Raw genomic sequence first — 127,984 nt, 5'->3', positions numbered from 1 at the left:
TTTCATCTGGAAGCTTGCAGTTGTTGTGGGCCACGTCTAAGTGTTTGGGGTGGTCAAGTGTCCAGGTGCAGAGACTCGGAGCCCTCCAGGGTGAAATAAGGAGGAGCAGGAGGTGTAAACATCAGTCATTTCGACGAAGAATGGGACACGCCAAAGAGCCACAGAGGCATACACTTCATTCTGTGGGGAAAAGGAGGGTTATTCTTAGGACACTGGTGTTTACGTTTGTCTTCACCAGAGTTAATGGTGAGAGTGACGACCTGCACGTCTGCTGGACCAGCCTCATCTCCCCTCTGTTTGTTAAGACTGAGAAGGAGATTATGTCTAAACTCACATTTGGCCATTCAAACAGATGTCACCTGAAGTCTGCGTTCACATCATGAGCTTGTGGAACAGGACTGGTTTATTGTGAGTCATGCGACAGATAACTGCTGAGTTATTGCATTTAAAAGAAAATTTTTAAAAAGAAAATTTTTAAAAAAGACGGTGAAAGTTTCCATCACTGAAACTGAACACTGCTTTCTGAATCCTTACTGTACTTTCACTTTTTGCAAGTGCGTTATTGACATGTACAGGCTCAAATATCTGCGTTGTTCCTCCACATTTTTATGCTGTGAATACACAACAAGAAGAAAGCACATCTTTAAGTTAAGACAAATGACAAACTGACGTAGCTTGTTGATGTCTGTGGAAACCCGACATCTGTGGTTCTCCCTCACCTGTCCACAGCTGTAGAAGCTAGAGACCACTCTGGATACACTGTGAGAGCTTTCACATCAGACTTGGACCAGATAAAGGAACCAGACTGTTCTCATACTTGCAATGAAGGCCACTGTCTTCAAGCACTGAAAAGAGGTTACGCCTTAAAAAGGACACAGCAGTGTTATACAGGGGTCTGTTTTCAGTTTGAGTTTCTTTTTGAAAGAAAACCCTCTGTATTTTGTAGAATTGACTTCAGAAAAGGTACATAAGCCTCACCCATCAGAAATATGCTTTGCTGCGCAGGATCTGATATCGCCTTCACACCTAATGACAGAACAACACGCAGCCCTAATTCAACTTTAATTAATAAAGAAGACATGTCCTAGCGCTCAACAGTCTATGTTGTTTCTTGAAATAATAAATAAGAGCACTGGAAAGGGAGCAGATAGCTTGGGGCTATAATCCACATTTTCACATTTGTGCTGTAACTTTTTAATAGTCACCAGGTCGTGAGCTGTTTACCTGCTCGCGGCAGCGTGAGGCAGCTCCTTAAACACGGCTGTCAGTCTGCTGGTAAACTCTACTCTTGGTGTGATCACATCTCGCGTGTCTACAATGTCCAGTCCCAGCACGAGCGTGTGTGGAGCTCAGTGGGAACAGGCGTGCTGGCGTTTCTCAGCCAGTCTCAGTGCCAGCTCCAGTTCCGCTCCAGGACTCAGGAAAGCTCTGAGTGAACAGAGCTGGCAGACTGGAAACGACAGCCTGTGAGCAGGAGGGACGTGGAAGCACAGATAGAGGTGATATTTGGAATTAAAACACCACAGAAGAGATATTATTGTTGAAGGCAATTCCACAAGGTGACCACTGCTGATCTCACACAGCTGCAGTGGCAGTGTCCAGACAGCAGGAGCTCACAGTGGGGTGGGCGACGGGGTCTAGATTTACATGACCACAATGAACACTGTAGACTTGGTGATCCAATCTGCGAAGCTCCTGGTCCCATCCAAAGACCCCGGGTCAACATAACCTCACTCTCATCATGACCACTTGAGTCTGGCACAAAGAGAACTCACAAATATTAGCGAGAGTTTGAGTTGATACTTGTGCTGTTTGTTGACAACACTTGTTGGAATCCAGTCAACTTGTCATTCACTGCTTCCCCCTCCAGCAAATGCTTCAAGTTTCAGCACCTACTGACTGGTACTTGGAGTGAGCAGCAGAAAATAAAATGAAGCTACATGAACCAACAGGACGATTGCGTGGAGCTTTTATTTTTATTGCATTCGAATTTTGTTTCAACTCTTCATGGTGGTCAGGGTTAGGGTTAGGGCTAGGGTCAGAATCATCTCTGAAGCTCTCACATGATCCACTGGCTTGTGTCTCAGCTCCTGAACAGAGTTGGTCTCAGTTGAGGCGTAGCAGGTCTAAATCACAGGAGTCTTCAACTGGAATGTGATGGGAGAGCAGACAGGGAGGTGAGATCCTTGGATTTGCAGGTGCAGCGTGAACAACCGATGACCCTCACGCTGCATTAAATCCAGCTGTTGCTGATCTTTTCTTCTCCCAACACCTTTGAGTCGAGCGGCAGCTGAAATCCAGGCACCGTGAACAAGCAGGAGTCCAGAGGAGCAGACAGACCGAGTCACCTGATCCTCCGAAGTGGAGCGGGCGGAAACTTCATCTGAGGAACCTGAACGAGTCGTGTTGACTTTGCTGTGAGCTGCGTCAATATTAGCTGAGTGAAAGGTAGCGATAAGAATGTGTGCGTTCCACACAGTGGCTGTGATTGAGTCTGATAATGCCTGTGTAATGTTTCATGTTTGGAGAAATGAGAGAGAGAGAGAGAGAGAGAGAGCCAGACCCAAGCTGAAGATAACAATAGAGCTTTGACTCAAAAACAGGAACAGTCTGTTTCCTGACTCGCAGACTGAATCAGTGTGTCTCAGAAGAAAAGTCTATGCTCATGGCTGAAGAATCTTGTTAAACTAACATGATATTCAGGCCATTCAGGAGACTTGTGTGTGAATTTTCGAGGCTTTAGAACAGCAGTGGTGTTTCCACACAGCAGCTTCTCCCATCCAAACATGAACCTTGCATCAGCCCCCTGATGTGACCAGATCAGACCCGTTCGTGTGGTCAGACAGTAAACCAAATATTTCCTGCTGAGTTTTGCTCTAAAATGGATTTGGCCGTCAGGCTGGCCCAGAAATAAAGGGCAATGGTTTAAGGGATGAGTCGACCTCTACCAACTCAACTGACCAGTTTTTCTACTGCCGACTTGCTCTCATCCATGATGAATGCCACTGACTTGTTCATCATTAATTGAACAGATTAGTATTGCTTTATTGTTCAATCTATTATTAACTTTATTATTTCAAATGTTATAACAAACTCTCTTTGCGAAGTGACTTTTTTTGTGACTTATATAGTGTTCTCTTCTCTTGTGCTGAAAGTCTCCGTTTGTCTTCATGATGGTGAAGTCACTTTACCGCACAAACGTTCCAGTCCATCACTCTGTATTTGTATAGCACTTTTCATACAAGTAAAATGTACTGCTAAAACAAACAGATGAAAGGTTAGGGTCCAATAAAACAGGACCCATGGAGGGATCCAACACACACCTTTAACAAGGACATGTCTTAGATGAAAATCCAAGTCTGTGATGCGGGTCACAAGTGAAGAGCTGATTTAAAGGTTTAACCTTTTAATGGGGAGTGACGAGTCACTTGTTCCGCCCGCACGTGAGCAACAGTAGCCTGTAGTCGTGACCGAGTTCATGGAGGGGTCGCAGAGGGGTCAGCCATCTGATAGGAATCTTTAATTTATGAAGGAGTGATTCCAGGAGGATTTGGCGACAAGGTGGGTATCAGTGTTTGGGATCACAAAGGTGCGGGTGTAGCTCACTTCCAGTCCAACCCTGCCTTGATCTTCTGACCTGAAGCAGGGCACCGCTTGAGCCTTCAGGATTCCAGCGACAGTTACAGTGTTGTGCGTCTCCTCCGCACATGAATGTTGCATGACGGTCAAGATAAGGCAGCATGTGTTCAGAGCTTGACCCTCATGACTTATTCGTGTAAGAATCTGTGACGTACAGCTGCAGACTGACATGAAACAGAACCGCCCACAACTGCATCAAAAAGAGAAATCCCTGGAAATGTATTTAATGATGTGTTTGCTTACGGATGATGGCTGCTCTGTGTCCGTCCACCCAATCGTGCCGGGTGAGAGCCAGCATGTGGAACTGTGATCACTGGCAGTCGACCTCAGCAACACAACATAAACATGTTTGTCATCGTATCCTTGTTAACTTTGAATGAACTGTTTCCTTTCTACCTTCAATCCTACCTTCAAAACGGAATTATTATTTGATATTGGAGTAATGAAAATATTCCTGAGGCAGTAATTTATTTTTTTAAGCTTATATTACAAAACATATTTTTTCAGTCGTTTGAAGCTGAGCTGGAATTTGGATTTCAAAGGAGAGGGCGGTGAAGGAGCCTGGCAACGAGGCAGGAACAAATTCTCCAGAGGTTTTGTTTTTCAGAAACAAGATCCAGCAAAACATGAGTACAATATTTGTGTCAGACGCAAAAGAAAATCACAAACAGCAGCAGAAGTGAAGCAAGAGTAGGCGCCATGTTGACCTGTCAAAAAAAAAAGATGGAACAAAAGAGATTTCGGTATCAAGATAAATCGGGTGCAAAAGTAGCTGCAACACCAGATTTGTATCCAAACCAAAAGACGTGTAATTGATGAAATATTTTTCATGTGGCTGGAACAAAAACAATTTTGCAGAGTCTACATCTGCTGAAGATCTTCATGTCACACATATACAGATCACGTTCAACAAAAGTTTCTTTCCTGAAGTTGATACACCATAAAGTCAAGTTTGTTCCGTGACTTTGCGAGTGTGACAAGGCTGAGCCGACAGGTGAGGTGACTGAAGCCCAGAGGTGAGTCTCCGGGGTGGACACGGTTCCTCAGGCTCCTGATATCTGAACGTAGCTTCTGGAGGTTTCGAAGTTGATGGGCAGTTCTCCTTGACCTGGGACCATCGTCAGGGTTGTCCACATGATAGTTTTGGAGGCACCCGAGTTTCTTTACTCAGGCATATGTGGGCGCAGGTTCATCGTGTGGTCAAGTGTGACCAGTCTGAACCATGTGAGGAGAGCACTTGTCCCGCCCTTTACTCCCCGAGTTTAACAACACACCTGTTTCAGCTGTTTTGTGACAGTCAAGCAGTAGAGGAATGTAACCCCCCCCACACACACACACACACAAACACTGCTCCATACACATCCCAGACCCTCTCTCCCTCCTTCTCCCTCAGACCGCTGTCTTAATGGATCTCATCACACGGCCTGCGTTTGTGCTTTGCTTGTTGACCTTTGTAAAATGTCGTCACTGATTATCTTCACTGTATTGTAACACGGCCCCCCTCCCCACCCCCACGCTACATGTGGTCTGATCAGATGCTTCTTGTCAGTGAAACAACATGAACATGGATGGTGGGCATACGCTCGCTGGCGACCCCTCCCCTCATCCATCCATCTGTCCTCACCCCTGCACACCATGTCCTTCAGAATCAACATTATTGATGCTAAAACTAATTGGGTTATGAAAATGACCCCCCGGGACAGTTCGAATTGGACTGTTTCCAACATGTGGCAGCACGTCCTCAGCAGGTATTGATTATAGGGATATTCATGTTGATCAATACGTTCAGGAAACTGTGACGTCTCGACCACATGACCTCAGACAGCAGTGGGGGGAGGCCAACTATGAGTGCACTCGATGACCGAACTCCTCATCTCAGTCCAGACACCCTGCGGACAAAACTGACTTTGTCTGTTTTGCATCATATTCTGGCGTCTCTCACGCTCATGAGCGTAGCTGAGTAATGGAAGGGATTTGGACTGGTAGTGGAGAGCTTCAACTCTCCAGCTCACTCCGGCTTCTGGACCACACCACTAAGACCATCATCTGCCAAAACCAGAGGTGATATTTCAGGTCCGCCCATCCAACAGTCCCTCCACCCTGGCTGCAGTCACACTTTCTGTCCACAAAAAGTCTGAACGCAGCTGGTGATAGAGTTCAGTTCTCTCTGGAACCTGTACCTCAAGTCGTGGGGAACAAGGGGAGCTCAGCAGCATGACCCCAAAGCAACAAAATTAGACACCAAAAATGAAATTTTAAAGTCTTTTCAGGCACTCCTGATCCATGACAGACAGGAGGAGAGACTCATGAATAACAGTGAGATTTGAAAATGTGTGTACACCCATGACACGCAAAAAAATAAATCAAAGTGTTTAAAGTATAATCCAGCATTGATCTCGTAGTAATTGTAGTGATGCTTATTGTTTCAGTCCATCCATTAGTCAGGCAGGATTTTCATACTCCATTCAGCACCACTCACGTTGCAGACACCTGTATTGAACATAAACAACACCCTGCTGGTCTCATTCAATATGGTGAGAATTATTTCCGGAAATGTCTGTCAACCATGCCCAAGCAATTAAAGGGAAATTGATCAAAACAACTGAGACAAATGGATTGATGTTACACAAAGCAGCTGCGTGTCTTCCTTCCTTATCACATTTACCTTTTGTAAAGAGTCCTATTTCAGGCGGAGGATCGCTGCTTTCATGACACCCCCCGCAGACTCACCCACACGGACCCAACACCAATGACAAGCTTCCCAACTGAGCACCAGGGCCTGTCTCTCAATGTATTACGCCACCACACATTACAAAATGTGAACCGCGTGTGCGTCGACATACTCCCTGCAGAACCTTTGTAGAAATGTCAGGACCTGCTTTTACCCCGACCACTTGCTAACTGGCTGTTAGAGCTGCATGTCGGCTATAAAACCACCCCGTGATCGGCGCTGCCCTCATCTGCTAGTGCGCCTGTGATATTGATTCCTGATAGAGATGTTCTCCCTCAGGGAGCTGCGCTGATAAACAAAACACGCCTGACTGAACATGAAGTCACACGTAAAACCTAATTAGGATCCATCAATGAGCGCAAGCGTCACTGCCCACCCCGCAGATATCGCTGCTGCCTCTCATTAAGTCCATGGTCTTCCTCGCCCGGTTGGCTTCAGCCGTGCTTAATGCTCAACTTCCTCTGCTGAATAACTAACTTCCCGCACGCCGATAGTTTTAAAAGTCATTAGTGCAGATGAGTTTCCGACAGCCTCATGTAAGGACTCTTTTCTTGAAGACTAGGGCGAACGTCTTAGTGACACACACGCGCGTGCGAATGAGCCTCACTGACTCATGGCTTGGTTGAAGAATATTTTGAGATGCTGCGTCATGTCCGCTTCAGCCTCCAGGACGCTGATCGCTGTCATGAATATTTATCGACCTTGTTAAAGACCTGAAAGAACAGACGTCCCTCCAGTGTGTCTCGGAGATACTCGTCCAGTAAAAGGTTGGGGATCGACAGATTACAGCTGGTCAGTGTGTAATTCCCTGAAAGCAGATTGTGGCTGTTTCTGATGAGCACGGCGGTTTCACACCAACGATTAGACGAGGCTTGGCTCTAACCTTTGAGGTGACCCCCTAGAAACCCGACCCTGGGGCTCCTAGCTGTTCCCCCAGACACCTACCAACCTCTGACCCCATCACAGGTCGAGCATCTGTGCGGTGAGGACGGACCGGCAGCAGCGCCGGAGAGGCTATAACAAGAAGCTGTCAGTCAGACCATGGACGGTCTCTGACCTCAGATTCTCCTCACTATGTTCTGTTTTCAATTGTTTTGTAACGGTCCTGTGACGCCACCTCCCTTATAAAACACAGCACGCTAAACCTTTTGAAGCCTGTGCCTAAAGCTTGATATGAAGAGGTGTCTATTTGAAGCAGCGTTAATTGTCTCTGTAACCGCAGCTCGCTGTCCACGTCCCCTTAATGCTGCGCAGATGATGCATGTATGCACAGCTGGTCTAGACGGAGCTGCTGAGGAAACATACTTTACAGATCCCCTGTTGACATTCCCATAGACTTTCCTTTCGCTTTCCGAGCACCTGGAATTTTAACGGCACGGGGGGCCGCTGATGTCCGACTCAGCAAGTTTGAGAAACTGCCGGAGCATCCTGGCCAACTGAACGCTCTCACAGAACATAAAGAACGCGACGGCGCGAGGGTTTCTTCACAATGATCCACACCTGCTCACCCCATTTGCTGCAAAGAGTTCTGTGCCATTAGCCTCCGTGCACACAGCCTGGCTTTATGGAAACGATATCGTCACGGTTGTTAAGTCTCAGACGGAGCGCGGACGTACATCTGATGTGAGGCCAACTGAGAAGTTACGTGTCGAATGCTTTGGTTCGCTTGACTCCGTTGATCCAGAAGACAGACGTTCACTGCAGCTCTGGTGAGGAGGGAGGTCTTTTTGTGTCCAACGTTTCAGTATATCATGGAGTGTTCAAAGACTTTGTCGTGCCTGCAGGCAGTATGTTTAGCATCAAGATGCTTAGCGTCAAACTGTTCAAGTGATGATGATGAATGGTGACGACAGTGATAGTCAATATTCAATTCATTAGCACACATTTTAGCCTTTTCCAGAGGAGAGAATGACTCCATTATCAATTTCTGATTCTCACTTCTCTTAACTGTTGAGTCCATTTAGGCTGCTAGGACGGTGTTTGGGATGTTTCCTGATGCTAGCTCCTTCCGTTTGGATCGTATCAAATACCTAGGAATGTAATAGTCTTGAAACTAGTTTGGGATTGTTGACACAATCGAAGTAACTCACCTGCAGTCTGTGGTTCAGCCAAAAACCTCTTAACAGCACATGCACACACACTAAGGGCTTAAAAGTGCGACGTACCTGAGTGGGAAAACCGTAGTGCATTGTGGGCTTTAGGTCACCAGCAAACTGCCACCAGCTCTCTGTGCTGTTCGTCTGTTGAAGGTCATCAAAAATCTAAATTTCACCTTGCCGTAAATGTGATCTGTTGTTAACTGCCACACCCGTTCTCATGTGCACTTTGGAAACAAAGAAAAACCCTTTGCAATTTTTCTCATTTCCAGATATGAATAGCCTGGAAGGCAACCTTAGGACGTCCAAGCATCACTTTCCATGTTAACCCTCCACATATGTTGGTGTTTTCACTGCATTTCACACTGGAAAGTTTGAATTTACAAGATCTGAATTTAAAGCATCTGTTGTGGCTGTGGTTTGCTGGGCTGAGACTCTATTCATCATTTACCCATCAAACCACCACCCGCTCCTCAGACAAGCTGCCCTTCATCATCTTCATCATCATCATCATCATCATCAGCTGGACAGTGAGCCACAACACATCACACCTGACCAGAACCTTATTGGGTTTATATTAGAACACTAGGAAATGACTTTTACTGTGGCGCATCTACTGCACGGCGGTCAGATGTTTGTGACCTTTGAAGCATATTTTGCTGACGCTTACACACCGTCTTTCAAAAACAGTCTTGAGAAACAAATTGAGCTGATAATCATCTGCCTCCATATGTCACAGCTTATTTAAAAGCTGATTAACTCACATTTCTTCCCCTCACTCCCACACTCTCGTGACATCATCATTTCTCTGTCAATACACACGCACACACATAACTGGAAAGACACAGCTACCTGCTCATGTAACTTCAACTATTGAGAGAGACCAGAAAAATCAATCAGCTAAATGTTCAGTAAGAGGATTGAAGGGCCAGGCCTCGGAGCACCCTCCGCCCCACCCCTCACTCACATTAGAAGAGATGAACGGTGACACTAATGCTGTCGAGAGCCCATATGGCCTGGCACAGTGACCTTGTGATCTACAATGGTGGGCGAAGACACAGGCTAATTCACTGGAAAACCAAAATCTCCCAGCACTTCTGTGGTGGATTGAACATTGTGTGACAGGCAAAGTTTGAATGAGAACAACTCATGTTTCTGAAAAAGATACAGCAGTTATGCGTATTTACAAAAACAATTTACAGGTAACCTGTAATGATCGGATGATCCATGATGGCCTAGTCTCCCACAGACGCCCAAGCTCCTCACACTTTAAAGCCTTCTTTTTCCTCGCAGTTTTCCTGAACAATATGGTGAAGCAAGCTTAACTAGGCTCACACTGTGTCTACACCCCAAGTCTCCGAACAGGTCCTAGCTTGGAGTGTCTTTCCCTGGTGTTTGTGGCTGAATCATTTCCTGGTTCTGATCCTTTGGTGGCCCACAAGCTAAGAGTCTTGAGACAGATTCTGGCTCAGGTAGGGAAGGGAGTGTAGAAGTAGTGCGGCGTGGGAGACTTTGTTTAGAAGACCAGACAAGCTGCTGCATTCTGGATGAGCTGCTCATGGGGCAGGCAGCAGACCAGCCAGGAAGGAGGCTGAGCAGACATGACATGAGCCAGGACCTGAACTTCTGCGTTACTGGTTGTAGCAGCAGTATTAGCGTTATTGTGACCAGGTGGCCACTGAGATGTCAAGGGTGATGGTGAGGTCCAACAAGCCCTCCAAATGCAAATGAAAACCATAAGAGTTTTTGACTGATCCAAGTGAGAATAGTAAAAAGAAGCTGTGGAACACTTGGATGTAATCTGCCTCCGAAAACTTTTTGTTAAGTTTGACCCATTAGAAGCCTGTTTCCTTCGCTCAAAAGGTTTGATCTGATTCATGAATGCTCTAAAAGAGTATGTTAAGATGCTGCGGGTCAAGTGACTGACTCAAAAAAAAAAACAGCGAATGGAGCAAAACGAAACGTGGTGGTTCAAATGACAAATGAATGAACTGACACACGAGTGCAAACAAAGTGAAAGTTGCTCTAACCAGCTGGTATGTGTACGCAGCCCTCCTTCACATGTGCAGTTGGTTTTAGGAGCTCTGTGATGTCACTGCCACCTTATGTCCAGTTAAGCACATGGCAAACTTATATTGAAGTAATGCATGTAGCACAATATTTTACTGGTTAAAAAAAATCAGTGTTGCTGGAAATGAGCGACTTTGTGGTGGTATCCGTTTTGTGGCTATTATTGAGAAGGCAGCAAATATGAGAACATACCCATGACCCATGGGGAAATGAAAAAGTCACTTCCCAAGTCCGACTTGGGAAGACTTTGTCAAAGCGCCGCTTAAATCAGATCAGAGACAGCCGAGCTCTGCAGAATTCCATGTTCACAGTGCTTGATCAACAAAACTCTGCAGGTACAAACAAGCAATCCAGGACTTCTGAACAAAGAGGTTCATCATTTAGCTTCACGAATCCCGTCACTCTTCTCTCTGACAGATTGTATACGGCGCTCAGCTCCTCCATACGCTGAGATCTCTCCCGCCCCCCACACGTCTTCTTCAGCTCTGCAGAATGATGATGATGATGGAGATTATGTCCGGGTAATTCCTGACAGGTCTTTAAAGAATGCCCATGCTGTGTGCTTAATGCTCAGCTGTGGGATTATGCAGACCCCTACATGTGGTGTTGTGGCTGCATACCTCCAGTCAGACTAAACCCAATCTGTTACAGCTTCCAGACCAAAGAGAAGAGGGTGTTCTGCAGGGCTGCATTCACGCTTCACATCCGTGTCTGGGTGGTGTGGGATCATTGCTCAGCCTCCCCACTGCAGCAGTATTTCTATCTGCCGGGGAGCCTTGACTGAATCCAAGGCCGGCCTTTTTATTTTACCTCCGTGGTCAAGGCGCGGGGATTTAATTAAGCGCAGATGCAGCCTTTCATATTGAAGCTCATAAAAAGTAAACTGGTGACTTACATGAACATGGAGTGTCTGCACGTGTGGGGCGTTAATGGAGGCATGAAAAACAGATGCTGTCATTGTGCTCATGAGTCAGGTGGGATCTGCGGCGGTCAGCCACAGGGTGGCGTCTTTGCGCAGCCAAGACAGACGACAAGTGGATGATCGGTTACAGTAGACGATAAACTCGCACTGTGGACAGACGGTACGACGGTTCTGTCTAGAAACTGAGAGGGGAATTTCACACGAAAGGATACATTCAGTTTTATTATACCAGTGCCTCTCCCAAACCTCGTGGAGATAAATGTGTACACTTCCTTAAAAGGAAGCGTCAAAGTTATTCATTCTTAAAGCTCAAACTACAATGCAACTTGGACTCATGATCTTGGCAGGCGGTGACGTGTTGCTGCCCTCTTGTGGCCGCCCGACGACGCTCCTCCGATGTAAGTACCACGCTTGATCGTCTCGTCATGGGCTCCACGGAAGAACGAAGCCCAATGAAACAGAAACACCGCTGACACAAACCAGAAGGCGTCTCGACGTTCAAACATTGTTTATTTATTCTGTGTTTATTTCCATAATCCGCTTTTCTCTTGCAAACATTCTGCCAGCAGGTGACGCTAATGAAATCAATCTTTTCATGGTTTGATCAGTAGTGCAGCGTGTTTACTGACCATCAAGCCGGATTGACTCAACAGCTGAAATAATGTGCGTACAATCGGGGAGCGAATCAATTTTCACCCCAGTCAACACACACAGGCATGTTTGTGTCGCTATTTTTGTGAGGACCTGTCATTGCCATAACCCTTTCCCCGGCCTCTCATCCTAAACTCAACCATCCAAAACAAATGACTAACCTCAACCAGGACTCTGAACCAGACTGAAACCCAATTCTAATGAACATCAGAATGAAACCCAATTCTAATGAACAGACACTTTTAGTGAGGTTTTAACCCTCTAAACCTTGTGAGGACAGGCCAAAATGTCCTCACAAGAATGCTGGCTTGTCAAGACTTGGCACTGACAAGTATGGCAAAACATACACACGCACACATGTTTGTCTCCCCATCGTAGTGAGGACTGTCATTGACATACATTGACACTTTCCCCAGCCTCTCACACTAAACCTAACCATCTAAAACAAATGGCAATTTTTTAAAACATTTATTCTTGACCAAACTAAAATCCCATTATAATAACCCAGTTATATTGTAGTTTTAACCCTCAAACTGAGGCTTAACAAAGTGAGGACCGGCCAAAATGTCCTCACTTTGCAAAAACTCTGTGATTAAAAACTCATACAGGTTCTCACAAAGACAGAAGAACACACACACACACACACGTGGAAGTAACAAAAGCAGCAGTGCAACAATAGAGCGCCTAATTTTAGTATTGCCTCGTCGAGTCTCTCCAGCTCTGTTGACACATTTACATCCCAAGAGACGACCTGGTGTCCTCCTGACCACATTCAGCATTCATAATAAAAACTCTGGGTGATGCAATAGAACTTCATAGTCATCTTCAATTCAGTGTTCAAGTCGTCTACGCATGAATCTATAAGCAGTGACTGTCAACAATGTTTCGGAGCGTTAGCAACACTGCGCAAGCATCAAATCTACGGTAGTGACACAGTGGGTGTTTGAATCACAGACGCCCCCCGCCCATCCCACCAGGTAACAGTCAATACGCACGAGACGTTAACCAGCATAAAGAGTAACAGATGTCACTGGTCTTTTTCTCCCCAACATGGATCATCTGGCAAGTTTCAGTCGTCTGATATAAATATTCAGACACAGAAAGTTAACTGACTTCCTCGCAGTACTGATACTGGTAAGGTACTCAGTGTTTCCCAGACGATCCTGACGTACTTTGGTTTAAAGAAACAGTTCTGTTATAATGTCTGTTTCTCATCATTCATTGCCTCTGTCGTCCCAGCTACAGAGTGTAACAGGCAGGGACGCAACACCAGAGTAATCCATTCATAGAACCACAGGGGGAGCATCATCAGGAACTCAGCAGGCAGGAATCAAACCAGCAACCTTCCTGTTGTGAGCCAGCCACATTGACGACTATCCACGGTGTTGGCCTGAGAGTCCTGACTGGAGGTGTCTAAGTCATGTGACATGGCGAAGTTTAAACACGGACAAACAGTCTTGAGATAGCTATCACGGTATATCAGGTCCATAACCACACTAGGAAAGCATGGAGCGTCCAGGGAGGACAGCGAGGGACGCGGACGTGAGGTTAACAGCGAGTCCCGTCAGGGCGCCTACGAGCCAAACACCAGCACCTCTAGCAAAACTGTATGAAAACATAGCAAACTTGATTACATTGCATATCTTGCCATTAAAAACAGTTAGAAAACAAAATCGCTGAGAATTCTAGCTTGAAAACAACATTCTGTGTCAGAGCCACCTCAGTTGTTGTTGTTGTTCAGGTTGGACACACGTGTCTGGATGGTCACCCTCCTGACCGGTGTCTGATCAGCGCTGCGATTGGCTACCAGCTCCTGAAGCTGCAGAGCTCCGCCCCCGATGAAACAAAATGCTGGGCAAACCGGGCCGGAGCAATCCACGTGGCCTTCCCACAGGGGGCGCAGAGAGTGGGCGTCGTAGAAGGTGACACGACTCTTCTCAAAGTCCAGGCAGATGCCCAACCGTGGCGGGAGAGGGTAGGTGAGGCCGGCAGGGGGTGAGGGGCCATTGGAGATGTGGTCGCGCTGGCCACTGTTGCTGTGCTGGGACAGGAAGATCTTCCCCATCCCCATGGTCAGGAAACAGAAGGGAGGTGCCGAGTCCAGACCGTCCTCTGCTCCACTGTCATGGCCGCTGTCCGGGTCATAGCTGTCAAAACAACACACGAAGATCACCTGGCTGAGCTTGTCACAGGTTAGCACGCCATCCTGACTCACCGAGGACTGGCCATGTCCTGAGGCAGGTGAAACCACTCCTGCAGTTTGGACTCCAGACCGACTCCAACCTGCTCAGACAACACTTGACTTTAGTCTTATCATTGGTGCAAAGACTCACCCAAACACGTTTTGAAAACCCAAAGAAAGGTGAGTCATCTGTGAACAGTGTGCAATGTGACTATACTTTGGACAACATCAGACAACAGTTCAGCTACAAAAGCTTGGTTCACCGACAACTGTATGAGCAGGAACAGAAAAAAAGTGGTCGTAATGTTTTTACTTGCCTTCACTATGTAGGAGCTCGGCTCCACTGAACATGCCCAGTAGTGTCGCCCCTGCGTGATGGCCACATCTCCCACCAGGAGGTCGGAGGTCAGGTGACAGGAAGTAAGGGCGTGGTCAGCAGCTTGCAGCAGAGAGAGGCCAGGAACGCTCCGGGCACACCGCTGCTCCTTACTGACCACCAGCCGGTCAGCATGGAGACCCCAGCGGGAGTCCAGGTAGAAGTTGAGCACTGTGGAGTTGAGGATGAGTGAGCATGAAGTCTTCAGAAACTGACATCTTGTTTAGCAGCAGAAAGATTAGGGGGCATTAATAGGGAGGTGCACCCGCTGAGGAGAGACAGAAGGAGCCTGTCCGTCTGTGAACTCTGCAGCCATCAGTTGTTTCTCGAAAAAAGTCCTCTGCTTTTTAAGCCCTTGCAGTCAACCTGTCACACTCAGGATGAAGGCGAGACACACCCTGAACTGGTCACACACACAGACAGGTTGTCTGTCACCCTCAGTCAAGGTCATCCTTCAGCTGAACTTTTCACTCACTCATCCAGAAATAACTTCCTGGACGATCCTGGAGAATTCGCAAAGACTATGTTACATTTCAAAATCTCTTCATGACTGCAGACTCCACAGCGCCTCCTGCTGCCAGCACAGGAGAAGGCTGTAAGCAGGGGGCGGGGGCAAAGGTTTCAAAAGCAACGACTGTAAAACAGGAAAATTCAGCATCACTGAACAGCTCAGGATCTGTAGACGATCCATCGTGTTAAGCCTCAGGCCTTAACAGAGTGCAAACCTCCTCACCTCCGGGTAGGAAAGAGAGAGTGATGGAGGTGGTGGAGAGGGACAAAGCTGACCTCACTAGTCTTTATTTCTGACAGACACAAAAACATTTTTTCTATTCGATCTTTTACCTGGCCGGTTCCAAAAAGTGCTCAGCAAATATGTGTCCACAAGAATATACTGAAAACTCCCATTGTAGTACTTAAACCAGTCTGTAGTGGGCGCTGTAATGCTCTGACATCAAACAACACCAAGCATTGGGAGCACATGTCTGAATGTGAAAATAGACTTAGACAGATGATGAGGTTGAGATGTTATCACCAGTCACTACTGAACTTGACCAAAGACGCCTCGTACTTCAGTTCCACCCGCTCCTTCAGCTCTGAACTCCACTTGAATATTCTACCACTAAACCTGTAGCAGCAGCTCAACAAATGATCTCAGGGTCACATGATAGCATGTACCAGCAAAGTTCAACATGCATGACAATATAGCTTGGAGTGAAGGAAGAGATGGAGGATGGAGCAGCAGGATCATGAACGCACAGAGGGAGGGATGGATGCACTTCTTACGTGGTGTAGGAGACAAGCCGCTCGGCAGCGAGGCTCACAAGAGGATGACAAAGCTGTGGAACGAAAATAAAACATGACAGAAAGGTGAGAAAGTAAAGAGGATGTGTGATGCGCGTGTGGAGAGAGAGTGAATTCTACACCGCCTACAGTGAGAAGATGTCAGTGGCTCTACTAGACACGTGAGACAAAAACAAACCTGCAAGTGAGGGTTATTTTATAATGCGGAAACATGCGCCACATGTCACAAATGCAACTCAGTATATACCGCAGATGCATTCTTCCTACATTTTATAGTTTAGTTTGCATTTTTCAACCACAGTTCTGCTTCTTTTAACGCAAATTACTTCTGAATAAAACAGAGTTCTCATAACTGTCTTTCAAATTTGAAGAAGGTCAGGTGGAGCTTTGATTAGCAACATTTACACTGTCAATAACTAGTCTGTCCTCTTAATTCCCACAGTCGTTATTTATTCAAAAATATTCTGTATTTAAATGAAGACTTCCTGTCCATCAGGCAAATAACTTTATAAAGAAGAAGGCTGTATTTGACTTCACTTTAATAAATAAGGAGGCCTGTTATCGAGGAGAAGCTCATGGAGTCAGTGCCATAAAACAGTCAACAGTCCGACCTGTTTTTTGCTCCTGGCAACGTCGTGATCAGCACAAGACTTTTAGTGGTGCCGTGGTGCTGTCTGCACCGTAGAATGGTCAGTGGTGCACCAAACTTAAAAATGCATGACGATCACTTCTAAACTAGTTTTAAAAATGGGGTCCAGCATCGAGACAGGCACCACATGAAATGTTCTGAACTTGAATCCTGAACTCGCCACATCTTTATTTACAATAAAGCGCTGTTTTCCCCCACGTGTCCTCTGCTCCGACACCACATCCGGTCTCAGGTGCTGCCCGTAATTTCATTGGTTTGATGTGACGGGGCTCTACATTTTGGCAGCATGATGCTCTTTAGCTTGTGAAAATGGCAATTAAATATATCGATGAAAAAATGAAGTATGAATCTCACATTTAAAACTAAGTTTCATCAAATAAAAGTAGACTCCCAGGAAAGGGCCTGTGACCCACTTTCGGTTCCTGGCCTGGCAGGTGAGGATCACTGATCAATACTTTCTCTGTCATACTAGTACATGCAGCTGGTCACATGTTTCAACCTTCAGTGAAAACAAGATGATGTCATCAACCCAGAGCTACAGTTGCTTTGCTGTGATCCCTCAGGCATGCTTGGTACACTGTGTCCTCTCACCTGGAGCCGGCGGGGTGTGCAGGTACACCTCCTCACTGTACTCGCCGTAGCCTGCCTTGTTGCAGCCTCGCACCCGCAGGACGTAGACGCTGTCCATCTCCAGCCTGTCAATGACAGTGCTGCAGCCACTCACTTCGTCCAAGCGCTGCCAACCCCAGCGCGCGGCTGCCAGGCCTCCTCTGACTCCGCCTCTGGACCCTCCACCCGGCACCACGCCCCGTCGCCGATACTCCACAGAGTAGTGCCACGCTGGCGTAGACTCAGGAGGTTGTCGCCAACAAAGGTAGAGCTGGTCGTAGGCCAGAGTACGCTGCGTGTCGATGACTGGCGCTGACGGAGCTGTGGGAAACATTCAGAGTGGAGTTCTCACACGAGAGCGGTGCCAAACAAAACTTCACTGATGCCTCAGGGTGGAGTGTGGATTTGAGGATGAGCAAATGCTTCATACCAAACTGACTCTGCTGACTAGTTCTTATCTTTTTAAGTGTTCCACTTCCATCCAAGTGATTACATAAAATCATTTCCAGAAGAAAAACAAATCTATTTGCTACCTTTAATAAAGTCTAATCTGTCAAGCCCAGATCTCTGCCTTTGGCGTGGCCTCGGTCTGCCTCCAAGTGGGTATGTCTCATTCTATTAACGTCAGAGATGCATGTGCAACGACCAAGCATAAACAAGTTGGTCTTGAAAGCAGTGATCTGGTTACACTGGAACTCCCTCTGAAGCTCTGGGGGTGACCAAGGTGCGTTTGAAAAGATCACAGAAAAACTTGACTTTTGATGTCAAGTAGGAGGCCCAAAATACTGGCCATGGTTTACACCCGTTTTCAAGAACACACCTGTATTTATGTGTCCCACCACCAGACTTCCTTTAATGATTTGTCATTTTGAAAACGGATTTTTTGTCTTCTTTGGAAAACAGTTGAACTTGAATCAGAGTCACTGACTCGACCGCTCCCCCCACTCTCACCCTGGATGAAGTTCAGGTCTGTGATGAGTTTGAGCTCTTTGGAAACGTCCAGCTGGAAGTGTCTGAAGGACGGATCGGCCGCCAGAGAGAAGTGCTGGAGATTCTCGATCGCCTTGCTGAACCTGCAGCACAATTTGAAACGTTCAAATAACAAAAGATGTAAGGATGATTTAAAAAGGCTGATAAGTAATACAAATAACATCCGACTTACGACTTACGTCCACCTGTACTAACAACCACGGCCAGCAGATGCTTTTTTATTTATTATTCAATGTCTGGCACCGCAGCACGTACTGACATCACGTACAACAGGTACGGCAGCACAGTATCCCAGCATCTCACTCTCACACAGTTATCTACCACTACAGTTGTACCTATAACCCTCGCGTCGGCTATTTTGAATGGCATGCGACTTAGGTCCAATCCGACTTACAACCGGTTGGTCGGAACCGATCCCAATCGTAAGTCGGATGCTACTTGTGCAGCATGTGAAATGTAGTGCTGTAGTCAAGGTCCTCTCACTTGAGACTGATTTGAGACCATATTATACAGAGGCCAAGTCTAAGACCAAGACCAAAAAGGGTGAAGACAAGCATGAATTTTCCAGGAGCATGTGTCCCGAAAGGTTCAACAGCGGTGTTCTAAGAGGTGAGTGGAGGGAATCAAACCTGTTGTGTGTCTGGCGAGCGGCTTGAACGAAGCAGGGCTGATCCGTCTCCTTCAGCAGCTCCTGGGTGAAGGCCATCAGTCCCGCATGCTCCATCAAAGCTCGTCTCTCTGCCACCTGAGCCGCCAGAGCCTCGCCTCGTTTCTGCCGAGCCCCCTCCAGGGCCTGAGTGAGGGACGCGTGCCGCTCAGCTAGCGCCGCCGTCAGGTCCCTGATGCTCTGAGCCAGCTGCTCTCGAGCCGAAACACTGTTTACCTGTTAATGGAGCGCAAACATGTGGAAGTAAACACCTGGTGACTTGGCATTAAAACAGATGCTGTTGGTTTTCATTTTTCTTCTTCCACTTAGAGGTGAGCTTTAAGTCACAGAGTCTGACTCAGAGACGGCTTTGGTGTGAAATATGCTGGGATTTCAAAGCACTGTGTAAACACAGTTAGGGGGTGTTTTGAGCCCTCTTGGGGTTAATCACCTCCGTCTGAGTGATGGCGCTCTCCAGCTGTGTAATCTGAGACAGAACTGTGTCCTGATTGGTCAGAATGTAGCTCATCTCCTTGGTAATCTTCTCCTGTTGGAGCATCAGAGCACAGACGTGTGAACCTTCCGTCAGAACACAAAGAGTACAATCCTCATCTGACTTTCAAGGCCTGGTACGCCTGAGCCACAGGCAGGATCTTGTGTCCGGTGTGACTCCGGCGCAGCTTGCAGAGAGGACACAGCAGCCGCTGACAGGTGCGACAGTAGAACTGCAGTTTCTCCTGGTCATGCTCCGTGCAAGTCAAAACCTGACAACACAAAAGGAGAGAACACAATGTAGGGTACAGTGTGGAGAATGAAATCTCTTGTTTATTCTCTCCCTTCATATACGACCCAACTCAGCTGCAGTATCAGCCAAGCATGCAGACACTTGTGAATATTGTCACTGCTGTAAATGTTGTCACTCTATTCATCAGGAAACCAAAAAATGCTTTTACAGCAAAAACAAACTGCTCGTGAGACCTTTGGTCTGAAGTTGAGGGTGGGCAGGATGTGCTCATGCTGAGCCCGCGGCGTGCCCCAGGGGTGGTAGAGCTTGAAGCACTCGTTGCAGAAGTTGGACTTGCAGTCGGCGCAGCCCTTGGTCGCCTCCAGAGCTTGTGGCGGTTTACAGAACTGACACATCACAGACACGCTGCCCAAGCTGACGGTGTGTCTGTACCTGTCACAGGAGAGAGAACACACGTGAAGATCTCAGACCAGCTGCAGTCCACAATGTGTCCACAGTCACTGTCGCTTTGCAGTTTTATGAGGAGGCAGACATACAGGTAATTTTCTTTCATACTACGTTACTGGGTTTTCGAGCGTAGTCAATTCAAACTGAATTTCTGTTTATTCAAACATGTGAAAGCCAACTGCCGCTGCGTGGTCGCTGCTGACCTGCCTGACTGACTGCCAAAGATTGACAATGGGTCAAGAACCTACCGTTCCACGATTCGCTCCAGAGTCAGATTCCGCATACAGTCTGTGAGACCTCTCTCTCCCAGCTGCACGTCGCGCCCGCAGGGGATGCAGGGGAACATCATGATCAGAGGCGGACCTTCTTTCCGCCGCCGGCCTGCGTAGCCAGGAGACCTCTGGAGAGATGGTGAGGGTGGATGTGGACCTAACAGAGAACAAGGGTCAATCACAGCTCATGTTTCTTCAATAAACGTATCAATGCCGGAGCGAACGTCTATTCACCTGCCCGCAACACACGGTCCAGGGGGCGCTGCTCTGATTTTGGTGCAGGCCTCCTGGCTTGTCGAGGGGACCGGTGGTTGGGAGTTGATGCTGGAGATTTGGGTTCTGCTGGAAGTTCAGGGGCAGGATAGCCGTTAGCTACCAAGACCTCGGAGGCACACATGAGGCAGACGCTGTGGAGACATGGCAGGACCACCGGCTGCTTGACCACATCCTTACACACGGAGCAGTGCAGCTCGTTCTCCAGGCTCTTCATGTTGGACTGAGGGAAGAGCACAAGCAGAGTTTGATCAAACTGTTCATTTCACTCGTGCTCATATAGAGGAAACTGCTGCATCATTTTTTTCTCCTGTTGCTTGGTAGTAGTCAAGGATGCAAGATGGTGTCAGTGAGAGGTCTCCTATTTCTCCATATGGACGTTCATGACCAGAGCTTTGTGTAAAGATCTGCTAACTATGAGCTTAACAGCAAAACTCACCCATGTACACCACACACAAATCACCTCCCTATCAGACGTGCTTACTGGTGGGTGACTTCAACCTGCTCTAGTGAAACATGGCCGCAACATCCAGTAGAGTAATAAGCATAAAACACAACTGAAATCGATTGACGATTGAAGTAAATCCAGCTCAATGTTTGGAGCTTGTGTACTGTAAGTGTGAAGAAGTCCGTCGTGCCAGACAGGACCACCCCAAGCTGTTTTGTTTTGGCAGCACTTTCATCTTGTCTGCATTTGATTTCTGTGCCTGTTAAATGTATTTTTAACAACATAATATTGATTGAGAGAGACAAGTGTGAACTGAGCCTTGCAATACGGATGCATGAAAGTCCACACAAAGCTGTGTGAAGCTAGGCTGCCCAATTGGCTTCCACATTACAATACATAGTTCTGTTACATGAAACTTGAAATTTACATTTTATATCAATTTGTACCATTCATGAAACACTTGTGTGAGTGAATCAGTCTGGCCTGGCACACAATGCCTAGTTCATGGTCATCGATACACTGCAGTCAAGTCTCTCTTTCGACTTGTGCACATGAAGAGCACAGTTGATTTGCACTTTCTGGACTGAGCAGGCCAGGTTTTCCCTAAATATAGATTAGACAGTCACTCAGGAGAAAGAAGAACGAGAGGTGAGTTCCACCAGTGCTTGGTTTGTGCGGCAGGGCCTGTACCAACTGGCTGTAAAAATACCTGCAGAACGAAGTGAAGAAGGCTAGAATTCTGCACCATTTTAAGATATTAGGTGAGGTGAAGGTGAATGAATGAAAGAGATACATGGCTGGGGGCTGGACTATAAAGTCGGAAGGCTCACTCAAGCTCCACATGGTCACAGTCTCATGATGCACTGCAACAGTCACAGTTGAATGCCACAGTAACATTAGTTTCTAGATTTCTGTCCCAGGACAGGTCTCATTCACTTTCCTTCTCAGTTATTACGTTATTATGTAATATGGCGGTCATTGTGTTATTGCAGACCTAGATGTTCCAGGATGGAGATTTGGGTCAGTCAGAACCCAGACATGAAGTGTGTCTGTGCAAACTCCGAAGCAGCAGGACTGAAAATTTCTGATCAATGTTATCAACATTAGAACTAGCACCAGAAAAGCTGAGCCACCGCAGAGATTGATGCAGACAGTATTTACAGCTCTGTCTTATTAAATATGTATAGAGATCAGACCATAAATTATTCACTCGCTGTTTAAGTGCAGCTTCGTCCAGTTCTTCACTGCAGACCAATCGCTGGCTTCCTCTTTTAACCGGATACATCAGTGAGAGACACATTAAACTAACAACAAGGCGTTGCTTAAGCAGGCTTCTCTGTGGTGTCAGAAGAGGTGGGGCCTTAAAGGTCGAGCTGGCGGTAGACGAGCTGTTGTGGAAGAGAACAGAGACAAAGCTAGCAGCATCAGGTGAAGCTTCAGGGTCACGAATGTTAGCAGGCGAGACTCTAAAACAGCAATCTACTGATGATTCAGAGTATTCAGAGGAAGTCCAGGCAGGTGGCGCTAGTCTGCACTACTAGGAAGACATTGCAACCCAGGAAACAGGTACAACTTGAACGCAGTGAGTAACATTTTAAAAAAGAATCTCAAGCTCTTGGTTTAATGTTTTCCCAAGCAGAGAAATTGATTTAGGCTCCTTTCAAAACAGATTTAAATGGCGATGAAAAGACAGGCCTCACTTGAAACTGACAGTGCGAGTCGACAGAACGCTGGCAGCAGCATCTTTTCTGACAATAGTCCTGGGAGTTGCCAGCTCACAGTGGAAGTGGAGCTGCCACAGAATAACACTAGCAACCAAAGTTGTCAGACATGTCAACTCCAGATGTGAGTCGTGCGGATCAGCACCTATCAAAGTGAGGAGGTCAGCGTTCCACTGGTTTAAATCAGTCAGATATGCTGATGACCGCTCTGACAGTGGCTGTTTCAAAGACAGGTCATATTCAATGATGTGAACACAGCCTCGTCTACGGACAAGATTTTACAAAAAAAAAAAAATTGCAGTGAGACTGCTGATTGTTACCATTGTAACAAAGCAACTCATGAAGTAAGCGCTGGGCGGGCATGGATGACCGCAGCATCTAGTGTAAAACTAAATGACGGACGTTTCTACTGACACCGCACACAGTGACGCATTAAGTGTCGCAGACGCGCTTCATGCTTGACCACGTGGTTTCCAGCAGAACCAGTCGCACATGAACGAATCAAACTCAAGACACTGACCTTCATTTGTCACACGACTGACCGGCTGCTGCTGCAGCGTCAACCGACAGCAAACACTCGCTCAGTCGTCGGTGCTGCAGTCCAGACCACAGCAGGTGAAGCGACGGTGGATCTGGTCATCGCACGGCATCATTGCGACACAGCATCCTCACCTTCACCTGCAGACCCGGCGCCATGACGGTGGACTACGTGCAACCGTCCCAGCAGTGTCGCCTCGCGTCCTCGGGGAGGCGCTGTGCGAGTAATGAAACGTGGTTTCCGGTGTTGACATAAAAATCTCAATCCACCCGTGAAGCATTTGTGGCGTGGCCTGTAATTTAACCACCGATAGCGTTTTCAGATAACGTCAGTGCGCGTTTTCCTCCCGCATCCTGTTTCCATGGTGACCAGCATCTCTGCGGCTCAAACACTGCTGTGGCTGCTGTGTCTTATGTGGCGCAACATCTACACTAATTACACACACACACACACACATATCTTTACTCACACTGATACGAACCAAAGCTTCCATCGTGGTCGTGGCTGACTTTATATCCACGCCGTCCATCTTAAGAAACCCTGTTGACATCATTGTCTGCTCTGAATTCTGTCAAGCGATCGTCGCTCATGGCGTCCTGTTCGGAGAGAAAGGCGGTCAACACCTGCTCCGCTTCGATCACGTGGACCCCTTCACGTTCCGTCGCTGAATTAAAACAGGTGGATGTCGGTTTGTGGCTTCGTCCCGCACCAGACGTCCGGCATCATCACCGCTGCTCCTGGAGACTGGAGATGATGCGGTGGCGCACAGCAGGACGCCGCGTGACGTCACCGGCGGCCTTCCCACCTCTGGCTGGGCAAGAACTATACAAGCGAGTAAATACCCAGGAAGGAGCACACGGTGCTGTTGTCTTGGTTGCCTGAACACATCTTCATGTATGCATTTTAGCCAGATAGGCTTTAGCTTAAAGACCAAATGAAAAACAACTTAACTAAACAAAAGCATCTTTCTACAGGGTTGTGTGAGCAGGTTCAGGAATGATACTGCCACCTGCTGCCCCATCACGCTTCTTGAAATGTGACTGTTCTGACACTTTACACTCTAAAGTGCAGAGTCATCAGTTGATCATGACGTAATATATCTATATCATCAATAAGTGAAGGACACATGTATTGACCGAAAATCACAGTATGGTTGGACAGAGATCTGCACTGTCTCATTGCCTTTCCATTGTAGATTTTGTTCGTTTTTGTCGAGCCTTTTAGAAGATTTTTTTTATTTCTGTTGCATTGTAAATGTGTTCTTTTGTTTAAGTCCTCCGCTCACGTTATGTCCCACGCGCCCTTGTTAAACTCATGTCAAGTCTCTCTCTCTACTTCTGCACCTGAAGAGCACAGTTGATTTGCACTTTCAGGACTGAGCAGGCCAGGTTTGCCCTAAATATAGAATAGGCGGTCACTCAGGAGAACGAGTTTCACCAGCGCTAGGTTTGGGCGGCAGGGCCTGTACCAACTGGCTGTAAAAATACCTGCAGAACGAAGTGATAAATGCACCATTTTAAGATATTAGGTAAGGTGAAGGTGAATGAATGAAAGAGGTGCCTGGCATCTGATGCTGTTGGGTGGTAGGTGCAGGGGGGCTATTATTATATTATTATATTGCCACCTGCTGTCCCATCAAGCTTCTTGAAATGTGACTGTTCTGACACTTCAGACTCTAAAGTGCAGAGATGTGCACATTTTAGATGTTGTTTGTTTTTGTCGAGCCTTATCGAGCATTTTTTTTATTTCAGTTGCATTGTAAATGTGTTATTTTGTTTAAGTCCTCCGCTCACGTTATGTCCCACGCGCCCTTGTTAAACTAGCAGACGCACAACATCAGACATTTAAAAAAAAGTCACAATTGACACGTCAGACCCACTACTTTGTAATGACTCGGTCTTGGCCACCAGAGGGAGCCAATCAGTAGTTGAAACTTAGTTTTTAAATGGTTTGGTTCCAAGCTGCGCTGGACTTCACCTGACGTTTACTGAACTCATCTGCCTGCTGGGTGTCCTTGTTTGGACTGGTCTTGTCAGGAGAGAAACGAGTCTTTCAAGAAGCATATCGGTTTTATTTTGGAGAGAAATTAATGGAATCACTTGTGTGTGCGTGACTTCCGTCTGTAATCTGAGGTCAACGTGTCAAAGTTGCTGATCACTTCATGGACGATAATGATTATTTTTAATGATTCAAACCCTGCGACTGTGTTGTGATTACAGTGAGCTCGCGTCGATAAGTGCGTAATGATGGCTGAGACTCGGGTTGCACTACGCCCACCAGAGTGAGTCCGGTGTCAGGGTCCAGGCTGCGTGAATCATCCGGGCGGCGCCTTCCTATAAAACCGCTACACCACTTTTCCTCAACTTCTCAGCTCCTCCTGCTTCCCCTCCGGGCTCTTCTCCTCCACGGTAGGACTCCATTTTTCTGTCCGACCACCGCAGACAGCCAGTTCAGCCGGTTACCTGACATTTCTAGACCACTTTATTGACTTGTCATTTTATCCTGACTCTGTGTTCGGGCATTCAAACTGCCACCCTTTGTTCACGCTTTCAGACTGCGGTGGCGTTTACTGTGACCGGGTCAACAACAAATGAGCACATCATAATTCACCGTATCCGCATTTTTCTACCCAGAAAAAGACCGTGCGAGCGTGTGTATGGGCGGGCGCGCGCGCGCGTGTGACTTCAGGGTGTGGTTAGCATGATTTTCTTTCGCTAGTGTTCCGTCTAAAAACCAATCCAGACCGAGCAAACTCTGTTTTCATAAGCGTCTACATTTTCTTATGAAAACGCCTTCTTACGTGTCTTTTACAGGCAGGGTTGTCGTGGTTTGAAAAGTTGTGCCATGTTGAAAACGCGATGAAAAGCTCATCAATGTTGACCTTTGTCCCCTCTCGTTGACAAACCCTCGTGATAAGCAGTCATTTTGAAGAGATGGGGGTGTGACACTGGGGCCCCATGATAATGGAAAAGTGATAAACGTGGAACTGACCGTAGTAATAATGTAGGCGGGCACATTACAAAGATGAAAATCACTACTTAAATAAACAAAATATTTATTTATATACGGTGGTGGCAACGGCGGTGAATCGTGACTCAAACGAAAGTAAACAAAAAATACAGCCTGAGATAAGGACATGTGAAATAATTATATTATTTAGTAATATTTGAATAGGTTGTGAAGCATAATGTGTGTGGTATGAGGGAATTGTAGATAAACATGAACAATAAATACAACTATTAGGACATAAATGTGAGTATATGTAACAAGCTCTGTCCTGTTTACCGTGTGTATCAACCACTCAGGTGTGCCATGCTCCATATATGGTCCTGGGCCCTCCTCAGGTCAGTGCATTTGACCCACTGATCCCCAGATCAGATTCATGAGGAGGAACCAGTGTCACTCACTCAATAGACGTCAGCAAAATAAGGATGTTAACGTGTTGAGACAGAAGAAGAAGAGCTGGAAGTCATTTTTGTGCAAGGAGCCTTCGCACATATCCAGAAGTTCTACAGCAGCAGCCAACAGTTCAAACATGAGATTCTTTAAGCCTGAATGTTGATGTAGAGGATGAGCTGAGTTGATTCTCCGACTGAGTTTGTGAAGCTTTGTCTTCTTTCTCAGATTTACTGAAAGATTTTTCTCCACAGACAAAACGCCCTTCTGCAAACATGCCTTCTGAGCTGGAAACAGCCATGGAGTCCCTCATCACAGTCTTCCATCGGTATGCCTCGCGTGATGGAAAGACTGGAACGCTCAACCGACGAGAGCTTCGAGAGCTGATGGAGAACGAGCTGTCAAACTTTCTGAGGGTGAGAGGAAACGTTGCATTCAATCGCCTCTGAAAAGCCTCTTCCAAACTGCAACACTTCTATAATGGAACCAGAATCAGCCTGGAGCAGAAGCTCAGGCGACCTGTGAATCTCTGATTCAGCAGTAGATACGCCTCGACGGCTTTATCTATCTGATCAAATCACAGCAGGCAGATTCATATCAGTGCCAGTCCTGTGAGTCCACAGGTTTGGTGAGACATGAATAACAACATTCTGCACACTCCCTGGCATTGTGTGTCCTCCTCTGAAGTGGTGTTTGTCTCTAGCTATTCAGGGTATGTGTGAGAACATCTCTTGTGTTGGGATATTCATTCTGCACATTTTTTCTTGAAACAGCTCCGAGACTATTTTTGTTGAGATAGGCTCAGCTGCGGAAATATCCTGTCATGCCTCCCATCTGCTGTTTCTGTGCTATTGGGCAAGAAAATCTCTGGGAATTTACCGTTGTGTTGAAATCGAGATAACCAGTTTTTTACATTGACAACCAAACCACGATCGACATGAATCTGTCGCCTCTGCTGGCGGTTCTGTTTGTCTGAAGCTTTCACTTTTGTCCTTCCATGCTTCGTCTCGGACCCCAGTCACAGAAGGACCCGGCTGCCGTGGACAAGATAATGAAGGACCTGGACGCTAACGGCGACGGCCAGGTCGACTTTGAGGAGTTTGTGTCTCTGGTGGTTGGACTGTCGATCGCCTGTGAGCAGTGTTATCAGATGCACATGAAGAAGACGGGACGGAAGTAAAACTACAACAATGTGATGCTTCAAAACATTTCATTTCAATTAAACATCCTCAGATTTCAAACATCTGTGTGTGTTTTCTATTCAGTGGGACCTCCTGAGCGACACATTAGCATTAGCTACAGGACAATAGGGTGACGTTCCGCCTCTTTGGGGCTAAAAACCATTCAGGAGGATTTTGGCCTTCTTAGTCTTAAACGTGTTCTCTGTGTCTCCGTCTCGCTTGCATTATATGCGGAAGACAGAAACCTGTGCTGCCTGCTGCTGCATCACTCAGGTGCTGACCGATCGCATCACCAGAAGAGAGAAGGTGATGACAGATGAAAATACTGGAATGCTCAAGTGATATAACCCCACTTTCTGCCGAAACTACACTGGAAGTCTTGCGAGACGGTAATGAGCCAGTGTTATTGTGTTGTGTCGATTGAAGATTGTTGTGTACAGTTGTCATGTCATACCTCTTGAACCAAATATATATCAATAAAATATATAGGATGTGGTCAGTTTTTAGTAGTGTTTATTTCTTTGGTACAAGGTTAGAATCCTGGCTTCAAAAGAAAGATGTTTTCTTGTTTAGTCTTTCTAAACTGTTCCGTTTCTTTCATGACATTTCACTTTGCCTAGTGCATTCGAAGGAAACGTTTTCAGTAGTGTGGCGCTCATGAAACTTGACTGCTGTATCAACAGTGATGATGGTGGATAACTCACTTCTGTGCAGCGGATATTAGCCTCATTTCTCTAAATGAGAGGTTCATCCAGTTTAGCGCTGGTATGACACCACCAGCTCTCTGACCTTATCTCGGGGCGGGACTGGGGGCTGCCTCTGGGCCACCGTCAGCCCTGCAGGCCAACACCAGACTCCTAATGCTCACACCGTCATAGTATCATAAACGTTCATGGAACTAGTCCATATTCTCGACATCGGGGAATATCACCTTGTTGCTATATGTTAGTGTGCGCTGGCCTTTTTCTCTCTGTATGTTCACACAACCCAGCTCTCACTTTGTTAGGACCCACAATGTCATGCATGAGTGTGCCCCTGGGTTCTCCATGGCTGTCTGGCATCAGCATTGACAAGCTAGGCTGTTTCTTATCGCCTATGGCCGCTCGTCCAGGGCACTGAGCGGCACAATCATGGTGAGTCTTCCAGCCAGACCCTCCTATAACCCAGACTGCTGCGTTGACAGGAATGCTAACCGTAGCATCACTGGAGTTCTGTGACGACATATCAACAGAAGATGAAGTGAAACTCTTTAACTTTGGTTTGCCCTTGCTAGTTATCACCTGCAGCACTACAGTGAAGTGGAAAGAAAACCACACGTCACACGTGTTTTACAGTGGCCCTGCGCCGGAACAGCCTTCACCCAACATTTAGAAACACCACAAAGTTGGTGGCCTCCAACTGCCTGACTTATTTTCTGGTTTGACCGATCATAGAACAGCTGTACAAACCGTGCCTGAGTGTCCAACAGTCTGCGCCGGCCAGAGGCGAAGAGTGAACCTCAGCCACTCTGATAAGACACACCTTCTCATTGTTCTCAGGAATGTGTCAACCTTCCGAGGCCTTACGTGCCCACACATGCCTAACCCGTACCGATACAATGCCGATTGGCTCATGAAGTTGTTTTGCAAGGAGTCATATTGTCAAGATGACAGGGATCATGCTTGATGTCTGGTTAGTTAAGCTAGATAACATCATCGCAACTCTGCTCTGCTGAGCTCTTGTGTGGGAGGAACTGCTTATGTGTCCGGCAATAAATCTGGTGTGTACACTCCAAGATTAAGGCGTGTGTTTGCTGCGCCTTAGTGAGTGTGTGTTCTGTTGTCGCTGCACAGAAAGGTGCAGCTCTGACCTGTGAACACTGACCTCATGTCCCTCCACCTTTCTTTGCTGGGCTCGCCCTCAGCATATCTCGGTTTCTGCTCCACCATGTGTGTTTTAAAGGGCAAATCGTATGTCTGCATGTCCCCACAAGAAAGAGAGCATGTTAATGTGTACACAAATAGGATGAGACACGCCATGCTTTCCTGTTTCACGGCATGTGACGGCTGTAGAGTCCTGAGGACTAGTAGTTTTGAACATATTCTTACTACCAGAAACTCTCAATAGTGACAGTTGTTAGCAGATACTAAGACTCTGTGTCAGTGTTGGTTTTGTTAGACTGAATGGCTCAAAGGAGATTTCTGAGGCGGTTGTCATATCAGGGACCAGCTCAGGCAGGGTTTCCTGCTGGCGCCCAGGCAAAAACTGCTACCCGTCTTTATTACATCCTGAAAAACATTGATCTTACTGGAAATATAGACACGTGCTAGCTGCCACAAAGCTACACACAACTGAGAGCACTCACCATCACACACAGTAAAACAATACTGGCAGAACACAGTCTGTGAGGTTACGAACACAACAGGGCTCCAGGAGAGACATGAATTCACTTTAATAACTTTAATTATTATATTTTGACATGAACACATTCCTTGTTGATGATGGAGACAGACTCCAGTAGTGCAGAGAAAAGAACGCAATGGTAACTGGTTTCATGAAACAGCTGGGCTTTATATATTTAATATATTTTTAGCAGATATTGTCCAGTCCAGTCACACTAATAAAGCCATGAAGATGATTTTATTGCAGTTATTTTCTGTACAAATGTAATTCAAATATATCAATTTCCTTTGTAATATATTTTTAGTCGGTAAAGAATATTTCAGAGACACCATGGTGTGAAAATGTCAAATTTATATTTAAGTGAAACATAACAAGCAAATCCAAATTGTGTTTTTTTTTTGTTTTTTTTTTTGTTTTTTTGAAGGTTTTCATGATTAAGGAAAACAAAATCCAAACCCTCATGGACCTGTGTGAGGACATGTCGGCCCCCAGGCCTAATAACAGGTTGGTCCACCCTTTGAGCAACACCTGCCAACAAGTATCGGTGATAACTTGCAATGAGTCTCATTTGCAAAATTCATCTTTTTAAGGTGCAGCCAACCCCATAGCAAAAACTAGTATACTAGAAGTTTATTTTTTTTCATTAAGTATACTTGAGTATACAAGTTTAGTCCAGACTATATACTAGTAGTTTACTAGAACGTATACTGATTTTATACTTCTCCAGACTAAATTGGAACATTTTTAGTCTACTAAAGGATATTTTCAAGTATTCAGTAAATATAATATAAAAGTATAATACTAGGGTGCTAGTATAGTATATTTCTCATCCACACTTAAATTCTTCAGTGTAGTACAAGTACATTTCTCATCCACATTTGAATTTTTCAGTGTATATTTAAAGATCACAATATTTATAGGCATAAAGTCTGTACAATTGTTTACCACATGCATCTCCCATACAGTTGGTGATGTGCTTAGCATCATCTGACACATATAATTATACATGTCACCTATGGGTGACAGCAGAGGGTTGCACTAACAGAGTTACACAATAATTTAGTAATTCAATGAAAAGATGAAAGCATTAACCAACAACTGTCAAATGAGACCAAAACAATATCAGAGCAAAAGTATCTACAATATGATCCTTGTTTGCCTCTGGATCGAATCAATAATATACTTGAAATACCTCAGACGAAAGTAGTCAACTTGAAATTAATCTTAAGTACAATTTAGTATAAGTTTAAATATGCTCTAGTGCGCTATGTTTAAGTATTTCAAATTAAGTAAGGAAGTACACCTCCTCAGTTTTAGTAAAAAAATAAGTATGCTCATAGTACTCTTGTAGAAACTTCATTTTGCTAAGGGACAGGACAGGACATTGACTGACACACTCAGATTTCACATTACATGGTTCTGGCTATAATGGTTATAACATGATCATAGATAAAGATGTCATCGATTTTACTGTCTCTGTCAGTTGCCATGACTCTGACCCACTCATGAGTGTGGGGAGTTTGTTTTCACATTGACACAACTTATATTTTAACTCACTCTCAAATGGATGTGTCCAAACACTTGGGTGAAGCTGCTCTGTCCTCCTGTCCTCCAAACGTCCATCCTGTTCAACAGACCTCAAGACTCAGATCAGTTTGGTCTGCCAGTACCAGAAGAGTCTGCTGTGGTGAGTATTGTAGAAAACCTCCCTGTCATTTTCAGACTCCAACATCACCATTTAGTTTCAATTTGTCTTGACAGCCTTCTATTGTTATTGTGTATTACGATGGTATGTGTCACCACAACGTCTCGCTGATCTCACGCAGACTGCCGGTGAGTGTGGCCGACCAATGAGAAAACATGAAAGAGAAAAGTGTTCACTGGTCACTCCCCTTCTCTTTCCAAGCATCCGATACTTTAAAAGTGAAAGTTTGAACTCTGACATTTAAGATTGTTGAGGTTTAACTGCAAGTACATCACATGTTAATAGAGTTCACATCAATTTCATCCCAGCTCACCACAATTGATCAAATTCACTTGTACTCCTATGTATTCTTTGGTTTCATATTCCATCTACCAGCTTCATTTTGTCCCTGGTGAGGTCGGTCAAACACCCTTTTTCCTCCGCTTGTTACTCATTGACTTCTTCAGTGCTTTTACTGTAGGACAGTACTAGAATACATAAAGCAGGCAGTGGCAGCGTTTAACATTTCACTGCCCACAACACCACCCACGTTCCTCTTTTCCAGTTTGGAGGTATGACGTTTTGGTATTAGTCACCTATCAGTCACCCTCCATGGCCCAGAATTATGGGATGCTGATACAAATACTGTGTTTTACTAGGGTTTTGGAAAAAAACCTTCACCTTCACTATCACAATATATTGTCATGATGATATTAAATATTGATATTCCCCTCACAATCTATATTATTCATCATCTATCACATTCTGATAGGCAGTAATGATATTGTTATAAAACAGCAGTGAGCTCATAACTTTTTTCTTTTCAAGAACTGCTCCATAGTTGTTAACTATCACAGATTTGCAGCTGTCAAGTCAATTCAGTGACACACTACTGCCGCCATACGTGGCTCATGTCTCGCGGCCCTCACGGGTGTAAAACAAAAAAACTTTGAGTGGCCCTCTAGGAGGCGCTTGCGGCCCAACCATGGGCTGAGGTCCTATGGTTATAATGGTTAAGAATCATTGCTTTATGGAACATATTTCCCGACATGAGTCGTCCTCACATTTTTTCTATATCACAAAATCGAATACATAATTAAAAAAAAAAGTATTTTACAGATAGAATACAAAAAATTCTAAAAAAAAAAAAAAAAATCCAAAATGTAGCTGAATCATTACAAAATCTGAATGTCACAGCAAATTGTAGTTTGTCACTGCCGATACTACTGGCAAAGTCTCTATGAAGAACTCATGCAACTGATCAGACATTTTGGGGGTGAAGTTACCATCACCTGATATTTTAGTGATCGTAAATTGTAAAACTTTCGAAGAGATTATTTATATGATATATCAGCAGACAAAGTAGTTGATAGCTCAACGATGACACAGTGTGCTGTGTTTTAATAAAGTTTCTTGATCAATTAATCTCTCTCTCTATTGTGATTCGTATTGTTAATGTTCTACAGAAGAACACTAATACCGAGGTTTTCAGGTTGATCCTGACAGAGCTCGAGTGGTGCAGGTTTTTGCCGCACAGATCAAACACACACACAGTCAAGGCAGTCAGGTGTCTGACAGTTCTTGCAGCCGACACACCCGAGATGCTCCCGTACAAACCGCTGTTGATAGTGACATTCCAGTGTATTTTCTTCAAGCTGGTCCTCCCATGTTGTGTCAGTCTTGTGCTCCATTGGTTAGAATGGAAGTCAGTGGAAGTAGTCATTCCAGAAATAAGATAAATCCAAGGACATTTGTAAAGCAGTATCTGATGGATTACATAGTTGACCATGGTTGACCATTTGGTAGATTTGGAAAGGTTAACTCTTTTTATAGCATGGACAAATGGATTTCTGACACAGTCAATCTTCACCTGAGATCCTCAGTGAAGACAACCTGCAGAGAGAGGAGCTCAGTGGTCAGCCCCTGCTCCTGCTCTTCATCCTCATGTGACAAAACTGCATTCTGTCTGTTAAGCCAGCCACTCAACAGGAGGTGTGGCACTGACGGAAGCAGGCTTATTTTCATGTTGAGATGAAGAAGGTCAAACCCCTGACTCCGGAATGCACCCTCACTGGAAGACAGAACAATAAGCTCCGTGCCACTTTCACGACTCAAAACTTGCCCATCAGCCTCACATACCTGTCACTGTAATGTAATGTAATGAAATGAATTCCTCTCATTTTCTTCTAATAGTTTTAATAGAGGTAGTAGTAGTCATCCTCTAAAATCTGAATAAACCTGCATCAGTGAAACGGAATTCAAAGTATAATACTATTAGGAGCGAGAGTGACGTGAATAACATTAGACTTAAATCTCATCTTGACCGTCGAGAAGATTTCCATTAGACTTTAAGGCGGACTGATTTCCCTTGACACGCATGCTTGATGAGTTTCTGCTGAAAGATAAGAATGTGTGTCCGGGCTTCTTGTCAAAACAGGTTCAGTGAAACGTCACAGGTACATATAAAAGGCAGCTGGCAGTCCTACCCTGCGTGATTCCTCCAGACCGCACACACCCACAGACGTCAGCTACGGTGAGTACAAACCGTTGATATTGTTATGTTTGTCTCAACACAGCAGAATGGCTGCCTTTACCTTTTCTATGAATCAAGTCTATCTAAGATTGACCTTCATAGTTTTCCAACTGCGACAGGCAAATACCTCTGATCATTTTTAACAAACGTTTTTTTTTTTTATCTCAGTTATTTCTGCACCATTCAAATGATGCTGTTCTCACTTCACTGTGCTGGTCCAGCACCTGAAGTGTGCCCACACGCACGCTTGCATTGCTATCCTTGTGGGGACATTGTGAGGTCCTCTCATTACCATCACCCTTTCCCCAGCCTCTCACCCTAAACCTAACCAAAACAAATGGATAAACTTAACCAGGACTCTGAGCCAAACTGTAACCCAATTATAAAGACCCAGTTATTTTGAAGTCTTCATCCTCAAATTGAGGTTTGGACTTGTGGGGACTGGCACGAAGACATGAGGCAGAATAAACAAGCTCACACACTCCATCCTTATGAGGACCTCTCATTGTCACAATGAGCAGCCAGGGGTCAAGTGTCTCGCTGAGGGACAGAACAAAGTAGGACCAAACCGGTGACCTTCCAGTCACGGGCCGACCACTTAACCATCTGAGCCCGTTTCCTGAGTTAATTCATTCAATTCAAAATGTTCTGCTGATGCAGTTGCTTGACAGGACAGGAACTATCATGCAGTCTCCGCAAGACCAGAAGAAGCATGCCATCGAGCTCTTCATCAAACACGCCAGCAAGGATGGTGACGGCACATCCATGACCAAGGACGAACTCAGGGAAATGTTCAAGAGTCTGCACGTGAGTGACCTCTATCTCAAGTTCAGGAGTCAGTCACACACGGAAGTTCTGACGGTGATTGTCGCTGCAGGTGCTGAACCACATCGACCTTGATGCGATGATGAAATGTCTGGACAAAGATGGAGACAACCTCGTGAGCCTGGAAGAGTTCACCAGCGTCATCGAAGTGCAGAAGAAATGAAACGCTCAATAAACCTTTTGGGTCAAAATAATAACCTGCGTGCTCGCGTTCTAAACTCAGACAGCTGTCCGACCAGGACCACCACTGAGGAGCCTTAATGGAGTCGGTGCAGAAGAGTACTGGCTTCAGCCAGGAAACAAAAATATCCCGGCACATTCATTACTAATGTCAGTCATTGAATCGGTAGACGAGTGCTGGCACAAGTCGTCTTGACCATTCAGAGGCCACCATTTGGAGTGTGGGCGAAAAGTCCAATGCTCATGAACGTGAAGGGAATGAATGAAACCGGTCGAGTGAGATCCTGTCAGCGTCTGTCTGACGTGATCAGAGGCGCGGGGCTTCGTTTTTCAGCCACCAAAGGGAAGTGTTTCGTCTCACTCGTGTTTAAAATGAACAATGCCGTTTCTGAATTCAACCTCTAAATGTCAGTGTTAATGAACTGCGATGATTTAGAACGGAAAAAAAACGTTTTTTTGTTAATTACTGCACACAAGTCAACCGCAACGGGTGGTTCATTTAAACGAGAGAGTTTCAGATTTAAGTGGTGAAAGAAGAGAAATATTGAGCAATAAGCCTCCGCTGAGGATGTTGAGGAGAACAGAGAAGGCCAAAAGGAGCTGCACTGCCCTCAAAAGAAGAGTTCCAAGCGAGGAAGTGTGGTACTGAATGAGGAAGTACGTGAGGGCGGTGCAGCACATGCATGAGGTCTGTGAGACAGCGGCGTGCTGTGGGTGTGACAGAGGGATTTATCAGCTCTTCTTGGTAGGGTGATAAATAAACCAATGAAGGAAGGGTGTCTCCATGGACCAATAGGTTTGCTAGTAATGGTTATTTCTAGCGAGAATAAGGAAGAAGTGGAGGATAAGCGCCAGGAGACGAATAAAATAAAACACTGGCAGCTCACCTGGTTGGTCCAATAGGTCAGCCACGTCTGCAACATTGGGTACACCCTGGCAGGAGCTCAACCTCTCTGAAGACCTGAGGTTCAGGGTAGGTTTTGATTTGCATTCACGGCACTCTAATATGTGGATTGGCAATGGGCTGTGGGATCAGATCGGATGAGAGGTGGGAGCATCACACCTACGAGTCATTAACTCTCTGCATGTTTTTAGACTGTGGGAGAAAATCAGAGTTCCAAACACAGGTGTACACAGGGGTGTACAGAAGAGGTTCACCTCATGAGTCGCGTGTGAATCTTATCGCACCATTCCAAACTTCGTCTGCAGGTGGCGCTCTCTACCCAGCTGCTCTGCTAGCATTGAGCCAAATGTCTGCAGGCAGGGTGGCATCGGTTTGTCAGCGGACGGGGAGGCGACCGTCACTCTTGTGACCTGGTGATCTCATGGAGCATTTATTAAGCGTTACAAAAGAGTTGATCGTTCAAACAGAAATATTAAAAATAAAAACTCTGGAATAAATTAATTCTCAACCAAATATCAACATAACAAACCAGACCTGGTCTTGTCACCATTTGGACCAGGTCCAAACACTTAAGACAACTTTTAAATTAAGTTTTGAAAACATCCGCAAATGCCATCTCCGATTCTGGCGCGCTTCTCTTGGTTCTGTCCAGACACACACAAGTCGGTCATCTGGCCTGGTGCGGTGGCGGCGACATTAGAGCCAGTAGGCGTGGCCAGGACCCTGGTTCCACACATTAAAATCCACTCTGGATCTTCAAGACACGCAATCTGGGGGCAAAACACACATCTGTCAATCGTCATGAAAGGGCCAGGCTGCTTCACGCACACAGTCATGTGACCTCACCAACAGGCTCCTCCTGGTCGTCAGGGTCATCAGGCGACGTGTCCAGGCTCCCGTACTTGTCTCCAAAGATGTGGGAGAGCTGCTGGAAGAACTTGCACTCGTTCTCTCCTCTGCAGAAAAAAACATCACTGTTAGCTTTCATTTGCCAGCACCTCTACAGTCACGGTGGCTACAGACACCTACTTCCTGCCATCCAGGAAGTGCCTGAAGTTGGCGCGCAGCCTCTTGATACGCGTCTGGCACTGCTCGGGTGTCCTCGGGTAGCCGCGGCCCACCATGGCCTCGGAGATCAAGACGAAGACGTGCTTGTTTTTGGTGCAACTGCGCAGGCTCTCCTGCATGTCCTCGCTGCCCCAGATCTCCAGAAGCACCCGGGTCTCCGGGTCGCCCCAAGGGTGTTTGGTGGTGTCTGACGTCCACTGGACTTCAGCAGGCACTGGATAAGGACACAGTCAAGGTCAGAGCGTGTCCTTCACAAACAGCCGACGGTTGTTCACCTGCTTCACTCTCCTGCTCTGCGGGCACTTCGTCTGGTTCTTCTGCCACCGACTCGTCCACACTCAGGTCTCGACTGAAGATTTCTTCCATCTCCACAAAGAACTTGAACTCCTCCCTGTTGACAGAACACAATCGTAATCTGACTCACGCTCCATTACTCCGTGACTGCATGTTCACCCAGACTGTTCATGCTGATTCTGAACAGTCTAACTGAAAGTCTCATGAAACCTAACAATCACTAAACGAGAGTCCCCTTAAATCTCTTTGTTTTGCTCAGTTCTATCTATCTCTCCTCTGTGTGTCACCCACTTCTCGTGCAGGAATCCGTGTTTGAGGCGTTTGATCCGAGTGTAGCACTGGTCCGGCGTCCGGCTGTAGCCACTGTCGCTCATTCGGTCAGAGATGTAGTTGAAGACGTGACGGTTCTTCTGGCAGCCTCTCAGGGTCAGCTGGACGCCGTCATCCCCCCACACCTGCAGCAGCGTTCGCGTCTCCTGCTCAGACCACGGCGTTTTCTTGGCTGAATCAGGGGTCGGCTGGCTGGTCGACACCTTGTTTTCCTTCTCAGCAGGAAGACTCCACGAGGTAGAGACATCTTCAGCGGAAGATCCGTTCAAGACCGGATCCATCAGGTGGAAGTACTGGAACGCAGCCCGCGCACCGTTCCTGTGAAGGTTGGCAAGAAAACAGTCAGCAGCGGCACTGCGTGGCAAACGCAGCAGGCGAGCTCACCTCCGACTGTTGCAGTGCCGCCTGTACGTCTTCTTCAGCCTCTTTATTCGATTCTGGCACTGTTCTGCCGTCCTTGTGTAGCCTAAGGCAGCCATCTTGTCTGCAATGTCGGCATAAACGTGACCATTGCGGACACTCATCTTCAGGCTGAGCTGGACGTCATCAGCGGCCCACACCTGCACCAAAGTCATCGTCTCCACCTCCGTCCACGGCAGATTGGCCGGGTCAGCACAGACTGAAGACAGGGCACCTGTGTTACCGTGGCGCATAGGAATGAATGAACTGTGATAATAAGCTCTTGAAACGTTGACAAACTTTATGAAAACTGAATTTGAGGTTCAGGGTTGTGAACCGGGGCGATGAAGAGTGAAGAAACAGTTGTGAAAACGGACAACTGAACACGTGAGACTGGCTGTCCAACCTGGAATCTGCTCGAGTGCATCGTCTCCCTCCTCGTTCTCCACTCGAGGACCCAGAATCTTCTCCAGCAGGTCGTAGAAGCGGTAGTCCACCACCTTCCCGCTCCTGTGGTCCAGCATTGTCAGGTTAGACAAGAAATCAGCGCCTCCCGGAGAAACATTTCTGAGCATACAATTTCCTCTCGTAGCTGTTACGGTAGTTGTTCCGGAGAGCCTTCATCTTCCAGCGACATTGCTCTCCAGTTCTGGAGTAGCCGAGTTCCTTCATTCTCTCTGCGATGTTTGCGTGGACCAGCCTGTTAGCGACCGGCGCCGCAAACGCCTCCTGAATTTCGGGGTCACCCCAAACACTGATGAGCCCCAAGGTTTCCTCGTCAGTCCATGAGTTCTGAGGTGTCTTTTCCGCCGACACGGCTGATTCTGTTGCGATGGCAACACACAAGCTCTGTAACTATGGTGACCACGCTGACCCACAGCACAGCCTGCACTCACCACTATGACAGTCACCATGGAAACTAATCATCCACAGGGGCCATAACATTGTCTACAGTAACCATGGTTACCTCATACAATGAGCATGTGACTGGTAACCATGGCAACAGAGTGGAGGTGGCTCATCAAGACATGGGAAGCAATTTCACCTGCCGCGTTGGAATCTTCCTCGTCGGCAGACTCTTCAGAGATCTCAATGGAGTCCGTCACAGCAGAGGAGGCAGCGGCGGACGTAGACGGTTGTTTGTCCAGAATCTGCTCCATCAGTTCGTAGAAGCGGAAGTCTATCTTCCCGTTACTGTCAGATCAGCAGGCACAGTGGCGTTAGAGGGAGCACTGAAGAGGAGAGTGGTACCTTCCGCACCTGGGACTGTCCCGGCACTGCCAGTATGTGGACTTAAGGCGCTTCACACGGGTCTGACACTGTTCCGCGGTGCGACTGAATCCGCTCTCCGCCAGCTTGTCTGCAATCTCAGTGAAGAGCAAGACATTGCTCGACGTTCGACCCGAGCTCTGCTTTTCCTGGAGAAAACAACAAACTCTGATGTCACTTTCTTTTGTCTTTGTCTGAGGCACAGCGTCCAAGTGGTAGTCACCTGTGCATCACCCCAGACCTCCAAGAGGATCACCGTCTCCCTGTCTGACCACGGAACCTTCCTGCGCTCATCCTGGGCACTGCTGGAGGCACCTGATGAGGGACCAGGAATCACAGACAGAACCAAGTCAAATAACACACAACAACATATGCACAGACCCAACAAACAACATAATAGCTGCACACACACCTGTTTAAGACACACAGCAACCCACATTTCTAAAACACACAGACGCACATAGATATGACACAAAACAGATAAGAAACAGATTGAATCACACACACAGATAAAACACAACGGTGTGAGCAGCACACACAAAAAGGAAACACACGTTACACAATGGTGTTCAAAAGACCAGCTTGCTTCACATCATCAAGCGTATTTAAGCACCAGTCAGAGAAAGCACAAACATTGTCCTGAACATTGTCTTGCCGCACAAAATAGCAATCTCCTGCAGGATTTTTGGCAGACAGCAGGATTAATGAATCCATTTATCATAGCAAGTCCTCCAGGTCCTGAAGCAACCCCAGACCATCACAGACACGAAATACACCACAGTACACACACATACATACGAAACACGCGACAGAAGACAAAATAAAGTCAAATTACACACACCCCAGAACACCACATGAACAGAAACACACACAACAAACTTGTGAGCACAAGCAGTAGGTGGGCGTCCAGGCCGGGTACCTGGTTCTGGCTGGGAGTCTTCGGGTTCTGGGTCATCACTCAGGGACGGATCTGGCTCGAAGTCTTTGACCAGAACTCGACCCAGCTGGTTGTAGAATCTGCAGTGGACCTGTCGGCGCCCTCTGATGCTGGGAGAGAGCAGAGGTAGGCAGTCAGAAGGCCGACTCAGCGACACCTCCCTTCTATTACACCTACTTGTTCTCATAGCACTGACGGAACTTTGACCTGAGCCGTTTCAGGCGGGTCTGGCATTGTTCTGGGGTTCTAGAAAACCCTTGGGAGGCCATTTTGCTGGAGATGATGGCAAAGATGTTGCCAGTGCGCGGTGCTCCACTCCTCTTATTCATCCGGTCGTCTCCCCATGTGTTGATCAGGGTGAGGGTCTCCAGGTCGGTCCAGGGAACACGAACACCTGAAACTGCAAAAACACAGAGGACAGCCTGAGCCAGCGAGCTTAGCAAGTCCTTCAGCAGTTGAGGAAAAATTGTCTTGTCGTCTTACCTGTCTCTAGGGCGGTCGCTTGTCCCACAAACTGCAGCTCCTCATCGGCATCACGAGACTCTTCCTCCTCCACAATCTCGTCGACGTCGTAAGAGACCTCAAGATGGTCAGGCGGCCGTGAGGACCCCAGAACTCGCTGCAGCTGCTCGTAGAATTTGTATTCATTCCCAGAGTTCCCTCTGATTTCGATCAACACAAGGACAGCTTGTATTGGTGGACACACAGAGGAACTGGATACACAGAAAGTGTCCAGAAAGGAAGTGGGACCCACCTGACATTCCTACGAAAACACTTCTTCAGCCTCTTAATCCGGGTCTGGCACTGTTCGGTGGACCTTGCGTAACCATGCTCGGCCATCTTCTGGGCGATCTGCGCGAAGATGTGTCGGTTCTTGAGGCAGCGCTTCAGAGCCCGTTGGGTCGAGTCTTGGCCCCAGATGTCCAGCAGGGTCATCGTCTCCTCGTCCGACCACGGAACCTTGGAGTCGATCTGGGCCAGGCCAGAATCTTCCTGAGAGTCGTCAGTGGCTGTGCGGAGGAGGCTGTGAGGAGCTGGGCCCTCCGCAGTGTAGTCACCCCAGATGGAGATGAGAGGAGAAACGGCAGAGTACTGCTCATCCAAGTGAGACTTCCTGCCAAAGACAAAGGGATTATGGATACATCCCTCAACTCCAGGTCGCCCTGAGGTCACCTGCTGGATCTTACATGAGTTTAGGGGGGAGGTCCTCCCCTTGGCTCAGCTTCCTCTTCCTCTGGACCCACCCTCGGATGATGCAGCTCTCGTCATCACTGTCTGGCACTGCGCTGCCCAGTGTCAGGTCAATAGTTTCATCGGCCTTCAGACTGCCAGGACGGAGGCGGCTGCTCTCTGAGATAATAATGTGGTCTGGGGGGTCTTTGTGGGCAGAGATGGGAGGGGCAGAGGTCCCAGCTCGTCGGGCAGCAGGTGAAAGAGACATGGAGGTGAGAATGCAGTTGTCCATAGGCAGCAGACGAGGATCTGAAGACAAAGACCAGAACCGGTGGTGATGAGCTGCCCGACACTCATCTTGTATTTGTTGGTGTGTGTATACGGTACCTTTCTCCTGGAAGTGTCCCAGCTGTCGGTGGTGCTGGAGGACTGCCTTCATGTCCTCTGGAGGGAAGAAGGACGTGAGACAGTCATCCAGAAAGGCTGGAGCGTCACCCAGCAGGGCGGCCAGCTGCGAACAGACAGGTGTTAGTAGTTTCCTATGGCCAGGGCATACAGAGGTCAAATGGACATGTTACCTGAGTGAAGTCAGGGAGAGGCAACAGCTCGTCCAGTCGGGAGATGAACTCCCACATCAGCATTTCCAGAGCAGCATCAAACTTGGACCCAAAGTACATCGGGAACACTTCCTGTTGTAGACAACGTGACGGTTACGTCAGTGAGTCGAGCATTAGTACATAAATGATACAGACACAACTTTTCCCACAGACCTCTTGGTGCAAATGAGCTGCTGATGGGACTGAATTGGCGGGTTCGTGCTCCACCTTGTGCTCACGTCACGTCAGTATGTGTGCCACGTGTGTCAACTGTATTTAGTGACATTGTGACTAAATGTTGTCAGCAAAAAGAAAAAACAATGCGCCATGTAATGTGGTTACTAAGCAAATGATCACTAATCAAAATGTAATAAGTTAATTATATTTTGAACACTGTTGTATTTGGGCAAAAAGATGAAACCTGTGATTCATCATAATTGTGGCTGTGTGTGAGTAATATACAGTACATAGTGCTCAGGTGCAAGGATACTCATATCTTAATATAGTTGATGTGCCTATGTTAATTTGCATACCACGGTAAATACAAAAAAATAAATTGTATGTCCCTGGAGTATTATCATCATTTCTCCCTGATCAAAACTGACTGAAATATTAGGGAGTTTCTGTCACCTAAAACTAGACATAAACTATCACAAGTAGACCTGACTGAGATGTGACTAAAACTAATAATTATTTTGGCTGCCAACAACAACAGTCAGCAACAGACGCAGCAGTCTGACCTCAAAGAAGAACTTCTTCTCTGCTGGGTCGTCCAGTATTGAGTGGACCAGCTCCACAAAGTTGACCTCCGACTCCTCCACCTGGTCCACGGTCAACTGACACGACAGATGTTGAGAGGATTGCTCCAGAACATATGTATATGTGATTTTGTGAGTCTCACCTGGTGGTCTTTGGTGCCACTCGCAGGAGCTTTCATCCGATCAAGGTGGGGTTGGATGACCTCAAAGTCCACCGGATCATCACCTCGACACATCTCCAGAACCAGCTGTGGTGCAGAAACATAAACAAATGGTGGATGCCATACAGGATGCCTACCATGACATTCAGGTTGAAGACATGAAGGATGGAAAACATCTGAGCTTTCAATGTGTGTGGGGGACGAACAAAGTGGATGTTAGTGTTTGTTGTACATGCATTAATAGTGGGGTTAAGGTGCACATGCATGTAACTGACCCTGGCTCGCAGGCCCAGGATCAGCTGACTCCTCTGGCTGTAGTTCATCAGTTCTGGTACCAGTTCCGTTGTCATGGAAACAAACTCTTCCAGAACCCCAAAGCGGTCCACCAATCCACCCTGGACAGTGTGCCACATGGCGGCCGACAGCAGCTGGACAGGTGTGGCCAGGAGGCGGAGGTAGTGGACGGGGAGGTCATGGGCTGGAGGACACACACACAAACACACGCGGTCAATTAGTGGACTCAATTGTTTGTTCAACCAAACTGCTGCCGTCACGTGACTGTGTGTGAACGTCGCTGCAAGAGAAGCGCAAAACAGGGGTTGAGCACACAAAACGCATAAAAGTGGTGACAAAGGAGGAGAAAGTCACGCGAAAACAGACACTGGTCTCTCTGTCGTTAAGTCCTGAAGCACCTGGAGGACACGGCACGTTCTGACCGACCACAGAATGAAGGCATTTTAACAGCCATCGATCATTATCACAATCAACATCATCTTCTTGCACAATAAACTGAAATCGTTTGATGATCATCCATCCATTGACACCCGGTACACACAAACGCGCATACGCGCACACACACTCGCACACACAGATCTGGAGGTGAAGCTTCATCACTCTCCTCCTGCTCCTCCTCTTCCTCCAGGAAGCCGATGGAGGAAAATAAAAGCCATCGGACCTGGAACCGGATCGGAACCACAGATGCGTTCTGGGTAATATCGCCGGGACCGTGATCTATGATCGATCGCACCTCGACTGCTGCCACGTCCGGGCGCGCCGTTCACTTCCATTTGGCGTCCGACTGCGGGAAAACCGGATCTGGACCACGATTGACTCGATCCCGGGTCTCAATGATCGATAAGCAGAACCCGTCCGCTGGTCCGAGTCCCGACGGGTCTGGTCGTCGTTGCCCAGGACAGGAGGAGGCAGAACAAAGGTTTCTGGTCTCATCCGCCTCAGTCCAGATCACGTCAAGCCCCCGTTCCTGGTTGGCTGACGAGGACCGGATCAAGAGCCTGCAGTTTAGGGGTCTCTCCACTGGGCGCGCTGTTTCACACCCAACAAATCAGCTCAATGGATTCCGTATGAGAACCAGAAGTCACAAACGACTCGAGCAGACTATCTGATGTCGGTGGTGTGCGTCAGTGGATGACCAGACCAGGTGGGAACACCAGACCTTGAGTCTGGAATACTAGCAACTCACGGTTGCTAGTGAGACTGACCCGCTACAAGATGTGACACCCGAGTCAGTCTGAAGGGGACAGAACAGGATCTGTGGTGGAGACTGATCTACAAGTCGTGACATGAGCCAACATGACAAGAGAGATGACATCACAGTGGTCCAGATGGAGCACTTTCAGACTGGGTCGGAATGAGACTTCTCTGCTGGGGCTCAGAGCGCTATGTGGCACCATGATGTCAGGTAAAGCGTTCCTCTCCTCACAACCCGCAACACGACTCTGGAATGTTTGTCATCCAGGTTCGAGACCTCGGCACATTGCTCACCACCATGACAGAGCTGGGCCAGTCGACAAATGCCGGACAGCCGATGAGCTAGAAGCACAAAGGAACAGGAGCCTCTCATGTACAAAGGAACTATCAGTGTCCTTCTTTTGAGAGCTTTGGGGGATCTGACCAGGTCCACGTCAACATGAGTATCCCTCAGATGGAGAATTCTCTAAAGTCAATCAGTGGCTGTGACAGGACACGACTCCACCAGTCAGAAAAGAGCAGACATGTCACCGCACACAAATCATGACAACCTTTCTGAACATCAGTTGACATCAGCAGACAAAACAGAACACCACAAGCATCAAAGTCGGACCTCACCGGGAGGATCTGTTTGAATGATTAGAATGTCGTCAGGTGTTTAGACTTCCTGCAAAAGTAAAAGTTATCTCTCCTCTGGGCTTCACTGAACTGGACTCTCCCTAACAACGGCAACAACACTGGCTCACACACGCTCATGTTTGGGTTTATCACTACAGTAGTCAACACCTCAGAGCACCCGAATCAACACGTGATCTAACAGGCGATCTATCAGTGCTTGACACACAAGCCAAACACAGTCTCTTGTGAGGCTTGTTTTACAGAAGCGAGTCTGGTCTCTCCAGCTCTCACGAATAAACAGTGGATGTTGAACTTACGAGCAGACTCTTCTCCGGCCATTTTCGCTGGTGCGACGCTCGAACACTTATTTTGAAACTGCCGGAAGCGCAGAATGGTCAATGTTTTTCTTTTAATAGTTCGCTCCGGCGCCGTGCTTCTGTGAAACAACACCTCGTTCGGTAGTGGAACGGCGACAAACAAACGTGTTGGAGCGCTGCGATAGTGCAGCTGCGTTAGCAGTGCTAGCTCACCCAAAACCGGAAGTTCCTTTGAAGTGTGACAAATATATTCTACATCGACCCTGGGGGTTCGGTGTTAACATTCACTCACACACTCGGGCTCGTGTGTGTGTTCATATAAAAATAAACAACATGGTGAGCCGTGGTGTCGCGAACTGCGCTGCTCAGCTAACGTGGCTAAGATAACGGAAGACGGGGCTCAACAAGGTTCCGGGATCTTTGGTTCCGAGGCTGGTTCTCGACCGTGATTGAGCCCCGTCCGGTTCCTCTGTGATCTGACTCGACCTTTGTTGGACCTCGTGACTCGCCCACCAGAGCTGACAAGTCAGAAGAAGCTATGTTGTTGTTATTGCTTATTAACCGAGACGTCGCAATGAAATAGCAACGTCAGAAATAGTGACTAAGTCGACTAAGTTAGGGAGGAGAGACACATAATCTAGAGGAGGCAGGTGATCGCTGGACGAAGACTGGCAGAGATAGAAGTTGAAGAAAAAGGGGCGGACTGGCATATCATAAGAGAGATGACCAGGATACGTGTCGCAGAGCACTCGAGAGGTTTTCCTGAATCGAGACGCCACCTCACAGGAAACAGTAGGGGGCGCCATAGAGACCGTGGGGTCACTGGCAGGGATTTTGGGGGTGCCATTGATAGGATGTAAAATCATAGATCGACAGGGAAAGCTTAAAATACTGAAGTCCACATCGAGTCAAGGTGGTCAGGTGACTGGATAGTGAATTGAAGGATATCTAATTTAATCCATTTATAGTCGACTCTGTTCATTTGAGATACTCAGGGAGCTGGTCAACACACGGGTTCACGAACAACATTACAAATGGTGATTCTGATGCTCTTCAAAACCTCAGATGCATCTGAACGCATTATCAGTGGTCAACAGAGCAAGTTTCAGAGAGCGTGCATTTAGTCTGTGGGACCAAGTCGGATGGTGGTTTCTTCTTCATACAAACATGTTTACCAGAAGATCTCCTTAGTGTTTCATCGTTGAGACACACGTTTGTGTTTGACTTCCGGCCAAAAGTTTTCTCTGCATGTCCATACATTGCTTGATTGTTTTGATATATTCTTTTTACATTGTTTGCACCAAGGGAGTAGCGCTCAAATCTCGTTGTACACTGTAGAAGGACAATAAAGGCTCTTCTATTCTATTCTATACCAACACCGTCAACTTTTCGGTGACTCATTGGCTAGCCAGGTGTTCAAGAACATGTCGATGGGTGAATAAAAACAAGCGTTTGAAGTGGTTTTATTGGAAATGCAACTCAAGTTAGTAAAATAAAGTTTCTGCTTTTGAAACTAGAACAAGGCCATAGGACACACATGAGTGTGAAGACATACACAACAGTCAGTGATTGACGAGGCAGCTCTCCTGGTCGTGCGTGTCCCGGATTGATGACCCGACCCAGTCCTCCAGCTTCTGTGACACACATACATCAGCTGCACCTTCACACATAGACCCCTGCAGGGTGGCGAGGTGATGAGGTGCTGCACTTCAGGACTGAGGGGTCAGTGAGTACGGGTCGAGACATGCTCATTCGATCCAGAGAACCGGAGTCCACCTCTGGACCAGAACCACAGCATAGGTTCCTGGATTTGACTGTGTGTGTGTCCTCACCTGCCACTACCACAGCAACTCTTGTATCAGTTTTCTGAATAAACTGTCGCAGATTTACTCGTCGAAGTTCTTTTGTCAACAACTCGAGTTCCTGCTCCTTCTCCTGGAGACACACACACGGTCTGTTATTGTTTGGTGCAAATCAGGTGATCTATTTGGATCCCTGGGGTTCTGACCTGTAGCAAACAGCTGGTCTGGCACAGCTGATCCTCCAATGACCTCAAGCTGACCTCCAGGTGAGCTGCATGCTGATTCTGGATCTCCAGCTCCGCCCACACACTGTCTGGTCTTGGAGCCACTTCCTACAGAGTACACAGAGTGGTAGAACATCAGATGAAGAACCTCTGCGTTCCGGATATTGTGGTGCTTCTCACCTCCTCCGAGACTGTCTGGCCTGGCCCGTTCTCCTGCTGCACTTCCTCCTCCATCTTCTGAGACCAACAGAACAAGTCAGCATGAAAACAGCTTGAAGCAAACAGCTTAGATTCTAGACTCACTTGGATGTAAACGAGATGTTCAGAGAGTTTCTGCTCACAGTCCAATAGTTGATGTTGGAGCTGCTCTAGTTGCAGCCTGAGCAGCTGCTCGCTCTCCAGCTCCATCTGAAACTCGTCCTGCCAGAACTCTTCCTCCTCGATCTCAGTGTTGTTCTTCCTCACTTGCTGCTCCAGCATCAGAACCTCCAGGGCTCTGTCCTGGGTAAGAAAAAAGGGGTTTTGGTAGTGATCCAAATGAAATGTATGAATCCACACACCTCATCTAGCACCGTCTCAAAGCCCAGCAGCAGGTTTTCTAGAACCTGGAGCTTGTCTTTCTGCAGCTGCACCAGGCGCCCCAGATCACAGGCCGAACCTTCACATTCAGTTCTTCTTCCACCAATGTCTCTGCATGGCTGCTGAGAACCTGACGGTGAAATGAGTGACAGGGGTGAGGATGTATCTCCACCTGATCGACAGGTATCAATGGTCATCAGTACCATCAGTGGTTTTACGTTTCCCAAAGATCTCACGCAGACTCCGAGCTCGTCCTGCAAGCGACTTGCGTTTCGGTTCACAGCGTTTGAGCGCGCACTCTGCCGCAGGTCGGAGCTTGGCAAGGGGCGGTAGACTCTGGCGGGACAGTACTCGTGCCGACAAGAGGCCGGACACTTGCCTTTCACTGGCCGACGGTCCTGAACGATGGAGGATGAGCTGGACATCACCGGCAAACTGCCCCCATTTGTTGAGGGACACCACAGGGCTCTCGCTTGGCGCAATATGGCGCTCTGTCTCCCGCCACTTCTCAATCAGGGTGTATCGGCCAGTGCGACCTGCAACACAGACATGATGCTTAGCGGGTGGAAGACAGACTCGAGTGATAAAATGGAGTGATATTGGGAAGCTTGCTCACCGATGGCCTGTGCAAGAGCAATGACTACTTCCTGGCATGTGGTGAACTCAGTCACACCACAGACAACTCGCTGGACTCCGTCCACCCACACTTTCAGATCCATCCTCATCCAGACGTCGTCACTCCTTCCCTCCACATACAGTCCAGGCGCGCTCTTACCAAGTCAAGGTGCTGAGAAGGAACAACATTTCTTTCTGAAGCCACTTGGGGGCGCTTTATGATAACGCCATGAGAGAACGATCCAGAGTTTCAGCCGACTGAGAGCGCTGGTGGTGCAGTGATGTCACTCTGCTGCTCCACTGCAGGACTGGAAAGAGCTGAGCCAAGCATCACGCGCGCGCACCAACTTTAATGGTGTGTGTCGCTGTTCGGTTCCTAGCAGACTTTATTGTGACAGTCTGTCGTCAGTGAACATGAACTGGGCTCTGACACGTGAGTTGTCTGCAGCGTGTGTGCAGGATGACTGGGTGCAAACAATGCGTTTCCATGGCGACACAACCCCATCTTTGTTTCCCCTCTATCGCACCCGCAACACGCATAGTTAGGAAATGAAAAACTTTGGATGTCACGTGCAGAAATGAGGCACGTGACGCCAGCAAACGTAAACCAACTACCTGCAACTTCAGCGTTGGGATTCGAACCAGCAGCCACTTGTGTGTGAAACACTCGAGACTAATCTGAGGATTGACGCGGCGATCGCCGTCCGGCTAGTGGTCCTCGACTGCAGGTTCCGCTGGGTCCCTACGGTGCACCATAGTAGCCGTTACATGCGCACATAGGGATAAAAAGTTTCTTTCGCTGCCTGGTTCGGAGCCAGGAGCCACTCACCAGCTCAGTCAGAGCTGCTTCCTCCCGTCCCGAGTGTTCTGGTTCCTGAGCCGCTGCAGGTTCTGGACGGTTCACTGCTTCCTCACGTCAGACAGTAAATCACGCTGTACACAATCGGGCTGCCGCAAAGCATCATGGACCAGTTTAAAGGAGCGATTCTTGGAACCGCTGTGACGTCAGTCTACGACTTTGTGATATAATAACGACATTGTTCACGTGATCTGAACTTGGAGCTACATTTTGAGGGAGCTTGAGAGAGCTGGTCTCTTGACGCCTGTGTGACCACATTACCGCACTCCGAGTGACATCTAGAGGTCGACCGAGACAAATGACGAAGGTCTTTCAGAGGTTCACAATAATAACGTTTATTACAAACATCCTTTCGTGTGATGAGGGCCAAGAAGTGACTGCTGTGTTGAGAGTAAGAAACAGAGAGAAGGAGAGACAGAGGGTGTGTGTGTGTGTATGAACATGTGTTTGAGGGAGGCACTAAAACCAGGTGGACCAGAAGGATGTGTGACAGTCTTGTTCCAGACCCTTGGTCTTAGCTGGACTGAATGGCCTTCGTGGTTCTGGCATTGATGAAGTCAGACTTCCTGAAGCCGATCTGTGGATCAGAAACGACCACTCAGAGGACATTGCAACCGGATGAGAGTGCGTGTTTGTGTACCCATACTCACCTTCTTGTACAATCCATGTAGGTCGGTGTGTTTCCACAAAGAGTGCAACAGAAGACTTGCGGACTGCGCTGCCCGACTCGGTCCAGAACTGAAACCCAGATATATCAAACATCACAAGGACATTTAGAACACAGACTGCAGGAGGTCCAACCTCATTCAACAGGGTGGAGCTCGGTGGCATGGACCACATCGCAACTAAATCACCAGAGTAAAACAACAAAGACATACGGCCAGCGCCATGAACTCAGAGCGCTTTGACAAACTCACGATCGACCTATGCAGGGTTAGCTATCCAGGAACGCCTGCTCACCTGCTCTCAAAGTAGCTGATGTGGCTGATCTTGGGCAGCGCCCCCTGGCTGACAATGGATCTGGAGTGCTGCATGTCGTGACTCAGGCTGACAAGAATGCTACACAAGGCCGACGTCACTTCCGACGAGGGCTCGCTCCCGGCATCTTCACCAGGAAGCATCTCGATCAGCTCAGCTAACAAATGTTTCACTTCAAACACAAAACAGGAAGTGTGAGTCAGAAAAACAGTTACCGACTAAAGAATCACAGGATAGGAATCTTGTACGATTGTTCTCAGCACGGTGTTTTGTCACAGAAACATACCAATGTCGGTGTGCAGTTCGCGGTAGCGGGAGAGATTTTTAATCAGGGAAATGGTCGTCTTCCTCAAGATGTCTTCGCTGCCCGCAAGCATCTTCTTCACATGCTGGAGGCCATTTTCCCGCCGCACAATGGCTGTGGCAATGGCTTTGGTCATCTGTAAACACAACCAAAGATCCAGTCAGAGCATCTCTGCAGATGGTCATGATGTTCAGCGGGCAATAAGTTGGAAGAGGTTTGGTAGTTTGAGTGACAACAGCTCTGGCAGGACTCACCGGTCCAGTTCCTGCAGTGAGGTTCTGCAGTGCCCCCACAGCTCCCTCTTGTGTGCTAGGACGGAAGCTGCGTGCCATGATGGACAGGTACATGCGAATGGTGATGGCACTCCACAGCCACTCCACACCACGAGGGTTTGCCTTCTCCTCCAACAGGGAGCGCTGTTGCTCCGAAGGCAACTGTGCGGATGCAGACAAACTGTCGACTCATGGATGAACTTCACTAGACAGCCTATTTACCTTCTCCTCCTTGTGGCCGCGATGTGAAAAACATCCAACCGGCTTTGTGTGGGTCACTTTCGGTTCTGTCACTTGGAACTGTGCAGCATACCTTCGAGGGAGCTCTGCCTCCATTTGGTAGGACAAGTTGTGAAGAACAGAGACGCAGTTCTCTGTGGCCTGGAGACCAGAAGGAGCCGTTACGCAAAGGTCCTGACATTACCAGTTGCCGCATCACTCACCTGGTCCTCAGTGTTGTAGTCAGCGACAGTCTTCCTGACATAGTAAACCAGTGAGTCCACCAGATTCTCACACTCTCGCATACGACGCCGTCCATCTGGTCCGCAACCGCTCAGATTCCTAGATCCAAGCCCATGACACCTGAGTCCCAAGGAGGTGGGGTGTCACAACAGATGACACTCACCTGAGGCAGAAGGTGGCGCCATGGAACACCTGGTCATCAGCCAGAAGTTCGTCTTTAGGGTTTTCGCCTTCTGAGACTCCAGAACACGGTACCAGAACCATCTTAGTGAGTACAGGGAGGAGCAGCCGAGACAAGGCCTCCTTTAGAAGGTCATGAGAGGAGAGATTCCAGAGGAGGCCTGAGGTGGAGAACGGCAGTGATGAAGAGGAGAAGCACAAGAAGCAACAACACATTGTGGAGTAGGAGTACCACTGAGGTGTCGTCGGACTTCTTGGTCCCTGCTCTCCTTCAGAACTCTCACAATTGTCGCCAGGCCTTCGCTGTCCTTGACTTCCATTTTGTTATCGTTGTTCTGATAAACCACATTACGCAATGCGGCCGCAGACGCTCGCTGCACCTCCTCGCTGTCGCTGGAGAGCAGGAGCAGGAGCTTCCTGATGCCGCCTCGGTAGGAGACCTGTGGATGACATCATCACTCACATGGCAAGGGCCCATCACCTGGTGGCAGTGCTGACCAGCCGCGTGAGACAGACAGCTCACCGTCTGTTTGGCGCGGTCACTATGCAAACAGGCCTTCTGGATGTGTGTTGCTGCAGAGACCAAGGAGTCTGAGTCGTCACCGTCCAGCATCTTCACAGCTCGTTCAACTGTCATGGTTGATCGCCCTGAAGTACTGATCCAGAGTAACAACTGAGCATCGACCAGTCAATATCAATATGTACTGTGGCGCACTCACCCACTGGAGATGTTCCGGTTCTGAAGCGTTTGGTGCTGGAGCCGGGAACCCTTCGCTGAGGAGGATTCGGACTTGATGATGTTGAGTCGAGGCTCCTCCCAATTCACCTGGGGTGAAACATGATCACGCTGGTGAGAAAACACGCTTCTCTGTCTGTTGGTCGTCCCCTGGAGCCGGGTCCGGACCAGCGGGAGGTAAGATTGTAATTTGTCCTGGTCCACCGCGGGGTGAAATGGGGGCTGATCCTGGACCACTGGGGGGTACGTCTGGAACCCGTTGTGGACCACAGAGGGGTGGGACATAAATCGGTCCTGGCTCACTCTAACGGCCCTTGGCCGCAGTCCCCTGGAGGCAGAGGAGGAGGTGTGCAGCCTGGTGTTCTGTGGTCCCTCAGAAAAAGCGTAGCGCCACAGGGAGGCTGGGGAGTGGTGGGACAGAGCGGCACTGGGTGATGCTGGACCTGTCAGGGTGAAGGTGCTGAAGTGAAAGCGGGTCGGTTCTGGACTTGGAGGAGGAGAAACCTCGATCCTTCTGGACGGACGACGGAGCGTCGCTGGCCCTGATAATGAGCGCTGGAGCGGCGGTAAAACCTGAGTGTGGAGGGAAGTCCCGAAAGCGAGAAGAATTGTTAACAAGCAGATTTCTAAGTCATGAGAGAAGAAGCAGAGAACAAGACAAACAAGGGGTTTCTGACCTTTGAGCCCAGGTTTTCTGACTCGTGGAAGCTCTTCACGTTAGAGGGAACTGACACTGCACACACACACACACACACACACACACACACACCTGTGTTCATAAGACAATTTCACTAAAGCCTTCGATAATCCAACAACTAGTACATTACGTTACTTTCACTGCAACCATTGTTTATCCGCAATGTGGGACAAATAGAGGACATCTCACAGGGCCAGCAGCGGGAGTGTTGACGTGAGCGCATTCACCTCTATCAAAGCAGTGCTGTAGTCAAGAACGGGTGAAGACCAGAGCATACAGAGACATAGACCAAATAATAGAGAAGCATAAGTCTGTCATACAGACACAGTTTTATTGCTTACTGTGAACGAAACATTAGTACATTTATTCCAAAATAAATCAACAACTGAAGTGTTTCCAATGGAACAATGGTTTGTTCGGTACTCAGCTTGGTCTAGGTCTTGGTCTCTGCATGACCTGGTCTCATCACTACTTCACACACACGTTGTTGTCCTGAGTCTGATACGTGGTTGTCCGAGATGTTTGTTTCAGGATTTAAAAGCGGGACGATGATTTAAGGAGTGAAAACAACTGTGCGTAAGAACAGCTAATCTTGCTCCATTGACAACGGTGCTGAAGAAATCACACACAAACAGAGCAAACGCAGATTCAAGCTGGTGTCTCCTCTTCAGGAATTTGATGAAAAATGACAAGTATCATAACTTACACCATCACCTGGGGATGATCACTGACTTGGAAGTGAATTGGTGGTGCCGCCATGGACAAGCAATTTCATGAGGTTTGAATAAGAAAAGAGTCTCCATTGTGAGAAGGAAATGAAACGCAAACGTGTTAAATAATAGTTTTAAGTTCTTCTATGGATGCTGCGTTTGTCAGTGTGGTAAAATGCCGTGGCGGTTCCGAGTCGTCTGGTTCCAGCGACTCGGTGTAAAGGTCCCTTAAGACAGATTGGCGCGAGGTTCACACCTCAAGCTGGAATCGAACCAACGACCTTCTTGCTACAAGGCTGCAGACGTGAGCTGGTCATTTCATGTACATGCACACACATTATTAGCCGCGTGCTTTGTTTACTGCGACAAAATAAAGTTTCTTTCTCTTTGTTTGAATACGTTCCTCTTTCTTTTAATACTAAGCAAAAGACTTCGTACTTGCATCCACACCTTTAGAACAAATATTCAGAGGAATATGTTGTTCATGGTGGGTGAAAGAATGAACTGCCTGTGTCGTATATCATTCCTAATGTGAACTCCATAGCAGTGGTTTGAATGAAAACACCACGTGACTGATCGGAACCTGAGCTGTGGCCCGGGGAGCATTTGGTGCGATCAGACCGAGGACATCAGGGTAAGTCTTTCCGGCCCAGACGGTCGTGGTGCCGGTGGTTCTTGAGTCTTACCGTGAGTCCTCCTCGCCCTCCTCCTCAGGCTCAGTTGGACCTGCTGTTGTACTCGATGACTGCGGTCCGGCTCGTGGAGGCGGGGCGACAGTCCCAGGTTTGGTTCTGCAGGCAGAGCCAGGGTCGTGTCGTCCAAAAGGCATGGGTCCAAAACTGAGAACGCAGACTTAAAAAAGAGCTCCATTCCGAAAGGAAACCTCTGGAAATTGACGAAGTAGAGTCAGTTTCCTGGATCCAAACAGGTGGGCCAGGGGCGGGACCACAAGTGTCAGGTTTCCTCCCTCTTCGGGTTGCGTGACTGAAGAGAAAGCGATCGATGACTGAAGCAGCAGCGGAGTTCGTTGATCGTCAGAAACATTTTAGAATTGTAAGCGTCCCTCGCGGCTCCACCGGATTTGAACCCACAACCTCCGACACGCAGACGTCTATATTGAACTGAGCATTTGTTTTATTGACAACAATAAAATAGCAGTATTTACACACAAGCCTTTCAAAGATAAATAACCACCATCGTGTTAGTAAAAAATAGTTTTGGCACAAAACTTGTAAACATCGTCTCGTGTCCTTTTATCATAAAAGCATCGCTCATCAATAAACATTCCGGTCGTCACATTCGCTTGTTGTTGGTCAGAAAACATCTGTGGCTGCACTGGTTCCCTGGCCGTCTGGGACGTCATAGTTGTCCACGAGAAAAGATCCCCTACACGGTCAGTCTGGGTTGAGTGAGCGTCAACAATCCCGACACCAGGAAATTCACAGGTTCTAGTCCTATCTGCGAGGTGGACGCAGCAAGCTGTCCGCTGCTGCCGCAGCGCTGTAGATCGCATGGTTATCATTGGCAGGTGTAGTAAGGATTGAGTTCCCGTTGGTGGGGGAGCAGGTGAGGTGGCGCAGGTACTCGGCATGAACTGGTTTGTTCTTCTGCAGGACTGTTATGGCTTCATCCACTCGGAACCACTGGCGTTTCCGGCCTAGATCAAAAGGCAAAGGGGGCAGAGTTTGTCAACGGTATTTGCTACAATGTCCAGCAGACACACACATACACACACGTTTTTCTGTCCTTGTGGGGACATCGTGGGGTGTCTCGTTGACATAATGCTTTCCCCAGCCTCTCACTGTAAATCTAACCACCCAAAACAAATGACTCACCTTAACCAGGACTCTGAAACAAAACGGAACACAATTATAATGAGTTATTATAATTGTTTATAATTTCAGTTATTTTGAAGTCTCCATCCTCATATTGAGGCTTAACCACATGGGTCATACGGCCCCACAAGGATAGTGTTTTGTCACAATGCTTCCCCCGGCCTCTCACCCTAAACTTAACCAGGAGTCTGAACCAAACTTTAACCCAATTATAATAACCTAGTTATTTTAGTTTTCATCCCCAAATTAAGGCCCAACCTTGCGGACAAACAAGTACACACACGCACCGATATTGAGCGAGTCCTCCCAAGCTTCCAGCGTCTCTGTCACGGTCAACACATAGACATACGTTCGATGTTTAGGATCTTGATTTTTCTGTTGAGAGAACAAACACATTGTCTTCACTTTCTGTCCACTTCTTGTTTGCTAGTGTATGTGTCTCACCTCGAAGATGCCCACAAGTCTCCCCAGGTTTCCCTTCACACCCGCCTAAAAAGAAGACATGCTTAGAAGACCAGCGTCCAGTGTCATGCACCACTCACTCACCTCCTCAAATACTTCACGGATGGCAGCACTACATGGCTCCTCTTCAGGCTCCATCCCTCCGCCTGGGACTATCCACTGGTCAGGGTGTCGGCTGCTGCTCACCAGTAACACCTGTCCACCAGAACATAGTCACTGAGCTTTCTGGCAGTGGGTTGGTTCCACTGGCCTAATGCACCACTGCGTCACTGCTTAGTATGAAAGCAGACAGGCTGTGAAATGAGTCTGGTCCTCTTACTTTGAAAAACGGCTGTCAGCAACACTTCCGATTGAACTGTCACAAACCTACGTCACTTCCGACCAGTGAACAAATGAATCAATTTTTCTGCAGCAAAACCGCCCCAGTGACATAAACAACCACTCGATCTCGGACCCGGTCGAGTACGGGTCGTGATTCTCAGAGGGACGCGAGTTACGAACCAGTGACCGAACATGGCGCGTATTTTCCCGCTGGTTGGACCTCACCTCTTCCTCTTGGTCGTTCCGGACGCACAAACACGCCGCTCGCTGCTTGAACCCGTCCACGTCGTACGTTCGAGTCTGATTCGGTTTCAGCTTCATTGTAGCCGGCGTGGTTTCGAGAGGGAAACCCGGCGGCGAGGTGGGGGGGCGGGTCCAGTCAGCGACCGAGGCGTCGCATCGGCGATGTTGGTCCTCGACAAAGATGTGACGTCAGTATGTGCCACCGGAAGCAGAGGAAACCGATCAAAGTTAATGCAGTGAGATCGAAATTCTGAGGTTCTGCAACCGCGGGTCGGAACCTCTCCAGCGGTCAGTCAGGATCTGACTGCGCATGTGCGTCAACATGAGCCCGCAGAGTGTCCCGTGAGCTCATTGGGCAGTCATTAGTGGGCGTGGCATGCCGGTTGTGTTAATCACGTGACAATAACAAGCATGATCCGGAAAATGCATGATGTCACTTCCGCCAAGCTTAAGGATTTCTTCGGAGTTCTTGCACAATGACACGTTGCATGCTTCAAATTAGTGGCCACTTAAAATCCCAGATGTGAAAAGAAAGAAACAGAAGCTCTTGTTTAAATATTTTTATTGATTTTATTTTGTTTTCAGTGTGAAGAGTAAACAGGAAGTGACGTCTGGTATTCAAACAAATATCAGCAACGACAAAGATTTTCGTCATCTTTAAGACTGTGGGAGGGGAAGGGGAGGTTTGGGGTCAGAGGACGTCATGCTTTTAAATATTAACACAGGAGAATAAAAGCCACATGAAACATAAGTCATCAGTCGAATGTCCTCCTTCACTGTGTGTGTGTGTGTGTTTGTGTGTGTGTGAGTGAGTGTGCGTGCGTGTACGTGTTCACATTCTTCTATACTTCAGTGTTTCCAGCATACAGTCGGGTCCATGTTCGCGCTGCGGGGGAAACACATAATGATTATTTGTGACTGATCACATGACCAGAGGCACGTTTCTCAAGGCAGATCATTCTTCAGACACAACAGAGTTTTGATTGGGAATGAGGTTCATCTCATTTCCTCTTAGGCCTGCATCTGCTCGACTATCATGTCAACCTACTCTGTGAGCATTACTATTCCTCCTGCTGGTCATGAGTTGACCACAGCACGAGCGTGAGCTCCAATAGGTCGGACGCTCACATTTATTTATAGGCTCCATTTATTCATGACACTTATTTCTTATTCATCAGTACCAACTAGTAAAACCTCTACATCTATGATGGCTCATGTCGTTTTGCATACATGAATGTCCAGCTGAATATAATAATCATGTCCTTTATTGTCTCTGTCACATAAACATAGTAGGGGATGGTCTCTGGTTTAACACGTCATCACACTCACCGGTTTCGATAGCGTGGGTCTCGTTCTTCTTCCACTGCTCAGCGACGTCATTGGCCAGCGGGTCATCAGGGTTTGGAGCACTGAGTAAAGCCTGGATGGATAACAACACGGTCCGGATTTGCAGTGCTGGGGACCATTTATCTGGAACCAGAGCAAGCAGGTGGACCTTATGACTCTTGCCATGCTGTGGGACGACACTGGTCAGGCAAACAACACTTTATATGGAATTACAAACTTGGTATTTATTTAAACAAAATGTTTAACAAATGTTGCCCGTAATTTTTGTTGCAGGTGACAGTAGGGCTGGTCAATGAATCGGAATTTTTATCGGGATTACAATTATGTCTTCCTATGAATATGTTAATGTGATAATCGTCATGAAACGATTATTTAGCCAGACAACCGTCTCATTCCCGATGCACCAAAATACTGCAGACGTTTGTAGCCCCTCAGTGCCAAGCTCTGCCTGTCAAGCGAGAGAGCTCGAGCCTCTGTTTACACAGCGCTGGGGACACTAATGTTAGCCAATGTTAGCTACAAACCCTGTTCTCTTTACAGCGGCGGCAAGGTTTTCAGCGCAAGAACCTCCGAGGAGCAGACGCTCATCAAGCATTCTGAATCACACGGGGATGTTTCGAAAACCAATGTGGAAGTGGTTAATCGCATAAGAACAATCGCTCGCGCTCAACCCAAAACAGGGGTGATCAAATCAAGCGCTCCTTTTCATTCATCATGCTGCAGACACGCTGGAAGAGCGCGCATATACGGAAGTATTATAATGGAGTGACTTGTTCTCTCATGAAAATGACTAAAAAAAGCTTGGAATGTGAAATCACATCTTACAACAGAACCACATAAAAATCTATGCATTCAATGTTCTAAAGCCAGAGCATACAGATTGGTGTTTCTAGAGAGAAACATTTAACCTACGTGATGAAGGTTAAATATAATTGTTAAATTATTATTTATATGTTACACATGTTTTATTGTAGTTCATTGTTCAATAATCGTTTAATCAAAATGGTGAATCAAAATAATCTTGATTATCATTTTTGCTTTAATTGTCCTAGGTGACAGTGTAGGAAGGGTGAAATGTTTAGTTGAGTATCTGCTGCTACCATGGTATCATTCTGACGGGGCCACATGTGACATGAACACACTAAACAAGAGAGTTTAAATGCCAAGATCGGCTTCCTGGATCTTGTCACTGAAACCCGATCCCACCTTAAGTGGCAGGACGATACCCAATAACAGGCTGGGGATCGGTGCATCCATAGAAGAGAGTGAATCCTCTTGTCGGTCATCACAGTTCGGGCTCAGTAAGTAAGACTTGTGAGGAACAACACTAGTGTTTAGTGTTTAGTTCCGTTTCAAAATAATGTTGACAATAATATTGTTTATCTGCAATACTTTGTGAATCGCCTGCGTGGTGAACCTCCAACCTAGATTTCCAAGACAAAACCACTGACGTTCAGGACTGTGTTAGCTAAGCCACCAACACACGGATCATCATTAACAGTTGACATCGGTGAAGAACAACGGGAGGAACAATGTAGAACCGTGTAAGGTCTGTGCTGCTCGTATTCACAGACGTGCAACATTGCTACGAGTAAATGTTTCAGCTAAACCATCAGAGCAGACGAGACAACCTCTGTGGCACATCTAAACATTTAGTCCCAAATCTCACAGGCTCCAGGCTGAGCCAAGGAGCGAGCTGGGGTGATTATCATATTCTATGGGGTCTACACACATTCTGTTGTAAAGGGAGCCTGGCAATTACTATCCAAAACTGAATTTCCAAGAGACTGCACAAGAGTCTGACTTGTGCACATGTCAGCGGGAGAAAGAATAGACTGTTTGCAAGGAGGCAGATGTCACACGTCCGGCTTGATGTCAGACATTATCTCTACCAAGATGGGAGGGCAGCAACAACTCATCTTGAGTTAAAGAAGCTGTCCTGTTGCCTTTTCCCTACGCATCTCACTGAGTTCGGGAAAGAAGAGAGCTTTTAGGACGATACCACCCATGACTGAAACAGTCGAACTTGACCCAAGTGAAAGCTGAAGTAGAAGGAAGGAAGAAACAACAGGAAGAAGTGACTGTCACCAAGACGTTCTGGTTAGAGGGATTATCTAGTTCTGCTGATGATAGACGGTTTTAAGGTTTTGACTGTACTGATCTTCAATCCTAAACTTTTCACTCCAGGAGTAATTAATCCCCAGTGTCATCAATCGTGTGCGCATATTTCTTCCTCAAGTGACCACACAAATGTTTACCTTTCAGGATGTCTAGACATATCCTGCCCAGCTTGTCCACGTTGGGGTGGTAGATTTTGGTCATGAAGCGGACTTTGGGCGCCGCCATGGGATACTCTTCAGGCAGAAACAGTTCAAGTTTAAATGTTCCCCCCTCAAAGGGAGAGTCCTGCGGTCCTGCAATCACCACATGAAAGTAACGTGCGTTCCCCTCGTCTGGCGTGGCCGTGATCCCTGGTACTGGCTCCGCCATCAACCGCTGTGTCTCCTGAGGAGCAAACATCAGTGTCAGTCACATAACTTGATCCACATTTTTGGAATTCAGAACCATAACAGATGCTTGAATTTGGATATCTGCAGACAACCGATATTCCTCCAATCCGATACCAGAGCTCAGTTTGCCGTTTTCTTTTTCGCCATTATAGTTGATTGTGAATTATTTAGCAATGGCAACTAGGTTAGTGTAAGACCACAGAAGAAAGTAAGGAAATCCTTAAATCCTGACAACCGTAAAAACGTTATCCTGAATAATTGCAATTCTGAAGGTTTCACATCGGCATTTGACATTTACTAAATCCAAGACAGACATGTAGGAAGTGAATGGATACAAGACGCTGCTACAATTGATCAGCACAACATCATACTCGCTGTTGAAGCATAAACATATCAATTTTCAGACCAACAAGTGATGTGGGACAGACATCTGAAGTCCAACATCCTAGCTATTTGACTGATTTAATGTTAGGGAGTTGTTGCTGCGGGTGCACTTTGCTAAACGCTCGCATGCTAAATGCTGAAGTCTCAGACCGCTGCTCTGCAAGCTCACTGCAAACATCTTTTCCTCTTATCAATGAACAGGAAATCCATTACACAGTGAACTACGCAAAGCAGCTAACATCATTGTCAGATTTCAGCAGAAGCTTGGATCTGTCTTCATCTCGTCAAATGTTATATCGGTATCGGTCTTGAACTGTACTAATGTTTATCAGAAACAGCCTTGGTTATGTGACCTCGAGCAACACCCCGAGTGAGTGTCCCAGGACGTAAATGACTATGTGGATGAAAATGATGACCACTTTGCCAATAACCCATGGTGATATTTCGAACTGCCTGAGGGTGGAGCAGTGTTAATTGCGGTCCTCAGTGGAATCTGTCTCTAATCAATAAAGAGTGAATTTATGTATTGTATGTTTAATAGTGGTTAAATACAGGCTGAGACTGCTCAGTTCCGTGTCTCACGTCTACAGGCTGGTCACTACAAAGCAAACTTCTACATGTATTCTGACTTACAATCCAAAATATGCTTTATTTAAGTATGCAATCCCAGAATTTGGTCTCACAAACATGGAGGAATCCCTGAACAAAAGCAAATAAAAGCATCTGTTTGCTTTTGTTCAGAATGTTTTTCACTACACAATGGCCAGGGTTTCCACTACCCTGAATATACTTGAAATTCTTATAAAATTCAAATTCTTATACAAATATTTTCAAGACATTAAAAGAGCTTTAGTTTAAATAAGGTGAAATAAAAACTTGAATATAGCCACCATCGTGATTTATTGTGCTATTGTCAAACTGATGCAAAATAAACAATATTTTGTTGTTTAAATGTATGTAGGGGTCCATCATTAGTTTCACTAATATACCAAATTCAAAAAATGTGGCTTCTTGTGGCAAATATTCTTGTACGATTAAATTGTGATTAATTAATCTCTAATTAATTAGATTAAATTATTTAATCGAATCCCACCCCTAATATATATATATGTATATATATAAAATTAATCAAATTAACTCGTTAAAGTCACACCACTAATATATATGTATATATACAGACACACTAACACAGGTTGTTGTTGACCTAAGTAAAACAGAGGCACTGCAGACTGCTCAATGCACTCACACAGCTGTGACCACCACACACAACTTTAAGGTGAGTGTAAGATTAAGAATAAAATGTTGCAGTTACTCAATCTAACCTTTCTTCAGTTTTTCAATAAGACAGGGTTTTTAAAGGTTACCTCACATTTTTCAATTTGAATGAATGAGTGCCTTATTCATCCGAGAATTTTAGACATGTTAGTTTAGCTGTTACTGTTGTAATCAGCGAGTAGTGGCTGCAAAAAAATGGTTGAGATACATATTATTTAAACAGCGCAGGAGTTACACATAGTCAGCAGAAATCAAGTGATTATTATTATACAATTAACACCTTTTACTGATAAAATGGCATTCAAGTGATGCACTATCCAGTCACCGTTCTCATAAGCCTTAGCCAAATTATTTATTTGACTAATGAATAATGATGCAATTCTTTCTCCTTTATTCAAAGTGGACGTGCAGCATCAGACAGTGACAAAAACCATAAAGCCGGAAGTTCAAATGCAGGCACCTGCACATCACCTGTTGACGTTTATTAAATTAATATTGCAAAGCCAGCAGTACCTTATTAATTTTGGAACAGGGAAAAGACTATAAAGTGGGCTTTGAAATGAACATTTTATACAGTTACTTCCCTGCCCTCCAGTAACCAGACAAGAACCACGAGAATTATTCAGCCAAGCTCACATCAGAACCCTCAACTGTGTGTTGAGTGAGAAGTTGGATGCTGTTTTAACTCGGAGACGTTCCCCGTCCAGAATTGCTGGACCAGCCTGTAAAGCCACTGTAAGGCCAGCCTCATGCCAGCGAGAAAACCTGTACTGACAGTGAAAGCGAAGTTAGACCTGATCCAGTAGACTTCGAGAAGAAGGCAAACCAGTTATGTCTCACTTTCGAGCCCCGAAAACAGCCCAGGACGCGAGGAACAAACTCGGAAGGGTGACGAGTCTGTTCACGGCCTGGCCGGGAGAGAGGGTCTTGTGCACGCAAATGGCCCGCAGGTCGAGTTTGTTAGTTCAACTTCTCTAAAACACAAGCGCTCCACTTCGTCTCACTGTGATCCGACGGTGGGGAATGTTCCAGATTCTACCCGCTGACATGTGAACCAGTTCAGTTTAGCTTCGCGACTTAGCTTAGCTTCCATTCATATGTCACCCCCAGAAGCCGCCGACAAGTATTGGAATAATCACGCAATCGTTGACAATGTTTGATTTAGCTGGACTCAAGAGTAAGTTGGTTTCGTTAAATTACAATTCGGAAACACGAAAGTGAGTGAGAACGCGGATGAGACGGTTAGCAGCCAGCTAGCTTCTCTGCTAACGCCGGCAGCGGCAGCTTCAACACCGGCTAGCTTCGTGAACACAGGCCGGGAACAGCAGCACATCACTTAGCTCTTGTGTGAGCGTAACGCAAACAGCACCCTGGAACTTCATGTGTCAGGGTACCTTGATAATCCTGCGAGGCAGACCGGCCATCTTGTGTTAGCGGGTGTATTTTTAGCCGCAGACTCGCCTTCTCTCCGGGCTGGTTGTCTGAGCCGAGGGGGCGGGGCTGAGAGGTGATGTCGTAGACTGGGCGTGACTTGTTTTTGTGATTCTCCTCCGAGCTGTGAGACTCGGAGTAGAATCGCTGTTTGCTATGTCAAAAAATGACGCCGATCAGTTTTCATTACCCCTTATAGAAGCATCTGTGGAATTGCTAATTGACTTGACACCTGGTGGACAAGGTTTGTCTTTCCCAAGAAGTTATATTTGCTGAGTTGTGTTTATTCAGTTCAGTATTTACTGTCATCTTGTCCATGCTAACATTAGCTACATAGCGCATTACTCTTACATCAGCTCTTCATCAGCTTGCTGCAAGAGCGATGTTGCATGGCCCTGTACTGAGCAATCTTCATGTTCATTTGTCCATATCACTGAGTGCAATCTGTCCATCTACAACAGCATTTTTTTTATAGTTAAGATGTAAAGTTCTATTTCTGTATCTTGTTTTCCATTTTCATAAGGTTTGATTGGCTTTGATGTATAATGTCCATGATGCACAGTGCAGTCAAGATTGTTCTACCGAACTCACTTCGCAGACACTCACTGATCTATCATTCCTGGCGCTGTTTGATTTACATTGCAGTTCTGCATGTAATTCCAGGGCTCACTAGGCACAAGAGCATGCGTTGGTCTTCCTGGAGACCTCCAGCCTCTATTACCAAATAGGGCCACAAGACTCAACTCGGAGTCTATGACATTCACAAATTAGTTCTAGTTGATTTCTGAAACACTGTGAAACACTACAGTACCTACTCTGTAACTAACATATCTGTAATGTGCGAGTGCTATGTTACCACCTCCATGTGGTGTTTGACTGGTTCAGCAGTCAAGGCAGGAGATTCCTTTGATGGCTTCACATCTCGCATCAAGCCCAATATGATGGCAGACCAATGCAAACACTCAAACACTCCCTGAGACTTTATATTGAGTACCGCTTCAGTTCTATTGTTTTGTACACGGAATCACCAGACCAGACAGGGGAGACCAAGAGGACAGAACAAGAACCAAGAAACAAGAAACAAGGCCGAAGTAAACCAGTTGCACTGACCCATGAGCAAAAGGACCAAGACCAATCACTGAGGTTTTCAGCAGAAGAAATGTGTCCAGAATCCCAATCACATGTAACAGAGTCAGGTCGTGACAGGGTTCTCAAGTCTTCAGCTTGGACCTCTAACTGGTCGTGTGTGGACAAATGTATGACAGGATAACGTTGATCATGTTCTTGATGATTGGAGGCGGCGGGTGCAACATGTGTGGATGGTGGTGTGCAAGAACCATGTCCCAAGCATCCAGCCAATGAACGTTTACACCCTTGAAAATGGCACGGAGGATCTTGTCCCGCTGCAGTGAATACCAGTCACTGTTGAGCACTGCTTTGTTTATCTCCAACTCCTTCGGATTTGCGGTCCGGATTATCACCGCTGTGTCCGGGGACCTATTTAGCATCCGGATCACGGATCTGCGGATGTTCTGCAGGCGGTGAACATAGATCTCGATGGGGAAGGTTCCAAAGTGAGCCCAGATGCCCAGGATCACCACAGTGTTGGGTCCCCCAGAGATGGTGTCCAGGTCTGTGGCAATGTAGCGGAGCTCAGTTGTCGCAATGGGCTTGATCCGGATTGGCACTCCGTGAGGCCGGTACTTCACCTGGATGTTGTGAGTGCTGTCGAAGGCGACAAAGGGTCCTGTCATTTTGCTGCTGTGCAGGTCAAAGTCATTCAGATCTGGAAGAAAGTGTGAGACTCCAGTATACTGAATCAGCAGTGGCATACTCAGGTGAGCCAACTATGGGTACCTGGAAGTGTTGCAACTAGGTGTTCGTAGAACTGCCTGACTGTGGAGTCTCCGTACATGTGGAGGATTTTGCCTCGCAGACACTGACTGATCGCAGCTGGGTCAGGGAAATTCTGGACTGCTGCACCCACCAGAGCCCGCCACTCACCATTGTAGTAGTAGCCGGAAGGTCTGGGCTCTGGTTTCTGCAACTGAGGTTCATCTGCTGGGACCATTGTATTACATCAATGAACTTCAAGACTCTAGATTCGGACAATGGGGACACTTAACTCACAGTCAGGATTGGCCAGGACATTGATACTGGTGGGACCGGAAGACTCGATCCTTACTTTCATGTTAGTTCCACTACGAAACAAAAGCAGAGAAGCATTAGAACCATTGCACCAAATATTTAAAAGCAGGCCTGAGAAGGTCTTGACCGTCATAGTCTAGGTCTTGGCCTTGGTCTTACGAATAAATTATGTCGCTTAAGACCCTTGGCTCTCTGGATTACTTAGACAGGGATTTGGGTTAGAAGTCCAAAATTTGATCCAGCAGTTTAACTAGAGAGTCCATGACCACACTGGACCTCACCACCTTAAAACCTGCCCCAAACTGGGGAAATATCTGACCTCTGAAAGAGCTTTGTCTCTTCAGCTTTGAGCTTTAGGTCAAAGTGCCCCATGGCATGGTTGATTCGACTGTCGCAGTTCAGCTCTTTTGGTTTGGAGCAGAACCACGGTTCTCCTGTGAGGATGTCAGTGAAGTTGCACAGCGGTGCCTCGGTTGGACGGAAGCAGATGTTGCAGATGAGCGACTCGGAGATGCTGCCAAGTTTGAAAATGCTGACAAAGTTTACACGGTCAGGTTCTTCAGCGTTGAGCCTGCGTAGCACTGTGACAGCCTCACTGGGGTGGACCAGGATCACCTGCAGAGGGAGACAAAGAACCTTATCAATGCAGTCCACATGTGTCCACAGCCTCAAACATTCTCGACATCTGGAGCTAAGGAGCAAATTGACAAATGTTCTGGGTCTCAGACCTGGTGGTCTTAGCTCTGACATTGACCATGATAGTGACCGGACTGTAGAGAGAGATATGAAACTATGATCACATTTTTGTTCTTACAGCTTATCTTTGTAAAAAAAAAAAATAAATAAAAACATGTCAGCATGTTAACATGCAAATGTGGGTTTGAGGAAACCCAGAGAGGTTCTCAGTCTCTCTCAGACCTGATCACAAAAGACAGTGAGTCAACAGGTGGTACCTCAACAGTGGCCCCTCCAGTCCATAGCAGGGGGAAAGAGGCTGTGTAGGAGCCATTCAGATGATCCACCACATGCCCTGAAACACCAGCGTCCAGGTCCTGGTTGTGGAGTCGCGCAACAATGACATCACCCCCAGACTTTTTCGCAACATTCCTAAAGTCTTTTATCTGAATCCGAACTTGGAGCTGATCACCGACGTGCCACTTGTCTCGACCTGGGAGGATGGTGAAGATGCTGTTTTTCGGACTGCTGGTCTCACTCAACGTTGTGTTCAGAGGTGGCGTCTTTGGCCAGGCCACCAAATCCAGAAGGTAGTGCTCCTCTAGAGCGTCCTCTGGGAAAAGTGGTGGGAACCTGCAGAAGTCTTTGCTCTGTTGACTCAACATGGAGCTTCTGTTGGCTGGAAGGGGCCTTTGGACTTTGATTGGAACCTGTGGGCCATTAGAGTGAGTCTAAGGTTAGCACCGATCTGGAGCGTACCACAGATGCAGAAGGTTCAACCAAAAGCACCCACCGTCCAGAAGTCCAGCTGTCGTGTCTTGAGCATGATGACGAAAAACATCACAATCAGGAGGAAGATCATCAACTTTGGACTGAAGATAGGGTCCCACCGTCCCCTCAGTGACAAGTGCCTCATGGTTTTCAATGAACGGATGAACTGTCAACAAGTGTGTCTGCATGTGACGACATACGGACATTTGAACCTGAACAGACACACACGCACGTTCTCTGTGTGGGCTCCACTTATTGCCTTAATGCTTTCCCTAGCTTCTCATCCTTAACTCATTCTTTCAAAACAAATCACTAACCTTAGCAGAACTCTTAACCAAACTTCACTCCAAGCAGGCGTGTTTCCAAGAAGAAGGATAGCGATACAAACACACGCACGTGTACACACAAAAAAGTAAGCAAGCCTGAGGTTCTCTCCGATCTATGAGCCACATTTCGGGACACTGCCCCTTGATCTTGACAGTGATTGAATAACATTAGGGCAATTTCAGTGAGACTCACTCCTGAAAGAAAAGAGAATTTAAAATTCTATTAAAATATAATAGTCTCCAGCTCCATAAGACATGGTGATCTGATTAGTAATAGTAGTAGTATTATTGCTAGCGGCATTGTTTATAATTGTACACAAACGAGGGCATTCTTCTTTGCAAAAAAACGATTTTCCTTACCAGACAAAGCTTGGCTATTATTCCTTCCAACTACTTGCTAAAAATGCAAAAAGCAAAACTCAAGAAAAGTCCAGTCTGAAGTGGTTAAACAACCTCCAAGCACAGAAGAAGACGTTTTTCTCGGCTATTTCGCTCCAACCATTGTGCAGCTTCCTCCCAAAAATCTGATGTGGACATCTATCCTTTGCTCTCCAGCACTCTGTTCCACTTTACAGCAAAGGACTATGCTGTCTCTTAGTGACACAACTAAGACGAACGATATCACTGAGACAACAAAGACGATCACAGTCACTTTTGATGAGCCAACCCCTCCCTTTCCCTCCCTTTCTCTTGACATCATGGAGCAGGACGTGCTCACTCAGTTCAGGAAGCTGACCCTTCGGAAGGCGGCAGGTCCGGACAGAGTTTCCCCTGCCTTCCTGAAGCATTGTGCTACTGAGCTGGCTCCAGTGTTCACGGACCTCTTCAATGCTTCCTTGGTGTCCTGTCATGTTCCTGCCTGCTTTAAGTCCTCCACTATCATCCCTGTTCCCAAGAAGGCCAGGATCACTGGACTGAATGACTACAGACCGGTGGCACTGACGTCTGTGGTCATGAAGTCCTTTGAGCACCTGGTTCTCTCTCACCTGAAATCTATCACTGCTTCTCACCTGGACTCATTGCAGTTTGCCTACAGAGCCAACAGATCTGTGGACGATGCAGTGGACCAGGCCCTTCACTTAATTCTGGAGCATCTGGACTCACCAGGAACCAATGCCAGGATCCTCAAGTTTACAGATGACACCACCCTCATCAGGCTCATCTCAGATGGAGATGAGTCGGCTTACAGGAGGGAGGTGGAGCGGCTGGTGTCCTGGTGCAGCCACAACAACCTGGAGCTCAATGCCCAGAAGACAGTGGAGATGGTCATAGACTTCAGGAGAGTCACAGTTTCTCTGTCCCCTCTCATGTTGGCTGGTTTACCCATTTCCATTGTAGACTCCTTCTGCTTCCTGGGAACCACCATCACTGAGGACCTCAAAATGGGAGCCAACCATCAGGTCCCTCATGTTCTTCCTGAGGCAGCTGCAAAAACTACGACTGCCGACGAAGTTGCTGGTGGAGTTCTACACAGCCATCATCCAGTCCATCCTCGCCTCCTCCATCACTGTCTGGTACAGCAGCGCCACCTCCAGGGACAAGAGCAGACTGCAGCGCATCGTATGTTCTGCTGAGAAGGTTGATCGGTTGCAGCCTGCCACCTCTTCAGGACCTGTATGTCTCCAGGACCCAGAGACGTGCAGGTCGGATCAGAGCCGACCCTTCTCATCCTGGACATAGGTTTGTTCCTCTTCCCTCTGGCAGAAAGCTACAGTCCATCCAGACCAGAACCTCCCGTCACAGGAACAGCTTCTTCCCCTCAGCCATCAGACTGTTGAATTTGTGATCAGCCTTTGTTGTTTTATTTTAATTAACATTAACAACATTAACAACATTAACATTAACAACATTAACAACACTTTATTTCGAAGCACTTTCCAAGTTGGTGGAACCCCCACTGACCATGGCAATAAATTCTATTCTGATTCTGATTCTGATTGGATGACCTGACCAAAACTAAGACATGCACTTCTGGTAGCTCAGAAGGCAGTTCATAAAACACAACAGTGTCCAGCCCTCAAGTGCTTCAGCAAAGAGACGCCCGCATAGGTGGTCTGATATTCAGGTAGGAATACACCTTATTGTTACATTTTTGATAACAAGTACAATAAATACCCTGGACATTATTCCTGTTCTGGTATTCAATATAAGAATTTAGTCAAATAATCTCAGGTATTTCCCCACTGTGCAAGAATCAGAATCAGAATCAAATTTATTGCCATGGTCAGTGGGGAGCCCACCAACAAAAGGAAGACTAATTTAATCGACTCTGTGATCTGAACTGCCATACTGTAGTATCTGCCATAAGATCTATCAAAATACCTGACATCACTAAATGAAAGCCTGTCGGAACAGATCTGGCCCTGGAACCAGATCTCGGTCCACCTGTCAAGGAAGAGATGGCACCGGTGTCTCTACTTTGTCTAAGTTTGTTTGTTGAGTAGCATGGCTCGGTTTGAGAGTTTGAAACTGAAGCTGACATGTTCACACACTCACTGGGTCTGCAGCAGCGAAGGTCCTGGCAAGTGAGCAGCACGACCAGCAGGTGAGGTGACCGGCAGGAGGCTATCGTCTCAAGATGACCAGCCAGTCAGTTGTCTAGACAATCCAGAGAATGAAAGGAAGATGGCGATGAGAGATGGCTGCTGAGCAACACACGTGCTGTCAAAACAGGATGAGGCGGTTGAGAGATGAAGAGCAAGTGACATTTAATTTCCGTTTAGCTACCTCATGTTTCACACTCATCTGCCAAAACCTCTTCCGTTAACTTGTGTATTGACTTCACAGCAGTTAAGCTGTCACACCAGTGCATGAGGCAGCACAAAAACATTGTCGTTTTGAAAGCCGGTGAAGATGTCCAGAGATCGCTCTTCAAACTAGGATGTACGATATGCAGCGGTGTCGCTCACCTAGTTGGAGGGCTACCTCCGCAAGTGGTGCTCCTCTTCTGCACAGAAGGTAACCGTAGAGTGGGGCGTCCTCGATCTTCGGCCCGGATCTTGGCACGCCAGCCAAAGCCACATCAGCATGGAGGTCTGGAACCAATCACAGCCATGGCCTTGCTCCATCGGAGGTGTGCCAGGTTCTTGTTTAATCTTGATGGACTCAAACGCAGCTTAACAAACCCAGGATTTAGTCTTGTTGTTCTCTTAAATGTGTTTAAGCAAGGTTCTGATGACACACAGGCATGAGGTTTGTCCAACAAGTCTTTTTACTCACAAGGGTGAGAACACAGTGTACACCTCTAATTCAGCTCATCATTAAATCTCTGGTGAAACGCAAGTCTTTAAATTCGTGTGAGGAAGGAATGTGATGGGAACCGTTTCGACTTGTTGATTCAACAATACCCTTCTTAGGGTATAAAACAAAAACCCTCTGGCACAAATACACCTTCTGAGTGAGTGAAAAACAGTAGGTGCATGACAATATCACCAAGTATGTACTTGTGAGTCAAGGAACAATCCACTGGAGATGTTGTCTGAGATGTTTTAGAATGATACAACACAATTCTGAATATATTTCAGCGAGCCGGAACAAGACAAGTTTCCACAAGTTACGCCAACATGGTGAGGAAAAACTCCCTGGCATACACACAGCTGCGCAGCATTTACAGACCCTTGTCCCGGTCGATCAACAGCACAAAGAAGAACCAAAACAGAGACAAGCTTCCAAAAGGAAATCAAGTATTAATGACATTATAATGTATTGCATCAATAAACTGTGTTATATTGATGCAACAGAAATGATTAAATATCAAATTCACATTTACGATGTGATTGATTCATGTGAATAATTGTCTAATTGCTCCACTGTGGGACTAATAAAGTAAAATAAAATATGGCTTTTTAGTTTCTCTGCAATGTTGGTGACTAGAAGAGAGGAGCATGGTGTTTGAGGTGGGCCCAACTCATTTTTGCTCCTCACCAGAACCAGTAAAGAATTTCAAACACAGACTTATGAGACACTGAGCAGTTTATTAAAGGATCATGGACAGCTGTCAATCATCTGTCCTGGGGCGGAGATTTCTTCCTGCGCCTACTGTGATATCTGAAATGGAGATGAACCCAGTCAGAATATCTCCACACCACTTGGCTCTGGGACTAGAACCAACCAGGCAAATGACAAAAACACCAACTCAAAGTGAAGCGAAACTCACTGTCCAACAGGGTACCAGCGGTGTTTTGTGGTGAAGAACATGCGACTCAGCTGCTCGATGGAAGGACCTGCTGGCTGCCGCTGGTCCAGGTGGGCCTTAAGAACCTGATCGTGGCTCTCGGGAGGGCTGCTGACTGGGTCTGGATGCTCAATAGCCTGACACGAAATGACAAGAGTGAGATGGGGAACAACCCTGATGACCACAACAGATTTTAGAGTAGTGACATTAAAGATGGGGAAAAAAAGGATTGAGCAGAGCAGCTGACTGTGAAGAGATTTCAGATGAAAACATGAAGCCCAGACTCGGCTCTTGCATTGGTGATCGTCTCGGCAATGGTATGGGAGCCTGATACTGATGGATACTGGATTAGATCAGTCCCATCCCTAGCATAGCGTAGCCCGACTGAGGCAATAGCTCAATTAAGTTGCTGAGTCCGATGGGGCCATGTTCTCCCGGTTTACAGACAGTGGAGAAATTACAGAGTAATGCACCTCTGTGAGGAGGTGTGGCGCCGGGAGCTCTTCAGTCCTTCCGATTCCAATGACTGTAGAGGAAGGGCAATTGAAGCTATCTCAGACTGTTCTACTGACCTCTGCAGACAGCGATTGTGCTGACTGATTAACCTTTAAACTTTGGGGGTTTGGGGAATGAACTTGCAAGTTTCTGAATAAATTGTAGCGACGGGTCCTGCAACAGCGATGCACCGGTGTGTGTGCCCTTGCGTCGGTGCGCGTACCGCTTTAAGACAATCACGTGACTGCGTTGACCCGCCAAAAACTCGCCGAACTGTAAGGAAGTGCATATGTCAACAGGATGTAACTGCTGAAACAATCTAATCTCACGGTTCTTTGTGAATGTCTTTGCGGATCTAGGGGGCAGCCCCTAGGGAAACGCAAGTTGTCCATTGTGTGGGACCATTTTGATCTCCTATCAGAGAATAATGTATTTATTTCAATCTTTTCCCAGTTAGTCTCACCCAGTTTGATTTTAGACTTGTCTTTCCATTCTAATTCAAATTCATTTCAAGGTATATATATATATATATTTTACTAACTTTAATGCAATTTGTGATATTTGACAGGCAATTACATTGATATTTGACCATTACACGAAATACATCAATCAATAATACATTTTAATTGGCCAATAAAAAAGGTATACATAGATATAGGTATATAAAGAGAACAAATATACAAATAAAAATAAATACAAAACCAATTCTCTTGAGACACAGAACATTGAACCTTGTGACAAATAAACCAATGCAAAAGGAATTACACTGAAGTCAAGGGCTCTTTGAAGTATGCTGTCACTTGTTTCCATCTTTTTTTTTTTTTTTTTTTTTTACTGAAGCTGTGCTGTTAATAATTCCATACAGTATACATCTCTCAATTTCTTTTTCCAATTTTTAATAGATGGTGGTCCAGGTTTCTTCCAGTTTAAAGTGATTAACTTTTTTTCTGTCATTTAAAAAAATATATAATGATATCTTTGATTTTTTTCTGAACAGGTTTTGAGGTATTACTTCCAATATAACTAATGATGGGTTCATATGAATATCTTCTTTATATTATCTTCCCAAAATGGTTTCACCACTGGACAGACCCAGAAAATATGAGTATGGTCTCCAGGCATATCACAATTTCTCTAATATTTACCCGTTTCCTGATTGTAACCTGTGGTGGCAAGTGGTGTTCGAGTCAAACTCCTTCCATAACTGGCTACCAATACCCCTGTGACACCCTGAGCACACATATTCCAATGTTTCATCATCGATTATAGTATTAGGCTCGAGTTCCCACTGTTGTCAAGGTATAATTTAATTTAGAAAATTTAATAAAAAAGTTTTTCACATTATGATGCATTTTCACATTATTTAAAGATATAGAATAATAATAAATGCAAAGACTCATTTGACATTATTATATACCTTTGTAAATGTATAGTGTATTGTATTGTATACAGTGTAAATTCAGTCTAATAGGTTGCCTGCAGGGATTTTTAATGTCCAGCAGGTGTCAGTATTCAGTGACAGTATCAACACAGTTTCAGCACAATGCGTCACTGTGTCGCTTTATGGTGCCTCATTTACCGATCACTAATAAATTGACATATTCCTGAGATTGTGTTGTCGTATGTATCACAACCATCGATGCCGAGTGTCTAAAGTACAGAGTCGCACTTTTGATCACCCCAACTCACTTAGCAATCATGCTAACGGTTGCTAATGTGGTGGTAATCAGTGTTGGGACTAACGCATTATTAAGTAACGCGTTATAGGAACGACGTTATCTTTTGTAATAACGAGCGCTATAATGCGTTCCTTTGCCAAAGTTACCAACGCGTTTATCATTACTGTGATATAGACATGCACGTTACTCGTACTTCATATTCACAACTCTTTATCAAGTTTAAAAAGCAGTGTCCATAATACGCATCAAAAGCTTGTCATTCGTTCACCTGCACTCTCGCTGCCATTGCACCTTTAGGTCACCAAGTGGAGACTTTGTACTGGGATTGCACTTGTAGTGGGTTATAGATCATAGACTGCCTTTATTACCTGACACTCTAGTTTAGCAGGCCACACAAATAATAGTAGTGGGTCCGATTCTGTCCCAGTGTCGCTGGTTCCCGACCCAGCCTTATGACCGTGCCTGTTCTAAGACGATTATGTTTGTGCACCACTTTAATATACAGTTTTTAAAAAGTTATTTTTGCTAGTAACTAGTTACTTTGAAAGTAATGAGTAACTTACCGCACACCACCCTGTCCAGTCACAGTCAAGCTACTCGGCGACATGCTAGTTATCCAATTATCCAGGTTGTGTAGTCCTACTAAGAGAAATTCAAATTTCTCTTGACTTAGCTGTTTAAATGCATTTTTAAAGTCTGGTTTTAGTTGGACTAATGTAATAATGCAGTTATTATTCTGACATTAGAAAGACAAGTCTTTAAATTAGACTAGAACAGAATCGATACTGAACCAAATTGTGAGGTTATTGGCAATACCAAGCCCTAGTTGACATAGCGCACGCATCTTAAAAGTGTTAGTATTCAACAACCAGAACATCTGTCAATCATCCATTCATCAGTTCTTAATCTTTCTTCTCTCATTCCCATCAGCAGCGGAGGCCCAAGGATGTTGTTCTCCCGTCATTTCGAATTTATGGTGTTCAGGTTGCTGAAATCTTAACAAAAAAAACGTTGGGGAGCAGGTCGGTGACAGTAATGACGTCATACCTGTGTGAGGTCATAGGGCACGTCGACAGTAGGATGATAACACACAACAGTCTTCATGTCCGATGTGACCGCGACCTCCACCTGACTGAAACACAACGGCTCGGTTCATGACTCCGGCTGGTGCTGGTCGTTAGAGGGTGCAGAATCAGAACTGACCTGTGTGGATCGTGATGGGAAGTGACGTCTGACTTGAATCTCTGTGGAGCCAAACATCCTGAAGCACAGACATTGACTCGCCTTAGTGGAAACCATCATCTGCTGCCAATCGTCTGTCATGCATTCCATACAACAGCCGCAAACAGAATCCAGCTAACACAACATCAAACCCCATCCAAGTGTTTTCAATTAAATTTGAGTCAGGATGGTGTCGACGATGTCAAGGTTAGCATAGCATGCCCTTCGTCGCTGAGACACAAACTTCCAAAGCGTCCGCCAACAAACCGGTTATGACTCACATCTAGACAGCTCACAATAAACACGACTTACTGTGCAGTGACGACGTCGAGCCACGAGAGAACAGAAGTCTGTACAACTGAACAGACATGTTTAAGTGCAACGCCTAAATACCTCCGACTTCAACTGCCCCGTTGACTATAGTTCCTCCTGCTTCTTCGACTGCTTCCTCTTCCTCTTTGTGTTTTATAGAGGCCGACAAACACCGTTTAAGTACCTTACCGCCACCGACTGGTATGGAGTGCGGATCGAGAATCGTATTTACTTGTACAAAAATAAACGCGATGGAACAAAATTATGGAAATGATAAACGAAGTTACATTCTCCTTGTTGAATAGTGCCTTTGCGTAGGACACCGTAGTAGTGCACCATTTGCCGTGGGAAGATTTGAGTGAAATATCTTTAGATTCAAGTCTTATCTTCTTCTTTTCCTATGGATGGACCTGGCACAAGAAGGAGAGGAAGACGATTGTGATAATGGAGGCCGTGAAAGGGATAGGTGTGAATAGGGAGGATGCACACTGTAATAATTCGGGTCTTCCTCAGCGTCAAAAGACGTTTAAAGACGAGACGATGTGGGGAGAAAAAACTCTCTTGGTTTAACCAACAAGAGAAAGAGCCAGTTTCCACACTTGGAGACACGACTACCACATTTCTTTGTCTTTTAAAACAAGAAGGAAAAAGGCGAAATAAGCTCCTCTTAAGCGCACCCTCTACGCGCCACCGGTGCCAGGTACACTGGTTTCCCATGTCCCACAAAAGTCACAGGTTCCATTGACGTGTTGCCTTATTTTAAAGTGTGCCCAAATATTCATCCATACTGGCTGCCTGTTTCTTCTCAGCAGGTTCTTGCTCATTTTCTCATTGTACCAATTTGTATTTTAATTCTGAAAATGTGTGCAGTTCTACCTTTGCTTATCCGCTGATATAAACATGGGGGTGGATGAATGAAAACTGCAGTGGAGATATCTTCGATGGAGATGAGGGTGGATAGACATATGAGTTGATTCCATCGCTATGGATCGATGATGGCCGAAAGTCAAAAAGCCATTTCACTTCCTGCTACAAAGGGAAGCCTATTAGGTTCAGCGTTGTGTAATGACCTCACTGTATTACAGTGCACCTTACATATTGAAGCTAAAAAGACCACCCTTTTCAAATGTGGCATCATTACAACATTCTGTCAGTAAGTCATCCCTGCAAATCATTCAAGCAGCTATGAGCAAACGACAGTGCTTGATGGACGTGAACTCGGTGTTTCTGAAAGTCTCATCAGTAGACTTGGAGCAAGACACAGCGTAATGGGCAGTGTTCGTGATAGACCCAGGAATGGAGCTCGATGAGCGTTGCACAGCAATGATGACCTGTGCACCCAGTTGACCTCTTCACGATCGTGATGACGATCCACCACATTGTGCCAGAATCGCCACAGCTTGACTTCAGGAAATATGCTGAAGGGTGCTTATCCATTTTTTTCTGAATTGCAGTATTCATTTTACTTCCCCCCTGTAATAAATCAGTTTCCCTGTCTCAGGACAATTCCCTTCCTTTTTTTTAAATTTTTTTAAATTTGTCAGGTCATAAGGTCTTTCCATCCCATCCTGCATTTGTTTTTCCCCAACAGTCAACCATTTCCACTTCCTGGTCTGGCAACCCTGACTTCAGGACGGCTACACAATTCTACAACAATCTCTTAATTGCTGGCATCACAAGAGTTTAAAATATTTATGGCGCACATTTTCAATGCTAGTTTTGATTTACTGTGGCACAGCTCTTGTCCAGAAGATCAAGTTGATACCGAAACCACCACGTGTTTCTCTAAATAAAGGCTGAATGACTCACTGTCAAGGTCAAGATGATTTTCAACCCACAAGTGTGAAGCTTATTGGCAGCACACACCTGCCAAATGGAGGTGGTTCATCCTTCCACATGCAGGTGATAGAACAGAATCAAAACATACTCTGGTGTAGGAGGAGGTTTTATTGATTTAAAATATCAAGAGTCAGTTGCATATATCTCCCAGTGTGGGATTAATAAAGTATTTATTGGTCTGTGATCGGTGAACAACTTGTGCACCACTGTTATTGAGTCACTGCTGGTCCGCACACGTACGCAACTTCCCTCTGATGATGAGGCCATAGTCCTCTGCTGTGATCAGAATCACACACGGTACAGCAGCACTTGTTTCTCACAGTCCCGTCTGTGCAAGTTGGCAAGTTTCCTGCAACAGTAGGGAGGGCCACTATGACGATGTGTCCATCTCTGCTGCACCGCTGGGTCCCTGGGATCCTGTGTTCACCACCAGGCGCTCCCGGCCTCCAAATGCTTCGTTCACTGACGACGACAGAGACAATTTGACAAAGACCAGCACATTTCTTGGAGGACCCAGCACAATGCTAACCTGCAGCCACGTCGCTGATGTCCCACACTCTCAGTCCATCTCGCTGTCCTCCGAAAGCATAGACGAAGGGCAGGTCTGGGCAGCAAGAGGCGCAGAACAGCACACCCTGTTGTGCAGGAGACACACATTATCATGATCATAACGTCTGAGGCCCATGAAGACCCGGTGCCAAGGGTTCATACCATCTTCATGTCCCGTGAATGCACCAGCTTGGGTTTGTCGCCCAGAATGTCCCAGATCTTCACGTGCTTGTCAGCTGATGACGTCACCAGACAACCTTTTATCTGACTACTCAGGTCCAGACCTGCATGAGAATCACTATGTGAGCTCAACGGCGTGAAGTTTGTGTAGCAGAATTGTGCGTGAGTGTGCGTGAGTGTGTGTGTGTGTGTGTGTGTGGGTACCTGACACTTCCTCATCATGAGCTCGCAGTGAAAACACGGGTTTGTCTGAGCGAGCATCCAGACAATAGACGAAGCCGTCATCAGTGCTGGCCTGAACACACAAGCATGTTCAACCAAACAGACTCACACACACTTGTTGAAACACATGTACACTTACATACCAGAAAGTTGAAAGGAGAGAAGTGATTCCAGGCAAGTCGCTCCACTTGTCCGCTGAACCTCCAGGTCCTGAAGCTGTCCTCTGGACTCCGACAGTCAAACAGAACCGCCGTCCTGCATAAACAGGAAGTAAACTGCCATCAATCCTGGGGCAGGTGACCAGCTTCGCCTGACACTGACTTATCATAGGATCCTGAGATCAGGGTTTGAGCCTCGAACGGGTGGAAGGTCAACGTCTGGACCTGAGAGAACAGACTGGGTCAAACTCTGTCATGTGCAGCTAGACCGCCCGCAGCAATAGGACTACCTTGTCCGAGTGTCTGTTCAGGATTGACGCTGGCGTGCCGCGGGACAAGTCCCACAGGATCACCGACTCATCTGCAGAGCCGCTGGCCAGCACGTTCCTGTGGACCCCATAACACAAATCTCTGAGCGTCAACTGTGAGGGTCCAGAAGATCCATGTGGATCTTACCGGGCTAGCCTGTTCCAGGACAGGTCCAGAACGGCATCTGTGTGACCATCCACAGGCTCCGCAGCAGCTGCACCCTGTTGCAATGAGCACAAGACCTTGTTAAGGTTCTACATTTCTATGGCCAAGTCAGACCCAGCAGTACAATGAGGTCTGTCACCCACCGCAGACTGGATGTTGAGGACTCACCTTTTTCTTCTTCTTTTGCTGCTGCTTCTTCTTCCTGCCAGCCTTCTTGCTGCCCAGAGAAAACACCGGTTCCAGACAGTCCACCACATCCAGGTCCCATACGTCGATCTGCGGCATCATGCTGCCCACGGCAACCAGGTTCCCTGTCAACCACAAAGAAGGCCTTCATCACCTAAAAACAATCATAACAGCTGTTCCAACAGCACTCTGCTCACCATGGCCCTCTGCAGGACTGGGGTCAAAGTCCAGCCACTCCAGACTGAGCGGGTATGCTGGCAGGAGGATGTCATGGTGCACATACAGCGAGTCCTCCTGATTGTTGTAAACTGAAACACAACTTGGGCATCAACAGCAAAGTCCAGTCCTGTTCTGTTCTTCAGTCCGCACAGGTATGTACATACCGTAGACCTCCAGGTTACAACAGTCCTTTTCTGTCCGGCCAGCCAGAATCAGGTTATCAGACTGTTTGATCTGGAAGTCTTCTCGTTCATACTGGTCCTGGAACAGAATAATTGATTGAGCAGGACATCTGGTGGCGTGTTGTGGTACTGCATCGAGAGTGCAGCTGGAGTCCAGGAACTCACTGTGTCCTTCAGTGTAACGTAGGGATCGTCCTGGTTGGACCCATACACGGTCAGTCCAGCCAGACTGTCACCGAGATTGGCAGTAGCTGTCAAGTGAAGTGAAGTATTATATAAAACGGTGCCTCCCACTAGACTCAGTTAAGGACTGTCGCTCAGTGTCACCATCGTCTTCGTCGTCATACTGATCAAGTCCATACTCGGCCAGCTCGTCGTCGTCCTCCTCCCCGCCCGCCTCTTTCTCTGTCTCCACTATGGCGTTGCCAGAACCTCCATCCACAATCCCCTCATCATCTTCATCCTCCTCTTCATCAGCCGCTCGTTCCCTGGAGTCACACGGTAAACTCGGTGAGGAGCAATCGAGGCAGCATTTGTTAAATTTCAAAATGAACAAACTAACAAACCCGAGTTCTTCTTTTGCATCAGAGATGATCCGTTGCAGCTCCTCCTGAGTCAATTCCACCTGAGGACACATCACAGGATGGACCATGACTTTTGACAAACATCGGTCATCCCTCACATATTGCTTTGCATCAAGCCACAACCGTGTTAAGTGGATGCCACCCAACCCATCTCAAGTGTCTGAAGGATCTGACGTTTTAAGGACCATAGTTAAGACGTTTCTGGCCTGATAAATTGAAAACAACCGATCGTTATTCTGATGGACTACCGTGTTGACACGCGCACAACTTCTCCTACGTAGACGAGAACCATTTGCACAGCAAGACATGTTTCTAACATGGGATGTAGAGGGGTTGTCACGGCAGCGTTCACTGCGGTGCAAGAAACTGCATCACGTTGATTCTTTTTCAAGAACATAAATATACTGAAATCATGTTGCGCGGTCTGTGATGTCATCGGTCAAACGATTGTCTGAACAGAACAAAACCCACTGGATTCGAACGCTTCACTCGGGTGGGACTCGGGTGGGACATGGGTTTCACATGTCAAGGAAGGATGAGGAAAACAATGGACAGAATTAAGTTTAAAGTAAACTTTAAACACCAACTCGTCGTCCGACAGGTCTTGGCTGACACCCGAAGCCAATAAAATAGATACAACTATTAATAATAGAGGTGACAATACAGGCAATGCCAGTATCCGCTCAGAATTGAGTTTGTTTACAAGTTAGTCAACGACGCTAACGCCAAGCTAACTAGCGTGCGGCTAAACGAACCACTCACTTTGTCCGGAGTTTCCTTCGCGACGCCACGTCGCACCCAGGCGACACAGGTGATTTGAGAGCTCATCACGGAGCTGGGAGATTTGGAGTTCAGGAGGCAAATCAAGTACAATCCGGACAGACACACGTGAGATGTGAGTGGGTCCTATGATGGGCGATGACGTCACCGTGCTGCCTGAACAGAATCTTCTGACATCGCTTGATAATCATAGGTTTAACTTCTATACAAACGCAAATTTGACGAAATTGTCCAAAAAAATGACATTCAAAAATTGAGTGCTGCTACACACTGGTATTGGTGGCCATTTTATGAGAACACGATAGTGGTATCGGTATCAGTGCATCATGAGGTTTGAGACGGGCCGATCTCGTACGTACGTCGTCGAACCATCGCCAACTTATATGAAGCCCCAACAACAACCTTCACTCCGAACAAAGAGGTAGTTCATAAAAATTTTATTGGCACAGTAAAAAAAAAAGTCAAGACTTGCTGCCATGACAACACATAGAGCATTGTGTTAGTAAAGAAACAAGAAAAACAGTCAGTGGTTTCAGATTAATAGTGTCGCCAACGTAACACTGGGAGTGGCTTCAACGCAGGTTGTCATAGTAACAGACAAGCAACAATATAATATTCCATATATGGGTATAAGTATAAAAAAACAACAACTCAGAGATGCCAACACTGACCCCCGTGGAACACTGTTGTCAGTAAAAGTGGCAGTCATGACGGACGGCTAGTGGCTATTGTCAGTGAAACCACTGCAGGTTCAGACATGAAAGTCACAGGGATTATGAATTTGCTGAGCGGAGGAGATCCTCTCGCTCACAGTTCCTTTGTCCACTTACTCCATCTCAAAGTCATCAGTGTCTGTTTTCTCTAAAGTGTCTGTGAACGCTTCATCTCTATGCGGCTTCAGCTTCTTGGTCACCAGCTTCAGGTTGGTCTCGTGCAGGATGACCTGCGTTAGGTAACGCTCGCGCTTGATCTGCTCCTTTACTGCGTACGGAACATCAGGAATCACGTAGGAGAGGATGAACTTGGTCAGGTAGACGATGTGCTGCCGACAGAAGGTGACAGAGTGGTCAGGTTCAACGCTCTTGTCTCGCATCTCTCTCTGTTCTGTCCCTCTCTCTCTCTCTCTCTCGCTGTTCCGTGAGTCTTAAAATGCGGTTACCTCAACGACGATGATGAAAGCCATCTTGGCAGCAACAACATGCCAGTAGAGGATGTTAAACTCATACTGTCGGTGGTGGCCTGGCGGGAAACGGAAGTCGCGGTACCTGATGATGACAGACAGGAAAGATGGGTGGTCAGACTGCATGTGATAGACTCCCCATTCCGCCTACTCCCCTCCACCTCGGGCCCTTGCCTGCAGATGGTGATGTTCGTTAAAGTCATGTTGGGTCGACTGGTATCGGTGAAGTCATGGACGTTAAAAATGGACAAGGAACTGTTGATGAAACCTTCCATGGTGTTGTGGGTGTGACCCCCGTAAGGGGCCACAGAGAAGGACCAGTAGTAGACGAGACGTGGGATCATGTCAGATGTGAAGGCGATGATCATGGCCTGTGAGGAGTCACAGTAGTTAGACATTGACTCAGTCAGCAGGGGTCAGTGTTGACAGAGCTTCACACATTGGTAGCCACTGCCAGGATGGCCACGCCCTGAAGGATGGGCTGCCACGCCCCGATGTCCTGCGCTTTTTCGGGAACAATGCGCCGGAATTGTGTGGTATATTTCCAGGCATCCACTCGGATCTCAAACAGGTTATTGACCAAAGCCAGAACTGGAGCGAGCGGGAAGGAGGCTACGAAGAGGGTCACGAAACCAAATTGGATCACTGATGGAGAAGAAATAGCATTGTCACAAGAGAGACACCAGTGGGTTCGAGCTGTGTCTGTCATCTCTCTTTCCATAAAAAAACTCACCCATCTCCAGGTATTCATAGAAGAGTCCCAGTTTAGGAATGGGCAGCAGCTGGTAGTCCTGCTCCCAACGTGGTATCACCTGATGGGACGTGGATCTGTTGCAGAACCTGAAGATCAGGTTCTTTACCCACCTAAAGTAAAACAGTGAAAAAAACGTGATGTGTCACACAATTGCAGCAGGCGGCAGCACTTGCTTATTTACGGCAGCAGAACTTCTTGAACGTTGTTCCAGATTGCCTTTCCCCCCATGATGACGGACAGCTGAGTGGTGAGTTCAATCAGGCAGCCACCTGGATCACACTGCGCGGACACACATGCACATATATTTAATGCATACAAACCCACAAAGAAAACACATTGCCACACACGCACACATAGCTTCCAATTCACACACGTAGACAAATACTGACCTCTTCGTTGCGATACTTTCCCAGCAGGTAAACGGGTGCTCCCGGGTAACCAACCACTTTTCCTTTAGCGAAAGCGATGTAGAAACACGAAGAGTAGTAATTGACAAATTGGAAGAGGAACATCTTGAGAGTAAGGCTGTTTTCAAAGTCTCGGCGGGTCCTAGGCAGCTCTGTGGCGTAGGGGAGTGGACACGTTAACACAAACAAAGACCTGCACTCACATACATATACACACACTGAGTCTCAGACCGAATTTGGTGATGCAGATGGCGACACGCTCGTACAGAATGTTGAGGATCATAATGACCACGAAGCTGATGAGCGAGGCAGTGACGGATGTGGCCATCTGAGGCGTCACATACTCCTTCAGAGGCTCCAGCTGCTTGAGGTTCTGAGCACGAAGCTGTGCTGAGAAGGCGAAGAAGGCGGCCAGGCGGTAGACCGTAATGGCCACGATGGAGGCCACAATGAGGCAGATCTGCACACACACACAAACTCATCAGATGCAAAAATGCTTGTCGGGCATGACCCTAGCTGACAAAAACTTAAAAGAAATATGCATGAATGGATTACTTGGAGTTGTCATGGGCACTCGGTATCTGTATGAACTGAGTAGAATAAATGAATGAAGAATGGATGAATAGACTGATGGAAGAACGATGAAGGAAGAAGTGAGAAGATGTTCACTCACCCAGAGGAAGACGGTGCTAAAGCCCAGGGTAACCCGCACACATCGCCCGAACGCTGTGAATGGAACCTTCTCCTTCACCTGAATCAACAAAAAAAATGTCTTTTTTTGCAGCTGACAAGTTTGACTACAGGGGGCAGAACTGAGCAGCTGTATCTAGGGCCCAGCAATGCCCTGTGTCACCGTTCCACCATCATCCTTCACTTATTCATGCATTCATCGAACCATATGCTCATTCATCAGGCTTGGCTTGTTCACTGAGTTTGAAAGCAACAATTCATTTGTTTTCCATCCACAATTTCATTAATTCATACAATAATAAATCAGGCCACTCTGTTCAAAACAACCTTTACCCAACCATCATTGATCTTGTCCCTTGTCCGCACATCAGTTATTCATGCACTGATTCAGCCGTTCATCTGTGACATCATTCAACAAACCTGTAATTCATCCTTTCACCAGCTAAAGAATTGAATCACCACTACTGCGACACATAATGCCAAAGTGTCTTTCATCACCAGGATCATTCATTCACCACAGTTCGCCCCTTAGCAGCGTGTTTACCCCAGTGACAGGGTTCTTCCTCTCGTAGATGCACTTGGCCTCGTACTCGGGTCTCGACGGCTCCTCCTGCTCCAGCAGCTCCACAGTGTCCCACTCATACTCCAGCTCGGCCTGGTACCGCTTCCAGAACTCCAGGAACAGAGTCACTACAGGAAGCAACAGAACCGAGGCAGGTCAGCAGACCATTGTTCAACACAGAAGCTGGGCAGAAAGAGAGCAACACCGACCCCAGATGGACATGAAGACAGCGAAGACCAGCGTTCCAAAGTTGTCGAAGATGCAGAGTTTCTGGAAGAGAGTCAGGAAGCTGAGCGAAGCCAGTGAGAACCAACAGGAGAACCAACCTTGGAGGCTTCGCAGGTGGTGTTCAGTCTCCAGTACTGACACTCCTGGTCGCACTGAGGACACATGATGATCTTACCACCGATGTTTGGGTCACACACCTCCTTACTGGAACACACAAGTTAGTGACACACAAAAACCACACACTGATGTCACACACCTCCAGGTGCTGGTTTCTTGAGTTGTGTATCCGTAGATGAAACACCCAAGTCCAACCACTGCGGCCAGAGCTAGCATGATGGTATAGAATCCCAGCCAGGCAAAGTAAATCCCGATTTTCTCGCCGTAGTACTTCCTGAAGAAGACACTGACTTAGACTGGCTCAGTGGGCAGAGCATACCACAAGTGACGGTCACCTGATCAGGTCCAGCGGCTGCATCTTGTAGAAACTGCGGGGATGAGCCCACTCGCGATAGAGTCGAAAGCGCTCGCATGCAGACTCCGAGTCTTTGGACTTGATATTGAACCTGCCCTGAATCGTGACGACAAGAACCCAGCAAGTGTGACAGCGGTGGGCGCTCATTCGGGTGTAACACAAATCCTTAGTGCCACATTGGGCCTGAAGTCAATATCATGAGGATTTGTGTTTCATCTGAACATTGTCACTTGTGTCACTGGTTCTCAGGAGCACTCACGTCGTGTAGAGGGTACGCAGCTTTGTAGACGTTGCTGTCCAGCAGCTTATTGATTCCAAACTTCTTGTTACTGCCTCGTATCTCGTACGGCGCTCGACTCAGGATGTAGAAGGCCTACGGGACAACAGGCAGCTCAGTTAGGGAAAGAGAAGCTTCTCTGAAAAACAAGGGCAGTCAGCAAGTGAGAGTCTTAAGTGCAGTTCCACCACCCCCCGACTAGTCCAGCCTCACCATCCTGCTCCTCATAGCTGGTGTGAAAAAGGAGTCCTGGTCTGGGACGTAGAAGTACTCCAGCCGGTCCTTCTCAAATGGTGCAGTGAAGAACTCTGACTCTTTCTGGATCAGGTCTTCACTGGGATAGAAGTGCTTGGTGAGGAAGCGGAGACATCGCCATGGCGATGGCTGTAATGACAGATCGTTGGGCTGGATGGGCATCTTGATGTGGAGAACTTCAGCGTAGGTGCACAGAACACTCCACGGCATGTGGACCTTCACAAACATCAGTTGATCATTCAGGACCTAAACATAGACAGGTGGTCATGATAATGTCCACTGATCACCACAGACAGACAGACAGACCGAGCGTGTGGCCTCCAGCTCCATGCCCATCTTCATTAGACTTGCCTCGAAGAATTCTCGTCGTCTCTGCAGGAGAAGAGAGTCGCTGACATGAGAAGAGACTCTTCCGTCATCCTTTCCTGGCATGTTAACAGCTACCTCGGGGAATTGAACCTGCTTCCTCTCTTCCAACAGATAACCACGGCTCAGAGAGAGATGACCTCCATTTCTGGCTCTTTATTTCCACAATAAACAATTCAGGTCCACAGCGTGGGTCAGCTGACTAACTGCTCCAACACCTGTGGAGTCCCAGGCTTCCAATGAGAGACCTGTCATGACTGATTGTGGCTTCAAATCCCACTTTTGACACCATGGTTTGACCCTGCGGTAGTTTTGTGACACTTGTTCAATACACCCACCGCTATAACACATATAGCACCCACACCACAACGTGCACACTATAGCATGCTAGCACCAAGTGCACTACCGACTGTACCACGCAGGAGTACCAGGGTGGAGTTACAGATGGGGATCAGAGTAGGATCAGGTATGTCTCTGTTGCGAAGTCTAATCGCTGGATCAGCTCTGAGGTCGTCTGACATGATGACATTGTGTCTGATGGTGCGCCAACCCAAATATTAAATCAGGTTTTCCTGGTGCCAAAGTTCTGTCGAGGATCGAGACATGTCATCTACTTCCTTTTCCTGGAAGTTGCAAGGAGGGACAGCCATGTACTGTAAGAGACGAGATCCTCCAAATTCAGTCACCATGAAAAATCTACCAGAACCATGACTAAGAGAGCTAAGGTCAAAACCAGAATCAATGCCAGAGCATACATATGTACATTTATCTTGAGTTAACCACCACTTAGTCCTGTGCAGGGTCGGGGGGAGCGCTGGAGCCTATCCTAGCGGTCATTGGGCAAGTGGCAGGAATACACCCTGGACAGGCCTCCAGTCCATCGCAGGGCACACACACCATTCACATGCACAGCTGGGGCAATTTTGGAGTGTCCAATTAAGCTAGTGAGCATGTCTTTGGGCTGTGGGAGGAAACCGGAAAAAAAAAACGTGCACACAGGGAGAACATGCAAACTCCATGCAGATACCAGAGCAGGAATCTCTAAATATGTGCCAAATATAATCATTTTTGCCATACTTGTGAGAACCAAGTCTTTGTGAGGACATTTTGGCCTGTCCTCACAAGGTTTAAAGCGTGTTAAAATGTCAGTAAAAGGTGTTTATTAGAATTAGTTTTAAGTTTGGTTCAGGGTCATGGTTAAGTTTAGCCATTTGTTGGGGATGGTTAGGTTTAGGGGGAGAGGCTGGGGAAAGCATTATGGCAATGAGAGGTCCTCACAAAGATAGAAATGCAAACGTGTGTGTGTGAGAGGGAGAGAAAGACAGAGAGAGAGTTTTAATAGGATGTTCTGCATGGCTAGAGGGAAGAGATGCAAATATAACCGAATACACACATTCACATTCACTGTAGTCCTACAGGTGAGACAGGTGAAATGGAGGTGTCTCACCTTTTTGCGCTGGTACGTGTGTCTTCTCTCAAAGTCCTTCTTGTCTTCATCCTCGTACAAAAGGATGAAGTCAATCCGTCGTTCACCATCGTTGAAGAACAGCGAGTCGGGCTTCTGGTTGAACTCGCTCTGTGGACAGAAGAGCGGCTCGTCAGGGAGGTCGACAGGCTGGTACTCAAACTCCTCTTCCTCCATCACGTCGTACATGATGTCACACCTAGTTGGCTTCCAAGACTGAGTGAGCAGCTCCTACACCAAGCGGGGCTTATATGAGCGTGTGGCATGGGCGGGACCAGCAAGGCTCACCTGTCTCTCACTCCTGTCTCTCTCAACAGTGTTTGTATAACAGATGATAGAGCGGGTGGGACTGGAAACACCTGTCCCTTTCCACCTTTACTAAGGAGTGATCAGAACTGACCCAAGACCTGATTCTTCTACAAACTTCTACAGAGTTATAGGAGACTCTGGGGGTTTAGTCAAGAAGGGTGTTAGTTGTGATGCTACCAGAACAGAGAGGAAATGCTGACTCACCTGGTGGACTTTTGCGATGCTGCCCCCTTCCGTAATACTGTGGTAGGTTGGTAAAAACTCCTCGGGATAAACTGCGACAGAGCAAAGTTTGTCAGGTAACCACCATGTCGATGCTGCCCCGGTGTCCTGTTGCGGTACTACAACCAATCAGCAAGGTTTAGCGCACAGTCAGACTGCATGAGCACGTGCACACTGACAGTTTGTCTCCTCTACAGAAACACGCTCATTATAGACTCCAGTAGGAAGTACATGTTACCTCATTCAAAACCTGTGCCACTTCCTGTTTACATGGTCAGGACACACATAGATACAATCTCTCTCTCGATCCACTTGCCACCTCTTACCAGACCAGTAGCTGAGCAGCTATTTACAAGTGGAGCTGTGCTGAAGAGTCGTGAATATTGGAAACTAATTCATTTGAGCTGAGCGGAGTGGGTGCGCGATGACAGGTTGTGTTTCCCCAACCTGTCATCCAATGCAGGATTGTGTCGTCTACATAACTCAGGACTCAAAACAGAACTGTTTAATGCTCTGTACACAGTTTGTCTACTGTTCATCTGTATCTTCAGCTCAGTGTTGAGAACATTGGTCAGAACCTGACAGCGGATGAGGTGGGCGGTTCCCGATTATCTTCAGTTACGCCAAACATGCGAGCAACGCGAACTTGTCAAAGAACCGGTACCACTCACCGACTTCGCCTTCGATCATCGGCTCCTCCACAACTCCGTTCTCCGGGTCTTCGGCGTCTGACAGAGACTCCATCTCGAGAGTGTCACTCATGGTCGTGGTTCTTATTGACCCTTTCAGAACGATGTTCCGGTCCTCAAGAATGTTGCCGTTGTGTTGAACTAGTTAATCCCTCCAAGGACGTGTAAAACTTCAGCGCTAGCTCAGGAAGTCTGAGGTGTGGTTGGGGAGGAGGTTGGGACCCGGGGTCCGCCTCCAGCTGTTGCGCTCACAAACGCGCACGAGCGCACACTCGCACCCGTACACGTACTAACATCTGTTTCTCTTCAACTTTGTGTGCGCGACGTTTAAAGCTTTCATTTTTGGGGGGGTGGGCCGGAGGACGAATGTTTGGAAAGTTCTGCGTCATACTCTTTACTTACATCACTACGTACGCCCGAGCGTGAAGCGACTCAAAAGCGATTTAAGATAACTCAACTTTGCAAAATAATTCACATTTTTCCCCCTTCTAATTTTCGATTAAAGTTTTTCATTTAGATTGAATTGAATGATTGAGGAACCGACATGAACTGAACTGGAAAACGAGGCATTCTCTTTGAGACTCACGAATGACACACGTAAACATCAGAGAAGCGCCGAGAGAAGGAGCGGAACCAGTGACGGGGACGAACATCGATGTCGGACCTGCGCTAATAACAAACCCGCTAGCCTCCAGCTGCTAACACCGGCGTAGTTACCGCGCCTGCTCTAGTCACATATCATTATCCGGGCTGTGGCCCAGAGCACAGTCGGATGTTCACATCTACCAAGTGAACATGAAGGTCACTGCGGTGAAAACAGATCACGCTCACGGCCAATATCGGCTCTAGTTGTTTGCTAGTGCTAACTGCACCGCAATCATGTTGTGTTAGCTGCTGTTAGCATGCTAACGGCTAAGATTCAAAACACCTTTTAAATATTTGAAAAAACTTTGTCTCTTTTAAGCTTTTGTCGTCCTCTTTAAAACCGAGACGCCTGACGAGACTATCCGGTGAGTCGATTGAACCAATTACCACGTTGTTATCCGGAAACAGTTTTGGAAAAGTATTTTTAATAAATGGCCTTATTTTGTTGCCTTCTGGCGTTGCTGATGTTGCACCTTTCAAAGCCCGCGACTCATGAGTCTTTCACAAACAGGAGAGAGATATATTTTGTTTTCCTTGCCAAAATTCTTGCCCAAAATTGAAGTGTTTTTTTTTTTTTGTATCCTATCCAGTCCTCAGGATGAAGATGTTCTCTGTGTCTCACAAGACGGTCTTTGTGGTGGACCACTGCCCATACATGTCTGAGTCCAGCCGCCAACAAGTGGAATGCGATGTTCTGACAAAAAGTCGTGCCCAAGGAGTCGTTCCCCTCGCCCCTGTGTCCAAATCCTTGTGGACCTGTGCTGTTGAGTGCTCCATGGAGTACTGTCGGATCCTCTATGACATTTATCCTGTTGATAAACTGGTACGTTTCTTTTTCCTCTGTGCTGTCACTGATGACTAACACGTCTCCTGGGGTCCTGCAGATCAATTACATCGTCAGTGATTCAGAGTACCACTCTCTGAACAGCTGGAGACGAGAGGACCAGAGCACACATGAGGTCAAGCTTTACTCATTCACATGAGCTAGAGACAAAAGTTCCTCCGTAAGTGACCGCTCTGCTCATATTTGTTCTTGGCAGCTGATGTCAGCGTTGGCAGCAGTTGGACCACCGAACCCTCGCGAGGACCCTGAGTGCTGCAGCATCCTGCATGGGCTTGTGGCAGCGGTGGAGTCGCTATGTCGGATCACTGAGCTGCAGCACGAAAAGCGCATTGCTCTTATGGACACAGCTGAGCGGGTTTCTAACAGAGGACGGATCATCTGTCTGACCAACGCTAAGAGGTGAGTGCATGCAAGCGCTCACCTGACACGGGTTTGAACCCTGAAGAACTCACCACTGTTTCCACCTATTTGTCACAGTGACACTCACGTCAGGTTACTGGAGGACTGCATCCAGGAAACCATCACGGAGCAGAACAAGCTAGCGGCCGGATCAGACCGGTCAGTGCTCTCGCTCTTCATCTCGGCCTGCCCAGTGATGAGAGGACTGATGAACCCGTCTGTGTGGCTTTGTTTTTCAGGTTAATGTCCATCCAGCAGTGTGAGCTGGTTCTGGTCCACATCTTTCCTCAGGGCGAAGACACGTTGGTCTCGGACCGCCCAAAAAAAGAGGTAGCTATTATTGTAGCTCAAAAGTGAGGCAGAGTGGAACAGAACTATGTGTGACTGAGTGGAGGGGCGAAGGAGTTGAGTCTTAACAGCGCATGAGATCCAGCACCAGACAGGGCGTCCCCGGTGGAACCACAATCTGACCCTTCTGTCCCGGTTGTGTTGCAGATCTCTCCCCTGCTCACCAGTGAGGTCCACAGCGTTCGTGCAGGGCGGCACCTGGCCAGCAAGCTGAACATCCTGGTCCAGCAGCACTTTGACCTGACCTCCACCACCATCACCAACATCCCCATGAAGGTACGGTGTTCCCTGTTGACACACCTGAACCTGCTGCTGGTCAACCTTCTCATGAGCACCTCTGAGCTGCTGGTTTCATGCTCTACTTTCTCCTTTGCTAGCCGACATTAAATGTTTGTGAGCAGGTCAGTACTGGGAACACACACAACAGTTGAGGGGTCAGTAGATGAGGAGCTCTGTGGTGACTCTGCTCACAGTTCCCCTTCAAATCATTTTGAATGTGAGCTCCAGTCAAATCCAGCGCCTTCAGTGACCCATGACTACCCGACACCTTGTCCTTTCTAGAGCCTCTGAGAGATTCGCACCTGACCCTTCTGTAGATTTGTGACTGTGGACACAATCACACACTCAGAACGTCCAATGTTACACTCAAAATCCAATGTTGTTTGCACCATTACGCAGAATGACTCGACACACACGCCACATCATATTTAGCACACGTGCATCACACAAAGACATCGGGTTCTACAATGCACATCTAAAACCCGACATCCAGCACACCCACACAAACCACACTGCATTAATGGGAACCATCACAAAGGGAACACATTATCTTGCAACTTCCATCTGTAACATGAAATCAGAAGTGTGTATGTGTGTTGGCAAGCATGTGGGTGTCAATAGTCATGTGATGTTGTTAATGTGTGATCATGTGTGTAGGAGGAGCAGCATGCTAACACTTCAGCTAACTACGATGTGGAGCTTCTCCATCACAGAGACGCACACTTGGAGTTCTTTAAGAGCGGTGAGGGACTGGAAGTAGCACCTGTCTGTGTGTGGCAATGACATGATCAATTTTGCGTGTGCACAGGCGACTTGCACATGGCAGGGACCAGCACTCGAGAGAACAGTCTGAAGGAGACCATCACGCTGAAGTGGTGCACTCCCAGATCCAACGTCATCGGTGAGTTTCATTCCAACCAAGTGCAGGGTGTTTGCATGCATCTGATTATGTGACCTGCTGCACAGAGCTTCACTACTGCACTGGAGCGTATCGCATCTCCCCCACTGATGTCAACAGTCGGCCGTCGTCATGTCTCACCAACTTCCTGCTCAACGGTATGTACCTGTGCTCGCCTAGCGTCCATACTGTGCAGGTCACATGACTCCTGTTCTCCAGGTCGCTCAGTTCTACTGGAGCAGCCGAGGAAGTCGGGCTCCAAAGTCATCAGTCACATGTTAAGCAGCCACGGCGGCGAGATCTTCCTGCACGTACTCAACAGCAATCGCTCCATTCTGGAAGACCCGCCATCCATCAGCGAGGGCTGTGGCGGCCGTGTCACTGACTACCGCATCACGGTATGCTCTGGTCCAATCCAAGGTAGTTTTCCACTGGCCACTCTCTGACTGTGGTCTTTCCCCCAGGACTTTGGGGAGTTCATGAGAGAGAACCGACTGACTCCTGTGTCAGAGAACTCCCAACATCCTTCAGGAAAACTGCCAGCTCAGCGGGCCAGAGCTCAACTGGAGCGTCACACTCGATACTGGCCCATGATCATCTCGCAGACCACCATCTTCAACATGCAGGCTGTAAGAAAACCTTTACTGTAGCAGCATCAGTCATCGGTTTAAAGTAGTGGGGAGTGACACTGCTGAGACTATTCTGTCCACCAGGTGGTACCATTGGCAAACCTCATCGTAAAAGAGACCCTGAGTGAAGAGGATGTGCTGACTTGCCAGAAGACTGTGTACAATCTGGTGGACATGGAGCGCAAGAATGACCCACTGCCCATTTCCACTGTGGGCTCCAGAGGAAAAGGCCCCAAAAGGTACAAAACCTGTCCTAGAGTCAGAGTCCATGTCCGAAAGACTGAGACCTGTGTACTGTCCACTCAGAGACGAGCAGTACCGCATCATGTGGAATGAACTGGAGACGCTGGTCAAAACTCATTCTGGGTCCACGGAGCGGCACCAGCGTGTCTTGGACTGCATCGCTGCCTGCCGCAGCAAGCCGCCTGAAGAGGAGGAGCGCAAGAAGCGTGGGAGAAAGAGGGAGGAGCGGGAGGAACGTGCTGAGAAGAATGGCAACAAAGATATGGAGGAGAAGAGCTGGAAGGACTCTGAGAGGAATGTTCCGGTTTCTCTTTTGCCTCTGTGTCTATGACCGCCTCTGACCTGGATTTCTGATGTGCTCTCTGCAGGGTCAAAACCTTCATGGACAAGGAAGATCCAGATTCCGAGGTGATCAAAGACTCACCGGATTCTCCCGAACCGCTCAACAAGAAACCTCGTCTGACCTCACAGGAAGTCCAGCCTCCCGATAGGATCAAAGGTCATGCTCTATTCCTGGAGTCATCCACTTTGTCACTCCATACTGTATGTTGATGCATTGATCCATTTCTGATCCAGACGGTTCAACTGTTTACTCATTCTTGGAACTGCTTTCATCTTCATTCCCTCATCTCGTAAAAATACCCAGCACTTCTCTCTTTCATTCATCTATCTAACTCACTCACTTGTTAGTGCACATCTGGTCATTTGTCAGTCCATTCAACTATTGCTTCTATTCCTCCTCTGTATTGCTTTTCATGCAATCATCTGTCACACTGCTGTCATTATTCATGGCCCCTGACTAAAAATCCATCAACACCACGCTCCTTCATATTTTTACATTTAACGGGTTGATCTATATTCATCATCTATCTGTTCTCGCTTCATTAATTTATCCTCTTCTGATTCATCTGTCAGGAATTCAGACTCTGCCCTCACTCATTCATCTCTTTGAATGTTAATCATTTATTCATATCTTACTCCAGGACCCGTCTCACTCCTCACCATGTGGACAAACCGTCTCACTGCGGCCAACTCCAGGAAACACCAGGAATTTTTGGGAAGAGCTAGTTCCGTCAACAACAAATTTGAGTTGTATCAACATCTGAAAGAAGAGAACGGGTAAGTGAGGAGCCAGAGTCGTAGCGATTAGTTGCCTCTTTCAATTGTGTTCACGTATCTGTGTCTCTCCAGGTTGGACGTTCACGAGAACGGGAAAACTTCCAGATGATGTTCCCATTTTTTGGTTTTTGTTTTGGACCGCCTTGTTTTTTTCCTTAATGTTTTAAAGTTGTTTTTTTTTGTAAATAGTGTGTAACCAAATAAATCACATGACCTGGTGTCGGAGATTTGTAACAATGGGTCGGATTCTTCCTTTCGTTATATAGCATTCTCAGTGTGTCCGTCAGAGTTCCACTTAGATCTGTCTCTTGTGTTTTCAGAGTCGATATGGTGTCTGGGGAAAGGTAGCCTGTCGCTTGTCAGTGATAGAGGGTGCAGCATCGGGTTCATATAAGAACCGGAGCCACAGGCTTTGTTGAGCCACAAGTTCTGGCGGTATCCTTGGTCCCAAGTCCAGACTCTGCACTGACTCAAAAGGATCTCTGGGAGAATTAGCACAACTTTGATGGCAGCGAAGGACCACAAGGATCAGAAGGAGGACCAGGATGATGAGGCAGATAACGAGTAATGCAGTGATCAGCCCGAGAAACTGAAGATATGAAGTAGGTTGGGGCGAAGTAGTTGGAGCCGAGGTACTGATGGACTGACCAGTGGTTGGTGTAAGACAGTCATGTCTGAAGTGGACAGGCGCAATGTTGGAGATTGGAAACTCTGGGAGCATCGAGTCCCTGAATTCAGCTGAAATGCTTCCATTTGCAGAGATCATGGCGGACCACAGTCTCCTGACCTCAGCGACTGGACACAGTGTTCTGTGCGTCTCACACAGACTGTGGTTGTACCAGGTGACCACTACAGATCCGGGCATCAGAGAGATGAGTGACAGGTGATGGATGGAGCTTTCAAAGAATGCAGAGAGTTTCCTCACGAAGAGCTCCACTTGCTGACGATGGAGGAGGACAGAGTGAAGACTCCGTTCCACAGTCAAGGTGAAGGTGTGACAAGGGACACGGGACTGAAGGCGGATGTGGAAGATCAAAGGCAGCCAAGAACTCTGGAGGCCCTGAAGGTCCCGTGCTGCCAGCAGGACCACTTGAGGAGAAAAGCGAAGGTCCCACTCCAGAGGGACCCCGTGGAGAGTATGGCCATTTAGGCTCACCCAGGAGTGCCCTGGGGTCAGAGGCCTGTAGACCAACTGCATCACCAGGGACACAGTAGCACCGTCCTCAGGGTCTATGAAGGTTCCAGGTGGGATTGTGAACTGGAAAGGGGAGCCAACTGTCACAGTCAGAGATGGAAGAATCTGGAAAACTTCAGGTGGGAGATTAATGGAACCTGAAACAAACATGACTTCAGTTAGTCACATAAATGTAGACAAAAGCCTGACTTCCATTCTACAAAAAGAAAAAATCCCTTCTTCCCTAGTTACATATATATCATGTGCTGAGAATACTACTAAAGCCAGTGCACGAGGGAGTATTGATACAAAGCTCAGAAGGGACACTCACTGGAAGCTGATCCAGAGGACAGCTGGACTGATGATGTCATCACCCATGATGAGGTTTTCAACACAGGTGCACTTGTGTAGCTTTGTCCAGGGAACCTGGTCATGTAGGAAAGCGAATGACCAGCAAATGTTAAACCACAACTGTTACATGAAGGGGTTGAAGAGAAGTACATCTTTGAGGTAGGGGTGGACATTGAAGACTCCAGGTCCTTCATCAGAGACATGGTCAGTGAAGATTCCAAACTGTCCACCAGAGACGTCGCCAGTGACTCCTCGTCGTCCACCAGTATAGAAGACAATAAAGACTCCAGGTCCTTTTCCAGAGACGTGAACAGTGAGGAGTCCAGGTTATTTGCCGGCGAAGAAGACAGTGTAGACTCCAAGTCGTCCACAGGAGGTGAAGACAGCAAAGACTCAAGGCCATCCACCTGAGATGTGGATAGTGAAGACGGTGGGTTGTCCATGTCAGATGAGAACAGTGAAGACTCCAGGTCGTACACCACAGACCTAAACAGTGTAGAGTCCAGTTCGTCCACTAGAGATACAAACACGATAAACTCCAGGTTGTCCACCTGAGATGTGAACAGTAAAGACTTCAGGTTGTCCACCTGAGATGTGAGCAGTGGAGGCTCCAGGTCATCCATCTGAGAAGTAAGCAGTGAAGAGTCCAAGTCGTCCAGCTGAGCTGTCAGTAGTGAAGACTCCAGGTCATCCATCTGACAAGTAAGCAGTGAAGACTCCAGGTCGTCCACCTGAGCTGTCGGCAGTGAAGACTCCAGGTTGTCCATCTGAGATTTGAGCAGTGAAGACTCCAAGTCGTCCATCTGAGATGAGAGCAGTGAAAACTCCAGGTTGTCCATCTGTGATGTAAGCAGTGATGACTCCAAGTCGTTCATCTGAGATGTGAGCAGTGAAGACTCCAAGACGTCTATCTGAGATGTGAGCAGTAAAGACTCCAGGTCGTCAATCTGAGATGAGAGCAGTGAAAACTCCAGGTTATCCATCTGTGATGTAAGCAGTGAAGACTCCAGGTCGTTCATCTGAGATGTAAGCAGTAAAGACTCCAGGTCGTCCATCTGAGATGTAAGCAGTGAAGATTCCAGGTCGCCCACCTGAGCTGTCCGCAGTGCAGACTCCAAGTTGTCCATCTGAGATGTGAGCAGTAAAGACCCCAGGTCGTCCATCTGAGATTTAAGCAGAGAAGACTCCAGGTCATCCGTCTGAGATGTGAGCAGTAAAGACTCCAGGTCGTCCATCCGAGCTGTCAGCAGTGCAGACTCCAAGTCGTCCATCCGAGATGTGAGCAGTGAAGACTCCAGGTTATCCATCTGAGAAGTAAGCAGTGAAGACTCGAGGTCGTCCACCTGAGCTGTCGGCAGTGAAGACTCCAGGTTGCCCACCTGAGATTTGAGCAGTGAAGACTCCAAGTCGTCCATCTGTGATGTAAGCAGTGAAAACTCCTGGTCGTTCATCTGAGATGTAAGCAGTGAAGACTCCAGGTCGTTCATCTGAGATGTAAGCAGTAAAGACTCCAAGTCGTCCATCTGAGATGTAAGCAGTGAAGATTCCAGGTCGCCCACCTGAGCTGTCAGCAGTGAAGACTCCAGGTTGTCCATCTGAGATGTGAGGAGTGAAGACTCCAGGTCGTCCATCTGAGATGTGAGCAGAGAAGACTCCAGGTCGTCCATCTGAGATGTGAGCAATGAAGACTCCAGGTCGTCCATCTGAGAACAGTGTGTGGACAGTGAAATCTCCAGGTTGTCTATCAGAGATATGAATAGTGAAGACTCAAGGTTATCCACCAGAGAAGAAGACAGTACAGTTTCCAGGTCGTCCACAAAGGACATGAACAGCGAAGACTCCTGGTTGACAGACAGGGTTATGGACATGGGAAACAGGGTTGGCAGGTGAAACTTTTGGTTATTTGAGACAGAAGTGGGCATGAAATACTTGTTTTCCGTCCTCAGCAAAAACTCCCGGAGGTTGCTTCCAGATGAAGCTGTCAAACAATTAAGGCCCTCCATTGACAGGTCTGCCTCATCCAGACCGTCTATTTGGGAGTTGAAGAGCTTCAGGAAATGTTTGAGAGATGAGGAAGATGGCACAATGTCCTTAGAGGTCTTGTAGTTGAAGATGACAGAATCTAAAAACAAGAAAGCAGAGCCGGGTTAGAAAATCTTCAACCAGTTTTTCACTGGATAATCAGCACAGGTTCTGAATCGCAGCCCTGGACTCCGTGATCTTGGGACGTCACATTTACGCTGTTGTTTACATGTCGAACTGAACAATCAGAGGCTTCAGTTGGTTTCTTGGTCATCATCGTTTGTCTGAGGCTGAGAGTCAGAGGTCCTGCAGCTCTGACTGATTCAGCAGCTCCACAATCGCCACCATTCACATCCCACCACTGTGAGTCAAGGGCAAGGGGTTGTGTGGGTAATGGTCCAGACTGATCAGTGAGTCATTGCTCTCCAACTAACCTCATGTTCTGTCATGAGCCTTACTCACTGTTTTGCCAGTTTTCGGACCTCGACTCTCTGGCTTTCTCTTACGTACCTGCAGTCCACAGCCGCTCCAGAGGCAAGGTGAACTTTTGGTTCAGAAGTTGCGTCTCAACACTTTGGGTCGGGGAGAGATCCATCTGGGTCTGATGGTGAACCAAAATCTCCAGCAGAAGAATTGTGATGACGGTGATCCAGCGCACGTCCATGATTCTTCCGGTGACAGGAATCGAAGAGCAGTGTCAGTGTTGGTTTACGCTGCCATAACATGACCCAGCTTTAGTCACACCTCCATGGGCCAATATCTGCACAGTTGCTAGGATACCTGAAATACAAGACAGCAGCTTGACCAAGACAAGCAGAACCCTGGTCCTGAACCCTCTGGTATCGCTATCTAATTTGCAGCATCATCAGTCCTGTCTGTTAGTACCGTGATCACCAGCAGGACCCTGGGAACCTGCAGACAACTCTGGTCATAATTGTTCTTAAACAATAGTTTTGGTTGAGATAAAGTGGATGCAACATCACAGACGAAGACAGATTTATTTCTGTTTATTTTTCAAGCGTTACCGTCTAAACACTTAGTTTTGCTTCATCCACCAACATATCACATTACTGCAGGATTAACTAAATCTGCATGTTCTAGCTTTAACAAAAGTTATCAAGACGTGACTTGGCACGATTCAGCCGTTTTCATATGAAATGTTCTTTGATTCATCACGAGGTCGGAGGCCGTGTCATTAATAGTCATCGCTAGCATCGTCCTCCTCGTCATACTTCCTCTTCATCTTCTTCAGCTTTCCTCGCACTCGCCGCTTTCCCGAGAAATCGGGGTCGGCCTCGCGAGCGTGCAGAATCATGTGCTTCTTCAGCAGACCCCGCACAGAGAAACCCTTCCCACACGTGTCGCAGGTCCATGGCTTCTTGCATGTGTGCGTCCTCTTGTGGACGTTCAAATGCGACGCCAATTTGTACGTCTTTCCACACACGTCGCAGCTGAAGGGCCGCTCGTTGGTGTGCAGCCGGATGTGAACCTTCAGATTGCCCACTTGTGTGAAGCTCTTGTCACAGAGGGTGCAGCGATACGGCCGCTCGCGGGTGTGGATCCTCAGGTGGACCCTCAGGCAGTACTTGCTGGAAAACTTCTTCTGGCATACGGGACATGGGATCTTGACTTTGGGGATGTGGTCCTGCTGGTGCCGCTTGAGGTCTGAGAGGTAGACAAAGGTCTTGCCACACTGGGAGCACAGGTACTGGCGCTCGCCAATGTGGTATCCCATGTGCCTCTTCAGCAGACTCGGTACCAGGAACCGTTTGCCACAGCGCTCACACATGTGCGGGCGGTCACGGGTGTGCCAGCGCTCGTGATTGAAGAGCTTGAAGGCTGTCGGGAAGCTCTTGCTACAGTGTTTACAAGGAAAAGTCATCTGGCTTGTGTGACACTCCATGTGTCTCCTGAAGTAGGTGGACTGGGTGAAGCCCTTGTTGCAGATGTCACAGTAGAAGGGCTTCTGACCACTGTGGGCCAACATGTGTTTGGTCAGGCTTTGCAGTTTGATGAAACACTTGCCACACTGGCCGCAGATGTATGGACGCGTGGTGGTATGGGTCTTCAGGTGGTTATTGAGAAATGCCTGTGTACGGAAAGTTTTGTTACAGGCCGTGCAGACAAAGGGTTTCTCGCCGGTATGGATCCGCTCGTGGTCTTGCAGCTTGGACAAGTATGGGAATGTCTTGTCGCACACGCAGCAGGTGAAGCGGTCTGTAGGCGGCCGCATTGGCTTCTTCCTGCGGATGCTGGGCCTGGGGTCCTCGTCCAGGCACAGTTCAGCAGGTGGGAGAGGGGGCAGCGCCGGAAGAGAAAGTGAGTTGGAGGCAATTTGAGAGACCCACTGGTGCAACGTGACTCGCTGAGTCTGTGGCTTGCTTCCTTCTTTCACAGCTGCAGGCACAGTTTGTGCAGGGGAAGCCATTTTGAGAGGAATAGGGACCAGCTTCAGTGGGACAGATTTGACCGTTGGCACTGATGGAGGTGAGAGAGTTGTAGGTTTTGGTGGAACGCTGGGTTCCATCGTGACTTGTGCCACCGGCTCTTGAGTGAAATCTTTCCCCTCCGCTCTTTTCTCCTTCACCGCGCCACCATCGGTGATCTTTTTGCCATCTGGCTCCACCTCCAGCGGGCTCTCTGAGTCCTCGCAGATCACACCCAAATCTTCGCTGTCACTCAAGGAGACAGGACTTGGAGCCTCAGGTGGTTTGGAGGACTTGGTTGGTGGTGTCAGGTGGGGAGGAGGAGCGGGCACCGGAGGAGCTGGCACAGGAGGGTCCGGCGGTTTGATCTGGAACGCCAGCGAGGACAGCACGCACTCGCCCACCGAGGACGAGATGGTCGCTGCACAGACAGAACAAGTCGTTACGTTTCTGGAACATGAACTGTCGTACTGTTGACAGGTGGGAGCTGTTCTCCTCCACCTTAAGATAGTCGGATGAGGAAATGTACACTCCAGCACTGACAATTAAACACCAGTCATCATTACAGCTGACTCACGGATGCAGTGCCAGATAAAAGCTTAATCCAAATAACATGGAGAGGACTTCCACCACGGATAGTGACCGAGAGGAAAGACTGAGGAATGATGGATGGAGAGGCACCTTTTCCACACAGAAGTCCTTTGGACTTCTGATGCAGCAGGAGGTTCTTCAGGTCTCGAACATCTGGTATCAAGGATCCACATGCCTCCAAGATAGCTGGCTGTGAAGCGATCATGTTGCCCAACTTGAAGCAGAGGACACGCATTAGCACAATGCTCAAAACCTCCATCCTTAATGAAGGCTAAGTGAGGGGGACCCACCTGCATTAGATTGGGGACAGGAAGCAATTGCTCCAACTTACACACCAGACCAGCGGTCAGAGTCTGGAGTGCTGTGTCGAAGCGTGGTCCGTACTGGACAGGAAAGACTTCCTGCAGAGACGGCGGAAGTCAGGTGGAGCAGAACAAGGAGGACACGGAGATGCGCCTACCTTGAAAAACCTCTTCCTCTCCTCCGGGTTCTTCTGTAGACTTTGGACCAGAGCCAGAAAATTGGTCTGAGACTTGTCCACCTCCGGGTCTTTCTGTGGCACAAAATCATTCCCAGCTCAAGTTCAAGCTCTTTAATATTATCAGCACTAGATGGCACACACCAACAGTCAATGCACGTTTCTGTGTGTTTTCTAATTGTACCTGTTTAAATGTTAATGACTTTTTTCTGTCAGTCCTTTCACAGTAATTTAGCAGACATATTCAGTAAATTATCCGACTTAAAGATGTTTCACTTGTGAGGATTTACAGATGAAGTTGAAGTTTATAAAACCACTGTTTCGCATGTTTCACAAGTCTCTTTCCCACATCAATCAATTGTGATGAGCTGAACTCTGTTACCCCCATGGTGGCTGGAACTTTCAGCTTGTTGACCAGGTTCTGGATGATCTTAGTGTCCAGGGCTCCGTCTGTTTGTAGGAAGTCCAGGATGATCTGCAACACGGAGATGCAGCAGCTCATGAGGTCACAGCCTTCAACCTGATGAAGGACGACTGTTCCACTAACCCTCGCCCTCAGGCCCAGGAGAAGCTGCGCCGTCTGCTTCGGGGTCATGACCTCGGGCACAGTCTGGGTCACCACGGTGACAAATTCCTCCACTTTGGCATAGTGCTTGACGTTACGCTGCCTCATAACCTGCCAGATGTACGAGTAGCTGAACTGCAGTGGCGACGCCATCAGTCGCAGCGAGGGCAGGGGAAGAACACCTGAAGACACACACACTTCAGACTTCAACACTGTCTTTGCATAAAGCTTATTTCAGCTTGTGGCAGCTGAAATAAAGAGTGGGGGGGCTTCAATCCCTCCAGTTCTTGTGTCCCGGGGCCTGCGATGTGGCCTCCTCGCAGATGAACAGCTCACCAGGAAGAAGTCAGCACCACCTCAAACGGGTTCTTACCATACGGAGGGGTAGCGCTACACAGTGAAAATCCACTTGTCTGCAAATGACTTCACAGTGTCAAAAACCCGCCCATCATAACATCTTTTCAAAGTCTAATTTAAAGCCCCAATTGCCTTACAATCTGTTTGCACTTTTTGTTTTATTCTCAGAGGCAACACTACATAGAGAGAAAATATGTGCTGTTAAGCACGCCGTTTGTCCTGACTTTCTTTGGGTCGGGTCAAGGAAATACTCGTTTAAAGGAATCATTAACACTGGTTTTGATGTGCACTTGAGTAACTGTGAGAAGTAGGCCGAGCTTAATTGACCACCGAATACGGCGACTCGCTCGGCTGGGTTTGGACAATTGGACCTGACCTTGAAACACCGGGTCCATGCCTTCTGGACTGTTGTGAGCAGCTCACAAAGACTCCGGTTCACGTCTGAGTTCATTTCAGCCCGACAGGCAGGACGTGCGTGTGACGTCACGCTCCGCTATCCGTGCACTTCCGGGCGCGCGAGTACCAGCAGTAGGAACGAGCGCCAAAACTGATGAAAGTTGCTGTGAGCCGTGAGCCCGCCATCGGAGTCGGAGAAGAAGTGTCATGGTGGGAAATCTCCGACCGGAAACGGCCCTTCAACGCACACGTAGAAAACAACTACCTTATCGACCCGGGGAGAATTGACACTTCTCTTGTCGAGACCACCCTTTAAGACTTTTGTAATCTCCCTGATGTGTCAGCCAAAAATGTTGGCGTCTTATTTTTTCAAACGGGATCCGCCGTTTGCTGGCTAGCGTTAGCTTAGCAACTCACCGATGTTGAAGCGCTTCTCCATCCTCCGTCCGTGCAGCCTCACTGACGCATGAGCGAACGACCCCGCACACTCAAACGGAACCGAGACAACTTCAGATAACTTGAAATGGCTCCTAATATCACAGTTAACCGTCTCTGATTCCCGTCAAGCCAGGTACAATAATGGCGACCGTTTTGCAGCGGCTTTCCAAAACAAAAGCCCGAGAACGTCCGGCGGATCCGCCCCGCCACAATAAAAGCTTGCAGATTTGAAGGCGTCGAATGACACCACCGGTGAGTCAGTACGGCTAACTGGCTGAGTAAACACAACAACAAACGGCGTTGTGCTGCTAAATAAAGACACGAACCTCATGTACACTCTAAAGACAGGTTCGGCACTGGACACCAGCAGAAGTGCAATCCTAGATAAAAGTGTTTGATTTATGTGGCAAATTTCCACTGGCAACACAGAAACTAACACTTAAGTATATACAATATTTAAGGGTGTCGAGCACAAATCGTGCAGACCTCTGACACACAACTACTTTCCGCCTTCACATGATCTTCAGCCAAAATGTAACAGTTCAGCAAAATCATTAGAAACCAGAGCTGGTGTCATGAAACTCATTTGTCAACAGAGTACCACTCACCTATAGACACACAGACCATGAATGCTGCTTGGCTGCCCCCTCGCTCCTGCCTCAGCACGCTGCTGTACGAGAGAGAACCATGTGGTGAATGTGAACACTGAGTTACCTGTAACAAGACAATCGACAGATACACATGTGCTAATGAACGGAGGTCCGTTTCTGTTGTTCCAATAGCTCATATTTCATTGCTGTAATGATGCCAATGCTGCGTTTGAGGAGATGAAGGTGCTGCTGATCTTGCTCGTCAGTCTCTCCAAACGCTGTTGCTCTGAATTTAAATGTTGGGTTCCATCTGACTCGTAACACAGTGAGAGCTTAGGTATTTATTCACAGGCCTGTAGGTTTCATTTAGACAGCACTTCATTTTATTCTAACAGAGAATCTTCTCATCGTGTGAGTTCAGCTGCGACCCTGGTTTTGGTGAGTGTTGTGCTAACCATGTTGTGAGAGGTCCTGGGCCAAACCAACACATACTTGGCAAGATCCAAAACTTGATCCAGGTTTGTAAAGTAGAGGAGGAAGTGCACGACTCAGAGTTTGTGTAGTCCTACCAAGCTTTTATTGATGGATGAGATCTTCACAGACCAATGACCTGACACACCTGCTGACTCACCTTCATCCCTCTGGGGGACTTTGATTGAAGCACTCCATCTAGTGGTTGTTATGCCACATAGCGTGGGTTGGTGAAAGCCGTTCTTCTGTGATGGAAGGCTCAGATCCCTGTGGAAAAGCTGGGAACCAAGTTGCTTCCAGGATCCTTCAGTGTTCCTGAGAGGTTTGGTCTTGGTGCACATCAACAACTTCTAAAACCAAAGGCTTTTGCTGATGACTTGAGGCGTTCAGGGAATGTCCTTTCATCTCTTCAGAAGGCCAACTCACCACTGCCAAATCGAAATTCAGCAACTGAGCGACAAAAGTGATCAGATGTACACATCAGATGCGGTTTGAACAGATTCCTTTTGGGGTGATTCATCGCTGTCGGCCCACTTCTCTCTCTGTAGCTGGTATTTCCTCCAGCCTGCGGCCGGGTCTTTTGTCAGCAGAACAAGAGTCCCTTCTTCTCCTTGCTGAGCTCATCCATCCATCCTTCCCTTCGTCTCTTTGACAAACACACTCCTTGAACGACCGCACAGCAGCTCTGATGGACAATGGGGGGATTGAGATGAGGGTGGGGGGGACACATGGGGCATGGGGGATACATGAAGGGGACTGAAACACGGAACGAAAGTCGTGGGGGCAGCAGCTCACAGACAGAGGCGCAGGCATCCCTCCCCTCCTCTAGAGGTGATAACATCTGGAATAAGGGATGGATGGAAGATTCTAGACTCACAGAAAACCTCTCTGAGGCCCCTCATGTGATACCAACATCTTGACTTTCCTTGGAAGTCAGAAATGTGAGAATGAGGCAAACCTCTTTCAGGTGTGGAGTGCTACCCTGCAGCTGCTCCACCCAGATCACCAAGTAGCAGATGAATTAATGAGAATTAAAATATTAAATTGCTCAATACCAGTGTAAATAAATGAATATTTTATCAAATATTTGAAACAAAACAAGAGAACGAGAACTGTCAAGAACAGTTCACCTGTCGAAGGTGGACAAGTTACAAAGTCATTCATTTGGATTGGTTTCCTCTCCACAGTCACCAGGGCTCGGTGAGCATCTTGGTGTCTGACAGTTAGACCACCATGTTCCTGTGTCAGATCACACCAGTGATGCCATCAATGAGTTCCAGAAAGTTCAGAAAGAGTAGAATGAATCCATATTTCTTCCTTTTTGGGAGTCTTTACCATGCTGGCTTCAAGATTTGGCCACTGACCACCTGAAGACTTAAATTGGGATCCAGGTTATTTTTTTCCTTTTCAGCAGTCAGGAGGAGAAACACAGTCGGCAGCAGGTGTGGAGAAGGAGACACTTGAAATGTCGGCACCAACATCGTCGGGAGCGTTGGCGTGGTTCGCACTGCAACTTAGTCGAATCCGTCCGGACCTCACCTGCAAACAAGAGGAACATATTTGACTCTATCCAACCAATCTAGCACAGATCCAGATATGTTCTGGCATCAGAGCTGAGATAGGACAGCTCGAGTTTGTGCTTGGTCTCCCTCCAGTTCTACTTCGAGTCCCTGATGATCTCTTGGAGGGACTCCAAACTCACTTTGTTTCGCCAGCACACGATACTAAGTGTCTCTTGTGTCCCTTCACTGACCCTTGCTTGCCAACAGTGTAAGGTTCTGACCTTGTTGACACAGTTCCTGCTCACATTGACAGGTGCTTACCTTCACCCCCTTCCACTTCAGATCCAGCCAGAGAAGAAGTTCTCTGTGAGGGGTGTGATGAGTACTTGAACACAGCGCCCTCTGTGGGTGAGCTGGCCTGCTCACACCAAACCTGCCCACCACAGAAAGGTGTAAAACCTTCTTGCAGATTTTCGAGCAAAGGAGAGGAGAATCAGTGTCATTCGGCTCCCCTGTTGGTCCGGTGCACACTCTTGCATGAGCTCATACGGAGCCTGGATCGCTCTACTGAATGTTTGATGAGTGAGCACCGTCCTAACGAGGACTTCCGGCGGGAAAGTGCTCGTTAAAATGACGGCGTCAGTGACTTAATGGAAAAATCCATACGGGCCGGTTCCCCCGAGCATACCGTCGTCACGCTGGCCAGATAAATGGACTTCCTGCAGGAACATCCTGGAGAAAAGATCCTGCCCACTACCTGACTGCCCCTACATGACTCTACGCTGGTGTTCAACAAGAGTCGTAGGTGATGACCTGACTCTTTTTTAGAACATCCAACAGCCCACACTCACCACCCATCCATTCATCCATCCACCAGTCCATCCTCCATTCTATTGATCCCATCAGGTGACTCACCATCCACACCAGTAGCACCACAACAGCTAGCATTGGTACCAAAGAGAGCAGGACAGGAGTTCTGCTGGCCCAGCTTTGGTTCTGACCTGCCTTGGGACCTGCAGGACAGGAGAACACAGTCACACATTGGTGAAGGAAAACAGCAGATCCTCTTACTCAGGAAGTCGAACCTTGCGAGTGGCTGCACGGTGGCGGCCGGCAGGTGAATTGGGGCGTTTCCTCTGTAGCTGCTAGCAGAAGGCTCCGTAAGCGGTCAAAGTAGATGGAGGACAGCAGGTGGCGCTGCTGGTAGTGACACCGGAAGAGCTGCATCGCGGCTTCCTGTGAGAGAGTGTACCATCAGCGAGCTGCTCAGCTGCAGTCTGTGACTGTCATTAGTCTCTTGGAGCCCTACATTGCTCCTGCATTGGCGTTAGCCAAGATTAACAAGGTGTTAAGTTAGCACTTGTTGCTTAGACTTCCTGTTTCTAAACTGAGTGGCTTGTTACAGTTGTAATGTGAGGAGACACTCAATCCATCTGATGGAGAAACTGTGATCACGTACAACGTCCTCATGGTCCAGTGTGAAGCGTAAACTCTTCAACATGGCAACAAAGACTAGGATGTTCTCTTGGTTCTCAGAGGCTTCGCCGAACATGCCAGCGAGGCGCTGCAGACTCTGTTCCAAAGGGAAGACGTTGAGGACCACCCAGCACGAGCCGGCCTTGGAACACAGGAGCACACCAATATGTGAGTGCACAAAGACATTGGTAAACAAGTACAGTAACATAGCAACAACATGCAACACAACATGCAAAAACATGAATCGGGCAACAAAAGCACACTTATGAATGAACACACAACACATGACCACACTTCTGCATGAGCACATGAACACATATAAGCACACTAATGAATGAATACACAACACAGAAACACATGAAGGCACAAACACATGAGCACACTACGACCTGAAATACACCACAAAATAAACCCATGAACCAACACATGAGCATAATGATGGTATGCATGCATGAACACATAAACACATGGGTACAAGAATGCACAAAACAATGATGCATAAAAACACATGAAGGAATGAACACGTGAAAACTGGACCACACCCTCATATATACACATCTACACATAAAACAAAATGCATGGACACAAAGCACAAACACGTAGTATGGAAACATGAATACATTGACATAGTAACATAGATACAGAAGTATAAACACTTGGGCACATGCCACATCAGCATACTAACATATGGACACCACTCCAACTCAGGAATACATGAAGACAAATGCAACAACATATGAATGGAGGAAGACACGATGTAATACATGAACATGCTGAAGGCATGAACAAGTGTTAACTGTGGCACTGTTTTAGTCGCTCTTTCATTCTTGCTCACCACTTCGCGGGGAATCTCAGTCAGAGGAATCTGATAATCTGATGGAATGTTCTGGGCCTGGTGAGAAGTCATCATTAGAACACAGATGCAGTCTAACAAACGCACACATCAGAGTGGGCCTTTGCTTACCAGCAGCGACAGATTGCTCACATCATCCGTAATCGGCGTTCCAAACTTCCCGCAGCAAAGTTTGAAGCTGGTCAGCAGACTGAGGAGGAGACAAGGAGCTTCCCAGATCTGAGGAGAGAATCGCCCACAACGACATCATCACTCATCCGGTTAACTCCAACTCAAGTTTGCTAAACTCTCTTCACTATCCAAAGTAGCTGTGCCAATCTTGAGTTTAGGCAACAATGCTTCTGTCAGAAACAAGACCCAACTCAAGACATCTTGATTTAAGCAAGCAAGAAACTCAAGTATTGATTCAGGCTAACCAATATAAATTCAGGTGCATAGTGGGACAGCAGACAAGGCTGTCATTCAAAAACAGGTGAGTCATGTCACTAATATATGAGACAGGCTCATGTCACATGACTCCGTATCACACAATTGAGCCTGAGTCATGTGACGCAGTCATGTGATATATCAGCATCTTCGGGCCCTCTCCAGGTGTGTGTGACGTCTTGGGAGGAAGCGATGAACCTGGATGAGGAGCCTTAGAGTGAGTGAACCTTTGAAAGAAGCGGCCAGCGGGGGAGAGCTCATCAAAACTTTTCATCTGTCAGATGAGTTTCAACATCTGGATGAGTCGTTATGGAAGTTTTTAACGAGTCGCTAATGAATCATTCAACATCCTCCAGCGTCATTTATTATTCATCCCAGCGTGCATTATTCCAAACGTGAGTTAGGGGTGAGGGGCTAGAGGGGCTCCTGGGACTGATGAACTCCGATGACCCAGCCAGAGGACTAAATCAAGCTATTTATTACAATGTAAAAAAATGTAAATGTCAGTCAAATGTCAAACTTCGGTTGATAAAATTTGCTCTGGGCTCATCACAAATGTTGAAGATGAGGCAAATAAAATATTTAATTTAACTCGAGTGACAACAAACAAAAAAAATCTGTGACATTCCAGAAAATCTATCAAATACATTTTACCTAAAGACAATTTTAAATAAAGCTCATTTCTTCAACAAATCTTACTTCTAGAAAAGAAGATCTCTCGAGACAAGATGGAAAAGACTTACTGCTTTCCTCATATGGAGCCCAAACCAGAGGTTTTAATCCAGCACATCAGCATCAGTCCGTGGAGAGAGAGTGTGAGGGTCAAGACGTGTTTCTGTGATGGTCCTGAGACTGTGGTGGTCCAGAGAGTGCGACGGCACAGATGTGTGTGATGGTCCAGATGTGTGTGATGGTCCTGAGTGTGAGATGGTTCAATGTGTGTGCTCAGAGATGCTGGAGTGTTTTAAGGGGCAGTGATTGCGTGCGTGTGCAGTGAAATCCGAGACACTCAGTGAGAGTCCTCCTCCAGACTGAGTCACCATATCGTCAATGTGGGCGAGTGCTGATGACCCAAGAGGTCAAAGGTCAGAGCGTGAGGAGAAAGCGATGACGCCATATCAATGATTTCCACATTTTGTTTTTTTTGTCGTCAATACAGTTTGGTCACTCGTGCTCCGCTTCGTCACAGGTCATCCCCGATCTATCATTCCTACCATATCAATATGGTAGCGAATGTCCAGAAACGAAAGGAATGATCAACCCTGGTGCCTGGTCATTCTAAGAGGCCAGTTTCAAGTGTGAAAAGAAGATGTTTTGTTTTTATGAGCTAAGACCCTTAAGAGATGATCATAAATCGAACTGAAGTAAAGATGTAATATCTTTTTGAAGACAAGGTCAATACTTCTCTCCGAACATCACTTCCTCTGTGTGTTCACCATTTCCTGTTTATAGCCACTGCTTTATGTTTTAATTCATAATTTCCCATATTCATGAACTTCTTCCTATTTATGTCTACGACTTCCTGGATAGTGGTCATCACCTTTATGTCGCCACCTGCCAATCAAAGCACTGGAAAGTGTGCCCGCTCTAAACATAAAAGAAACAAAGAAAAGTTGAATTAAAAAAGTATTTTGAGAAAAGTTTGGAAAACTGGTCGCAAACATGCAAACTCATATCAAGGTTAGCTTCACTTGGTCATGTGACGTGTCAGTCAGGGTGCCTTGCACCCCCTGCTGGTGTACACATGTCCCTGACGGTTCTCCTGAACAAAGACACGCTGACAGACGTGAGCTCAGCGGCTGTTTGTGGTTCGGTCTGTCAGAGCGTCCCATCCCAAAAAAGCCGCTGGTGCAATCCCTGCTGATCCTCTGTGAGGCCCAAAGGCAGCTGGAAAGATTAGACGCACACTCACCAGCACACACTTACACATACTCCTGCTATCAGAGCCAGCACAGATCCAGTTCAGACCAGAGAGGACTCGACAGGTCCAAACGTCTCCGTGAAAGAAAAGAGGCGACTGGGAGTCCTGGTGTCCCTGGTCTTCTGGGACTTCTCTATTCCCCTACAGGAGTTCTTAAGATCCACCATGAGCTGTTTCGGGTACCGGCGGGAGCTGAGCAAGTATGAGGACATGGACGAGGATGAGCTTCTGGCCTCCCTCAGTCCAGAGGAGCTAGCAGAGTTGGAGAAGGAGCTGGCTGACATCGACCCAGACGCCAACGTACCTATCGGCCTACGACAGCGAGACCAGACGGACAAAACGCCGACTGGGACCTTCAGCAGAGAGTCACTTCTAAAGTACTGGGAGAACGAGACGCGTCGCCTCCTGGAGGATGAGATCAGTGGAGGAAGCAGCAAACCAGTGATGCTTTTCGTCTTAACTTAAAGCCACATGACACCAACGACCAATTTCCATGTCACTAACAATACATTAACAACCCCATCGTCACCATCTGTTCATTTGAATACGTGCCATGATACCTCCTGCGCACTGCAATAACTTCCATGTCACTTCCTGCCCATGCCAGTAACTTTAGGGTCACTAGCCTCTTGTGTCAATGACTTCAACGTAACTTCGGGTTGATCAGTTTTGTGATGCGTTCTGTTGATTTTTCTAGCAGGAGGAAGACGAGTTTGAGGGCATGACAGAGGGAAACCTGGACAAAGAAAATGAAGAAGACAAAGTCACAGAAAAAAAGGAACAAGAAGAGGAAGAGGATGAGGAAGAGGATGTAGAGGAAGACGAAAAAGAAAATGAAGATGAAGAGCAGCCAGTAACAGAGGAAGAAGAGGAGGAAGAGCATGTGGCGACAGATGAAGAAGATGAGGAAGAGGGAGAGCAGACAGAAACAGAGGAGGAGGGGGACGTTGCCACTAAAGAGGTGGTGCCTCAGGTATCACAGGTCACCACGCGGACATTTCCGAGAGCAGAGCCGGTGCTTCTGGTTCCACCTCCCATCGACCCAAGCACAGGTGGAAACCCAACAGTGGTGGATGAGGTTCTTCAGCAAGTTTTGAGCAACGACCCACAGCGCACTGAGGTCAACCTCAACAACATCGATGACATTTCTCAGGTGTGTAGAATGCACATCGTTCAGAGCAGAACTGTTTAATAGAGTTCCATGTTGACTGTTAACATGGTCCATCTCCGAAGTTAACAGTAACAAACAAACCACCAGTAATGTGTGTGGTTCTGCAGGACACGCTGCTCCGCTTCGCAGAAGCGCTACGCTCCAACACGCACGTTCGGGTATTCAGCCTGGCGAACACTCACGCTGATGACCCAGTGGCGCTCGCCATCGCCTCAATGCTGCGGGAGAACTCGTCTATCGTCAGTCTCAACCTTGAGTCCAACTACGTGACAGGCCGTGGTGTGATGGCGCTGGTCCAGTCTCTGCCTGGGAACCACACCTTGACGGAGCTACGCTTCCAGAACCAGAGACACATGTGTGGTGGCCAGGTGGGTCCACGACCAACAGAACGAGAAGTGCCTTCCAAGGTTCTGACCTTGTTCCTCTGACCCAGCCCCTGGTTGGTTTGTGTCATCAGGTTCCAAAGTGTTTCTTTCTGCTCTAGACTCTAGTCATTCTAGTTTTCGGGTGAATTGACTTCTAAATGGTTCTCCTCAGGTTAAGATGGTACCTGTTCTGACGTGTTCTCTGCCACAGGTGGAGATGGAGATGGTCAAGGTTCTGCGGGAGAACCACACTCTTATCAAATTGGGTTACCAGTTCCACCTGCCAGGCCCAAGGATGAGCATGACTGGGATTCTGACCCGTAACCAGGACCGGCAAAGACAGAAGAGATTACAGGAGCAGCGGCAGCAGCAGGCGGCCTTGGATGGACCTGCTGATCCCAGGACCACAGCGCTGGTACTAGTCCCATTACAAGGTTACATGGGGGACAAGGTCACAGTGGGTGCAAGACCATAGGGGGACATTATGGAATTTGGGGGTACAGGTTCACATAACGGTGTCAAGGAAAACTGTAACAATCTAACTTTGTCTTTCCAGAGAGGAACTCCAGGTTCTTCTCCCTTCAACTCCCCCAGGGTCTCACCTTGGTCCTCCCCTAAACTGCCCCGCACCGACTACGCCACTAAACAGACTCCACCGCCGCCGCCGCCCCCACCACCGCCTCCTCCCCCACCACCCCCCATGACTCAGAAGGAGGTGAAGAAGCCTACACGGATGATAGCAGAGGTGATCCGAGCTCACGAGGGCCAGAAGAAGAAGTCTAAGAAGACTAAGGATGGCAAAGGCCAGTCCAAAGAGGTCAAAGGTCAGACCAGCAGCATACTGAAGGAGCTGAAGACCGCGCTGCGGCCAGTCGCAGAGAGCAGGGGCGAGGAGTCCAGCCGGCCGTCCACACCTCTCCGCTCCGCTCACGACCAGCTGATGGAGTCGATTCGAGGCAGTAGCATACGGAACCTGCGTCGGGTGAGTGATGTAAGCAAAAGCAACAGGGCGCAGTCCTCTCGCCAGCTTCGTAGCAAGAGAGCTGATTGCACCCTCGAAGTTGAAATTAGATGTAGACAGGAGCTCTGGGTCCACCTGAAGCACACCAGGTGAACTTGTGTTGACGCCCCCTACTGCCTGATAACACTACTCCAGACACAAGTTTAATTCGGTCATATGATCACTATACTTCTGACACACACGGAAACATTTGTGACCTCAGAGGTCAAACATGAAGCAGCAACATTCTGAACATAGATGATATTTATAGACGTCTGACCGACACACTCTCACACTCCTGTATCTCTGTCTCTCTCTGACACACACACACACAATTGTGTGATCATGTGTTGTTTCCTTGCAGGTGGCACTTCCTCTTCACCTCCAGTAAAAAGGAAGTGTTGGATGGCGTTTCTTCTTCTGTTATTCATGCTTCCTGTTTTTCTTAAACTTGTAAATATGTTTGAGTTGTGGAATTTTTAAATAAACCTTCACTACCAAGGAGCTTGTTGGTTCAGAAGCTGAGAGGTGAGCAAGTGAGCAACAGTCAGATTTTCATCATACATTTTTTATTCGTAAGAAAACAGGAACTCGGATCACCAAAATAGAAGCTCTGGGAATGAAGCGAACCTCCACCAGGGTTCTGTGGCATCTATTCATGGGACACCCTCCAGCCCCCTTGTTGGGGGGGCGCAGGTCTCTTTACCCGTGAGACTGAGGAGTGGAAGAGGAGGAGGAGGAGAAGCACCGGCACCTTCAGAATAGGAGCTATTGCACAGATCATGACAAACTGAAAGCTTCAAGGCAATAAACGGTCAATAGATGAACGCTGCAGCTAGTCCTCCCACTCGTCCTCATCCTCGAAGTCTTCGTCCTCGTCATCGTCGTCGTCCTCATCTGGGAATATCAGTAGGAAGGAGTCAGATCTTCTCAATGTCCGGTGTCTAATGCCAACTACATTAGCTTCTGCGACTTCTGTCTTCTGCTGCGCACAGCTAGCATGTGTTGTCTTGGCTTCAGTTGCATTAGTGTCCATTTCCAACCACAATAACACAACACAGACCTCCTATAAGCATCTTTAACTTGCACTTTAACTCGCAATCTTTACTGACTGCGATGGTCATATTGAGGCCAGCTCTGTGCGTCCAACCCATCATATCCACCACGCTTGCGCAAACACACAAGCATCAGCGAGCTGATTTGGCTTCTTTTACCTGATGAGTGAATGGCTTTGCTCCGCTTCTGCATCACCTCCATCAGAGCGCCCACAATCCCAGCAGAGGGGGGAGCAACAGGGGCCGCGTCAACCACCTCGTCCCGCTGTGAGGATAGAACAAGATGAAAGATTTGCAAGGGTGGCATTACGAGGACGCAAGTGGGAGGAAGCAGGACTCACACTTTTGAGCTGGATCCCTTGTCGGATCTGGTCCAGCAGTGCGTCTCGGCCACTGCTGGACGGAGGTCTCTCCTTCTGGTCCACCTTCTTCAACTGCGTCCCCTCACGGATCTGACTGAGCAGTGCAGACTTGCCGCCCGGACCCTCGCCCCCATTAGCGTCCAGTGTAGCCCCCAAAGGAGGAGGGCCAGGCGGAGGTGGAGGCGGAGGAGGAGGAGGGGGAGGTTGTGCTCCACCGCCATATGATACTGCAGGTGGAGGAGGTGGAGGAGGAGCTACAGGGAATGATGTATGTGGTGGAGGCGGAGGTGGTGGGGGAGCAACCATTCCTGGGCGAGATGGAGGCGGTGGAGGTGGGGCAGAAAATGGAGCTCTGGATGGTGGAGGCGGGGGCGGAGCTCCTCGGCCACGAGCAGGAGGAGGTGGAGCAGAGGTGTGGCGAGTAGGAGGAGGAGGTGGTCCTCCTCTGGAGGGGGGAGGGGGTGGAGCTGTACAAGGTAAAAAAAAGTTAACAACCAGTGACCAGGACTACTTCATTGCCGCCACCATCACCCTCACCTTGTTTCCTCATCTCGTCCTTGACCGCCTCCACGCCACCCTTCTTCTCAATGAAGTCGTAGATGACCTTAGATGTCTCCTTATCCTTGAGCTGATCCTCTGAGATGCCGCACAAGTCAAAGAGTTTCTTCAGCTCAGGGTCCAGGTTGATCAGCTGTAAACAGAGAAGATCACAGTCGCGAGATAATCTTGCAGCCACCAGAACAGAAGAGTTTTTCGGTCTGTAGGTCGCATTTCTGTAGCTGAGATAGTATGCTAATGATTTGGGCTCAATGCGGCCCCCAGGGGCAACTGGGGGAGCCTGACCAGTGTTTGAGAGGATCTGAGCTCACGCTAGAGCTCAAGAACGTAATTCTCCAAACCTGTGTGACATCAGCACCTCACATTCAGCCAAGCCAGTATTGGTGCCGTTTGTGGGCATAAATCCAGGGATTAGAGGACTTGCGCCTCCTCCTGGATGTATAAGTGTGTGTGATATGTTTGGTTCTGGACTCACGTCAAATCCAGTGTTTGGATCCCAGCCCACGTGTCCGACATGCCTGTGAGGAAGAACCAGAGTCACGACCATGAGTCCTGAGCACATATGAGACAATCCAAAAACCCAATCTCATGATGGACCCAAAATGGAACCTGGGCAATGTGTCATTCCAGACTAAAATATGATACGGGTTTACCATGACCGAACCATTTCATCACAGCTGGTCTTAGAAGCTGGTCGATTACGCAGCCTTGGAGAGTCTGGAGACGTTCTCCAGCTCTTAAGGACATGTGCCCAAGTGTTCAACACCAATATCACCAGGTCAGTGTCAGTAGTCACCATGACTGTCATGTTACTCTCCTCGATATCAAGTTGGTTGTAGTCTTTTCTCATGCGGACAGTTTTCAACATTTGACCTGAAACAAGGGAAACCCATTGGAGGACTTACTGGAAGTTGCTTGGAGTGCCGATGTCAGCCTTCGTCAGTCGCTTCTTCTTCCCTTTGCCCTTCTTGTCTCTCCTTGGGAAGGACGAGTGCACAGTGTTCAGCTGACTGTGGTTGTAGTGACGCTGGACACTGCTGATCTCTGGGTTCTTGATGTCCACAGTCGCCATGGGCAACGTTGGCCCTGTAGGCAGCAACACTGTCAGTAACGAAATATGAGTTTAGTATGAACTGAAACAGGGATAGTAGTCAAGATCACTGCAGCTATACTGGCCTTAGCTCTGAATTAGCTTGAGCTATGTTCACTTTGCGCCACACTCACTTGCTGCGCTCAAGTCACTCCGCTATGCGCTAGCTTTGCACACGATTATCTTTTGTCTGTCTTATCTTGTACTCAAATAATACATCACTGTATAAACATTGTTTAGATATTCAGGACTAGAGCTCGAGTCTGACCCCTCAAGACCTGGAACCTGACATATAATAAGGTCAACAAGTCAGCCAATGTGGAGAGATGGTCAAGACAGGGACAGAGGGTCCTGAACCTGCAGTCCTGTGGTTTCCGGGGAGCAGTACGTACCTTTGGCCCCATCTTTACCAGATCTTTTGCCAGGTAAAGGAGATGCCGAGCGACTACGTCGCCGTCTCACACGGTCCCAGATTCCCCCACTCTCACTCAAGAGCCCACTACCTAGTCGGTTTCGAGGTCCATCAATACAATAGACCAGGGGTTGGGTTGCCTCCAGATTTGAGGTGGACACTTCGTCCTGGGGGAGAACCAAGCAGTGCAGCGAAGTCAGGCACCGACCAGCACCTACAACTGCACCCCCCACAGGTGTGGACCCGCCTGTCTCACATGCAAGGTCGTCCACAGGAGCAGACAAGAAGGTGGTGCAGAACATCATGGCTAAGTCCTCAAACTACTTTCCAGACCAAGGAAGGTTTTGATAGGATCCCTTAGACACAGCAGGTCAGCGAAGGTATCGGTGAGCAGAAGACCAGGTTCAGAATCCAAAACAATAAATGATGTCGTATGCTTTTTTGGAGTCTGTAAGTCGACGAGGACATCAGGCGTCCAACGGGGCTCGGTCCGGTCCACAGTCCTTGTGGAACATCTGGATCCGCGGCAACATCCCTCTCTGGAAATCCATTTCCCCCACACCCGCTAAAACTCACCGCAGGGAACCCATTAGCTCCTACAGCATCTCCCTTCCCCCCGACCCGCCACTGGAGTGTCTTGACGTGAGCATGGACAGAATCCGGGGCGAATGATTGTGGATTTAGTGATGTAAGCTATAAACCGTCCGTCCCCTAATCCCAGATAATCTGTGGGATCAAAACATGAAGAATCTGAGTAGGCGGAGCAATAACTTCAGGGCCAGAGGACAAGCTTGGGTCAGAGCAGTTTCAAGGCCTCCAAGACCCTTCATCTGGTTGAATTTACTAGGTACCTTGGATCTCCAGGAGACTTGAGTGCCAGCAAGACCTCTGACCACCAGGAGCCAGGTCTCGAGCAGAAGACTCAAACACAAGTCTTGATCTAAACAACTGTTGGCTAGCCAAATTTGACCTACTCTCTGAGGGTATTGGCAAAAGGTTCTAGTTCATGACACTAAGACACAACTGAGAGGCGCTAGAGAGGAGGTGTTACAGGCCAGAAAGAAGTGATGACGTACCGTTGGGAGGCTCCCGCCGCTTCTCTGCAACACAAACAAAGCAAACATCAGAACCACAACACTCGGGATCACTAAGGACGCCAATAAATAAACAAATATGTTTTACACACTGTCACAAGATTCATGTGACAGGATTTGTGTCCATCCTCCCTCTCAGCGAGTCCGAACCACGATTCCTTTCTCCTCAAGTTCATCGATGCAAAACTGACTTTAGTACTTCAGATAAGAAACAAACGTTTCACTTTTCAGCTCAGGCGGAATCATCAGATTGTGGCGCCACCTGCCGGCCAGACCGAGGCTGCGCAGTCGGTGAGTGGCGTGGTGATGATGAGAACAGCGTTTATCATCAAAAGAGAAGCATAAAGAATGAAGAAAAAGGAGGAACATGAGAACAAGTGCGATCGTGGAAGAGCAGAGCGGAAGACAGTGGAGGAAGACAACTGAACAGTGTGACGAGAATAAGTGTGAAGTGATACCGGACTCTGACTAAGGGAACTTCTCTGTCTCTGAGGGAACTATCAAAATGTGAATTTGGGGATTGAGCAGGAAAAGTGAGATGAATGCGGTCACGGGACTGCTGAGTGACAGTCATGTGACCAGGTCAATACCAGTCTTTCTCTGTTTCCTGCCCATCAGCTCTGTCACTTCAGCCCGGAACCTCTTGGCCTCCTCCTCACTGGCAAAGTTCAGGCCCACTTGACACGTCTGCATCAGAACCAGAGACAGAGATGAGACTGAAAACATAGAAATTCTGCGACTGTTTATGAACCAGCGGAAGGAGCAATGGTACGTACGTCTCCAGGAAATGTTATGAAAAATGGTCTGCAGAGAGTCAGTGAGAAGTTCACGTAGAGCTCCTGCTCGAACATCATCCTGCCGTCCTATAAACACACACAGACACACACGTTTGTTGACTTTTTGAGCCTGTGTGCGATGAGCGCTTCCATGAGCACCTCTCCATCTGCGTGCATGGTAGTGTAACGGCATGAAAACATTTATGTGTGTGTGCTTGAGTGACTACATCATCTGAGTGCTCAAGCATCCGTACCTTAAGGTGGTACACTCTGATGAAGTACGACCTCTGAGGGTTGTCTTTCACCAAACACAACACGCCAAAGCATTTCTTGGCCCAGCTGGAGTTCCGCTCGCTGGTGAAGACCTGGACCACGGCCGAGCTCAGAGTCTGGAAGCACACAAGGAACTGTGTCAGGTTCTAGCTCAGATGTCGCAAACACGCAACGTCACATTGGGTGAGAATTTTCGAGACGACTGACAGGCTTCAGTACCAAATCTTATTAGTGTGGAACACTCCACCAGTCAACATGGCTGTGACTCGGCCTGAAGGGAGTTCATTATTCCAGTCAGAGTCTCCCAAGGAGCCAAGACAGACGTCCTGCTGACTGCTGATGAGGCGCGCACACACAGCCAGGCAGCAGCCGAGGGTGAATACTGATGAGTCAGAACCTGCAGGTCCAGTTCTGCTCCGTGAATCAACATTCAGTAGTTTCTGTCTTACTTCATGTGTCAGACGTTGAGAAACACTCAAAGATCAGGACATAGGAAAACAAGAAACATTTGACCACCGAGACATCAGTTAACATTGGAACACCAAGTCAAAACTCAAAAACACTCAAGACATAAACACTGGTTGACAAGAAACGCCCATAGATCACTATTATAGCGAGACACTCATGCATGAGAGTCACCTGTAGACACACAACACCTGGAGCCAAGAAACAACAGTAGAGCAAGATATTCAAACTTGAGAAAACAGTATAGCAAGAAACTCACTTTTTGAACAAGGCAGTCTTAGACTACATGAAAAACACACTTGTGGCCATCTCATCTACTGTTATGGACTTGGGGCCCATTGCTGAAAGTCATAGTGAATAGCCAGAAAATTCAGCTTTTTCAGTTACGTAAAGCAAGTCCAGCTCAACCCTGTCAGTTACCCAGGTAATATACTCCTGGTGAGTTTGCTGAAGCACAGACACTGAACGTCTCCATCAGGAGAGGAAGATAATCTCTGATCGGATGCTTTGTCATTACCTGATAACTACCTGTTTGGAGGTTTCTCTGCCCTTAAGAAAAAACATTCTGAAATAAAATCTCAGATTCTTCATCTCATTTCGCTGCATTCAGCGTAGGATGGGGATTTGGAAGGGCCGACTAATAGGATTAGACTAAAGGGTAGTGACGGCTGGTCAGACCAGGGAGAGACCCCACTGTTCACCAAAGTATGGTGAAGACATTAGAAAATTAATGAATAAACATGTTTAAAAGCAAAAAATAACATTCTGAAAAATGTGCCGTTGGACAAGCTGGACAAGCAAACCGAAAACTTAACATGTTCACACACATTTTGACAAAACAACATAATTTTTTCTAATATACAGAGAACTTTAGCGTCAACTTGAAGCGAGCATGGCCTAAATTTCAACTTGTTATACATAGATACATCTTCAGTTAACCAGCGCTTAGTCGTGTTGAGAGTTGCGGGAGTGCTGGAGCCCATCCCAGCGAGAGGCACAGGTCGCCAGTCTATCACAGGGCACACACACTATTCAGTACCCAAGGGCCATTTTGGAGCGAGCTAGTGAGTATGTCTGTGGACTATGCGAGGAAATCAAAGAACCTGGAGAAAATGCAAACTCCATGCAGAAGATAAATATTTTACTTACATTTTAGGTTGAATAGTCACATTTAAGATTGTTGTTCTGTTGTAATAATGACTAATACATATGTTTATAATGTTGCAGTCACATTCATCACAGAACCTTTAATAAATGTGTACAACCAATGGCCGATAAACTGCTTTCTATTCTATGAATGCTATTTGATGAGATTAAACAACATCACAGTTGTTTGTAATTAAGTTATACTTGACAGAACATATACTTAAAACACATTTGTGTTTTTGGTAGCAAAGTCCGTTTTGTGGCTGTTGAGTGTGCACCACTTTGGAGAAGTGGGCAGTATGCCGTGTTATCAGTGTTCCGTTGGTGAGGGCTTTTTATATCCTCATTCAGGAGCTTCACACAGGGAAGCTTTGACTCAGGTTGATTGAACTAAATGTCATACTAAGTGCTGAAACCAAAAAAACGGAGTTCAACAGCCAGAGTTGGACAACGCACAAGTCCAGTTTTCTCACCAAGTATGTTAAACCTGCCTCTAAAAACGGACATCTGGACGTTGCCCTGAGGAGTCACTACAATGCACAGTCTTCATGTGACACTCTCCAGCAAATGTTCAGGCTTAAGGCTACGTTTTCATAGTGGGGGCACTGATCAGCTCTGAGGCCACAAGTTGGAAATCATCAACAATCGTCACCTGGTGGTGGAGTTGCAGTCAGCAGTGATTCCACAATATTTCTCGTCTTGGATGTAATAATTTTTCGTGATGTTCCTAAGAGGAGAAGAATATATCCACTATAATATAATATATCATGTAGCTTCTCGAGAGAGTTTACTCCAATTATTATTACACACATTTGTTTGGTTCGATCACATTTTAAATCAAACATTTTTTCCACCTCCAACAAGCAAACTCTACCTCAACTCTGGGAACATCTGACAATTATCTTTGTGTAAGAGGTGATAGAAGATGACAACATCGAGCAGCTGCTCTTTTTTCTAGTGTTTACACAGAGTATAGCTTGCATACGGCTTGCAAAATGCTATTAAACATAAAGCTACTTTGAGTTTTTTATTTTTTCCATATATATTGTTACTTGAACAACATTCCCTATCATGTTTTTCTTGTACATGGGAGACAGCTTCACTGCAGTGCAAACACACATTTTACAAAACTGTGATAAATTGACATTCATAAACTGAAATGCAAACACTGCACACTGCTGCAAAGTGGTATTGGTTTCGTGGTACCGGTGGCCATTCTAAGAGTACGAGTACAGTATTCAAGCCCGCTATCAGACCAATACCCGATACAGGTATCGGTGCATCCCTATGATACCAAGATATTTCCTCTCACTTGCATACATTTTAGTGTGAATGATTCGTTCAGAATTATAGCTGGTGTACGGTCAAATGTTAATATTAGATTTTATAATCATGTAGCCACATGTTTCAAGATGCTTCATCAAAACAGGTAAAAATTGATTTGGTAATCTAATGTAAACAACAATATCATCGGCAGACAGTCCTATTGTATGTTTGCTTAACGTATTGCTTCTTCTTTTCAACTCTATATGACAAATGATCGTTGAATTGTTTTTTTTTAACACTTTCATTTCTGCATGTGTTCCTGGGTCTGGTGACTTTTCATGTTTTAATTCTAGTATTCCAAGTTTCATTAAGGTCTCTTGCTATACTTCCATTCTTTTTCATGTTTCTACTATTAATTTCCCTCAGCACAGCCTTCAATGCATCCCATAGGAAGGACAGATCTACTTCTTCATTATCATATTCTTCTATGTATTTCTGAACTTCACCTCTGATCTTCTCTTTTCTTTGCTTGTGAATTAAGACATATCCAGAGTCTCCACGCTGTCTCTTATATTTATACATACATGGACAGAATTATGATCAGAAACGTCTGGAGTCCCAATCCTACATTCTTTAACCCCACAAAAGTCACTTTTATTCGTCAGAAAATAATTCTTGAATGGATTTCGGTTGAGTCGTGTGTCTATGCTTTTCTTCATGGAATTCAATGGATGGATCCCCCCACCCCCCGACATCTTCCATCTTCTATTGACAGACACACTAGCTTTGGCAACTTTGCTTTTGTATATTTTTGACTAGTCGTATCTAATTTATGATTCAAAACTATATTAAAATCCCCACCACATATCAGTATTCCTTCTATTTCCACAGCAACAGAATAAAGATTTGAAAAAACCTTCTGAGGGAAACAAATATTCTCCAGGGTTATTGGAATTGTGTCTCTAGTACTCTGCTTCGCCCTTCTTCAAATGAACTGAAAAAACATTTCTACACCCATATTTCACAGAGAAAAATGATTTGTTTTCTTTCTTGTCTTAACTTCATCATTGCGCTATCCTTTTTTGCAGGCTTATTCCATCTGTTTACATTGACTGACATGAGTTCAATATCAGCCATGCTGGAAGGTGTAACTGTTTTTGAATCTTAAAACTCTGAATCTCCCTGTCAAAACAGAAAAACTAGTTTAACAGAAAAAAGGTATCTCCATCACTTTCTCGCTGATGGGTTCTGCGTCTCTTCACGACATCCGTTGTGCAGTCATGGTTAAAAAAAAATCCTCTCACCCCGACAGTTATTTTGTTAGGCCATGTGTGTCTGAAGACTATGTCTTTCATGACAAGATCCTTGAAGTTAATCACAACTGACCTGGGTCTGGTTGCCTCACTGCACCGACAGGTCACTTCCCTCAGGTGGGTGAGTTGTGAGTAGTTGCCAAATATAGCCGTACATCGTGTCACCCTCTCTTCCTTCCGGCACTCCGAAGGTATGTATATTATTCCTTCTCAATATTCCTTCCAAGTCATTTATCTAGTCTTCCATGGTTTCACTGTTTCAACATTGAAGAAATCTTGTCATTGGCTTCCACTTGCCACTCTTCCAGTTCATTGATTCGGGTCTGAGCCTCATTGATGTCTGCAGTCTGGGTGTGTAGTTGGCTGTGAATGAACTTATGGTTGGCTTCTTGTCTGACGACAGCTATCTCATCTTTCACTTCCTTCCTCGGTTGGTCTTTAAGCATTTATTTCTTGTCGTAGTTCTTGTTTGAGTTCTTTTATGTCGCCCCACACGTAGCGCTTCAGCTTTAGTTAGCTCGTACATATTTGCCGTGTCTTCCTCATGTTTGCTCCGGTGTGTTCTCAGTCGTCTCCAGTGGCCGTTTTTTCCGCTGTGTTACGTCCACTCACTCCGCCATCTTGGCCAAATCCCCTGATGGTCTGATTTTTGACATCATTATTTAACAATAAAAAAGTATTTTTCAAAAATCCCAGAACAATACCACGTTGCACGACGTAGTAAACAGGCTGGATTCATTAACCTGACCCATGTTTTTAAGAATAATTTAAAGGGTCATCCGAAGATAGTGAAGCAGAAAATCCTCACCCACAATGTCAACAGAAAGTGACTGACAGCCTGGCATTATGTGTGTTATGTATCAGTGGAAAAAAATCCATACATGGACCCATTTCCTGTTGTCAGATTTGCATGTCATAAACTCACTGAAACTGATGTACTAAACAAACATTATGCACCTGATGAAACACATGAAAACTGTCACCCCCACCCCAAAAAATAAGGAAACAAGGAACACAAACACACGTTTGTGTGAGGTGTATATTATTATTATTATTATTATTATTAAGGCAAGAGAACAAGCTCACAACATCAGTAGAAGCCCAGGCTTCCCATACTCACTCTGTCAGTTACAGTATGGCTGACAGATTAGGTTGGTGGTCATGTGACGAGACATGATGAGATGCTCCCTGAAGGCCTATGTTTTTTCTTTACAGGATCAACCTGAGGATCACCATGACCAAGAGCAGTCGGGGAAGAGTCACACAACAAACACAGTCGAAAAAACTCTTTTTGGAAGGAAAAGAAAACCTGGCTTTTGTTCCAAAAGTGCTTAACCCTCAAGGCAACAGACAGCACTGCTGCATTAAACAAGCCAAGCTGCAAATATGGAGCATGTCCGTTCATCGTGAGTCCACAGCAGCGAAAGTCAGAAGGCACAGAAGAAACAGTAGCGAATAGGAGGGGGGGACGCAGCAGTGGCATTCACGGAGCTGCCGTAAACCACAGTGATTTCCTGCCATGATCATCATCACTATTGCCTCAGAGATGAGGAAGAATGTCTCAAAAAAAAGAAAATAATTTAATTCACTATGTCCGCCGCCTTGTGACATCATCTTATAAATAAAAGCCATGAGTGAATTACTTGGGTAATTACTTGGGTAACTGAAAATTTTTCCCTTTTCATTTTTCCAGCTACAAACTTTTGAAATACTTTCTTTGAAAAAATTACGTCATACTTTGAATTAGATATAAAGTGTTGTTTACTTTTGGTTGGAGAAAATAAACATTCACATCAAAATATGAATCATTCTTATCTGCTGCTCTCTGCATCAGAAATGAACCCAGCGGAACAGTTTGTATTAACATTTGGAATAAATCCAACAGCTGTCGCCGAATGAGCAAAGCATTGATATTGTTGTGAGGCGAAGGATTGTGGGGTGGAAACCTAGAATGGTTCAACAGCACAGACGTGGAACCTGCATTTTAAAATCAGTCCACTCTGCCACCAGGTTTAGTAGAGACTGGGCTCTAGTGACTGATGAACAGCAGATTCATGTGGATGAAAGGCCTGTCTGGTACAGACTGTGTGGACGGACAGACAGCACCAAAGTCACAACCTTTTCCAGCTCCATGTAAACTTCAACGCTCAGCTGGAATTCTATTTGACAGCGGTTCCACTTGTCTGGAGTCTTAAGGTCAGAGGTCAAGGTTGACTCTGACTCCACACTGTGTGACACCACCCGTGATGGTGAGGTCCTCTGCTCAGTTTGACAGGACCAGCAGGATACTTGACCCAACATGGCTCTAGGTATGAGGAAGGCTCTCGGTTCACAAACACCTGGATCACTCTGTAGTGTCAAAGGTCGTCAGAGCTTCGCCAGGTACTTCCTGGTTGAGTCCAGGTGCCTGAGGCTGACGTCTCACGTGAGCCGACACACTGAGAATCACGATATATTCCCGCACACCTCATACGCCACACACAGGAAACTTTGACAGACTCACGATGCACTTCCGGCCGAGGTGGCCGAAGAGGTGGTCGTTCTCCTGCGGGGTCAGCAACAGTGAACCGACGTTCATCGGCCGCCGCGGAGGGTTACCGCTCATCGTCGCGGCTCTGGATTCTTCAGCGACTGGCACTGGACAGTAGATCTGAGTGGTGCATCGACGATCCCGGGAATATCCGCGGACTCTGCTGTGTGTCAGGGCGAGGTAACTCGCGGAGGTGTTGGAGCGCCAGGTCGGGCTGGAATGTCAGAGTTTGAGGAGGAGGAAGAGGAGGAGGAGGAGGAGGAGGAGGAGCCCGGAGAAAGTTTCTCGGGAAGTGTCTGACGCCGATGCGTCCGCACAACATGGCATCTTTAGTCAGTGCGTCCACGGCGACAAGTCCGATTACCAGTGTCAGTGTTTGCTGCTGCACCGAGTATCTCCCCCTCCAGAGACGATGGTTCGGTCCAGTCGGCCTCATGATTCCTGGCGAGAAGTGCTGACTACTGGCCGGTTTGATGAGACGTGGGGGAAATCACCTGAAAAGTTGTCGTGAGTTTGAAATAGTGTGGTTACTGAACCGATGTCGTGACCAGAATCCGTGCGCTTCAATTTTATCTGAAAAATATCAAATGAAATCTTGACATTTTTGTCAAAAAATGACAAAATGTGGGGATAACACGAATATTCAACTCTTTGAATCGCAGGCGGATATCATCGGGTATTTTTTAATCACAAACTTCACAATGGAAACAGATTGAAATCTGCACGCCAGTTTGTCGTGAAGGAAGTGCGCTCAACACTGTTTTTCAGAATAAAAGTAGAGGACCAGTGTAGCGTGTGTATTGAACTGATGAATTCAGTCTTATCTCGGCGGATCGAGCAGAACTCTGCACCCATACTTACCATGACGTCAACAGAGAACTATAGAGACTGGAGACAGAGCAGCACACGAAATACCAGTATGAAAACACGCATGACTTCAGTGACACAAACCCACAACATCGTGGAAACTTTCACACAACGAAACGAGAAACACACACACAAGCACGTGTGTGTGTTTCTCACAGACACACACAGACACTAACAATGGCTGAGTCCTTGCTGTGGGCACGAACCCAAACCTTGATGAACAGGAAGAACCTGAGAGACCTGCGGAGGGAGCAAGTGTGTGTGTGATTTTAAAGTATCTTGAACTCGACGCTCTTTTCTTCCCATTAGTTTACAGCACATTTGTAGACAGTTTGGAACGGAAGTTGGATTGAATGGGTTCCAAAGCAAAGGGTGCTGAACTGGAATTACTGGATGTGAAATTCAATTAAATTAATACTTTACATCCACACAAGAGGAATGTTTTACAAAGGTTTTGACTTAACTATTGAACATTACACACAGGCATTTTAATTATTTGTAGCATGCCTTTTTTATGTCCAAATGACCGAATGGGAAATACAATAATAATAACTACATTTCCTTATTTCCATTTTTACCTTATTAAACGAACAAAGGTTTCACTTCAAAGATAGATCTAAATGAAGCAACTTGATTGTCGATGAAAAATATTTGCTGCAATTCAAGTATAATGTGCACATGAAGACTAAAACAGACGACCTTAATGTTTGTGGGAAATATGTAAAAGAATCTTGAATGAAATTTACTGTAAAATATGATTCTTGAATGCATCTCATCAATTTCACTTTGCTTATTCTGTACTTGCAATTCAAATGCAAAAAAAAAATTGCAACCGCAATATCATTCGATTATATTGAATCGGAATTAGACAAGAAAAATAAGACGGTACAAAATCTCAACACAAGAGGGAGACAGAGTCCGGAAAATAAAATCAAACGGTTCAGAAACCAAAACGAGCGTCCATGAGCGCAAAACAGCGGAGGAGAACTAGAGTCCAAGACACGCAGTCAGTCCACAGGATTGGGGGGAGAAGAACCACGGAGAACGGGCACAGACACACTGGAAAACCAAGGAGGTGGATCAGGAGAAACTCATGAACTCAAAGCGCGTGGCAAAATGAGAGGATCAAAAAGGGGTTTGTGACTTTGCTGCAGAAAGCATTGGATCAAAATCTGCTTGAATTCCACCGCATCTTGCATCAAGAGGTGTTGTGTGCACAAACATTCCCATCAGAGTGTATGGAGGTGATGAACCTTCATCATCATCGAGATGGTGAAATAGATAATTGCAAAAGCACTGAACCACCGACGGTTCGGTGCATTGCTTGATGAAGTTGACAGAGAATATAATATTCCGATCTCCTGCTAATTCATTAATATTATAATGAAGTGAAACTTGAGGTGGCATCTACAACAGAGCTGTCACGTGGTGCGTCATTCTTTTGTACTGTGGGGAAAATAAACATTTATTTATTTGTAGCCAACTTAGTCATTTTGACAGTGGGTTAATAAGGCTAATACAGATGCATACATCACGTGTTGCCTTCATTAAAATGCTTATATGAGGCTTTTAATTTTTTTTGTAATTTTTTTTTTTTTTTGTCCAATATGGCTCTTTCAACATTTGGGGTTGCCGACCCCTAATCCATACCAACATCTTGTTGGTAAGTGTTTCATGCCTGACCTGAACGTGTTTATTGACCAGCAGGAGGCAGCAAAGGTTCA

At 47.1% G+C, this 127,984-nt stretch overlaps 18 protein-coding genes across 39 annotated transcripts; 5 read left to right on the top strand and 13 right to left on the bottom strand.

Moving 5' to 3' along the window:
* Positions 1 to 11,949: 11,949 nt before the first annotated feature.
* Positions 11,950 to 24,077, bottom strand: trim46b (tripartite motif containing 46b). Of its 4 annotated transcripts, none has more exons than XM_053862958.1 (12): positions 23,789 to 24,077; positions 20,562 to 20,823; positions 20,304 to 20,484; positions 19,842 to 20,040; positions 19,481 to 19,627; positions 19,315 to 19,410; positions 18,847 to 19,100; positions 18,179 to 18,300; positions 17,210 to 17,548; positions 14,609 to 14,838; positions 14,325 to 14,392; positions 11,950 to 14,256 (listed from the first exon to the last, which is right to left on the bottom strand). In XM_053862958.1, exons 1-12 carry the CDS (start codon positions 23,858 to 23,860, stop codon positions 13,830 to 13,832), a joined length of 2,397 nt encoding a protein of 798 aa, XP_053718933.1. In that variant the 5' UTR covers positions 23,861 to 24,077; the 3' UTR covers positions 11,950 to 13,829. The 4 variants fall into 4 exon arrangements, 3 of the variants coding, with proteins under 3 accessions (XP_053718933.1, XP_053718931.1, XP_053718934.1); XM_053862956.1 differs by having other exon boundaries at positions 23,777 to 24,076; XM_053862959.1 differs by lacking the exon at positions 23,789 to 24,077 and adding an exon at positions 23,290 to 23,521.
* Positions 24,078 to 25,520: 1,443 nt separating this feature from the next.
* Positions 25,521 to 28,331, top strand: LOC128757567 (protein S100-A1-like). 2 transcript variants are annotated; one of them, XM_053862960.1, is made up of 3 exons: positions 25,521 to 25,715; positions 26,958 to 27,119; positions 27,722 to 28,263. In XM_053862960.1, exons 2-3 carry the CDS (start codon positions 26,979 to 26,981, stop codon positions 27,881 to 27,883), a joined length of 303 nt encoding a protein of 100 aa, XP_053718935.1. In that variant the 5' UTR covers positions 25,521 to 25,715; positions 26,958 to 26,978; the 3' UTR covers positions 27,884 to 28,263. The 2 variants fall into 2 exon arrangements, with proteins under 2 accessions (XP_053718935.1, XP_053718936.1); XM_053862961.1 differs by lacking the exon at positions 25,521 to 25,715 and having other exon boundaries at positions 27,722 to 28,331.
* A 6,125-nt stretch (positions 28,332 to 34,456) lies between these two features.
* On the top strand, positions 34,457 to 35,505 carry LOC128757802 (protein S100-G-like). Its single transcript, XM_053863347.1, has 3 exons — positions 34,457 to 34,483; positions 35,155 to 35,290; positions 35,361 to 35,505. Exons 2-3 carry the CDS (start codon positions 35,168 to 35,170, stop codon positions 35,469 to 35,471), a joined length of 234 nt encoding a protein of 77 aa, XP_053719322.1. The 5' UTR covers positions 34,457 to 34,483; positions 35,155 to 35,167; the 3' UTR covers positions 35,472 to 35,505.
* A 1,290-nt stretch (positions 35,506 to 36,795) lies between these two features.
* Positions 36,796 to 46,443, bottom strand: zgc:113263 (uncharacterized protein LOC503753 homolog). 7 transcript variants are annotated; one of them, XM_053863339.1, is made up of 22 exons: positions 45,801 to 46,443; positions 43,653 to 43,855; positions 43,360 to 43,464; positions 43,199 to 43,294; positions 42,441 to 42,551; positions 42,250 to 42,373; positions 41,877 to 42,171; positions 41,444 to 41,803; positions 41,173 to 41,351; positions 40,867 to 41,089; positions 40,673 to 40,799; positions 39,976 to 40,080; positions 39,744 to 39,901; positions 39,529 to 39,677; positions 39,061 to 39,307; positions 38,890 to 38,993; positions 38,469 to 38,718; positions 38,046 to 38,402; positions 37,736 to 37,851; positions 37,422 to 37,674; positions 37,239 to 37,348; positions 36,796 to 37,162 (listed from the first exon to the last, which is right to left on the bottom strand). In XM_053863339.1, the coding sequence occupies exons 1-22, from the start codon at positions 45,820 to 45,822 to the stop codon at positions 37,149 to 37,151; spliced, it is 3,708 nt and encodes a 1,235-aa protein (XP_053719314.1). In that variant the 5' UTR covers positions 45,823 to 46,443; the 3' UTR covers positions 36,796 to 37,148. The 7 variants fall into 7 exon arrangements, with proteins under 7 accessions (XP_053719314.1, XP_053719316.1, XP_053719315.1 ...); XM_053863341.1 differs by having other exon boundaries at positions 46,014 to 46,443; XM_053863340.1 differs by lacking the exon at positions 45,801 to 46,443 and adding an exon at positions 45,484 to 45,757.
* A 786-nt stretch (positions 46,444 to 47,229) lies between these two features.
* LOC128757800 (ras association domain-containing protein 8-like) lies at positions 47,230 to 49,992 on the bottom strand. 5 transcript variants are annotated; one of them, XM_053863344.1, is made up of 10 exons: positions 49,850 to 49,992; positions 49,636 to 49,762; positions 49,022 to 49,192; positions 48,609 to 48,941; positions 48,387 to 48,535; positions 48,130 to 48,327; positions 48,007 to 48,063; positions 47,809 to 47,934; positions 47,633 to 47,735; positions 47,230 to 47,434 (listed from the first exon to the last, which is right to left on the bottom strand). In XM_053863344.1, the coding sequence occupies exons 3-10, from the start codon at positions 49,128 to 49,130 to the stop codon at positions 47,280 to 47,282; spliced, it is 1,230 nt and encodes a 409-aa protein (XP_053719319.1). In that variant the 5' UTR covers positions 49,131 to 49,192; positions 49,636 to 49,762; positions 49,850 to 49,992; the 3' UTR covers positions 47,230 to 47,279. The 5 variants fall into 5 exon arrangements, with proteins under 5 accessions (XP_053719319.1, XP_053719317.1, XP_053719318.1 ...); XM_053863346.1 differs by having other exon boundaries at positions 47,302 to 47,434; positions 48,007 to 48,060; positions 48,168 to 48,327; XM_053863342.1 differs by having other exon boundaries at positions 47,291 to 47,735.
* A 211-nt stretch (positions 49,993 to 50,203) lies between these two features.
* Positions 50,204 to 55,118, bottom strand: pkp2 (plakophilin 2). The gene is made up of 13 exons (XM_053863175.1): positions 54,905 to 55,118; positions 53,489 to 53,544; positions 52,795 to 53,384; positions 52,599 to 52,731; positions 52,308 to 52,515; positions 52,059 to 52,236; positions 51,877 to 51,994; positions 51,656 to 51,814; positions 51,416 to 51,595; positions 51,144 to 51,297; positions 50,840 to 51,029; positions 50,530 to 50,617; positions 50,204 to 50,456 (listed from the first exon to the last, which is right to left on the bottom strand). Exons 1-13 carry the CDS (start codon positions 55,086 to 55,088, stop codon positions 50,394 to 50,396), a joined length of 2,301 nt encoding a protein of 766 aa, XP_053719150.1. The 5' UTR covers positions 55,089 to 55,118; the 3' UTR covers positions 50,204 to 50,393.
* A 226-nt stretch (positions 55,119 to 55,344) lies between these two features.
* nudt4b (nudix (nucleoside diphosphate linked moiety X)-type motif 4b) lies at positions 55,345 to 57,359 on the bottom strand. Its single transcript, XM_053862804.1, has 5 exons — positions 57,062 to 57,359; positions 56,600 to 56,710; positions 56,498 to 56,542; positions 56,341 to 56,428; positions 55,345 to 55,875 (listed from the first exon to the last, which is right to left on the bottom strand). The coding sequence occupies exons 1-5, from the start codon at positions 57,155 to 57,157 to the stop codon at positions 55,673 to 55,675; spliced, it is 543 nt and encodes a 180-aa protein (XP_053718779.1). The 5' UTR covers positions 57,158 to 57,359; the 3' UTR covers positions 55,345 to 55,672.
* Positions 57,360 to 57,629: 270 nt separating this feature from the next.
* ube2nb (ubiquitin-conjugating enzyme E2Nb) lies at positions 57,630 to 64,138 on the bottom strand. Its single transcript, XM_053862119.1, has 4 exons — positions 63,990 to 64,138; positions 60,685 to 60,931; positions 58,409 to 58,549; positions 57,630 to 57,965 (listed from the first exon to the last, which is right to left on the bottom strand). Exons 1-4 carry the CDS (start codon positions 64,017 to 64,019, stop codon positions 57,922 to 57,924), a joined length of 462 nt encoding a protein of 153 aa, XP_053718094.1. The 5' UTR covers positions 64,020 to 64,138; the 3' UTR covers positions 57,630 to 57,921.
* Positions 64,139 to 64,276: 138 nt separating this feature from the next.
* Positions 64,277 to 68,557, bottom strand: LOC128757083 (NXPE family member 3-like). The gene is made up of 7 exons (XM_053862117.1): positions 68,307 to 68,557; positions 67,643 to 68,141; positions 67,128 to 67,559; positions 66,494 to 66,789; positions 66,157 to 66,227; positions 65,884 to 66,087; positions 64,277 to 65,812 (listed from the first exon to the last, which is right to left on the bottom strand). Exons 2-7 carry the CDS (start codon positions 67,763 to 67,765, stop codon positions 65,259 to 65,261), a joined length of 1,680 nt encoding a protein of 559 aa, XP_053718092.1. The 5' UTR covers positions 67,766 to 68,141; positions 68,307 to 68,557; the 3' UTR covers positions 64,277 to 65,258.
* Positions 68,558 to 68,658: 101 nt separating this feature from the next.
* On the top strand, positions 68,659 to 71,758 carry LOC128757084 (uncharacterized). The gene is made up of 3 exons (XM_053862118.1): positions 68,659 to 69,211; positions 69,285 to 69,626; positions 70,454 to 71,758. The coding sequence occupies exons 1-2, from the start codon at positions 68,900 to 68,902 to the stop codon at positions 69,624 to 69,626; spliced, it is 654 nt and encodes a 217-aa protein (XP_053718093.1). The 5' UTR covers positions 68,659 to 68,899; the 3' UTR covers positions 70,454 to 71,758.
* Positions 71,759 to 71,900: 142 nt separating this feature from the next.
* Positions 71,901 to 76,058, bottom strand: mrpl42 (mitochondrial ribosomal protein L42). 2 transcript variants are annotated; one of them, XM_053862121.1, is made up of 5 exons: positions 75,828 to 76,058; positions 75,498 to 75,555; positions 75,342 to 75,422; positions 72,103 to 72,257; positions 71,901 to 71,993 (listed from the first exon to the last, which is right to left on the bottom strand). In XM_053862121.1, the coding sequence occupies exons 2-5, from the start codon at positions 75,552 to 75,554 to the stop codon at positions 71,948 to 71,950; spliced, it is 339 nt and encodes a 112-aa protein (XP_053718096.1). In that variant the 5' UTR covers position 75,555; positions 75,828 to 76,058; the 3' UTR covers positions 71,901 to 71,947. The 2 variants fall into 2 exon arrangements, with proteins under 2 accessions (XP_053718096.1, XP_053718095.1); XM_053862120.1 differs by having other exon boundaries at positions 75,342 to 75,426; positions 75,828 to 76,018.
* A 1,703-nt stretch (positions 76,059 to 77,761) lies between these two features.
* pwp1 (PWP1 homolog, endonuclein) lies at positions 77,762 to 81,331 on the bottom strand. The gene is made up of 15 exons (XM_053862352.1): positions 81,183 to 81,331; positions 80,403 to 80,461; positions 80,164 to 80,324; positions 80,002 to 80,087; positions 79,819 to 79,915; positions 79,633 to 79,743; positions 79,418 to 79,560; positions 79,232 to 79,305; positions 79,066 to 79,162; positions 78,939 to 79,000; positions 78,761 to 78,872; positions 78,600 to 78,690; positions 78,378 to 78,499; positions 78,196 to 78,301; positions 77,762 to 78,128 (listed from the first exon to the last, which is right to left on the bottom strand). The coding sequence occupies exons 1-15, from the start codon at positions 81,246 to 81,248 to the stop codon at positions 78,037 to 78,039; spliced, it is 1,479 nt and encodes a 492-aa protein (XP_053718327.1). The 5' UTR covers positions 81,249 to 81,331; the 3' UTR covers positions 77,762 to 78,036.
* Positions 81,332 to 81,638: 307 nt separating this feature from the next.
* On the bottom strand, positions 81,639 to 89,867 carry ano6 (anoctamin 6). Its single transcript, XM_053862349.1, has 20 exons — positions 89,059 to 89,867; positions 88,370 to 88,440; positions 87,839 to 87,967; positions 86,332 to 86,397; positions 85,984 to 86,271; positions 85,753 to 85,866; positions 85,474 to 85,589; positions 85,278 to 85,412; positions 85,120 to 85,225; positions 85,003 to 85,063; positions 84,776 to 84,921; positions 84,215 to 84,292; positions 83,773 to 84,001; positions 83,524 to 83,693; positions 83,316 to 83,413; positions 83,114 to 83,244; positions 82,820 to 83,025; positions 82,555 to 82,751; positions 82,360 to 82,465; positions 81,639 to 82,242 (listed from the first exon to the last, which is right to left on the bottom strand). The coding sequence occupies exons 1-20, from the start codon at positions 89,147 to 89,149 to the stop codon at positions 82,027 to 82,029; spliced, it is 2,754 nt and encodes a 917-aa protein (XP_053718324.1). The 5' UTR covers positions 89,150 to 89,867; the 3' UTR covers positions 81,639 to 82,026.
* On the top strand, positions 89,452 to 94,696 carry ints13 (integrator complex subunit 13). 2 transcript variants are annotated; one of them, XM_053862350.1, is made up of 18 exons: positions 89,452 to 90,086; positions 90,312 to 90,544; positions 90,606 to 90,680; positions 90,762 to 90,964; positions 91,043 to 91,123; positions 91,204 to 91,294; positions 91,460 to 91,588; positions 91,690 to 91,713; positions 92,249 to 92,333; positions 92,400 to 92,492; positions 92,558 to 92,647; positions 92,709 to 92,887; positions 92,954 to 93,118; positions 93,203 to 93,357; positions 93,425 to 93,656; positions 93,731 to 93,860; positions 94,345 to 94,480; positions 94,553 to 94,696. In XM_053862350.1, the coding sequence occupies exons 2-18, from the start codon at positions 90,320 to 90,322 to the stop codon at positions 94,587 to 94,589; spliced, it is 2,130 nt and encodes a 709-aa protein (XP_053718325.1). In that variant the 5' UTR covers positions 89,452 to 90,086; positions 90,312 to 90,319; the 3' UTR covers positions 94,590 to 94,696. The 2 variants fall into 2 exon arrangements, with proteins under 2 accessions (XP_053718325.1, XP_053718326.1); XM_053862351.1 differs by lacking the exon at positions 91,690 to 91,713 and having other exon boundaries at positions 89,453 to 90,086.
* A 4,342-nt stretch (positions 94,697 to 99,038) lies between these two features.
* On the bottom strand, positions 99,039 to 103,436 carry si:dkey-14d8.1 (zinc finger protein 629). Of its 2 annotated transcripts, none has more exons than XM_053862935.1 (7): positions 103,258 to 103,436; positions 102,070 to 102,269; positions 101,905 to 101,997; positions 101,505 to 101,597; positions 101,335 to 101,445; positions 101,135 to 101,258; positions 99,039 to 100,874 (listed from the first exon to the last, which is right to left on the bottom strand). In XM_053862935.1, exons 1-7 carry the CDS (start codon positions 103,277 to 103,279, stop codon positions 99,223 to 99,225), a joined length of 2,295 nt encoding a protein of 764 aa, XP_053718910.1. In that variant the 5' UTR covers positions 103,280 to 103,436; the 3' UTR covers positions 99,039 to 99,222. The 2 variants fall into 2 exon arrangements, with proteins under 2 accessions (XP_053718910.1, XP_053718911.1); XM_053862936.1 differs by lacking the exon at positions 103,258 to 103,436 and adding an exon at positions 102,821 to 103,230.
* Positions 103,437 to 105,730: 2,294 nt separating this feature from the next.
* LOC128758130 (uncharacterized) lies at positions 105,731 to 109,439 on the bottom strand. Its single transcript, XM_053863979.1, has 7 exons — positions 109,340 to 109,439; positions 108,282 to 108,389; positions 108,153 to 108,209; positions 107,301 to 107,459; positions 106,927 to 107,077; positions 106,757 to 106,854; positions 105,731 to 105,878 (listed from the first exon to the last, which is right to left on the bottom strand). The coding sequence occupies exons 1-7, from the start codon at positions 109,349 to 109,351 to the stop codon at positions 105,747 to 105,749; spliced, it is 717 nt and encodes a 238-aa protein (XP_053719954.1). The 5' UTR covers positions 109,352 to 109,439; the 3' UTR covers positions 105,731 to 105,746.
* A 1,130-nt stretch (positions 109,440 to 110,569) lies between these two features.
* On the top strand, positions 110,570 to 113,542 carry LOC128758036 (leiomodin-2-like). 2 transcript variants are annotated; one of them, XM_053863794.1, is made up of 6 exons: positions 110,570 to 110,958; positions 111,218 to 111,670; positions 111,796 to 112,056; positions 112,265 to 112,468; positions 112,610 to 113,035; positions 113,418 to 113,542. In XM_053863794.1, exons 1-6 carry the CDS (start codon positions 110,683 to 110,685, stop codon positions 113,442 to 113,444), a joined length of 1,647 nt encoding a protein of 548 aa, XP_053719769.1. In that variant the 5' UTR covers positions 110,570 to 110,682; the 3' UTR covers positions 113,445 to 113,542. The 2 variants fall into 2 exon arrangements, with proteins under 2 accessions (XP_053719769.1, XP_053719768.1); XM_053863793.1 differs by having other exon boundaries at positions 111,215 to 111,670.
* Positions 113,506 to 125,621, bottom strand: LOC128758037 (actin nucleation-promoting factor WASL-like). Of its 4 annotated transcripts, none has more exons than XM_053863795.1 (11): positions 125,367 to 125,621; positions 118,655 to 118,789; positions 118,401 to 118,487; positions 118,215 to 118,311; positions 117,607 to 117,630; positions 115,934 to 116,129; positions 115,504 to 115,546; positions 115,008 to 115,161; positions 114,450 to 114,937; positions 114,268 to 114,373; positions 113,513 to 113,950 (listed from the first exon to the last, which is right to left on the bottom strand). In XM_053863795.1, the coding sequence occupies exons 1-11, from the start codon at positions 125,466 to 125,468 to the stop codon at positions 113,889 to 113,891; spliced, it is 1,494 nt and encodes a 497-aa protein (XP_053719770.1). In that variant the 5' UTR covers positions 125,469 to 125,621; the 3' UTR covers positions 113,513 to 113,888. The 4 variants fall into 4 exon arrangements, with proteins under 4 accessions (XP_053719773.1, XP_053719774.1, XP_053719770.1 ...); XM_053863797.1 differs by having other exon boundaries at positions 113,519 to 113,950; positions 115,934 to 116,114; XM_053863798.1 differs by lacking the exons at positions 117,607 to 117,630; positions 118,215 to 118,311; positions 118,401 to 118,487; positions 118,655 to 118,789; positions 125,367 to 125,621 and adding an exon at positions 116,511 to 117,143 and having other exon boundaries at positions 113,506 to 113,950.
* Between the last annotated feature and the right edge of the window lie 2,363 nt (positions 125,622 to 127,984).

The sequence above is a fragment of the Synchiropus splendidus genome, chromosome 4 (assembly GCF_027744825.2).
Source record: "Synchiropus splendidus isolate RoL2022-P1 chromosome 4, RoL_Sspl_1.0, whole genome shotgun sequence".
NCBI lineage: Eukaryota > Metazoa > Chordata > Actinopteri > Syngnathiformes > Callionymidae > Synchiropus > Synchiropus splendidus.
This window is presented reverse-complemented; position numbering and strand designations above follow the sequence as displayed.

Excerpts from the sequence above, each read along its gene's own strand:
- pkp2 (XM_053863175.1), bottom strand. The coding sequence starts at position 55,088 with ATGGAGCTCTTTTTTAAGTCTGCGTTCTCAGTTTTGGACCCATGCCTT. Across the intron at positions 51,815-51,876 it reads ACTACAACACTGAGGACCAG|GCCACAGAGAACTGCGTCTC; the intron begins GTGAGTGATGCG and ends TCTGGTCTCCAG. Across the intron at positions 51,030-51,143 it reads CGAACTGCACACCGACATTG|TGAAACATTTGTTAGCTGAG; the intron begins GTATGTTTCTGT and ends TTGTGTTTGAAG.
- LOC128757084 (XM_053862118.1), top strand. The coding sequence starts at position 68,900 with ATGAAGTCCTTTGAGCACCTGGTTCTCTCTCACCTGAAATCTATCACT. Across the intron at positions 69,212-69,284 it reads CCCAGAAGACAGTGGAGATG|ACTCCTTCTGCTTCCTGGGA; the intron begins GTCATAGACTTC and ends TTTCCATTGTAG.
- ube2nb (XM_053862119.1), bottom strand. The coding sequence starts at position 64,019 with ATGGCCGGTCTGCCTCGCAGGATTATCAAG. Across the intron at positions 60,932-63,989 it reads TGCCTCGCAGGATTATCAAG|GAGACACAGCGGTTGATGGC; the intron begins GTACCCTGACAC and ends TTTGCTCCTCAG. Across the intron at positions 57,966-58,408 it reads GACCCACGCTATCGAAACCG|CGCGAACATGGACCCGACTG; the intron begins GTGAGTGTGATG and ends TTTCCCCCGCAG.
- si:dkey-14d8.1 (XM_053862935.1), bottom strand. The coding sequence starts at position 103,279 with ATGGAGAAGCGCTTCAACATCG. Across the intron at positions 101,598-101,904 it reads AAGTTCCAGCCACCATGGGG|AAAGACCCGGAGGTGGACAA; the intron begins GTAACAGAGTTC and ends TTTGTGCCACAG. Across the intron at positions 101,259-101,334 it reads CTGTCCCCAATCTAATGCAG|TTGGGCAACATGATCGCTTC; the intron begins GTGGGTCCCCCT and ends CTCTGCTTCAAG.
- LOC128757802 (XM_053863347.1), top strand. The coding sequence starts at position 35,168 with ATGCAGTCTCCGCAAGACCAGAAGAAGCATGCCATCGAGCTCTTCATC. Across the intron at positions 35,291-35,360 it reads AAATGTTCAAGAGTCTGCAC|GTGCTGAACCACATCGACCT; the intron begins GTGAGTGACCTC and ends TTGTCGCTGCAG.
- trim46b (XM_053862956.1), bottom strand. The coding sequence starts at position 23,860 with ATGATGTCAACAGGGTTTCTTAAGATGGACGGCGTGGATATAAAGTCA. Across the intron at positions 17,549-18,178 it reads AGACCTGAACTTCATCCAGG|CTCCGTCAGCGCCAGTCATC; the intron begins GTGAGAGTGGGG and ends TGTTTCCCACAG. Across the intron at positions 14,257-14,324 it reads CAGGACATGGCCAGTCCTCG|CTATGACCCGGACAGCGGCC; the intron begins GTGAGTCAGGAT and ends TTGTTTTGACAG.
- pwp1 (XM_053862352.1), bottom strand. The coding sequence starts at position 81,248 with ATGAGCTCTCAAATCACCTGTGTCGCCTGGGTGCGACGTGGCGTCGCG. Across the intron at positions 80,088-80,163 it reads GTATGACGACGAAGACGATG|CTACTGCCAATCTCGGTGAC; the intron begins GTGACACTGAGC and ends TTCACTTGACAG. Across the intron at positions 79,561-79,632 it reads CAGTCCTGCAGAGGGCCATG|GGAACCTGGTTGCCGTGGGC; the intron begins GTGAGCAGAGTG and ends TGTGGTTGACAG.
- ano6 (XM_053862349.1), bottom strand. The coding sequence starts at position 89,149 with ATGAGTGACACTCTCGAGATGGAGTCTCTGTCAGACGCCGAAGACCCG. Across the intron at positions 87,968-88,369 it reads GCATCGCAAAAGTCCACCAG|AGCGAGTTCAACCAGAAGCC; the intron begins GTGAGTCAGCAT and ends TTCTGTCCACAG. Across the intron at positions 85,867-85,983 it reads CAGCTATGAGGAGCAGGATG|GCCTTCTACATCCTGAGTCG; the intron begins GTGAGGCTGGAC and ends GTTGTCCCGTAG.
- ints13 (XM_053862350.1), top strand. The coding sequence starts at position 90,320 with ATGAAGATGTTCTCTGTGTCTCACAAGACGGTCTTTGTGGTGGACCAC. Across the intron at positions 90,545-90,605 it reads TTTATCCTGTTGATAAACTG|ATCAATTACATCGTCAGTGA; the intron begins GTACGTTTCTTT and ends GGGGTCCTGCAG. Across the intron at positions 92,493-92,557 it reads TCCCAGATCCAACGTCATCG|AGCTTCACTACTGCACTGGA; the intron begins GTGAGTTTCATT and ends CCTGCTGCACAG.
- LOC128758130 (XM_053863979.1), bottom strand. Across the intron at positions 106,855-106,926 it reads ACCGTGCAGCCACTCGCAAG|GTCCCAAGGCAGGTCAGAAC; the intron begins GTTCGACTTCCT and ends CCTGTCCTGCAG. Across the intron at positions 105,879-106,756 it reads TGGTGCTACTGGTGTGGATG|GTGAGGTCCGGACGGATTCG; the intron begins GTGAGTCACCTG and ends TCTTGTTTGCAG.
- mrpl42 (XM_053862120.1), bottom strand. The coding sequence starts at position 75,885 with ATGTCTGTTCAGTTGTACAGACTTCTGTTCTCTCGTGGCTCGACGTCG. Across the intron at positions 75,427-75,497 it reads TCCCATCACGATCCACACAG|TCAGGTGGAGGTCGCGGTCA; the intron begins GTCAGTTCTGAT and ends GTTGTGTTTCAG. Across the intron at positions 71,994-72,102 it reads CGCTGGTACCCTGTTGGACA|ATATCACAGTAGGCGCAGGA; the intron begins GTGAGTTTCGCT and ends TCTCCATTTCAG.
- nudt4b (XM_053862804.1), bottom strand. The coding sequence starts at position 57,157 with ATGAAGCTGAAACCGAATCAGACTCGAACGTACGACGTGGACGGGTTC. Across the intron at positions 56,711-57,061 it reads GGAACGACCAAGAGGAAGAG|GTGTTACTGGTGAGCAGCAG; the intron begins GTGAGGTCCAAC and ends TCTGGTGGACAG. Across the intron at positions 56,543-56,599 it reads TCCGTGAAGTATTTGAGGAG|GCGGGTGTGAAGGGAAACCT; the intron begins GTGAGTGAGTGG and ends TCTTCTTTTTAG.
- LOC128757800 (XM_053863342.1), bottom strand. The coding sequence starts at position 49,130 with ATGAGGATGGATCTGAAAGTGTGGGTGGACGGAGTCCAGCGAGTTGTC. Across the intron at positions 48,942-49,021 it reads TGCTCTTGCACAGGCCATCG|GTCGCACTGGCCGATACACC; the intron begins GTGAGCAAGCTT and ends TCTGTGTTGCAG. Across the intron at positions 48,328-48,386 it reads TTGAGACGGTGCTAGATGAG|GACAGAGCCCTGGAGGTTCT; the intron begins GTGTGTGGATTC and ends TTTCTTACCCAG.
- LOC128758037 (XM_053863795.1), bottom strand. The coding sequence starts at position 125,468 with ATGAGCGGTAACCCTCCGCGGCGGCCGATGAACGTCGGTTCACTGTTG. Across the intron at positions 117,631-118,214 it reads CAGGAAACAGAGAAAGACTG|AGAAGCGGCGGGAGCCTCCC; the intron begins GTATTGACCTGG and ends TTTGTGTTGCAG. Across the intron at positions 114,938-115,007 it reads GGACGAGATGAGGAAACAAG|CTCCACCCCCTCCCCCCTCC; the intron begins GTGAGGGTGATG and ends TACCTTGTACAG.
- LOC128757083 (XM_053862117.1), bottom strand. The coding sequence starts at position 67,765 with ATGAGGCACTTGTCACTGAGGGGACGGTGGGACCCTATCTTCAGTCCA. Across the intron at positions 67,560-67,642 it reads GACAGCTGGACTTCTGGACG|GTTCCAATCAAAGTCCAAAG; the intron begins GTGGGTGCTTTT and ends AATGGCCCACAG. Across the intron at positions 66,228-66,493 it reads GAGACAAAGCTCTTTCAGAG|TGGAACTAACATGAAAGTAA; the intron begins GTCAGATATTTC and ends TTTGTTTCGTAG.
- zgc:113263 (XM_053863334.1), bottom strand. The coding sequence starts at position 45,238 with ATGAGAGGCTCCTGTTCCTTTGTGCTTCTAGCTCATCGGCTGTCCGGC. Across the intron at positions 42,552-43,198 it reads AGAAGAAGTTCTTCTTTGAG|GAAGTGTTCCCGATGTACTT; the intron begins GTCAGACTGCTG and ends TGTCTACAACAG. Across the intron at positions 39,308-39,528 it reads GGAAGATTCCAACGCGGCAG|AATCAGCCGTGTCGGCGGAA; the intron begins GTGAAATTGCTT and ends CCATCGCAACAG.
- LOC128757567 (XM_053862961.1), top strand. The coding sequence starts at position 26,979 with ATGCCTTCTGAGCTGGAAACAGCCATGGAGTCCCTCATCACAGTCTTC. Across the intron at positions 27,120-27,721 it reads AGCTGTCAAACTTTCTGAGG|TCACAGAAGGACCCGGCTGC; the intron begins GTGAGAGGAAAC and ends CTCGGACCCCAG.
- LOC128758036 (XM_053863793.1), top strand. The coding sequence starts at position 110,683 with ATGAGCTGTTTCGGGTACCGGCGGGAGCTGAGCAAGTATGAGGACATG. Across the intron at positions 112,469-112,609 it reads ATCCCAGGACCACAGCGCTG|AGAGGAACTCCAGGTTCTTC; the intron begins GTACTAGTCCCA and ends TTGTCTTTCCAG. Across the intron at positions 113,036-113,417 it reads GCATACGGAACCTGCGTCGG|GTGGCACTTCCTCTTCACCT; the intron begins GTGAGTGATGTA and ends GTTTCCTTGCAG.